Genomic DNA, 137,595 nt, shown 5'->3' on the forward strand with positions numbered 1-137,595 from the left:
TACTAAAATACTCCCTATTCAGTGTCTATAATAAACCAAACATTCTTCCAGACTCTGCAGGCTTTGAGAAAACAGTTAAACATGATGGGGAAAGGTGTAATGTTGTTTTGATGGGTATAATTTAAATTAACCCAGAAAACACAGAACCTCACAGCTTTGGCGTTTTTGTTTCTTTTTTGGGGGGAGGGGAATATTTCAGATCTCTTATTGTGAAAGAATCACAGAACGGCTGCAGTTGGAAGATAACTCTTGAGATTGCACAGTTCAACTACAGTCAGCTACAGCAGGTTGTCCATTACTGTTGACTCAGATTGTTCATCTCCACAAGCATGAAGATTCCACAATCTGAGTGTTTTAATTAAGAGTGTTGGGTGGTGGTATTTGCTGCTTTTAAAAGTTCACTTAAGTAGTTTTAAATGGTTGGGTTATTGTAATTCTGTATAGAATGACTGGTAGTGTAAACTTAATTAATATAGGGTCCTTCTATAAGGAAAAAGTCTAAATTAAATTCAATTAAAATTTCCATTGAAAGAGATACTAAAAATCCCTCTGAACAGTTAACACAAAATGGACCAAGCTCATGTAATATATCTGTAAAGGGGCCGATTGTATTTTCAAAATACAACATTTCAGCATGTGAAGACTTACTGGTCTCCAGATTGGACAGTAATTCAATGAAAATTATCAAAGTAAAATATTCCCTAAAGAAAGCCCCCATTTAAATGGAATTGTTAGCACCACCCTGTGAAGAAATACATATACTCATAATCTATTCCAAAAGTTCTCATGTCTTTCTCTTACTTTTTTTTTTAGAAATTAGATGGTTCTAAAATCATAAGCAAAAGCATATTAGCATATTTTTACATGAAACAAGTTGATTTTATTAGGTTAAGATAGATCTACATCAAGAAAGGACATACTTTTCTCTACCCAGGGAGAAACTGAGTGTGCTGGGGGAGGGAGGGCACAACAGAAAGGACTGGGAAAGTTTCAGAAAGGAGACTACAGCTCAAGCAAGAGAGTGAGAAAACAGTTGCAAGGACTAAACACCCATCCAGTCCTCGTGAAAAAAAAAAAAAAAATTAAAACGCTTCTGAAGAGCCAGAGAAAGCTATGGTGAGCCAGAGAGCAACAGAGGAACTGAAGCAAAGCAAGGACCCAGACCCGACCTAAGTGCTTGGAGTCCTACTAACAAGCTAGCAACCCATGCCTTATATTCAGTAAAACTTGGGTTTTGAGACAGCTAAAATTTCTGGGAGCTCACTGTAAGGAAAGTTCTAGGAAGATCTCAACAGTCTGGCCAACTTGTGTGCTAAGTAAAACTGAAACCCTAGAGCTTCACAGAAATATAAAATCTTAAAGGTATGGGAAACCACTTTGTTGCCAGACAATTGAAAAGAAAAACCCACAAAACCACAAACAAAAAATCAAAATCCAAAGCCGTTGACAAAGACCTTTCACTTTGCATTGCTGCACCTGGTTGAAAATCATCACTAAAGAGTGTCAGAAGATGCTCTCTACCCCAACAAAGCCTCATCTACAGATCATCTAAAGAGGATTTAATTCTGCAGTTGTTCTTATGCCTGACAAATACTTAAGGAGTAGACAAGAGACCCTCATTGTCCCTTAAGTCCCTCAGCCAGCACTTCAAGAAGATTCACCAGCTTAAGGGAAACAGCAGAAAGGGAACAGGAAAAGAAAGTTGCCCAAGTCAGAGAGCAAAGCCTAGGCACAGCCAACAGCATTTGTAACTGGAGAGAATGCAGCAGCGCAAAAGACTGGATAAAAAACAAGAGCAAAGACACAAGGACACATGGTAAAATGGAATGGAACACTTGAGGAAAGCAGAGGACAAGCAGTGGAAACCTATTGGTCCTGGATATCTATCTTCATTTAAGCAAGAAACTTAATTCCTTAGCAAATGATCTCTCTCATGTTCTCTTGAGTGCTTGATCCAAGTGCTAAAGAAGGTGGGTTCATTATTTCTTCAGCTGGAACCCTTAGTGCCACCTACCAGTTCAAATTCAGCTACCGACCCAAACTGCAAAGACATGCATTTCAAAATAAAAAGTTGTTCTACAGAAGCCTACTGCTTCTTCAGACTATTTTAAATAAGAAGCTACTTCATCGTACCTAATCACATATTAAGTGAGAAAACAAAATATCTGCTGCTTACAATTCAAGCCAGAAAGCTTACAAACAAAAATGAGGAAGTACAGAACTGAACCAAGGAAAAGACTAGAGTCAGAAATGTGTCATCAGAACTTTTTTAAGCACCAATTCTCCACCTTGAAGTAGGCACATGGCACTATCTAAACATGCGCTGAGAGTAGACAAAAGTGAAATCTATTTTCAACTATGACTTAAGAGGCAACACAGATACAACTATCCCTTACATACCAGAAGCCAAACTGAAAGAAGCACCGGACTGTAGAAAGTTCTTCTACAACACGCTAGTACTCCAATAATTTTTTCCATGTAGTGCCAGTGACACGTAGCAAACCAATGGCATATAATGTATTTTAGAAGCAACAACATTTAAAATCATAGCACAAATAATTGCATATAAAAATTTATTGGTGGTTTTTTTTTTTAAACACAAGCTTGAAATATATACAACCTAGACAGCTAATTTGGCTGATGTTGAGCAGAGTTTTTTAGAAAATAGGTGATATCACAGAATTAAAGGTTGTACCGCATTTTTTTCATTGTAGCAAACCAGATTAATAGCCACATGCATACAATAACAGTGAAATCATAACTTCAGATGTTCTCTAAAAGGTCTGTGTTTGGCAGCTTACTTTCAAGTATCTTAAGCTTTCTAGTTTGGTGAGATCATAGGTACAGGTTAATAGCACATTTATAGAATCCACCAGCCCTTAAGTATAAAGGGAGTTTAAAAATCCAGGCCTAGTTCTCCCGATTGCTCTGCTTACTGAATAGATCTGTGCAAGAATATTGCCGTTTTTATAAATTGAATTTGTATTTATAGCTATTATCTAGTACAAAATTTTAAAAAAAAACCAAACCACCAAAACTAGAAATCATTCTTTCCAAGTCAAGTTGGAAAGAAAAAAGTTTCCACGAGTAAGTATTTGCAAGGACACTTTATATCTTATTCAAGAGCCAAAGACTGACAGCAAGAGCTCTTAGTTCACTGATCACTGAACTCAAATCTGTTTGCTTATATTATAAATTCCTTGACCCAGACAGTTCCTCATGTATGTGCCTAGTGTTAAGAATGGAACTTGTCTCAATGAAGTTCGTTGAATTACTCATACCATTAAGAACTAGGGTTATACTTTAAATGTGCTTAAATATGGTGCTAAACTGCAGGCGAACAGTCTTCAGGAAGAGAAACTGCAACAGAAATATTTTATCAGAAGTGACTTTTAGCTTAATGAGATGGCATTCTTCCAGCAAAGTAACTATAAACTGAAATACGGAAAGCTAATTACTTTGATTTAAGCTTTTGACATACAATGCTGCCTAAAACCAGCATGCTGTTCCTCCTGGAGAAGCCTTTAAGCTACAGCGATACAACCAAAACCATACACATGCCTATGACAGGTGAATAATATTTTCCATTTTTAAAGTGCAGATTTTCATTTACAGCATAAGCAACAACATTCCTAAGTAAGCATTTCAGACAACAATAGCCCATGTCTTTCATACATATTCATTCTTCTGTTGCTCCAGTGCAGTATTTTCTAATATTGAACAGAGAAGGATGAAGTTATAGTAGCAAAATTGTGTATATTTCTTTCTTAATTTACAGAGAATGCTGGCTAAAATAGGAGTTTTTAATCAATTTCAATCAGTAACATAAGGACTTTATTTTGCAAAACAGTAGAATCACAATTACTACAAACCCGTTTGTAAACCATAAACTTAGAGTGCAAATCAGATAAGCATTCTATTTTAGAACCCATTTACAAAAACCCCTGACACGAAAAAGGGCAGAAAATTTCAGAGCAGGAAAACATTTTAGCAAAAGTTGCAATTTGTAAACATAAATCCGTATTTTAGAATAATAAAAATCCATAGTTTTAGAAAGAGGCATAGCTTCTTAAAATGAAGTCTTTATGGCTGTTAACTTTGAAGGAAGCCCTCAGATACTTCATCTTTACTTTCTGCACAATGTTTCCATGTGCTGCTTCTAATCAATTTTAGGGATAAAATTGCATACCAAAGGTCAAACCCGACAAATCCTGTCATTATCAAGATAGCGTTTGTTATTTCTTCAACTGCAACGATGCTTGTTTCACCAGCTTCTGTTGTTTTCTTGTTGCCTGGGCTTCCTGAATGGCACAACAAATCCTCTGTAAAGCAATATATTGAAAGAAAGAAAATTAAAGCACGCAATTTGCAGTTTTCTTCCATAAGCTGCTACTAAAAACAAACTTTAAAAGCTATGTACGCAGTAGGGAGTTTATGAGCCTTAGGTTAGATACATAGCTTTTAATTCACATGCATAATATTCAACCTAGAAAAAGCTTCAGTGATATTGTCAATCTACCTATTCCGAATTTTCAAGTTGATGATGTTATTCACACTTAACTAGATAAACCTTCCTCAGGCAGCACCCCAACACAAGTGATCTAACTTTAAACAGACAAGCAAATGACATTTCCAATACTATATGCTCTGGAGGCTTTCAAAGTCAGGCCATTTAAAGATCCAGCATTAAACTCCAATCAGCTTACACAGCTGGGAACTACAGCCTATACTATTAACACACATGCACTGTCAAACTGCAGTTAGTATTTAAATAGCCATTTCATATAAGTGACATTCAGTAACACAAATTACTGTCAATTCACACAAATTCTACTGTGTTAGAAGATATACATGACAGCAGGCACTTTTGAAAATATTTACAATGAAAAGCACTCTCAAACTGGATAGTTAGTTGAACTCCACAAAACGATAAATGAACTTAGAACCTAACAATGATTCTAAAATTAGAAACAACTGAACAAAGCAGTGCAACTAAACCAGTCATTTTTATTTCATTCCTGCATCCAAACAATCTAATAGTTAAAAAAACCCATGTCTCAAATGTATAACATTAAACATATTGTACATTATCCAAAAAACGTGTATACATAATATTAACATAGTGATCTATCTCTAATATGAGACAATTAATGTCAATGTGATATGCATAAATGCCTAGGGGAAAAAAAAAAATGAAAAAAACAAAAAACCAACCAAAACATACTGGGGTAGCTTGGATGGCCACTCTGATTTTATCTGAGTAATTCCAGAATTTAGTAAAAGCTGAAGCGTTTGACATGATTGTGAGGCCTTTTTTATCCATTATTTCAATAAAAATAAAATTCATTTATACAATAATGAATATTAAAATAAAGACTAAGTTAAGCTGGATGGACAAATACCATGCATCTGGTGTACTTGAAGTACTTCAAACATTTATGGATTTCTGATAAATCATGGAGGCTGGGGAAAGATTCAGAGGACTAAGGGAGGACAAACCTAACCCCCTTGTTTGTTTCTTAAGGGAGGCAGAAAGAACAATGAAGCTACAGTTATCTTTTATGATCAGGTTAAGGTTATTTGTTTCATTCACATACAAAGGGCACCAAAGAAATAACAATTATTTGTGAAGTGTACTTTCTTTGCGTCTTCCTATCAAATTAGTACAGTTTTACAAGTGGGATGTGAGCAAAGAAGGGAGATGCAAAATTAAGAATAATACTGATAAACTCAAGAAACAGAAATCCACAGAAGGTAAAAGGGTAGTGCTGCACTTAGGACAGAAAAATTTATTTTTAATGTATACATATCAGCATAAACACTAATAAAGGAACACGTGGTTAGGCAATAACAGAAAAAGATAATTAAACATAAAGAAGTATCCTTCTAGTGTGGTCTGCGTGTTTTGTACCATGTTCCAGCTTTGGCCATGACGCTAAGACACAGACAAACAAAAAGGATTTAAATTAGTTAACCGAAAGTGTGATTTGGTAGACATGCTGTAAGAAAAAGCTGGAGGAATTTTTTCTTTAGACAGGAGAGAGTAAAGAAATAATATAGATTCTTCCAGTGGATAAAAAGTGCCTCAAAATGACAGCAATTTTTTTTCCTTCCAGTCTAACCCATTCTTTTAGAAGGCATGATCAATTTAACAGAAGCAATTTGGCCCCTATTCCAATTCTAGCTGCTGACTTGCCATTTACTGGAGCTACAATTTCATGTGTGTTTCCAAGATGCTGTGGATCAAATTGATTTCACTTTTGATATCAGAGAGAACTCCTCCTCTCTCATCATCTGATACAAAACTACAAGAAGACACTAAGTAAATTTTTCTATTCTTGAAGTACCCTAGAATTTATACAAAATTCTTAGTTCAGCTCATGTGAGTTAGCTATGAGACCCAAGCATGCACAGAACAAAAGCTCCCCAGATAAATCAGCCTTTCCAGCACCAACGAACAAACTCTCATCATTCCCCTGGTTAAACTCATTTTTCAACATGAAGGTATGGTAAACGGTCCTCAGGCACCGCAGGCTATTGTAGAACAGGTCTCTGAACATTACCATCATTTTTACATGCTGAGTTTCAGCAACTGTTAACAATATCATAAGGAAAGATGATGAAAGGAAAAAAAAAAAAGAATATACCCTTGCTGTAGTTTCATCCTGAAGCTGAACTGTCCGTACACATTCATGACCTGTACTGTCCCTCCTCTGGAACATCCTTTGATCCTGTTGCAGAGGGGAACAAAAATGTACTTCAGGTGACTCACAAAACAAGAATGCAGAATCTGATACTTAAATGGCTTGAATGTCAACTTTGGTTTAAATTTCAGTGTGGCCTCTGTGAAACCCAACTCATACTTTCGAGAAATCTTAAGTAAATCGTGTCTCATAGTCCCATAGTTAGCAGTTAGAACCATAAAGAAGGTAGGAGCATGTTTGGACCTCTAAATAGTGTTAAATAAAAAAAAGTTTTAAAGCTATTCTTACCAAACCAGTTATTTTCAAAACATTTCCTTCATAAGAGGGACACCGTGTAAAGTCTTCAAATAAGTAATCCCACTCTGTTGTTAAATGGCCTAAGATTTCCACTTCTTTTACATATATCACTCTCCTGTTCAGAAGAAAAAAGTTAATATTCAATTTCTCTGTGTGACTGGAACTTTGCCAGAAAAACAAAACAAAATTAAGACGAGAGATTTGTTTGAAATTTGTCTAATTTTCCATGTGGGTTAGAAGTATCCACTCACAGTGGAACCATATTGCTGTAATATATATTCCAAAATAATAATTTTTTCCTTAAGACTCATAGATGATCTATGATATTGCATAGTATTCACAGTCAAATTTAATCGAAACCCACCCAGCCCTCCAAATGCAAACATTTTACAATTGGATACTAAAGGGTCATCAGTTAATTCAAACCAGTTCCTCAGAGCCAGCCTCTACCAGATGAAGGCAGTCAAACCATTACATACTACCTACACAGTGACACAATTACTAGGGGATGACAGACTATTAGTTGCCACTGTTCACAGTTGCTCACTCCGACGTTAGCTGACACACCAAGGAAAAAAACAGGTGGCAGTTTTGAATCAAGTTAAACTAGAACTTTTATGTACATAGATAAGAATTGGGATAAGGAGAGAAGTGTACACTTACCTGAACTGGCAAACAACTAAATCACCTAACTATCATTAACAGACTTGATCCATATCTTAAAAAAGCTTGTCCAGCTGCAGTATGAGTTTTGACGTGTGTTAGTCATTATAAAACAGACATAGTGGGATGCCTCCCAGAGTGTCATTATGGATAAGCCTATCTCATACATTCAGGCAAGGTGGAAATTGGTGACACTTGGGATATGGAGATCATAATCTACGGTTCCTCTTCTTTATCTAAATGTATTTAGAAATTTGACTCAAACTGTGCATCCAAGACTAGCAACATCTTGTGTTCTAAAAATTCTGATGAGTTTAATATTAACTTTCGTACTCGTACAAAAACTTAAGACTCCATTTAGAGTATCCTTTAATTAACAAGACTGCAAACACGTGCATTATCAAAACATTGGTTTGACTGCAGACACTTGTAACAAGCCAATTTGAAAAATTAGAAACAAAGAGGAAAAAAAAGAATATTTCCTTCCAGTATGATAAAAAGATCACTGACCTCAGAGTATACTGTCTTCCTAAATTAGTATCTGGTATTGACATCGTTACCATGTTGCATTTTCCATAAAGGTAACAAAATAATTTTTTTTTTTTAAAAAAAGAAAATAGATAAGGAAAGTACATATACAGAGAATAGCGATCAGGTTAGACTTAGCCAGATGTCAAATCCCAAGTTGAAACCAAGACAAGCCCTTACAAAGCCTTCAAAACTGAATACCTATTGGTAACAATAAGGTTTGCTCTTCTGCCTCTTGGAAGCGCACAGTGGTATTGATAGCTCTCGTTTTCCAGCTTTCTGATGTGCAATTTCTGAAATAGAAATAGAAAATAATTTCTGGGCTTTAAAAACAAAACTCAAAGCAGTGTTTCCAATTCAAAACCTGTTAAAAAGTTACCTCATTGAACTAGTTCTTTAAAGGCAGGTTCTCAGAGTGTTCTCACTCCTGAATCCAAGTCACTGAAAGGTCTGGTCTGTTCCACTCGAGAGGTGGAACACCGACACTGCAGTATCAGACTATTTCTTCAGCTTTGATTTCCTTTCTGTGCTAATAATTGTTTAGAAATACTCATTCTGTTACACGCCACGCTGCAGAATGTTCATTTTACAGCTGCTACTGTGGAATTCAGCCTCTCTGTAACAGCAAATTTCTCAAGTTGTTTCTGACAAACTAGAGAGAACAAATTAAGGAGGGAGGACTAAAAATTCAGTATGTTTTTAGTAATTCTTTGTAAAGATACATTTCCTTCTGTATTTCCATAGCTGGATCTATAAAACTGATAAGATGACAAGAGAAGCTAGACTCCACATTTATCTGTCTACGATCAACCACACAGGATAAAAACTCAATATAGTTTAAATAACCAAAATGGAAAGGTCTTTGTCAACTCAGCTTACATCAGAATCAGAGGCTGCAACATTTATTCATATTTGCATTTTATTTTCATATATTTAAGAAGTTCAACAAATGTCTTAAATTATCATCATACATTGCAACTGACCCCCAAAATCCTTTAAGTTCAAAAGTGGATTAATATTCAAGAGTTTAAATCAACAGAACACTGTTTTCCTGGATTTGCTCCCTAGTGATGTGGTGTTTTGAAAAACATTTTCATTTAGCATTTTCCACCAACCAAAAATATAAGGTCCGCATCTTCTATAAAAAAATATCACTTTCTGACCATCTTAAAAATTTCTGAAATTGTAAAACATCCATGAAAGGAACTAAAATGCCAGAAAGACTGCTTATCTCAAAGTCTCTTCAAAATGTCAGAAGAAAGATGGCAGCATAGGGCTAAAATAAAAATATGAACTCATGTTTTATACCTGAACCACAGCTACTTTAAAAACAAGTAAAAATTCTAGAATTACAAAACCCACCACCATATAAGACAGCTTTTCAAAAGCCGCAGTCCATATTCTGAATCCTTTTGTTGGATATACAGAAATGAGATGGGCCACATATTTAAACAGATTTATTCATAAGCATGTTCCTCTATTTAGACTCAAAGCTTTGGAGAGAAACCTTGTTTCTCGTAACTTCAGAAACAATCCCGATAGTATTTTTAGATTTTACATGCAATATGTTACTAAAGTAAGAGTTCTCACCGAGCTCTGTGCCTAAGAGATGCAGTATTTCTCAGAGCTATTCTCAATACACCTGATAGATGTCAGCACAGTGGTGGTAGCATTATGCAAAAAGGGGGTTGCACTTGATGCAAATTAGTCCATGATCTGCACACTCTTAAAATTCAGGCATCTTTATAAAAAGCTTTTATTTTTATGAGATTACTAGAGCGCTTTAAAGTTCAACTCATTCTTATTATACATGGAAATGAAAGAACCAGTGCAAATTAACACAGCGGAACAGTGACTCAACCAGAAATAGAAACTGCAGTTTCTTGAAGCCTAGCATAGTGTTCTCTCTGCCACACACTGTCTCAGCACCATGTCTCAATTATTCATGAAGTGTTCTGCATTCTTTATAGAGCTCCACGTTTTAACTAGGAAATGAAACAAAGTAAAGCCACAGACACTGAATAATATATGAATTGCATCATATCAGACCCTAAGTGCTGGGGTTAGAAAACGGTCTCCTCACCAAAGCAGGCAGCAATACCTGCATATTAAGACACAAAGACTAGCAAGGCCAAAGGCATTCATTCCCTGTTCTAGCAAATTTCAACAACTACAAACACTCCTCATACAAAGATTAAAACTCCTGAGAACTTATTCCTTGGAAAACAATTCTCCTAAAGTCGCCCTGCTTGCTCTTTGATTTCTCCAGCTATACATACTATGCGTTTATGTTTAACAAAATGCATTCTGTACTCCTAAGCCTCACTCCATGAGCTGGAGACATAGCCTGCAAGACATCAAATCTGACTTTCCAGATTTTGAATTGACTAAACAGATCAACAGTTATATATAGCCCATATACATTAGAAACAGCACTTCTGGGAAAATGCAATGCGTAAACAAGTTTACAGAAGTAAACTGATCTACTCCATCTGGCTAGGTGTCCTCACTCTGCACCAAAAAAACTCTTCCGAGTAGAAGGTCTTTTAAGACCTACATATATGCTCCTCCTAAGCTCAGCTCTAATGCCTACCAATGTCTATATTTCATGTACAAGTGAGTATTTAAGTCAGAAAATTTCTGACTCATCTTCCCTGTTAAATATCCTATTTCCTGTAAAGACATTGTCCCCCTCTTGCTTGCAATTTACTTTAGAGAACAAAATCTTCCCAACACTAATCTCTAGCAAAATAAGCAAAATCAGTTAGTTAAAAAAACAAAACAAAACACCACAGAACTATACAGAAACTCTGTGAACTATACAGAGCATTCACTCTTGGTTAGTATACACTTCCAATCTACACCATTTTGTTGTAAGAAAAATACAAATACTAGATGTGCAGGAGCTGCATAATATCCAGTTTACAATGTTAATTCTGTTACCTTCTTTTTGATAGATGGAAAAAAATATAGTGCAAAAAAAAAAATCTCACTTCATGAATAAATTTGGTTGGCTTAGTATAGCACAGAATCATAGAATTGCTGAGGTTGGAAGGGACCTTTCAGATCATCAAGTCCAACCATCAACCTAACTCTGACAAAAACCATCACTAAACCATATCTCTAAGCACTACGTCTACCCGTCTTTTAAATACCACCAGGGATGGCGATTCCACCACTTCCCTGGGCAGCCTGTTCCAATGCTTAGTAACCCTTTCAGTGTAAAAATTTTTCCTAACATCCAGTCTAAACCTCCCCCGCCATAACTTGAGGCTGTTTCCTCTTGTTCTACCGCCTCTGATTTGGGAGAAGAGGCTGACCCACACCTCGCTACAACATCCTTTCAGAGATAGATAGATATATATAGATATATATAGATATATATATAGATATATATATATATATATATATATATATATATATATATAGATATATATATATAGATATATATATATATATATATCTCTCACAAGAACTTAGTTTCACTTAATTAGCTAAAATAAAAATTCAGTAAATGGTTTTTTTTAACAATTTTAAATTAAATAAGCCAACTATTGACCACTAAATTTAAAAAAGGCATTAGCAGCAGAGAGGTGTCTCTGCTTAATGTTTTCTTCATGTATAACAGGCAAGTTGCTCTGAGAACAGCTTGTTAAGCTTAGTTTATTAACTTATGAGATGTTGTATTAGAAATGAAATTTATACCATCACTTAATTGAGAAATATATATAATTTTGTTATATATATATACACACACATGTAAATTCATGTTAACAGCTGAAAGTTTGAACAGCATGTATGTTCATGTATGTTGAACAGCAAAGCCCCAGAAAATTCTGTGAATGAAATCAGGGTCAACTGAGCTGGGTGCATTTTTTAACTGATAAAATTTTCCATAAAGAAGTAGTAGTAGTAACTTGAAGTATAGTGGTTCACCAGATGTGTAAGTGACAGGCCTACGGCATATTACAGAAACCACAAATAAGTTTTCTTAGCATTTATATGGAAACAGTATTTCTCTATCATGAAATTATCAATAAGTATTTTCACAGAAGAAAATTCCATTCAATATCAATATTTTAAATTTTGCACAAGTATCAAAATGTTGCTTTCTCCCTTCATCCACAGCCCCAGCTCTAAGAGAACGTTAATGAATGAACTCAGCATCTACCCTACCATGATTTTTTTTTCCAAGTGCCTTCAGCTGCTGCCATTCATAACGAGCTAAGCATCCTTAGGAAAACAGATACACAGGAAACAAACCCTGTCCTCTCATCTTACTCACTGATCTAGCCTTACTGAAGAAGGTTATTCCAAGTTAGTTAGTTTGTTTTCTTAGTCTGGACAACATGAAACACTCTTTTATTCAACTGCTACGGAGAAAAGATATGAACGGGGAGATCATGTTAAATGCAATCATGCCCTTAATCTAAATACTTCAGGCAGATAAAAGACCGTGACAGAATTACAGAAGAAATATGGAAAATGTTACTGCGTTATTCCAGTTCTTGCTGCGTATGCAAGGAGAGAAAGAGAAAGAAGAGAAACATTAGAAATAGGGAATAAGGATTGGAAGAACATCGAGAAGGAAGTAGCAAATATGCAAGTTTTGGTCTTGAAATGTTAATGTAGACAATTATTTTACTCTAACTTTTTAGCAGCACAAGAAGCATTTTAAGGTAAGTTTTAAGAACGTGAAGTGAAGAACTTAAATACAAATTAAACTAGATTCCGATTATCTAGAACTTTAAAACGACTGATATTCATCCTCCATATGTTGGCCACAGAGATTTAGAAGCAGGCTAAATGTCCACACAGTGCTGTGACATATTGTTATTAAGAATGACAAAGAAATACCAGAAGTGGCATTCTGAGAATTTGTGCAGTTTTTTTAAACTGCTGATACCACCACCAAAAAAAAAAAAAAAAAAAAAAGGAATTTCAGTAGTTGTACTGTATGGCAAACAATTCAAGCTCTATTCATCCTATCTAAAAGTTGCTTAATTTGTAAACCAGCCTCAGCTTTGTTATTAAGCAAAACATTAGAACTGAGCATCAAAATGGTTTTCTTGTTGCCACATATTCAAATCTTAATCCTACTAATTCTTAGTCCTACTACCTCCTTCCAGAGCATAAGATAAGCAATTACAGAACATGACGTGCGGAAGATCATCTAACAGCAATGCTGCAGTTTCCTTGTCACATTCAGCTTACTACAAACACTGGGTCTTCTCTGCTCTCCAGGCTTGCCTTATGAAACAGGCTGGAGCAAACTTTTACTACACATGACGACTGTCATGGATCCCTGGCAACTTTTTGGTAACATAATCCTTTATGGAACCCACTAGATGAGAGTATTTTAACTGTATTTACAATGCAAGTCATACCTCAAATAAATCATAACCCTCAGCTTCCACTCTATCGTATGGTCGGATGATGCCGTCTTCGTGAATGAAACGTGGAGGACGGAGATTAGATACTTCTTCAGTTGATTCTGCCGCCCTGCCATAGACAGTGGAAGAGTACTCTGGTAAGCTTACTACAATTCTGGGTTTCACCAATCTATTTTTAAAGAGTCATCTTTTCACTTGCTAGGTACCTTACAGATGTAAATAGTAAAGGCACCCTGCTAGTAATAAATCCAAAGTAACATTAGCCAATTAAACAGCTACAGAATAACTTGGAGAGGTCTACTCACATCTGTGGATAATTTACTAAAGGTTCTCATGTTTATTAACACACTTTCCAAAGGTCCCCTTAAAACACAAGAAATCCCTGATGTGCACTGCTAAACAAATTTCAAACTGGCAAGTTTTTCTCTGAATATTTCAAAAGACTATTTTTTACAGTAAGTTTAAATGGCATTTAGATATTTACTTGTGAGGTATGTTTGTCTCCTGCTGAATGCAAAATTCACACATGATCTTTTAATTACTTTCCAATCAGGGGAAGGAATGAAAGGAGAAAATGGACTAGTTATCCAACTACTAGTTATCTAAACTACAACACTGCAAGATGTATTCTCAAGCAGCAATTTCCAGAGATCATAATAAAAAATGCTGATTTAATTACAGGCTACTAGACATCTCTCAACCCCATATATACTATTGCATATTGCATTTAACACAAATAATTGTGTCACTACTGGACCGCTTTAACCATCTGTTATCCAACATACAGAGAGTACTTTGATACTTCCTCTTGACGTCTTACCTTTGAATTCCCTGGAAGGTACTGCTTGCCATATCTACAATGCCACCGGTTGGGCGGGCGACCACTCCTACAAGCCCCTTTCCAATTCCCTTAAAGAATCCAGCTGCACCTTCTTTTTTAGCCCCTTTAAAATAAAGGGAACAGAAAAGGAAATAGTTTTCATGACTTACTTGAAGACACTAACCACAGAAGCTAAACCACTAGAGCTCCTGGCTGCACTAGAACTGTTTTGTATTGGGAACAGCCAATAGAAATTACCTACAACCCACTTATAAAAGAAGTTGTCTATGAAAAGTCACACGTTGCTTCCTTGCCTGTTCAGACGTGCTGCACTTCACTTAGCACTTTACCGGCCTCTCAAGCCAGTGTAACTGAGGTGTTAACTAGGCTTGCCTTCTCACACTTTCAGTCTGGACTGTAGGCCAATATATCAATTTTTATAGGTCGATAGTAATAAAGTCATCTGAAGACTTTCAGATGCACAAGTATAATGGAAATTAACTATTTCCATCTCAAAAGTACGTTTCTGGTGATACATAACTATGCAAGAGCCAAGATAGTGCTCAGAAAGCATGCGAAAGGATGTTAGAAAGCAATGAGAAAGACTATACCTCCAAGTATCTGCCACTAACGTATGAAATACAACACAGTAATGCCTTCCGACATTTAAATCCACTTTCACATGAATTTTAGTAAGAGACATTTTAACTTGGATTTTTTTCATCATCTATCATACCCATAAAGTCTTCACAAGAACAAATACTGATCTCAGGCATAAAACCAAATTTGCTTTTTAAGATTTCTCCAAGCTTTGCAGTCCCAAAAACTTTCTCAATTGGTGCTTTTTTATTTATTATTTTTAGTATCTTTATTATGGCTTTAAACAATAAATTGGGTACTACAGCAGGTTTAACAAAATACATCACGAAGGCAAACGTTCCTTAATTCATACAAACGCTGGAAATGTTGTAAGCCAATAACAGCTATAAATATAGTTGAGTAAATCATCATATAGGGTCACATTTGAATCAGAAATATAAAAAACATCTTGCTACACCTTAACATCACCACACTCGGATTGATATTTCTTAAAATTACAAAGGAAATTTCAAAGTATTGGGAAACCACTCAACCAGTGCAGTGCAACACTAGTGCTTACCTTCCACAGGTTTAGTGATTATGCCTGTCACACCTCCAACAACACCCTAAAAAGAAGAAGATAATTAAGTTCCTACTCAGAAACAGGAATTATATAGTCCAACTGGGCAACAAGTTGCCTCTCATCCTTCATTTTAAAGCTTTATAATGAAGTTCAATATCGGAAACACTGTTTGGCTGGGTTTTTTTGGGTTTGCCTGGTTTGATTTTTTTTTTTTTTTACACTTTAAATTTTTAAGAAATTTATAACTGAGGGGAAGAAGAAAAGGAGAAAGCCTAAAATGGCTGAAGAAATGCTTATATTGGCAAGAATACATGTATAATTGTGTATAGCGATCTGTCTTGTAATAATTAAGAAAGTCACTATTTCACTTTCACTACTAACAGGAAGCTTCCAAAATTCACAGTCATGAGTGATATCAAGTATTCAAGATAAATTAGTATCAAATAACTCTCTGTAAGACTTTAAAGATCAAGTAGCTTAATGACACCAAGGCAGAGGAATAAACATCCACTGAGGTAACAAATGGTTCCAGACACAACTCTACAACGTTTATTACTTAAAATTGCTTAGAAATATGTTCACTGGTTTGATTTTGAATGGAAAGTAATAGAACTTATTAGATGACTTAATCTGCATTCAGTTAATAAAGATCTGTCAGTAATTGTTTACGTGAGGTTTGTCTCATACTTCACGTCTATTTCTAGTTAGTGTTATCTTTCAGCAACCAGAAGAGGTTCCCTATTTCAGATTGCAAAAAAAAATACAGGGGTTGCACAGCTTCTATGTCAGAAAAATCTATCCAACCTAATGTAGTACTTACTTTTATACACATTCTATCTGCTTTATGTTTACATTCTCTTAAGTCAAGAAAACCTAGCAGTTTTTATAAGATCTCAGCATATAGGAAGTCATTTATACTACACAGCACATGGCCTGAGTTCATACTTCACAGACTTTAATGACAGAATAGACAGCGAGGTAAAATAAGGGCCCAGTTGCTTAAATTAGATAACACGTTTGTTGAACATGAAAAAGTATTTGTTTATTTACATAATTCACAGGAGAAAATTGTGTTAGTTCCTACACTTCTCGTTTCCGAGACCCTACCTTCAATAACTCAGGTTGGCCAAAAACACGACCTCAAATACTGAGGATCCTATAAACCGACTCCCTGTCTCTTCTGTTTAGTTCACGAACTGATAAAGATGACCTCAAACTTGCTTGCATATAATTTTCAAGCATGGATTATGAGTTGGCACATCATGCCCTCAACTTCAAATCCATACCCGTAACAAGCCTTTTCCTCCTTTGGCCAGGCTGTCACCAAAGTCTTTCGGCTGTCGACCCATTTCCTCTCTCCGTTTCTGCTGAAATTCTTTATCCATAGTAATAGCAGCCAAGCCTTTTCCAACAGAACCAGTGATCCTAGACACCACCCCTGCTGCACCACCTGGTGGAACAGGGCAGAAACCAAAAGTTACTGTTCTTTCACAATGTAACAGCAGACGACACACAAGAAGCCACAGAGTTCATAATGATTTCTCTTCTTATTCAGTTTAGATATTACAAATTTACAGAGTGACTACCACGTCATCCATGAGAAGATTCCAGAATAAATAATAATTTCATAACTACAGCAAAATGTAACTGCTAAATAGCTTCAGTAGATGTTATCTAGCATATTGGATGGAATCATATTCTCTCTACTGTAACACATAGGTAACCAAAAATCTAAGGTAACTGCAACCGGTCCAAAGAATACTTCTCAGGCTTCTCCAGACACTTTAGGACCATTAGAATTATTTTTCTTATTCATCCCCAGCATGTTACAAATTCAGTTATACATGCAATGCTTCTCAGTTTGCTTGCTCTGTCTACAAAACCGACATTTAGATGGTCTGAAGCAAGTTAGGTACAAACGATCTGTATCATGAACTCTGGCAACAGTATCTGACAAACTTAAATACTTGTCAAAATATTACCATGTAGATATTTTAAAACTATAACTTTCCCTTCAAAGTAGTAAGAAAACAAATCTAAATGCAATCCATGAGTTAACCTGAGTTATTAAAACAGTAATGATACGATACATACCCACTGTGTGTCCAAGAAGACTTTTAACACCAATTACAAAGCCCTCCGCAAATTCTTCAGGTCCTTGAACAGCACCCTAAAAATGAAAGTTATTATGAACAGCAGAAAACTATGTATTTATGCAGCCATGTCAAGAAAAACTAACAATTCCTTTACATTGGTTAAAGTAAGGCAAATTGAATTCATTATTTTTTTAAAGTTAACATAAAAAATCTCTGCTTTCTTAACTGTTCAGGGTGTAGAGTACAATGGCAACAAAACTACAACCCTACCCATCAGCCTACTATTCACACACAGTTGAAGAATCAGGAAGTGGTACCTGGAACGGCTCATAGAAGAAAGCTTCAACTCCCTCAGACAAGCCTCTGATTAAGCCAAATGGATTTCCAAGAACATCTAACCCAAGCACAAGAACATACATCTGTTTCAGGAGCTAAATAATGAGGGGGAGAAGCAAAAACAAAAGCAGCGTTACTAGCTGTTGTTACACATATCTCCATGTTAGAATCCAAAGCTGGTAAATTTTTTTTATTTACTACCTAAGGGGTTAGGGTACTCAACTAAGTATTCCTTATGAAGGAATGAAGACAGACTTAGGCAAAAGATGCAGTATACGTATGGGTAGCTATTAGAATACTTTGGTGAAGAAAAACCAAAAACAACAGAAGCAATCACTTAAAATTCTTAACACATTTTCAGGACACTTCTGCATTTACGTTTTTGTAATGTGCCACCTGATTCCTACTTCAATACCATGAAATAAAAAAAAAAAAAAAAAACAGTAGCTTTTAGAGGTATTCAGCTTTTCTTTCCTATTTTCCGCATTCTGTAAGGTACTCAAAATTTTACACAAAGGCTTGGCTAAATAAGCTTACTTGTTCACTATAGTGTCTAACAACTCTCTTCATCAGTTGGTCTCTCTTGTAGAACTGATATTTAATTTCAAAGAAAGCAAGCCTGAAAGACAAGTAATCACAGGTTAGCTGTAGATAGCCTCCCTCCTTCTAAATAGTTCTCTCTTTTCCTTCAGATAGTACTGAAGCCCTATTCTCTTAAAAAGGAGCCCAAACCCCATCTTCCCTCCTTTCCTGCTTTTCCCCAAAGGCTCTATAAATTTATACTTGAGTCAGTCAGCAAAGTTTACCATGGACCCAATCATTAAACATATAGCAGCTTTATTCAAGATATTTCTTTTAAAAGTATATCTTTACTAGCTTACTTGAAAATAAGATCATCTACGTCTGTTAGAGTAGCTCCAATACTCTTCAACAGCAAATTCAGAGAATGGATGGCTATCATTTCTTCCCCCTTATCTGATGCTTCTCCACCAGAAGCCAGAGACAGACTCAAATGCAACTGTCAAGACAGAATTAGTAAAACAAGACAAATCAAGACAAAAAAAGACAAACACCAGACAGGTTGTGTGGTACATGTGTGAACAAACCAGTACTGAAACAGTGGTGAGTGTATTTTTACTCACTTTGAGGAAACATACAATTTCAACAAGCGTGTTTGAACTCACAATGGTATTACTTTGGTAGCTTATGTATTTATTTATATTTCCACATAGAGAACTGTCAAATTGCCCTAGAAGTTTAACTTTTATTATGTTTACATCTGAAAACTTCTGTGTGAACAATAAGAGAAACAACATGTTAAGTAGGTGGAGCTTAATTCCCAGTACAAGTTAAATTTTAAATTCTGATTTACGGAACTAGCTCATGTATTTTTACAACCAGTAATTCTTTTGGGAAAATGTATGAACTTTAAATAACAGTCTTTAACACTGTAAAATGGGATTACTTAGTGTTGATAAGATACCTTTTCTAAAAGAAATCCACACGCTTTTCTTAAGGGTGGAGAGGGCAAAAGAAAATTACTTTCCTTTCTCCGTGTTCACCACCATAACCAATATTGCTTGCTTCCACTTGCTTATAAGAGGGCATAGCAGTTAACCTGTATGATTTGACTTTTTCAAGATTCCTCATTTTCTTTTCTTTTTTTTATCTTAGAAGGCCACACAGCCATTTTCATGGTCTTCCCACTATCCAGTGGTTTAGAATATTGAGATGAAGGTGAAAAAAATGGGAGAGAAAAAGAAGCCCCTTCCCGTACTGAACAGACAGCACATCTAGACATTTCAAATAAAGATGCAAAAGAGACTTTAAATGATAACCATTTCTCCAACAATTTTAACTAGACTACCTAGAGGATGATGTTCAAATATCACAACAGTGTTTTGTTCCTCAAATGTTTTCCCTTTCTTCACATTCATGTAAGTTTATAAGCACAATCATATTAGAAAAAAAAAATAATAATTTGAGAACCTAAGCATACCCTAGCAGACATCTAGAGAAATAAGTAAAAAAGCTGAAAAAAGTGCCAGAATTTAACAATCCGTATTGAGGTGTATGTCTGTCTTTTATATGTTCAGTGAAAAATGGAAAGTAAGCAAATTTTCTCCTCTAACTTCTTATTCAGTCTGATAGCCTTAGGGGAGCATTCTGTTGATTCAGAATCATGTATAATTACTGATGATCTTTCTATCTCTCTATTACATACCTTTATTGGAGAAATATGGAAATGCTCAAAGAAGCTGAGCATTGACAGGTCTGTTAAGGAAGCCTCCATTAGCTCAGTGTTAAGTGCATCCACATCTTTCTGAATTAATTTAGTCTGTGTTTGTTAAAAAAAAAATAGAGCAAAAGTTTATCTCATCAGCATATATGTAATATAATTAACAATATCATATATAAATACATATAAAAAGTATACATACACATATAAATAAGCAGCACAATTAGTAAACATAGCCAAATGTAATATAACGGTTAACTAACTACTTAAATAACCAACACCTCCAAAACTGGAAATAGTCTAATTATTTCTGTATACCAGATTATAACTGCGCTAAGACATTTCTTTAATCCAGGGTAAAAAACCACCTGAAATCATAAAAAAAAACAAAACAAAAAACCCCAAACGCAAAACACACAACAATTTCTGTGTGACTTTTCCATTTTATGTCATATCACTTGATATTCCCTTAGATTCCTCAATCACTTAAGGTATCACTTCCAAATTAATTTAGAAATATTACTAAATATTACTATCTTACAGTGTCTCTTTATTCACTGTTGTCAAATGCAATATTCACTTATTTAAACTGAAATATTCAGAAAATAGCAACACTGTTACCATAAAGGCCTTGTTCAGGCAAAAATCAGTTTCTCTCATAGTTACCCTTTGTCTTTCAGCTTCTGGGTCTGTCGATGGAGTGAAAAGTTCACTAAGTGCTCCTAAAAATCCCTGATCAATTTTCAGTGCCATTTCCTGGATTAGAACCATGAAGTATCTGAAATGGGAAAACCAAACAGTGTATGTTTGTAGAAGTTCAACTTAAATATCACATGCTTACCCTACATAATTGAAGTTTTGTTATGCAATGTTGCATATTAAGACTTACAATCTGCAATATCAACTGTCTATTTACAGTTAGAAGGGCGTACCAGCCTCACAAAGCTATATATTACTTTACTGTAGATTACTCATATCTTAACACTTTCAAAATTTACCTGAAAATATTAACGATCACCAATTATCTCTTATACTCATACATTATGATTCCATGTGCACCATGGATAACTTCACCTAAGCAACATATTTCTTCCTCTTATCCAACTGCCTCTCTCCAAAAGGCATATTACTTAATATTTATTTTATTGAAATTCAGCATCCTCAAATACTACATACACACTAATTGGGTACAAATACTCGCATGAGAAACCATCAGAGTAACGGTTTTGTCTCACTTTTAGTACAAAAACTCAAGGTAGACATATTAACTAAAGAACATATATTTCACATTACATGAGCCGTCTGTTATTAGAGCTCCAAATAAACCCAGCACTGTAGAGCAAACAGGCAGAAATGCAACTCTGATATCATAGCACAAGGGAAATACCTCTGATTATGCAAATTGCTTAGTAACAGTCCCTTCATGTGGTCAGCCCTTACTTTTCTAAAATTAAGTTTCTTTTAGAATGATGTTTTTTCACTGGAGATGTTTAAAAACTCAATCCAAAGTCAAGAGCTGTTTGGCTACAAGGTGAGCTTTAAAACAAAGTTCACTTCTAAAACGTGTTGAATCTCTAAAATTGTATTACAACACACTGTTAAACTCACTTGAATTGCAGAACTTTGCTGTATTCGTTGAATCTAGTGATAATGCTGATGTCAATGAAAGGTTTTGGTTCTAAATAGAAAAAAAGAGTTTAAGTATATGTAAAAAAATAAATTGCCAAGTTACTACTTTCAAGGCTGAATAACTCTGGTATTACTAAAGGCTTTCTCTTACCTGAATCCAAAGCAATCGACTTAGGAGGGGCTACAGGGTGAAACACAACAGGAAACATCGATCCTGGTAACTGATTATCAACCTAAAAAATTTTTGCAGGAATATTTTAATGACTCTGTAATCAAAGACCATTTCCATTTTAGAAGGCTTGAGAAACTCATTTATAGATTGTGTTCAAGAAGAACATCATTCTTAATTTGGGGGAAGAAAAAAAAGAGGAAGAGGATCACTGATATTATTTTGGAGTGTTGTCTATCTAGTTATAAAAGATGGTTGGAAGGGTTGCATAAGGGATGTTGACGCAGGGTCACACTCACAAAGATTCATTTAGAGGGTCTGCAGCTGATGGCATACATTGACTGTAATAGCAAAAACTACCTCCAGACAAAAAAAGAAACAAAATGGGAAAAACAGAAGGAAAGAGGAAATTTCCCCACCAGCTGGTCAGGAAAGCACCAACAGGGTCCTCAATGAGAGCCCTCCCTTGGGGGACTCTGAAGTGCAGCAAGTGGAGATGAAGATGGCAATGATGATGATGATTTCTCACCATCATTTTCCTCTAGTACTAAACACTTCTCACTAGTACCTGCTCAAGCACTCTATTGCTTAATTTAGCAATGCTATTAGTACTGACTGGAGTATGCTACCAGGTGCAAGTGTTGCACATAAATTCACTGTTAAACTTTTGTGCAGATATATTATTGCATACTATTTTTGAGTATTTATATGTCTAATATCTACTTCCCATCAGACAGATAGTTTTTTGTACTAAAGATCTCTGAACCTCTAGATACACTCTCTAGAATATGTTACATGACTACATTACAAACAATGGTAAACAAATTTTGAAAAAGGCAGGTTTTTGTTTAACACACCAAAACACCTCTCTTTAGAAATAAACTTTTCATCATAGCGCCCTGCTTTACATTAACCCACAATTTCGTGAAATTTTTTCCATACTACTTGCAAAATCCTGGGCTGGCAGTTCTGCAATACTTCTCCATCAATGGAGCATTCATGGCACTTCTGCTGCTCTGATGTTGTGAGCATAGCTCCACAGAGATAAGATTTGGAGATACTTCTTCATATAAATGAATAAAATAAAAGCCTTAAAGTATCTGTTTAGTTTCTAGAACATGATGAAGGATGGTACCTGCAACCAATACAACTGAGCCCGTAAGCTTCTCTGGTGAGGCGACTGTTTGAATTCAACCTGAATTCCTGACAGGAAGTTGCGTCGGATGTTGCATCTGAGTGGGAGACGCATTTCCATTGGAACCTTACTAAAATTCACCTGGAAATACAAGAAAGCAGAGCTAACATGCAGTTTAATTACAGAAATAACAAAATGTTACATTACCAGTAAACAAACTGTCAAAAACCTGCGTTTTTCCTTATTTCATGATCACAGGGCTACTGAATTACTCAATCCAATTATGTGTAAAGTAACGAAACTCATCAGATTAATCTGATAAGCACATCACATTGCAACTTCAGCTGCCCCCAGTGGGAACCTCTGTGTTATCTTAGTTACTATTTCCTCATGAGTTATATATTACATTGGCACAATTAAACATATTTACATGCAGCTGATTACTTTCCCAGCTGATGCTTTTACCCTGATCCTGAAATATTTAAGCTATGAGAAGCAAAAGGAAAAAGCTCTCCTTTATTCTGAGTCAAATGTAACGACTTAGAGATATGAGCTTTTGATATCACGTACTTAAAATGCACCACTGCATAGTACAATACCTAAGTATTCACACAACTAAGGGTATATATGTTTTTTAAATGAAAGGATGATACAAAAAAGAAGCCTGATTATGGTACTATAAAATGCCTATATTTTACTTAGCCATTTCAACACATTAAATTTGCGTGTGGAAGACAGGTATGTGTAATTATTGTCTGAAAAAGCTCAGGTAGGTGAATTAATTTTAAGAACCTTTGAATGCTACAGGCTCCTTTATCACATCAAGTCATGGGAACTGCAGCTTACTAAGAAGTTAAAACCAAGATTTCTGCAAAGAATGTTACCTCAATGAGAATATTAGTTCCTAACTAACATGCAGATACCAAGTCATCTTTTCTACCACACAGAAATAAAATTCTTTGAGATTCTTACTTCGTAATACAAGTCTGGAAAATACCTCAATACTGCCTCAGGATTACCTGAATACACAAATATGCTACTGTATAAAATGTAAAACTATTTTTTAAAAAGCTTACTTTTTGTTTGTTTCCCTTAACACAGAGCATCTATCCTTACTCAGTAAAGCAGAAGTCTGTTTCAACTGTTGCCTATGTTCTGCAATCACTTAAACACTGAAACCTCAAAACATACCTCAGTATTGCTGTCTAGTTTATGCCAACCTGAAGGCTGGAAAGCACTTTTAGAAAGATACTTTTGATAGGCTTGTTCCAACAGGTTTATTTGTTTTTGATTAAATGGTTTCCACTTTTGCCTTGGTTTCAGTTCCCAAACAACACCAGAACTAAAAGACAAATAACAAAGTTAACAATTTAAAAGTACTTAAACCTTTCTTATGCATGCAAACCATTAAAAAGATATTTTCTCAAAAAAAACCCCGTTGTTCACTTGTTCTTTTTTTAACAGAAGCTAAGAAAGGAGGCATTTAAATCCTACGTATTCAAATTGCACAACGGGAATAAAGGCAGAACTTAGTTTTACTTAAAAAGGTTTCATTTATACTAATTCTATTTGAAAGATGTCCCCTTCAACTCAACTGTATTGCTAAAATTATACTATGTTGTCAAATTTTCATTATACAAAGGAATATTTAGGCTTCCATGGGCATTACCTAGTAATTCCTATATAAGAGATTTCTTTTTTATTTTCATTGTTAACGAGAGAAAGTCCAAGACTATGGAGTGACAAGTTTATTTCTTGATCAGGTTGCTCCAGCTCCTCTGCTTGTCGTGCTTTAGAAACTAATGCAACGTCATCTGTGAAAAGTAGCACTCGTTGGCGTCCATCCAGGAAAGACACCCAGTGTATCTGAGTATTCGCATTGTAAGGGAATTGGCCGCATTCATCCTGTATTGGGGGGGAAATACAGCATGTAAGTGTATCACAGGAGTAAATCCAAGATGTTGCTGTATGTTCGTAAGCAAGTTTACTGGCACACATCGAAACTAGAACTCAGTATTTTTCTTGTTTGTTCAGTTTACTGCATCATACTGATTTGGTGGCATCTTGTACCGCAACACAGGAAGGAAGTTGAGGGGTGATCATTATTATTTTGCTCCCAATTTCACGCATTTTCCTATTTTAATATTGCATGAGTTACAAACACGGAAATAGTGAGCAACTTGGAATTTTCTGCCCCATGCAAGCATTTCCCATAGGAAGCAAGAGTCACAACAGTCAGGGCTTTTCTCCATCTTTCGGGAAATACTTAAGCCAAATACAGCACTGCTAGAAAATCGGTGAATTATTCATCCTCTGTAGTATTTATATACATCCACAGCTCATATACTTTATCCTCCTTCTTTCATATCCAAGAAAACCATGGAGAAAATGGAGGTTGGAGTTTGTGTCCAATCCTCCAATTGTATTTATCTAAACATCTAAAATCTTGCTACTTGAGAGGAGGTCAAAAGTCTCATGGATGCAAAGTTACCGAAGAAGCTTTCTCCCAGATAATTTTAATCTTATTATAGTCCTAGATTGGTTTAGCATTTATTTTTCCCCTTCTGAAATTTACCTTAAGTAGGTCATGTTCACCAAAATTTTGGGAGTAGCCCCAAGACAATTTTCTTGTTTTAGTTGGATCTGTCCATGCAAACAGGCATACTTGGTTTGGTTTCAACTCCATTTCCTCTTGTAATCCACTGCAGGTTAAAAGATAAGGAGCAAAAGGACAGCATTTTCTGGTTAAGACCTCTGATTTAAGTGGTGCAAGCAGATCATGGTGCTACATACTCCACTCCTCCAGCCTGCTGGGGTGAGGTGTGAAGGACCCAGGCTACCCATTCCCAACTAGTGTGGCTGCAGTTCGGCTCTTGGTGAACTAAGATCTATACTCCTGCTTTATTCTCTCTACTACAAAGATTCCTTAAAGTAGACAAAATACTTCATTAAAACAATGTGATACGGAACAGGGGCTTTTTCCTTGTTTTTCGAGGTACTATAATGGCAAAACAGAACTACTTTCTTCACAAAGGATACCCTGCCTCGATTAAACAACCAATAGTGAATTGTGTCTTTCCCATACCTCTGTTTGTATCTGAGAGAGTCCCATGGAGTATGGTTAACGATAAGAGCTGGAGCAGCTCCCTCATGGTAATCTGAGAAGCTTATGACAGTAGAATGCTCAGAAACATTCACATCAACCAGTAAACCCCCATTCTGGAGAGAAAGTTAGACACAAAGTTCAATATTTGTTCTATGTGTTATTTCAAGTTAGCACAGACTAAATTGTTATTTAGTCTTTCACAAGCCTCTTACAAATGAGGAAAGGAAATGTACTCTGCATTATCCAGTAACAGTAAACTCAAATCGGTCACCGGCTTAAGACAGATATCAGTAGCATTCACAAACTATTTGTTGATTTAATTTAATTGAAAAATTATATTCAAACTAGAACATGTTTCAGAATTACTTAATTTGGCTAAGTTCAGTAAAAAGCACAGGCAAGCATTCCCTTCACTTTCTATTACAAAACTTAAAGTTATATTTAAAAACTGCAATTTCCTGCATACTGCTTAAAAATCTGAAAAGTTACTCTAGACAAATGTACTAAAGTTTCTAAAGTTATGAAAAATATAGCCTATTAGCAAACTGATCACTGAGCAGAAAAGTTCTGTTGATTAACCCTCTAAACAAATCATAAGTCTTTCTTCTAATGGCTTTCAAGATCCTGCTTTCTTCCAATATATCAGCAAGATTTTTCTGAGATATGTAAAGCACAATTTTTCTCATTTGCTTATACAAAGGACGTACCCATCCTTTCCCTTTAAGATACTATCTTCAGATAGTTCACCCAAATGCTTGTCTAGCAAGATAAATTGATGGGTTTGCTACGCTGTAAGGTCTGGAGAAGAGATGGGAAGGGACACATCTACCTTTGAAAAATATTATCTTAAATTCTCCAGCTGTCATCAGAGGGATGTGAGAAACCATGTTTAGCACTCTACACAGTAGTAATAAAACCTCACTACATACAAGACTAGAAAGGCTGTTCACTGGAACAGCCTGCCCAGGGAGGTGGTGGAGTCGCCACCCCTGGAGGTATTTAAGAAACGTGTAGACATGGCACTTCAGGGCATGCTCTAGTGCCCGAGATTGTTGGTTTGTGTCTGTTTGTGGGTGGGTTTGTGTCTGTGTGGTGTGTGGTTGTGGGCGTTTGTTTTGGTTTGGTTTTGGTGTTTGGTGTTCTGGGATTTTTTGGTTGTTTTGTTTGTTTGTTTTCGGTGGGTTTTTTTTGCTTGGTTTTTTTTTGTCTTTTTGTTTTTTGGGTTTTTTTTGTTGGTTGGACTCGATGATCTCAAAGGTCCCATCCAACCAAAAATATTCTGTGATTCTGTGAAAGGATTCTCACTATTCTAATTAAAGTGCATCAACAGAACACCAGATCATTGATGACATCTTGATCCAAAAACATTTTTTCAAACTGCTTTAACAAACTTGGGGAGCTAGATTATCCTCACAGCCACTTGTATTTCAGCTAATTATTATAAGAACTATCTCCAAAGACTTGTCTGAACATACTACATTTATATGCACATTCCTTAATGCTCTGCTAGGGTAAGGTCTGAAATAATTAAGATTCTACTAATTGAATCATAAATTATTTTAGCTATATGTGTCTCCAACATGTATTAGCTTATCAAGAAAACAAAAAATACATTCCATTTTCGGGTAACTAAACTGAAGGCACCTAAGAAATACCCTCTGCAAAAATGCTGATGGGAAAGGTGTGGTATACCATTTTTAATTTAACAGCAATAGAGCAGTTCAGCTTCCTATAAGCTTGTCAAAACTAAATCAACCTGACCACATCACACAGCTAAGAAAAGATTAACAACATTGCAAACTTGATTCATAACCTTTTTTATGCAACTGAATTGAAGTGCAGTGTACCAACAAGGTTTCGATCTTGATGATCTCAAGGAGTCAAGCTTTCCTAAATTCAATGTTCAATACCATAAGGCTAAAACAGAGTATTAAGAACAGATCACACAAAGTCAGTCTCACCAATTCCTCCAGCCTCAGCAGAGTACCATTATCCTGGGCTGTATAAAGGAATGGTCTGGATGAGCTTTCATAACCAACTACTCTTACACAAAGTTCACGAGATGAGTTTTCAGGCCAAAATGGAAGGCACTGTAAAAGAAGAAATATGCATGACTTTAACAGTTCATGTATGTTCAATATAGTAAGTCAGAAGTAAAACAGTCCTGTGTGACTGATTCCAAACGCCTTGGTTGTCACCCTAGTATCTACTGATGAATGTCTCATCTACTTTTAGTGAATTATGCAAACTGAAGGATTGATTAATTTACCAACATATACAACCTGTGCTGTTCAAGTTCCCCTGAGACATGAAGTATCCATGTCATGTCATCAGATGTGATAGAGGTTCTATAAGAGAACTGCTTTTTCTTTAAGTGATGGCAAGAGACCAGTTGTTTGTCTACAATCACATCCAAGGAAAATAAACTGAAACATTACCTCTGAAGCCGAAATATAATTCCATTTATTAGTTGGAAAAGAGCCATTAGGACCAATTTCTCCAACTTCTAGTTCCAGAGAAGATTTGTTTGCTATAGTGTAGAATGGTGTGAAGGTAACTATCCTGGTAAGGTTAAAACTGCTCATTTTGATGCTAACTCCAACCTGTTGAACAAGGACAATTTCAGCAATCAACAACGAGCTTAAGGGAAAAGTCAGGATGGAAATAAAAAAAAGCCAACATTACTGTAATTACAAAGGCTAGCACACAACACTCTTGTTCTGAACATCTGTAATAAACAAACCAGACAGCATGCTGTAAAATCAGCAAACTAGGGAAAACAATTAACACAATGGTAAAGAGACAGTTTTAGCTGTAGCACTTTGTAGCTGTAGCATTTGTGAGGGAAACCCAACAAGAATCCCACTGCAGTAAATCAAGACAACCTAAAATGATCTTATCATCAGATATCAGTTAATGAGCATATGGAAACACAACTCCCCACATAGCTGCATAGTTTTATAAATTGTATTCTTTACTCTGTCTAGTTGTGGAAATGTAGTCTTAGGCAAGGATACTGACTGAAGATCTAAGCACTTGCCAACAATTATGAATTTTGAATGTGAACTCTTATCTCCGCTATGCAATTTCACCATTGTATTTTCAAACAGCCCAGTGCTATACATTTGTTACATAAACCACATTTATGAATTACACTGGAAGTTGGTTTGAAGTTTTGGTTTTCTGTTGGAAACTACTTGTTGCCAGGTGCAGACCTGAATAGCTGGGGCATAAAAATTACCATAGATGTTAAGTATTTTCATTATTTATAAGCAGCATAAGTCACGAAACAAAGGCCTTAAGAAGAAAAAGAAGTCAAGCCAAAAGAACCCTAAGAGAACTCCACAAAACACAGAAACCCATCTTACCAGATAGTCCATGTTGTTAGCTGAACACTTGACACATCCATAGCTTCCTACAGTATCAAGGGAAAAGCTACTGGACCAAGTGCTAGTTGAAATACATAACTGGATCTACAAAAAAGAACATGGAAAGTACTTCAATAGATCAATTATTATTTTATAGTTCATGAATTATGGAGTGCAATTATATCACACGTAGCAGTATAAAGACAGCACTTCAGTGCTTTTAAAACCTTCTGTAAGTTAAGCATGTAGTATCACTCTTCATATTCTGATTTATTAGTCTGTGCCTGAGTTCTGGGAAAGATGTTACAGAAGAAGGTAGCAAAATAGAGGAGTCCTCAATGACTCATCTTCCTGACAGCAAACACACAGTGGGGAAAAAAATGCTACAATTTTGTGGTGCTTCACAAACTTGAAGAGAGGGGAGGAAATAATCAAAACAACATCTTGCCAAAACTGTTTCATCAACCATTTTTTCAACTATTGTTGGGTGGAAAAAAAAAATGTTTAAAAGGAAAGAAGGGCCATTTCTGAAAAAATCCTCTACTGCAGTACTCCTCATTTGACCATGCAAATATCACATCAAAACAAAGAAATATGTTTAACATAGAACAAAATATTTACATTGTGCATTTTAAATGTCAAAGTACCTAGCTGAGTAAAACACAAGCCTGTGATTCCTCTTTATTCTGTGGAAAATGCCTCCACAGAATGATTCAGCCTTCCTTTTGACTATAAAGCAAGTCCTCGCTCTTAATTCATATACCTACATTAAATACCTCTCCCAAGAAAAGAGTTTTCTGGTAGAGTACCCACTGAGTTTTTGGGACCTAGCTGCTCTATGCTACCAGCCAGCTTTTGGTCAGGATGAAAGTTCAGCAATGAGATGCAGTGCAAGGCATGGAAAAAGTTGCAATATAGTTTTTGTCTACCTGCCTTCCCTTCCACACAGTCCAAAAAGTATAATTAAGAAGAAGATAGCAGCAGCCAAATGAAAGCCTACAGATTTAAATACTATAAAAAAAAAATCCTTAGACAAAATATGCATTTGTGTGGGTTTTCCCCCTTGGAGCAGGATTTTAAGACACCAGCACCACAACCACCACCTAAAATAAGCATACCTTATTTTTACTAAAAATATTTTTCTTTTTAAAGGAGAACAAAACAATATCTCTGTAGTCTGCTGGATGCTTCACATGAGTGTCTTCAGCTTGATACTGGAGAATACGGGAAGTCTTGTTGATTATCCAATAAGGACTGAACACAGACAAGATCATACGACTTCCAATTCGCCTAGTATGTATGTAAATATCCACTGTCATCACTGCTGCAGAATGGCATGTGAAACACACGGAAAAAAATTCAGGCATCCCATCACGAATTTTAAGATGCCCACTCCAGTCTTTGCCTTGATATTTTATCAACACAAGCTCCATTATTTCTCCATTGATTCTTGAATGAAAAACATCTGCAGCACTCCCTTCCGTCAATTCACGGGCTTCTGCTGTTCCCTGTAGCAAAATTCAAAGGGGCATATTAAGTTTTTAATACATAAAATTTAGGTATTCAAAAAACAGCATTTTTTTTCTCCTCTTGCAGGATGCACACGTTTCAGGTATCTCAGGTACCATGAGTCCCAATCTCCAATCACTTTCATTTGAGCCTGATCCTATAAATAATTTGAGGTCAATTGCACTCTTCTTGCAGGACAGTAAAGACTGCTTAATTCTGGATTTCAGGAAGGCAAACTAATTCCAATGCATACCCTGTCTCTGTTCCCTCCCTCCTCCATAATTTCCAATGGATTTTGGCAGTGAATTCTTATTCGTAGACTTACAATACTGGTTGCAACACTGAATTGGACTGTGTTGCAGATGTACAGCCAGCAGTTTTTACATTAAAGAAGACCCAAGGCAGAAAGCCGGCAGCTGTGCCATTATGTTTAGTAGCACAGCTTTCCTCAGGCAGTAGCATCCCAAAGCAATAGCATTCCTGAGAAACAGTGTATTTTACTGTATTGAACAGTGGCCAGCCTTGATTAGTCGAGGGATGTGAAGACGATAAGCACATAACCGTCTACAGGTACAGTGACTTCAGAATAGATTTGAATTACTAGTTTCTAGGGCCCCAGCCAAGGCAATAGCACTCTGTTCTACCTTCTCAGTAGAAACTCAGAGTGATCCTGAGTACTGAAGTACAGTGAAGGTAAGGAAAAATGGAAATAGTGCCATTAGGATGTTGCACAGAAGTGAAAAAGATCTAAATGAATGTCACAGCTAGTTATGCAAGTAGGACAAAACAGAACAAACTCAGATGATAGTTCTAAATCATCACACCTTTTCTATTTGCTAAAAATTACTCAGCTTTCATGAAGAAATACTAGATACTGAAAATACTCAAAGAAGAGGAAAAAAGTCTGCGTAGCGTCCTGCAAAGAAATCCTCCAATTTGTGCAAGGGAGACCTCACAACGTCCTCAGTAAAGAATCAGTGTCAGAATGGAAAGAAGTTGAGTTTTCTACATAGAAGAAAAGCTCCAGAAATTTCAGATGCTTTTTCTTATGTCTCTCCCTGTGGAACAAAAGATACCTTGCAGAACACAAACAGGATCTCAGAAGAAAGTAAAAGAGAAAGACCAATCCTCTAAGGATTCATATTTAAGAAGCAAGGCAGAACTGGCCAGGCTCATCCAAATTAAAACAAAAGAATCAATCCATCACCAGACTTACTCATTTACAATAGAAAATACGAAAACAAACATTCAATATCTTCCACACTACATTCACCTCCACTTCTAAGTACAGTCTTACTTAAAATCAAGTAAAGCATTTACAAATAAAACCATAAAATAACGTACCTCAAGTAAATATCTCAAGGAGTATGGTAAAAGATTCCTCACAGTCAGTGTAGGGTGAAGGTGGATAATGTAGGCAGGATCCCACTCCTTTCCATAAGGTGAAATAAAATTTAGTTCATCAGGTACAGCTGTTGAGCTGATTATTAAAGGTAAGAAATTTGTCTCGACGGCTGGGCACTGTAACAAGCACTTTACTTCATTGCTCCTGTGTAGCTCTTCCCTCCAGGCAATGTAAGTCGTGGACTCTTTAAACTGACCCTCGAACATTCCTGTTGGTCGAACATATAGATGACACCTATGGGAAGAAGACAGGTAATGGTACACAATACCTTTCTACTGACAGCCAACCTCATCCACTTTAAAGTAATTGCAAGCATCCTGAAGGGCTTCTGCAGCACACTAATTACCTAATAAAGATAGCATTTTGGTTTTTTAGCCCAGTCAGGAAGAGTTCCAAGTGCAGATTTAAGCTTCCACACTTATGCTGCATTTGCGCATCAGTCTCACACAGATTAGCCCCACACAACAGAAACAGCGTACCTGTAGGAATGTAGAGGAACATGAAATTCCTCTTCTGGCTTGGATACGCCAATTGGCTCCAGCGACTTGGAGTCTCTAGCCAGTTTATAGATTATAAATGGGATAGAGAAATGGTTCTTGATCTAGGATCAAAATGCATAATTTTCATTACACTTCTATGGTACAGATTTCTGAAGGAAAATTTATCAATACCAACAAGGAAAAAAAAACCATTAATAGATTTAATTAAACTCCTCTGAAAAACAGACTTCTATGTGTCTTAGTAAGAAATACAATTCTAAGGATAACAATATGCAAGCATATGGAAAACTATGCTACTTTTATGTTCCATGAATTGAAAAATATGCTTAAAATACCAAGTCACATAAAAAGTACATATTCCAACCTCAGCATTGAGGATATGAGAAAGACTAAAGTTAAAAGTAAAAACAAGATTTGTCATTTAGCAGGAATACACACACAACAGAATACAGATAAAAATTCATGTAACAGAGTAAAACTCTTAATAATTTGTGTTAAGTATGGTCTCAAAAAAACACAATAAGGAAGAAAAGCAAAGTCACTCAGAGGAAAGCACTTTTTTCAGGCTTTTGGTTGGTTTGGTTGGTTTTTTTACCTGCAGAGGAGATCGCAGAGTAATAACCTTATTTCCTTCTGTAGCATCTATCTGTACAACAACCGAGTCTGAACTATCAACAAGAAGGTTTCTTATGCTGTACAGGCGTCGACCTGGTTTGGCTATGGGAACGTTTACCACTTCCTTATATCCTTGAAGTTCTAATTCATAAAAATATACAAAAGTCTTAATTAGGCAAAACAAATCGCATCACCATTTTCTATTTGAACAATACTTCAGCTTCTCTAAACTCAGCGACAACCAAGATCAAAGCACTCTCTGGCAAAAGCACCTTGAAATGGTATTTGAGCACCACTGAAGGAAAGCTTTAAGATCAGAATACTCTTGAAGACCATAACTTTAGAATATGATTTATACATGGCACAATAAATACACCGAAGGTATTTGTTGGGCGAATTAACAAAATGCAACACAAAACATGATCTTTGTATCACAGCTGAGTATCTTCACATGGGATAGGATGGAAACGTAAAAACCAGAAGATAATGTATTAGTAGATATTATATCCTATTCTCCTAGGACTATTTTCTGGCAAAGCACAACACACAGAAAAATCATAACTGCTCTCAAGTAACTGGGTAACTACAGAAAGCCAAATGATAGTAGGGATATGAGAAATGAAGATCCCGCTTAACGGGAGTTGGAACCCACAGGCCTATGTCCCAGGGGACTGCAAGATGGACTATCAATAAACCTATCAGAATGCCTTCCATTTCTTCCAAAGGGGAAGAAAAAAAGATTGCACTTCTCACTCTCTGAAAAACTAGACAGAAGGAATTTTACATCTTTTTTAAGAACTCCAGTAACTGGCTTAATTTATTTTAATTACCATCAGTATTCAAAAGCAGTTCCAACACAATGTACTTCACCTGCATTTTGATCACATTGAATTTAACCATGTTCACTCCCCCATCTTCCCATTCTCAACATGTCATAATGCACAGTATTCCCTTGCATAATACCTAAATTTAAAGCGAAGACGGAGCTTTCTTGCCGGTGCAATGCAGACAACTTTCCTCTTTGGGGCGTTTCAAAAACAGAGTACTCCAGTTCCATGCTCTGACCAATTTCTACATCGTTCACGTTTTCTTTTTCAACTGAACCAACTATCCGAAAACTGGAGCTAGGAACCACTTTGAGAGGAATACCTAGGGCATTTTTCACTATGAAAGGTGCTGTCTCTTTAAAGGAATAGTCAAACGTGGATGCAGTCCCCTCTGAAAATGCCTGTAATTAACAACATATATAATACATTATACATAAATAGCCACAATAACATATATAAATAAAGACTTTAAAAGACAGTTCCCAGCAACTACAGGTTTAAAGAAAAAAGGAAAAAAGTATATAGCAGTACCTATGCTTTGTATAGTAGTATTTCAGGGAAGTAAAGGCTATTTCCATAAAATTTCATTGTTATTCTGTGATTTGCAACAAATGTTGATGCTACAATTAGCATTCATGCTGCTCATAGAGAATTTTTTTTTTACAGATGTTGGGTTGCAAGAGAAAAATAAGATCTGGGACATAGAAGTCCCAAGCACATTCACCATGTACATATTTCCTATTCAACCACAACTTACGCTTACAAACTTTTGTTTGATTATACAAAAGCCATGGTAACTGACTGTCAATACAGACTTACAGTATAAGCAAGTAATAACTTAGAGAACTATTGCTCATTTAGAATTAAAATACAAATAGGCATTAGTCACATTCTGTAAAAATAGACTGAATTAGTAACTCAAATATCTTCCCCCCATAAAAAGGGGTGAAAAAAAGCCTAGGACATTCATAAACACACCAACTATCACAAGAAAAAAAGGGGGAAATATTTTTAACACACTGGACATTCTACTTATACAGTTTGAAGGCCAATCTTAAAACACACAGTTTTCATAGTATTCTACCAAGGAGAAAAGTCAGAAAGGAAGTAAATTTCTCTTTTAATATTTCAGAAGAAGGATTGTAGAAAATAGTTGTGTTTATTGGAGGCTTTTATTTTCATTAAGCCTGCTTGGAAGGCTGTTCCTTAAGCCCTGCACAAGCACGTTTGTTCTTCTAACACAGAAATGGCTCATTTCAAAAGCCTGCACCAGCTTTTTGTTAAACCTAAAGGACTAATCAGAGTAAAGCTCCTCAGCCCTGTGAGATAACATTTGTCAGGGCTGCAGAACCGTCATTGGGTTGTGACTGGCAGCACAGAAAGTTCCTTAAAAAAAGTAAAGTCAGAACTTCCTACAGAACCACATAATTCGTCACCTTCTGCCTGTTAGGATTACCTTGGCTAAATTACTGAAAACAGCAAGACAACATTTGGATATTGTTATATTCATTGTATCCTTCGAAGAGATGTTAACAGCAGTTTGTGGCTCAGGAAGAACAATGAAATCATCTCCAGGCATCAAACTTCTCTCTTGGACAGGGTTAGTCTTCATCTAAAAAATATCATTAAGCAGTTATGAACCCATAGATTACTTTCTCCTGTGTTACAACAGGAAAAAACTTGACCTACACTCGACAATTTCACCAAGCAAAGGAAAACCTACTTCACCTTGTAAATCTGACACCTTACACACAAGCACAGAAATTTTACAGCAACAGTGAAGACAAGTTAATTTCTTTCCTCTCTGTGGGTGCGGTTACACATGACATTTTGCCCATGCAATAGACAGTTGACATTATTCAGAAAAAAATTAAGATGTCTAAAGACTGATGTTTTTTTCATGTGAAATTGCTCCCTCAAAAGCAACAGCATTCAGAAGGTCAGTGTTCTGTCACACAAAACCTTTAAGAAATAGCTGCCTATCCAAACTATTTCACATAGTTTTAAGCATGTTTACATACTTCCAGCTTTAAACTCCATTGCTTCCTTCCTCCTTCAATTCGTTCAATAAGTGGCTCCCACACTGCATAGGTTTCATTGTAATAATGAATCTAAAGGAAGAATCAAAATTAAATAAGGCATCTAAAAATAAACGACTGAGTTACTTCCAATAGCATTTAGTACAAAAAAAATAAATAAGAAAACAAATCTTCGTTTCACATTTTGGAGGTCTAGCATTAATTTTGAATAGCTTTGAAAACTAATACACAGAAGTGTAATATATCATACATCTTTCGTAAGTGACAACATTTTTGAAGAACTGACTATCTGGTTTGCTTTTAGAGCACCCAGATGGCCTGGTAACTCCACATCTTTTTAACACCTTCACTTAATATAATGCAGTCTCTATCCTCTCCTACACTGTTTGAAAGCATGACTTTGAGATCAAAAACCTCAACGCCTCAAGAACTTCATTGTATTATGAAATAACAATTAGTTCTGAGCAAACTTTAGTCTGAATCTGGTCGACTGGAATAACTCATCTAACTCATAGACTACACTGAGTTCTTACTTCCCTTCAGCCACCGCAAATCCGAACAGAAGTTGTGGGTCAAGTAGCTCCGGAATGCTCCCTTTCAGCTATTTTCCTCATCCCTCCCCGCTTCTGGAGCCACAGTGCCTTCCCCAAGTTGTACATGATCAGGCATGTATCTTCCATACTCTATTAGGATACGTACATACAGCAGTGAAAGTAGGCTACTTGTGCATCCGGTACAGAAGGGAGTATGAGGTATATTTGGTGAACTGACAAAATATAACTGAGATGTAGTTAACTTATTGCACAGAGCAGCTGCACATCTGGTTGTATGAAACTTTAATGTGCTGCCTCTGTAAGAGACTTATACCATCTCAGAAGTTACTGTATCTTGGGGAAAAGAGTTGCAATAGGTGGCAAAACAAATAGGGTGTGATTACAATCCAAGATGCACAGAAGATTTTGAGAAAACAGCGTAACTTCTATCTTACCAATAAACACTATGCTAGGGAAACAAAAAAAGGTGGGCAATATGAGTTAAATACAAATATTCAACTAAGCCAAGCTCATTGTTCATACAGCAAAAAGTGAACATGCAAAAATAATAGAGAAACAGAGAGGACTAGATTATTCCACAGTAGCAATTGCCACTACTGACTGCAAAGCATTTGTAAAAAAACACTTTATGCTTATTCATACTTGCCTGACTACTAAAGAACCCCTAAGAGCATTACAATTTAAACCTATTATTAATTTAGCACATAGAAAGTGTACTAAGAAGTTACTTGAACATTATGAAATGTGCAGAAGTATTTTAAACTGCTAACAACTTGATTCTACATACCTCTAGTGACGTATCAGCAGTGATCTCCATCAGCGAGGACCAGTTTTTAAGGACACCTGCAAACACAGATTCTACTAACAATAAAGGGACAGTACGATGTCCCAGACCACACTCCAAGGTGATCTGAACCGATTTCACTACAATGTCAAATTTCTCTTGTTTCAGAACATGTTCACGGTCCTTAAAAGTTTCTGTTGCTTCTGTGGCTACATCAACACCAAGAAACCAAGCACTGCACTGATCAATAGGCTTCACTTGCCACAAATTCTCAGGAACTTCAGTTGGTCCTCTGGAATCCTCCTCTGTTGTTTTGGGTTTTAAGGCAGCCATAATGGTCACCACAGTATTCAGAATTATTGGTGAGATCTTGAACAAACAAAAAACCAAAAAAAAAAATACTTTTAAAACTCATTTACATACAAAATATGTGATAAATGAAAATGGCAAATAATTCTTGCTTTCCTTGTACAGGTACACAGCATTAATGACCCTTAATAAGAGATGCAACTTAAATTGTAAGATAAAGAAACGGAATCCATTCACGGACCTCCTCTTATTTTCCTTTCCTTCAAAGTTCCCCAATTCCTCCCTCACAATCCCACAGGCTCAGAACCAAAATTCTCAGATTGCAATTTTACTTTTACCAATACATGGTACTCCCATAAAAGCAGTCAATATCAACCTTTTCCCCTACTACATTGTAAAACATGAATTTATTTTTAAGATCTTCAAGGTGTTCAGAAAATCATGTTTGCAGAGTTCTGTACAGCACCATTTTAATTTGCAGTCAAAAGCTTTATGCTTTAGGAGCAATGTACTACTGCTTGCAGTTTGAGATTTCACCACTGACACCTTCTCAGATCACAAACGCAAATTTGTGAACTTTTTATTTATAGGAGAATTAACAAATTCCATTCACAAAGACCTTTACTATAGACACAAATATTAATTTGCCCATTAAGAACAAAGTATTTCACACTGTATATCATTCTGGAAATCATGTCAACAGCCTTAAATTTACACACAGTTGTATGTGTGCTCCTGCTCATAAGTCTCTCTGGGGAGAAAAAGAGTGGTGATGGTGGCAGGGGGAAGGGTTATTGCATAAATGTGGAAAAAACTCGTAGGAGGAATCCTAGGATCTTAAGTATTTAAATTAATCCTTTTTTTGCCAAGCAATTGTCAAAACAAGGAACATGTAATGATTTTTTCCAACACAGAGCAGCTCTAAAAAGGATAAACACCTATTATGGGGATTAAACTGATAGGGAAAATGTAAGTTTTAAATATTAATATCTACCTAAAACAAAAAAAAAACAAGCTATACCTTTAGAAACACACCTGGTCTTCCAAAGATCTTACCTTTATAATGAGTTCTTCTATTGTTACTACCACAGTTTGTAACCCTGAGACATGCACCATATTTTCCATAACTAACGAACATGGCCGTAACACCTGAGTGAAAAAATGTAATTTGATTATTAAGATAACTCCTGGAATCTAACTTTTCCAAATGGTATTGTACTTTTTAATCTAATGTTTCAGAGTAACAGCATTCTTTCCATAGCATTACTGTGCTTCCTACCAGTAGCCAAATTTGCACAAGAGCAGTTTTGTACTGGAAGGTTAAAAGTTAGTGAAATAAAAGCTTTTGACATAAGGCTTAGAAAATAGACATAAAAAAAACTCCAACACACAGACAGAGTGATGGTATTGTCAAAAAAAAAACCTGAATCCTTAAGAAAACTAAATGCATAAGGAAAGATATCATGTGCGAGATGAACCACCCAGGCCACCTTTGTGGTTCAAGGCTCCCTTCCAGGAATGAGTAGATGAAGTTCCAGACAAGGTGATGATCAGCACCCTCTACTGCAATGAGTAAACCGACAGGCAGTAAACAAAGTTGCGGAGAGGACTCTTAGTCTTCAAAACTCCACACACAATTACTTCACTAAGAAACTTTGAATTTACAAATGCACTACACAGGTTTTAGCCAGTCTTGCACCTACCAATAAAAGATTATGACAGATGAACAGTGCCTTCCCTTCGTATCTTCGTAATAATCAAATGATATGAAAACTGAATTTTCTGAGTGCTATGTATGTGTCAACCAAAGGACACACCTGTCAACAGTTCTCTTTATTTTTTTCATTATGAAAAGCAAGGTTTCTTACCGTAGTAACACTCTTGTCTTGTTTTTCTTTGAGAAAGGCACAGGCCAACACCTTGAAACCCTTCACTTGAGCGGTCATCCTTTGTGCAAGCTTTCCAGATGTCAGAGAAAAGTCACATTGGAAGGAAACTTTTAAGGCAGGGGCATCAGCGTTGGTCAAATTAGCAACAAATACAATTTCTGGATCCATGATCACAGCTTTTACTGTCATATTTGGCCGTACAGACATTTCTGTGAAAAATACAAAAGGTTTGAAGGCATTATTATGTACATAATATCTAAACCATGCATAAAAATTACTACATAATTTTAGAGGTACAAATTTAACAAATAATGTCTCAGTTTTTACGGGAATACTTTGCTGAAACTGAATATGACACAGTGTCCAGAAATCAGCAGCAAACTGGTCAGAAGTTTTATTTTGAAGAAACTATTTCACTAGTGTAAAAAGACAGCATTAGATCTATACACTATAGTGAACCTAAGCACTGGCTCTACGAAGCCAAGTTGGAAATAGTTACTTTAGTATTGAGCCAGAAGATAACTAACTTCTTTAGAGTTAAGATTTTTCTAATTGAACTCAAATTAGCAATCTACAATTTCTTGTCTGAATACTCACTCAGTTTCCAAACAGACGGAGAGCATCATATTGAATTTATCTTATTTAAAAGCAAGACCTAGTGATGGATTAAGTCACTTTGATTCTCAGTGATAGGCAGCAGAGTGGTGTGTGACCCTCCTGCACACTAGGACTCATAATACAGGTTACTCATGCCTAACACTTGCTGGAAATCCCAGAATATCACACCTGTGCAATGGAACGGGTGCCAAGTTGAGGCTCTGTTTATTACAGGAAAAGCAAAGCAAGCCAGGCATCATGGGTTGCAGCCAGCCACACATTTGGGTAGACCTGAGTAACCCTGCGAGTGCATTTTTCTGGAGTGTGTACCATCCCTTCCCCATCCCAGGACTTGTGCATACTCCAACAAAGGAAGAGGAGAGGAAGTGAGCTGCTAGCATCACTGGGGCACTTCATAAAACCTAAGGCTCACTCCTAGCACTCTGCCAAGTTTACCAAAAGAAAGGGAGGGTTGCTGGGAGCCAGCTGGACAACACAACCCACGATTAGGTTTGACTACAACTTGGGCAAGCCTAGCAATCGCTTAAAAACAACCAAAAAAAAAAAAAAAACCCAAAAAAAAACCCCCAAAAGTCCCCCTCAGAAGTGGTGTCTTTCTTGCCCTTGTTTCATCATGCTTTACCTTCAGTCTTCAACCAAAACCAGGAAAACTATTGATCAAAAACTTAGTTTTCCATACCTGAAGTGAAATAATAACCTACAGTTTCAAAATACACAACTTGCAGAAGAAGGGGTAAAACATTCTTTGCCACTCACCTTGAAAGAATAAGTTGTTCTTTTACTGCCTTAACTACCATCTACTGGGTGCTTTTTACCCTAAGGATGCTTCCTTTGCAATATTACATGGGTAAAAATCCTGTTTAGCATGACTGATTTTCAATATTTAGCTCAGCTGAAGAGCACAGCTCCACTGCTTAACACAGCAGTTTTAGAACTATTACTGCTTACAACAGCGTATGATATCAGTGGCCAATTTACACACTGTGAAGAATAAACTCATTTCTTAAGTCTGATAGCAAGACAGCATCCTGAAAACTTTTGGATGATTTATTTTCAGTATGAACTATGTAAAGAAGGGAGTGGTAGTGGAAATCAGTTTTACAGACCTGTTTCTGGCTTGGATTTTCCAGAAGTACCATGCTTTAATTGGAACTGTGCAGATCTTTCACTTGAGGATGTCGGCATTGAGTTAATGAAAAAATCTGCTACTGTCAACAAGAACTCCATACTGGCACATACGTACAGCTTGTCAAGAACAGCAACGACTTCAGTTCCATTTTTATCCTGCCTGTAGTTTATATCTATCATAGAACCGTCATTTGTGTCATCTTTCTTGTCTATCATTCTGGAAAACAAGTTTAATAAGAAATATTTCAAACATCATAACATCTAGATCTAGAAAAACGAGGATGCATAAGCAGTGCCATTCTTCCTCCCATGCCATTTATAGGTAAGAATTACAACAAAAGCAATCAGTGTTTCCTCCAGAAATAACCAAAGAGTAATTTACATTTAAAATTTGTGTGCTACACTTTTGGAACTACGTATGCAGCCTGTAACAATCATACTAAAGTTTCAGTGCATAGAACTCTCTAGCTGAAGTTGGTTGCTCTCTATTCAGCTGTTCTACACAGTTTACTGTAATACCCAAGACTCAGGTTTGGAGTTTTTTTTGCTTTGGATAACATGGGAAATCAACATATAGAAAATGTAAACTTGCTTAACACTATTAAAATCGCATCATTCATTGCTTTTGTGCACAGCGTGACAGGCAACAACTGACAGCCCTATTAAGTTTTAGCAATCCCATGTGAAGCAAAGTATAGAACAAGGAAAGAGTCTTCCTCTCAAGCTGCATGGAGTTTTTTCATTTCTGATACACTCAAACCTACCTTGCAGTCACATTCTGAATTCCTTCTCTGAGATCATCCAGGGTACATGCCTTGAGTTTAACATTAATATCCATTGAGCCATCTGAAAGCATCTTCACTGATGATGCCATGAGATGCAGTCGGAGTTCACCAAGGCGTAATTTGTTACTATGCACCGAAATCAGAGACTTCTACATAGTAAGAAATAGTAGGATGTTACCATAGAATAAAATTATAAGCACACTTCCCTTGCTGCTAGCCCCTTACATTTCGATCCATCAATTGAAGGATCTGATTAGCCTGTTGTTGTCATCAGTCCTCCAATCACACAAATTAGTTCAAGAAATTCACTGAGAAAAGAGAAGTAACAAGTTTGGTTGTAATAAAGTTGTTTCTTCAACGCATTTCTAGCGGTTGTTCAGAATGCATGGCTGAAGGACAACCCATCTGAACCCTGAACCTCCTATCCAGAGGATCCCTCTGCTCCCATCACACTAACTCATTTACAACCAGGACCTCAGCAATAAGCAGAAAGGATAGCAAGAAGAAATTAAAATAAAAATCACTACAGCATGTTTCTTCCCCGTGACACTCGTTTCTTTCACAAGAACTTTTTTTAAGTAATACACCCCTCATATAAAAAGCATCACGAATTCCTGCATTATAGCTATTTGAAATGCAAAGCTACCACATGGTCACCATATACCAAGACTTCTAAAGCAAGCACCTTCACATGTGGACAAAGCATATTAAGTCATGAAAACTTGGCAACATTGCACATCTCTCTCTTCTGTTTTCAGCGCAGGAAGGATGTTCATTATTGCTCACACTCAGGGATATGCAAGAGGGAAGTATGGGTCAGGTACACCTTGGATCTGCTTACTAACTATATAGGCACCATGAACAGAACTACTATCAATTATGCTAGCAATTCCTGCTTTTCAAGGTTTCATTTTTATTTTGAATAATTGGAATCAAGGCTTGAATGAACAAATCAAGTGGTGGGTGGTTTTGGTTGGTCAGTTTGTGATTTTTAGAAATGCACTTACATCCTTCCAATTAAGGACGTAATAAAACATCTGCCCATAAACCCTCCTAGTTGCAGAATAAATCGCATAAGATCCTGTCCTTGTTTCAGCTGGGATAGAGTTAATTTTCCTTCTAGTGGCTGCTGTGCTTCAGATTTGATATGAAAGGAATGTTATACTGCATATTGGTTTAGTTGTTGCCAGGCGATGTTTGTATTAGTCAAGGAGCTTTTTCAGCTTCCCATAGAAGCTGAGAGAGCATATAGACAGAACAAACTGGCCAACAGAATATTCCATACCATAGACATCACACTCAGTATATAAATGGTGGTTGACCAGGGATCCACAGCCACTGCTTGGGACAGGCTGGGCAACCAATCACCAAGTCATGAGAGCAACTTCTGTTGTATTACTTGATTTTGTATACTCTTTTACCATTATTATTATTATTATTATTGCTATTTTCCTTTTCCCTTATTGTTCTATTAAACTATCTTTATCTCAATCCATGTGTTGGTATTTTTGGTTTTTAGTTTGTGTGGGGGGTTTTTTTGTTTTGTTTGTTTTGTTTTTTTATTACATTCCCCTTCTTTTCTCCCTCTTCTCCCTAACTGTGGGGCAGGGGCAGAAGTGATTGAGCTGCTACATGGTCCTTGTTGCTGGCTGGAGTTAAATCATGAGACGTCCATAAGGCAGGCATTACAAAACCAACACAACTGACAAAACTCTTTGTTTTACTATCCTGAGTTCTGTTCATGTGAGAAGCCCAACTTCCCCACCCCATCCGCATGGTAAAAATCTTTGTCACAAACCTTATTCATATCACGATTGTAGAGAATTACTGAAAGCGACTCAAAATTAAAGTCAAATTTAAGCGTTGTATAACATTTGGCAGAAGACTCAACTGTAGAAACATTTTTTTCTCCAAGTGCAAGATGACCACCTGTCAGTGAAAAGAAAATAATTTTATATTTCTTTAGAACACTGGGGTTAGGGGTGTTTTTCTGGTTTTGGGGTTGCGTTTTTATTTTTATTTTTTTTTAAATTAAGATCAGAAAGTCACAAAAAGAGTAAAGTTCTAAATCAGGAAGACTACTCAGAAGAATTTGAATTTTTATTTACTCAATGTCACTTTGTTCTATTCAATGCACGCTAAAATGACCTTGCACAGAGCAGTTTAAGAACCTTAAAACAAACTGTCATCAACTTACTGCAGTTTTTCATTCATTTTAATGAAGAACTACAGGAAGTACCAACCAAGACTGGCCAAGGAGTTTGGACTAATCTTCCTTTGAGTTACCTCTCACAGTGTAGCAATTCAACTATTGGTTGAACGGTAATTTTTTGTCACTGAGAACGTTAAGTTTTGGACAAAAAAGATTTTGGCCATGTATTATATTTCATCCAGAGACATACACTGTTTACATTAACACACTATTTGAATACTAATGATGTCTTTGTTATAATTGTGCATTAACATTCTGGGGTAGTTGGTTTGGCTTTTTTCTTTGCCACCTGCAAGTTGTAAGAATCATTGATACAGACTGAAGAATACCATCCTGTAAAAGATGAATCACAAAAAACACACTACAAAAACTTTTGACCATCTACAGCTCACACTCCACCATTTTTGGTATTTGCATACATTCTCATTTATAATTTTTCACGTACACAATACATACGTAAAAATGAAAAAGCATTCATTTGCACACATCAAAGTGCTTCAGATAAATACTATGTTTGAATTTGCACATAGCCCTCTGCATAAACATACTGAGCTTTTAAATGAACATACCCTCACAGAAATCAGATTCATTTGGAACTTTCCCTTTTTTAAGTATCTGCGTATCTTCAATGTTCTCTTGCATAGTATTTGCCTGGGAAGAAGCCGCTCCAAGGTTTTCAAGTAAAATTTTCATGATAACAGTTAGATCATCTTCACTGAGTGCAATCTGTAAAGTGATAAACCCACAACTTCATTTTTGGTGACAGGATTTCTTTCCATCACAGAACCCTATCTTTATCAGTAGTATGCAAATACTGAGGAGAATAAACATGCTGCTTCCACCATAAACAAGCTGTCTAGTCAAACTGATCCTGGCCAAAACACCCTAAGTAATTTGCCCATTTTTCCTAAAATATCATCTGTTACTTGTTATGAATAGGAGTTACAACAAGGACCAACACTCCACATGATAAATGCTTTCTAGTCTTTTAAAGGCTCTTCACCTGCTAAAAATATGAGTAAATTATGATAAGCACTTCTTAACAATTCAGTAATCCAGAAACATAACCAAATAGCATTTAAGCCAAGATTTACATTGTATACATTAAAACAACTGTCTTTAAAGAGGTAAGGAACCTGAATCCAACTATAACATTGACATGATTGTGGAAAAAATAAGTGGTAATAAGTGACAAAATGCAGTCACTTAGCCCATAATATATAGTGTTGCAATATTTTTTCTACATTTACATTCTTTTTAACTGGTACTCTTTCAATATCTTATTCCTCTGTGCCTCGCCAGTGCAACATTTGGCCATAGCACAGATAGAGGATTGAAACAGGGCTAACAAAGAACTAAAAGCATCCCCCTCCTTCATTGTTACCTACTTAAATCTATATGGTTAATGTAGGAAAAGAGAAAGTAAAGCTTTCCCTCTGGAAATATATCAACCATAATTTTCAACTTAGAGATCCATATCTCTAATACCTTTAAATTTCTAATAAATCTACTAAACACTCAAATAACCTGAATATTACAGATTAAACAATTTAAAATCTTAAATCTAGATTTTAAATGCTAACTCAACAGATAACCTCAATTACTTTGCTGACTGTTGAATCAAAAGACAGCTCCATCAGACACCCAGAAAAATAAAAATAGGTTTTATTCCATTTGTATGCAGCTACAGAAGAACTATTCATTACACGATAACAAAACTCTAACAGATCTATAAACCAGACAGTCAAGACGGAAGTCTTTTAACATTCCATAAAGAATACAAACTGCAATGAGTTTAGAAGCTCCTTAGCTAGGCTAAGTACTATTGTGAGAATATATGTAACTTTTGATGTAGTTCTTATTTGCCAAGATATTACCTGCATTGGTTTTAGGTCTCCTTTGATACTAATTGTTGGGGTTTTATGATACCAAGTTGCTGCTAAATTTCTTTGGACCACTAAAGTCAAACTCACAGGACGCAGAATTTCAGAATCTGGTTGAGAATCTGTGGATATAATGCACCTACAAAAGACAGTGGAAGCAGCAGAGGAAAAATATTTAGTAGCTGCAGAATCTCAAATAATATCATATGTATCTAGCAGAATTATGGGCATACTTATTTTTAAATTGATAGTAATGTGTGCTTACATGCGCTTACATACAGGTATGCACTTAGGATGAACCCAGTTACTGTCCTATTGTTCCTTTCTTTCCAAGAATTTTAGAGACTGTGGACACGCATCCCTATCTAAAAGAAGTACTCCTAAACTTAGTTTAGGGCTTTTTTTTTTTTTTCGGTTGGGTTTAGCACGTTTTCATTGCTTATCATCTTTAAATAATAGAACAATACTGCATATGGAACACAGACTTGTTTTCTTTATGAACACTTTTCAACTCAAAGAAAAATTCCATTTATACCTTGATAATTTCAAATGAGTTAGCTGCACATCCATGTTGTCAATGACTGGAGGAAGAGAAGATTCATCTGAAGACACCAGCTTGAATTCATTCTGAACTCTGATTAAGCCAAGATCAGCTACCAAAGCATTATTTGAAGTTGAAGATTCAGGAACAACTATAACTGGAGCTTTCAAGTTGACATCCATTAAGAGGCGGAAGCTCTTTTTAGCAAAGTCTTTCATGCTGGAAGCAGCTATTTCTGCTGCCTGGACAGTGACTGCAGTCAGGGCTTCTTGTGCCGTTTGGAAATTGTTTAGGAAGTTCTGTTGATAGGTAGTGAAAAACATAATAGTTTTATGAGAGCAAAAAGAAGCCTAGCAAAAATGCCAAGCCCCAGGCAAAATGTGCATTTTAGAAAAATAGTACAGCTGTGGCAGAAATATGAAACTTCTAATTCAACCATGCAAGTTTCAAAAGAAAAGTAGGTTAAAATCACGCACAAGCTAAGACATTGCTTACCTATTTAATTTTTAAGATATTATTAAAGCTATCAACTCAATTCATTACTTTTTTTTGTCATTCTTCTTATTTGTCATTCTTTTATAAAGCAGTGCAACTTAAGTGACTCTTCTTCAGCAAAATACTTCCATATGCTTGTACACCAGCTCACTGCAAGGTACAGCTCACAAAGAGCTGATTACATTTTATTAAAAAACTTTTCACGTCAAGAAAAGAACTGAACCTAATGTCTTACCAAGAGAGACATAAAGAATGTATGTAGGTAAATTATTTGGATGCAGCCCACTTTCAGAGACATTTTACCGTCCACCCTTGACATATCAGTGTAGGCTTCCCCTGCAGTAGCATCTGGATAAAGTGACATGTGAAATCTGAAGACTTCATCTCCCACTATGGAGACAGCCTAGAAGATTAAGTTCATATAGTTAATACTCCCAGGCTGTAATATGTGAGAGAATTATTGCTTAAGTTATCAAACAAGAAGTTCTTCCATAAAAAGATTAACTGCAACTTACCAGCAATACGTGGACACACATATGCTAGGCACAAAAGGAAATTGAATCACCTATTTTATGGTATTTCTCTTCTCACTTGGTTATCTATAGTCCCTTTTATATTTAATCCATGCTACTCAGAACTAAACACATCAATGCAAACATGATTAAAAAGAATTAAATATTGAATGGAAGCATGTTTTGCTTCCCTGAGATAAAGGAAATTAACCAATGAAGTTTTGCTTAATATTTGGTGCATACATCATACGTAGCATTATACAACACAGCAAATCAACTACAGTCCTGTCATTAAACAACTTAAAGAACTAGGTCTTTTTGTTTACAAACTGCACAATACATCACCTTTTTATGGATAGTTTTTGGATCAACATTTGTAATCACAACGTCCTCAAGTCTGGAGAAAACTTTAATCTTTTTACTTTTCATAGCTACAGATGCATCCATTCCTGATTTGAGAGAAAAGGAAGATAATAAATGCACTTCAACAAATTGCTAAGTAAACCCTTTTTTAAAAAGAAGCATTATTTATTACTGAATATTAAGAATAAGAATAGTTTGGAATCCAACATTCTACTCTGTAACAACCAATGCTAAGTCCAAGACAGAAGTCATGATCTTACTACACAAGACAAATTTGTCAACATAAATTGACTCTAAGGCTAGAGTAACAGTTCCAAGCACTATCTAGGATCTACCTATTAAAAGAAGGAAGCTTGTGTTATAACATAGCGCCTTTATTTCTTTTAATTTTGCTCCACTCAGAAATTAATTGCCTTTTTTTCCAAGTCTAACATTTTCTTCCCTTGCAGACATTTTGGCTATTAAAATACTTAACCACAACCCTATCATCCAATCAAAATGTATTCAAACGTATGTTACAGAAATATCTACAGTGCACTCTCTGGCCTTTCAGAAGTGAATAAAATATTTCTTACTACAACCAACTAATTTAATATTTAAATTAAAACCCCTTACCTTGTATTCTAATGTCTGCAATGCTACAGGTCTGATCACACACTGTAATATTGAATGCATTTAGCTTTGCAGTGAGTTTTAATTCATAAGTATCATCATGGGCTGCCTTACTAGGCACTGGATAGGAAACACAAGAGACATACAAGAGCTTTATCCTACGTCATTTTTCTAAAACAAACGTTAGATTATTTGTTTTGTACATATATGAACTATTCAGAAAGCAACCGGCAGTTATTCCCTAAAATTTACTGCTAATTATTTGTCAAGACGTGAAGTAAGTTTTTTATTAACACAGTTTTCTTCTGGCACAAGAACAGTCACTGACTAACACAGGCAAACAGCAATCAAGATGTTTTTTCTCATTAACATCTAGTTTTCATGCAGCAGTATGCTGGATACAGTGTACATTTCGTTATCTGAAACACTGTCTCACATGAGAAATGCTCCTTTCTGTATAGAGTACCAAGGCAAATTTAGGCATATCAGGTGAAAAAAGTTTCTGTGGCAAAATTGAAGGTGCCTATGGTACACAAAATATAACAGCCAGCCACTTTAAACTCAGTGCCAATAGACTTAGGATTAGAAAACTTTGGGTTTCCCAAACAACACTACAAACATAGGAGGCAACCACACAGGACGTGATCAAACGTTCTTAAGGAGCTTCCATACAAAAACTCATAGTATTTCAAGGTTACAGATACCAATTACTAAAATAAGCACAACACCCATCATTTCAGAACTTCTCTTTGCTTCCCCAGGGCTCAAGAATATTTATTTTCAGTGCTGTAAACACTCTTTAGAACCCTTCAGATTGGAAAGTAATAATGTTTTGACACGAATGCTTTGGAAAGGCTTTGGTACTGTTCACTGCAACATCATTTATTTGCCTTTTATTATAAGCATCAGATCACTGCCTGGGAAAAAGTTGTATTGAGTAAGGAGAATTTGTAAAATTAAGCAACAGCAAAAATATCTGGCTTTTTTTAATGAGATTAGTTTCTCCCCATGCAGAGTTGTGCATGCCTTTCTTTTCCACCAAACAGACTGCAGTGCTATCACCTCAAGTGGTATCCTTTGAAACCAAAGGCTAGGCACTGTTAAGCAACAAAAGTATGGCCTTTCTAATACTGCATTACCTGGTCTGAAAGTACTTCCTTTTTCTTGTTCTTTTTTTTGAGGCTTGTGGTCTGATGCTTTATCAGTACCGGGCAAACCACCCGATGGAACACTGAATGTGAGAAAACTCATGATGGAAAGCAAAGCCTCTGTGTGAAGTACTATATCCAAACATGAAAAGATGACCTAAAAGGAGGACAAGGAGACAAGGTAATATTGTTATTTAGAAGCAGTCCATTGCATAACAACTCAGAGTTCCTGTCACAGAACTGAGAAAAAAGTGCCTTGCTCCATTTCACATGTATCTCACTCTCTTCTTTCTCCTCCAACTTAACACCACTCAAGCTCCAGAACAGATGAGGGAGCTGCAGAAGGGGAGCTTAAAACAGCTACAGAGGAACTGTACCAATCTAAAAATTGATACTTTATGTGGTTATGCTTTTTCAGTAAGCTCTCGTAGTTCTGCTGCATTTTGTTGTGGACTATTGTGCACTTTGGTTGACGTCTTCAGAAGCACGTATAGGAATATTTTAGCAGGTATGACACAACAAAACAGATTAAAAACTTGCAATCAGAACAGGAAGTAAATGAGTAGCAACTACTCAAGCCCGTATTACTTACTGAAACCTAGCATCAGCTAGTCGACTTATCCAAGCCTAAAGCAACTCTTGGAAAATGCTGGTTTTACTACTACATTAAGTGATGTCAGCTTTCTTGACTCTAAAGCAGTCCAGCCACTTCAAATTCCACATGTGGCTGTCAAGAAGCAAGTTCCACCCACCACTACGACTTTAAAGGAAACATTTTAAAAGCAAAATGACCTGCTCACTTCAGAAGTCACTGAAGGCATGAAAAAATACACGAATAGTTGCTTTCTGGAGAAGTAAAAAAAGGACTGGTTGAACACAAGACCTCTGAGAATGCTCATTTGACACTTCACCTCATATCTCAACTTCACTCTTACAAACTTTCAAGCTCTGAAACACAAGGCCTTCATTTCACACACTGCTAAGTGTATCACTCCAGAAATAAAACACATCCTACAGTCCTCAGGTAGAAATAAGTCCTTATAAATTTTAACTAGCTAAAAACACAGAGCTTCTAGTTAAAAAAAAAGAAAACATTAAATACTCCTGCAAAAATATAAAGCAGTAAGCTTTAATGATGAAAGACTCAGGGGTTTGGTTGTTTGGTGTTTCTCTTAAATAAGAAGAGAAAAAGCGGGCAACTAACAAATTTACATAGCGGTTACTATTTGAGAAGCTTAAAAAAAATTAAATACATCCAATACTTACATTGATGTTTTGCTTGGTGCTGTTGTAAGTAGTAACAAAATCTGGTCCATCAGCATCAGCCTAAAGGAAGAAAAAAAAAAAAAGCCCAAGCGCACAGTCAGTTTCTATTGAATTAATGAAATTCATTAACTGATTTCACTGAATTAATAGAATTTACCACACACACAAGGATTATTCCCATTGCAAAAGAAAACAAAGGAAAATGGTGAAGCCTGAGAAAACAAGTTCTCTAAATAAAGCACATGATCAAGGCAACCAGAATGGGGCGCTCTCTATACTCTGCTCAGTGACATTTTATAGCACATATTTTGTGGAAGTTCAGCTGGCCAGTTAAAAAACTCTCTTACTTGGGATCTATTTACACTTGATCAATTTATGCTTAGTACTTTGTCAGAAAAAAATTGCTTGTTTTTCTCTATAAAAATTATGTCCTTATAGATAAGACTATGAGTAGTCCACTGGTTCTACAACCTATCAGATTCACAGAATCACAGAATGATATGGTGTTGGAAGGGACCTCAGGTGATCATCTAGTCCAACCCCCCCAAGTATTCGTGCAGTTTTTGAAGGGCACTTTTTTTTTTTAATAAAAGCTTAAAAATGCTAGCTACCAACATATCAGTCCTCAAATGCTAGTTTTGCCACCTGTAGAGAGCCATCTGTCACTTACAGAGGCAAAGACTATCTCACCTATTAAGTTTCACAAAGGTACTAATCTGTATTTTTCACAGAGAAGAACGCAGACAAACATTTGGCTTCCCCAGTGATTTCAGTAATTGTGTTGCCTTATGAAGCAAGCCCTATATGGAAGCAGTGGAGAGTGAAATGAAATACTAAGTTGAAAAACGGGTATTTGGGAGAAAACCTAGATAAGTTTTAGATACAAAGCCTACAGGTTTTAAAACAAGCGAGAAAAAAAAAAAAAAGCAATCTAACACAGACTAAGTACGGAAGCCTTATTTTACTCCCCATATAATCTTAGTTAAAAGGTATGGAAACCTTGATGTATTCCATTTTCAAAAGATGGTCATCCGTTTCACTTGAAGAATTAATAATGCAAAGAGGATCTCCTTTTGAGTCTGCAAATAAAGAAATAAAACTGTGAAGTACTTCTGCTCACAATCTTTACTCCACTTATGGAACGCTCCCATGCTAATTCTCAATGATATAACTAATCATATACTCTTCTTGCTGAAACAGTGAAAGTAAACGCCTTTTTTTTCACTGAGAAGCTGCAGATTATCTTTACCTTGTGAAAAGCTGTATTCACTTTTTTTTTTTTAAATTAAACTCATCAAAATTAACGTATCTTGGTCCCGAAAGAAGATTCAAAATCAGGAAGTTATTTGCATTCCTGTAATTAGTTTTGCATTCCTACCTTTAGGTTTTTATTTTCAAAAGCATACTTTTCTACTTCAAATACATGGCTATTTCCGTTATTACTTCAGCATCTCTTTGAATTGTTACCTGCCCAATCAAGGAAGCACACTGGATTTCCAGTGCTGCCAGAACTGGTTGTAAAGCACAGATTCAGAAGCTCACCAAAACACTCTGAATAGATAGAATACTTCTCAGGAATGACCATTCCTACTCAAAGCAGGCAACTAACTCAAATTAACTCAAGCTAATTCTCACAACAGGAGAAGAACATGGTATCAGGTAAAACAGATTAATTGAACTGCTTCATTAAGTGAATTTGGCATGTAACCTCCCGCCCTTTTTTTTTCCCCCACTAATTATTATTATTTTTGGCTGTGCTGTCCTCTTGCTAATGGCACATACTGTACTGACTGCACACCAGTTTTCTAGAAGACTTACCTTTTATTTCAATGCATCTCATAATAATTTTTTTCAGATATGCTGCTGCAGTCAATTCATGGTTTCTAATTTTGGTTTCAGTTCCAAGCTGTAGCACAGTTAGAATATGTAATGGATGTCTCTCCTTCTGAACCTCCTTCATCAAGGTTATTACAACCTTGAATAGAAAGGGAAATAAGTTCACTATTTCAGTAAAGCTTTCCAGATATTTTGGCAAGGAGTTATAATTGGGCATTATCTCTTCAGCTAAGCTTCAGAAGTAGCATCAATCTAGACATTTTGCCTTTTTACAATGAGAAACTACAACACCATTTTTTCCCACCTTCCCTCTCTGCTCCTCTTGGCCAAGCAACCAATCACTTCTTAACACCTTCAACAACACCACAAAAACCTCAAGTCTAATAATTTGGCTAGAATTTAATTTTGTTGGCCTAGCAGTATACCTTTACCTTGTCAAGGTATGCTTTAGTTTTTCAGTCAGACACACACGGTGCTAGATACAGAGTCTGAATGTGGGAAAAACAGTTACCACAAACCATACTGGTCTGGAAGAAAGAGCAGTATAGAACAAACAGCAACATAAATCAATTTTTGGATATCTGATGTTATGCAAATAATAACCAAGGACACAGAAGTGTTTCAATATTACAATTCTTCATGTATAAGAGATTTTAAGCACTGATTAGAATCTTGAAAAAGAGAAAAAACTTGTGCTTCTAAATGTAGCTGAAAATTAATGTAGAAGAACTAGACATAGTTATTAATGAACAATGTCAATTTCAATGCAATTATTTCACAAGGCAGTTATCTCCCGTTCATGGGAATAAAAACAGTGCCTCAACCTAACCATTTGCCACACAAGGAATTTAAAGAATTCAAGTCCGTCAACATTTTGTCTGTATCATTCTGCAGAATACTCTTTGTACACTAACAAATTAGCATTTTATCGTTAATCACCCAATATATACAGTCCACAGACACTGTGGCTGCTACCTTAGTAAAAATGTCCATGTGAAGCATGTGTGAAACTGTATTAAACAAGACAGAATTGTTCCTAAGATATATGAAATAAGACAACATGGAGCACGACAGGCTAGCCTGCAATATGGATCAGTCCTACCATTAAAATAATCCTTCACAGTCAAGACAGGAAATCTGAGAGTTAGAATCTGCCAAAGGCACTGGTGATACATGTTGGTTAACTAATGCTGTTTGTCAACAAACACCTCATCAGCAACTGCGGGTCTGCCAAACCTGAGAAAACCCAAAACCTGGAACAGTATCAACTTGCTACCTGTCTACACCTCAGATGTGGGACAAATATTTTTTAATTTCCTTTAAATTAAATTTTCCTATATGATTTCATATCACTCAGAATACATTTCCCTGGTGGCTGGGGATAGGAGGAAGTTTTTAGTCTTTGAATGCAACTCTTACTCAGCAATAGAATAATTTGGGGGTTGAAGGTGGTTATTTTCCTGTCTAAAAAATCAGAACCCAGATTGTTTTGTATTGGACAAAAACATTACAGAGAATTTGTGAAACAAAAATTACACACACAAAAAAAAACCCAATAAAAAACCTAACCAGTTACTTCAAGTAATCTGCATACCTAAGCCATTTGGTCTGACTCTTGAAAAAAATGAAAGGCCATGCTGAGCTCTTCACATTTAAGTATCAATTTCATATACATAAGTATCTTTGTTAATTGATTGATTGTGCATTTCCCCAACACTTCACCTACAACCTAACCTTCCGACTTAGTATCTCTAAAGGAAAAATACTAGTTCTAGCTCAACTATTTCAGCTGGTTTATATGCAGCATTATGAAGGATTAAGGCTATGAGAATGCAGAACATCTCAAAGAAGTCTAATTTTCCCTGTTAGATGTACAGTGTATGTTAAATATTCTATAAAGACAATCTCACAGAATACAGACAAACAGCTAAAGAAATAGCTGAAGATTCTGTGTTCTGGAGTTGCTTTTTGTTTGTTTTCTTTTTGTTCCTATGTACCATCTTATTTAATCAGTTAAAATGGACTTTATAGCCCACTGCTTTTAAGAAACAGACTTGAGTACTGTATTAAGTAACAATAAATTTTACAGATGGATACATACCTCTTTGATTTCAAAATTAAGTAGTATACTGATTACATCTTCACTTATTGTTCCTTTTCTCTTTTCAGACAGCATTCCTTCTGGAACACTCTTATCCTGCGCCAAAAACAATTTCTCCATTTCTTTGGTTTTACCTGAAGCATTCAATAAATTGATTAGTTTTTGAAATTGCCACCATTTGTTTAGCTTAAGAAACATATCCAATTCTTTTATTTATTTAGATGGCTTTCATTCACCTAAGATAAGCTAGCAACATTTCCACAAGCAGAGCCTTTAACTTCAGAGCATGCAAAGGAAATAAAAACATGTTCTGGCAACAAGATGAGTCTGACATCTCGATACCTTGCTAGTTCTGTGACAATTTAGCTAATGGGATTACCAAATTGTCTTCTAATGTTTCCACTTTTTGAAGTATTGAAGTATGAACACTGTCCTTGCAAAATTAAAGAGTTTAACACTTACACATCATACTCTCAGATGCTAAGCTTGCTTTCCAGATAATAAATGCTTTTCGTTATTCCTGAAAGCTAACACACTTAATATTTATGACAAACAAATTGCATCTCTGACCTTCCTTTTGCAGTACTGATTTTGCATGAGTTTTTTGTTCTTCTGCTTCACCAAGGTTTTCTGTCAACACTTTCAGAAAGATACTCAAATCCTCTTGACTCAACACAACCTACAAAATTGCACATCACAATTCTCAGAAAAAACACATTGTTTTTTAAACTTACCACTAACTAGCAAATGCTTCCTGGCAATAAGAGTGCTTATTTACAGGTATTTTGTCAGCGTAATCATCCCTTAAACATCACAAGGACATTCTTTTAACTGCTTATTGCTAAAGCATTAGGAGATTTAAGAAGGTTATGACTTCTAAAGCTGTATCGATATATACTGCAGCCTTTATTTAGTGTATCTATGCTTTCAATACTTTCCCGTAAATGACATTCCAGTTTCACCCAAGATGTACCTGGTATTTCCTTCCACAATATATAAATTGATGTAAAAAACAACTATCTTAAGGTCGATCAAGGGAGACAGGAAGTTACAAAACCTCTACATTGACACACGTAGGTTAAACCCTGTTAACATCCCTGAAACTTACTCCTCAGCAACTAAAAATCTGCAGTTTATTGCACCTCTGAGTCCAGAAATAACATAAGGGTTAGTCTTACATTCAGTGTTATCACAAGCTTCTCGCCACCTTCTTTTCACAGGACTTACGTTCATTGTATCCAGATATCCCGTGATCTCCAATACTGGCAATTTGTGAAACCAAGCTGCAGACAGATTTCGTTTCACAGACAGACTTAAATTAATAGGGTGAAGTATCTGAATGTCTGGATGTGACAAACCTGCCTCCGTAGTGGTCCTTAAAACAAAAGAGGGGGAAGGGGCGGGGGCAGGAAACACAGCACATGGTGGGGAAGTTAATTAAGTCACACGTTACACTTTCAAAGTAACATCTTAACGTCTCAAATGTAATATCTCTTTAGGCTTAAGCATCTTCCTGAGCAGAATAGTATCTTACTTTACTACTGATTTATTTGCTCTTAAGATAACAGGTTGGTATTTTAACACCAAATATTTGACCGTGTCACCAACCATGGTTTCTAAGCAAGTAGATTCATATTCTACAGATTATTAATATTATGATTTAGCAAAGGCATTACTTAGTAAAGTGCACTTTACCTAGACATTTTCAGCTTTGTCAGCTGCACATCCATTTTGTCAATGACTGGAGGGAGCGAACCGCCTTCTGGAGACACCAAACTAAACTGGTTCTGAACCTTAATCAAGCCAAGATCTATTACTATAGCATTGGGGGAAACTGAGGACTGAGGAATGACAATAACTGGTGCTTTCAAGTGAATGTCCATTGCAAGTCGAAAACTCCTTTGAGCCAGATCTTTTACACTGGTAGCAGCCTTTTCTGCAGCTTGGACTGTAGCAGCACTCAGTGCTTCTTTAGCTGTCTGAAAGTTGTTCAAGAAGGCCTAGAATAAGCGGTTGAAGACAAAAGAGAAATGTCTGTAAACAGGTTTTTAATCTATATTACTCTCTCATTTTACATCATCATCCACAACCAGCATCAAGCACCAATTACGCTGCTTACTGTGTAAAATCTTTCCTGGGCAAAGATAAGAGAGTGTCTTCTGTGATGACCTCTAATAGAGGGTTAAAAACATACTAACCAGTACAATCTGCTAATTTTAAACCCATCTCTAACTTTTCTTCCTTCATTAGCTACAAGATTCTTTTACCTCATTAGCTTTTGGGGACGCATTACTTTTAGAGTCCCTCTATGCCCCCAGTGAATGCTAATTCCTACTGAAGCCAGCAATGAATGACAGAAATCCCACTAGTGTTTTATTGAAAAAGCCAACATTACGATACTCGATGAAGGCACAAATATTTATAGTGATAAATTTGCAATCCTCATAGCATCTAACCTTGTGGATAATTTTGCCTCTAATGTTAGCTCAGATATGTTTGCAATGAACTCAGGTTTTTCCCAGGTGGAGAGTGCAGCAAACACAAAACCCCCAGAATACCTTAATAGCGCTGAGCTTGTCTCTATTTCCAAAGCAGAGGGTGGGAAGTGACCCAGTTGCATTGTGTTAGTTTTTTGAAATTCAAGCCAGTTAAGCCTTAAAGTTTTTCAAAAGTACACATGAAAAATTAAGCTTATCCTTTCTCTTTCAGAAACTTAAGTCACCCCTTGTGCTGAGGATACAAACAAGGAAGACTGATTTGAGAACACAGTAGAAACATACAACGGAAAAAAAGACTTACCAGAAGAGACATGAGAAATTTGTGAAGGTATACTACTTGAATACAGCCTACTTTCAAAGACACGGTACCATCCACTTTTGACATGTCAGTATAGGCTTCTCCCTCTGTAGCATATGGATCTAATGTCAGATTGAAACTGAAAACTTCATCTCCTACTATAGACACAGCCTAGAAAGGAAGAAAGAGTACCACCAGCCATCAGCAGCTTCTAAAAAGGTACTTAACACAAAGAAGAACTAAATATATTGTCAGCCTATCAGATGTACGAGTTAGATACTATTTTTCTTCATCCATTCTTCTAATCTGAAAACTACTCTTTACCATGTATTTTATTTGAAAAAGGAGGTATTCGTGGCAAATAAAACATTTTTAAAAGTGTGGAATAAGAATGTGTGTTACACTTTACTTTTATACACACAAAACTAACCAAGAATCAAGTAAAATTTAAAATCTTGTAGTTGAGTACTTTTTTATGAAGGGTCCTTGAATCAACATCTGTGACAACTATGTCTTTAAGTCGGGCAAAGAATACGGTGTGACTTGGTTGAAGGAGAAGAGATGAGTCAAGACCTGCAAAGAGAGAAACAGTAGCATTGCATAACAGAAGCTAACGCTCATTTTCAGGGTGGGAGAAACAGGACACCAGCAGGCGAGGTGAGAAAAGTTGCAGAAATTATACATTCCAACAAACAATTATTTTGTCAGTAGTGTGCTAAATTCAAAGATTTAAAATACCCACAAAAATACCTGAACATACTTATTTCATTTGGAAACAGAGAAAATCAAGTCAGTTAAATAAAAGAGCTCTATTTGATCCAAGGCATTTTAGTCTCCCTATATCCAAATCAGAATAATTAGAAGTAATTCCTCAACTATCGTAACTTTTCAAAAAAAAAAAAAAGTATTTTTAAGGTCTAGAAATAGAGACTTTTTGCATTTTATGTCAGACACAGAAGATAAGTATATTGTCTACTGTTAAAGTGCAAGTCCATTCACTATGCTGTCTGTTATGAAGCTTTAAGAATATGACCATACTACAGCTTTGAACAAAACAAAAGAGAATAATCTCTAATTTCTCAAGATCAATCATCTCTGAAAAGAAATGCACTAATATTAATAGAAAAACATTTAAACAATAACCCATCTCTTAATAACCAAGCTACTGAGTTAGTAAACTAAGATTTCCTATCAAAAACATGTTACCATACTGTATTTGAATACACCACTTTTGCATACAAAACCTTGTGTGAATACATCATATGACTTAGAGATGGGCACAAGCAAAAGACTTTTTATGAACTGTATTACATTCTCTTGTGTATCACTCATCCTTAAATATTCATACTAATAGAAAGTTTTGGCAGCTATCACCAAAGTTGGAAGTGAAACTCCACCCCCAAATTATTGATAGCCCCTTTGAAATGTAGAAGAATCAAGGAAACAAAACCCAAACAAGAAACCTAAACAAACCCTAAGAGTTTAAAACGAAAAAACACTTTTAACGGCTTATTACTTTTTTTTTTTATCCTAAATTATTCAGGTATAGCATAAAAATATCCAAAGCTTAATTCAACATGAAAAGCCACCCATAATCAAACCTTGCAACACATGAACCTAATTACCTGAAGAATAGTATGTCATGCTTTCCTAGCTGGAAGCCAAAATATTATGACAGACTAGAAGGCTGACTTTGAAAATAATGACAAAAGCCATGTTTGTACAGACAACAAAAAGAAGTAGTCAGATGCTGAAAATTTACACCTTAAATATCTTTTAGTCCAACTATTAGCAACTGCTTTGAAACTAAACTACTAGATCAGTTACTACTAACAAAGAATTTAATACCTTGTATCTTGATCTCTGCAATGTTCTTTTTTTCATCACAAATATTTAAACAGAAGGCATCCAACTTGGCAAAAAGCTTGAAGTCAAAGACATCCTTATCCTTAGAAGGTCTAGCCACTAGAAGTAAGAGAAGGGAGGATTTTTAAGATAAATATATTTCATATCTTCACTTAAACTCCTGAGAGTATTTGAGGGTTGTCTCAGTCTAGAAATTTTTTTACATTCAGATGACTTAGTTTTGTTTTCTGTAGTTTCCTTCATCATCACTATCACAATTAAGTCTTTAACATCCCATCTTAGAGCAACATGTCTTCCTCTGAAGGCAGCTCTACTGATAAGAGTAAAACATGTCAGCATTTGTTTTTAATTCTGTGTCTGATATTATTTGCATCTAGAGATGACTCTCTATTGGAACAATTTTACTTTTTTTAACTGAAGGGCAAAAGCTCAGAAGAAATGGCAAACCTTGGAAGCCTATTTCAAGCGGCCAACACCCAGGTTTTACAAGAGCAGGTGTTAAGGCTGAGGAGACTAAGGTGAAGTCACACACAAGGGTCAAAAACTATCTATGGGTGAAGACCAGAAGCCACAAGACCTCACTGATGATCTCTGCCTTCATTAATCAAGAGTAGCAAAGTGTTAATCCAAGAGCTCAAGTATTTACGGACTTTGTTAAACTGTACACAGCAGCAGCTTCTTTTTCAGCTTGCAGATTGAAACACAGGCCATTTAAAATTATTAGCGATTCTGAACATTCTTTACTAGACACCTCATTTCCAGCTCACCTGATGCTTAAGTTTTGCACTAAGGATTAAAGACAGTGCAGCTGCTCCCCTCTGAGCCTATTTCGATATAAATTCATTTTTAATTTCAGTGCTACAAGAACAGCAAGATTTTTATTAGGCTAGCAAAAGACTCAACTATTTCTTTGACAGTGTATTTAAATTGCCTAGATCAATAAAATAGTACTTTGACGATGCTATGTATCTCCTCTATTTTACCATGAACGCTAAGATCATGATGTTGTTTGAGACCTCTCAAATTCAAGTCTGTTTATGAAATGGCAATGAAACACAAGAATTGAAAGGTCACCTGAAGACACCATTTATAATCATAATCATTGTTTCATGTATTTTTTTTTTTTTAAATCAGTCCTCCTGCCTGGTGAGCCACAGTCACATAACCTTAGATGTTCACCCCACACTACAAAGCTAATACGGTTTCTCTGGATTTGATCGTTTTGCCAGCATCAAAAACATCCTTTCAGAACCCTCTTTTTGACTAACGCAACCGTACCTTTCTTGAATTTAGTGTCATCTTCTTGCTTTTCAGCTTTAGTTGGTGTCTCTCCTCTACTTTCACTGCCTGATGGACTAAGAGCTGTTAGAAAACTAACAGCAGACATAAGGGCCTCTGTATGCAGTAGAAGGTTCAATGATGAAAAAGCTACCTGTTGAAAACACGAGACTCCATATAACAAAAAAATTACTTACAGGAGTTGGACTGAGGTGCAAAAGCACTCAATGGAATATAACAATTTCTTAGAAACAGAAAAGCCGCATGTGTTACCAACAATAGATCATAAAGGAAAAAAAGCTTTCCATAAAGCAGAGAAGTGGTAAGCTTAGAAAATAAGGAAACCTAAGAACAACACATCAGCCGTGACTCTTAACCTATCACCTCCCCATACAAAAGCAAAGTGATACAAAATTAATTTAGAAGCATTAAATGAGTGAACAACTCATTGTGGAAAAGTGCATTTAAAAAGTGGAAAACTAAATGAGTAAGAGATACCCCTGGAGTAAGGTAGTCTAACCTAAACCAGGACTCAGTCTTCTCAAGCAATATGTTCTGTCCAACACAGACTCACCCTTGAATGCTCCTGCAGTAACACAATACTACACCGACGGGCAAGTGGCAGGTGGCTGCCATGTAAATACTTAGTATACTTAGTATAAAGGTATTTCTCAGCAAAGCCACTGAAGGAGTCCGAAAGGTAAGTGCCTGCTATGTAGTTTAGTAAAAGTTATCCGCTTGAATGGGCTTGAAAAAGAGGCCAAATGCAATTCTTCCAGACACAGAAGTCCCTTTGAAGAGTTGCAAGGCAACACCTGATGATGTATATAGTAAGTTGAGTTCTCTTTAACATCAGCACTATCCCATAGTGTCAAGTCAGTCAACTCAGTTTGTGTTTGCACCCCAGTAGCATTGGAGTAGTAGAACTGTCATTCCCTGCTGCAGCTTCAGGAATCTTTTCTTGGCAAAAAGATTCCAGTATTAACCAGACTTCCCTGATGAAATCTACAGATACTCTAAAACTATTGGGTGGCAAGTGAAATATTTCAGTCTTCACACAAACAAATGGCAGGCAAAATAATGGCATAAAGTTATAAAGGGAGGGAAGTACCTATCACAGAAAACTGACAGCCCTTTAGTTTATTTTGATAATTCCTCAAGACCCTGTTTTTCCTTAGATTGAAATCTCTGGCTCAAAAATACACCATTAGTACAACAGTCAGAACTTAAGTTAGGTACTTGATGTCTAAAAACATTGTGCTATATTGCAATAATTTTTAACAGATCCAGTTCTTGTTTTAGAATCTATGACAAAAAAGTGATGGAGAGGAAAACGCAGTATCACAAGAAGCTCCTGAGCCATATATCAAGAGTGAAGAATTAGAACATACTTCCCTCCGCCCTCTCCCACCGGGAAAAAAAAAAAACTGAACTCAAAATTGGAATTAGACTTCTTAGTAAATTTAGCCAACAGAATGCTGATTATGTCACTCTCACAGTACAAACAGATTATTTGACAGGAAAGGAAAAGAATTCAAGTCCTCACTACATTTTCCCAGACTGGGCATTTGAACTTTGTGATCTCATACGCATGAGAAGATGCATTCTTATGTTATTTTGAATTTTATCCACGTGAACTAAACAGTTTTTTTGGCATAGTTAAGACTAACATACTGGTCTTATATTAAGTTTTAGAAAAACTTCAAAGTACATTTTAACTCTAAATTTCCCTGCTGCAAGGCCAGGTGATGGGAGGAACCAGGAAAGCCAAAAATCCCGTATTGATTCCTCCCTTCTAAGCAAGCAAACCGAAAGAAAATAAGCAATAAAATCTGCAAGCACTCACCTGAATCATCTGTTCAGTGTTGTCAAAATTTGTCTGAAAGTGTGGTCCATTTCTGTCAGCCTGAAAATAGTGATTCATGTGACAGTTAACATCAATTCCAATCAGTCACCATGCTCTTCAAAAGACAAAATACAATCCACTAGCTCTGAATAGTAGGTTTAAGACTTTATAATATCTAAAACTGCTTTAAAAATAAATTTAAAAAGCTTTGTGTATACCTTGATATATTCCACCTTCAGAAGGTCTAAGCCAGGTTTATCTGAGGAACTTATCAGATGAATGGGTGCTTTTTTACCTGTAACATACCACATGAAATACACAAGAATAAGGGTAATTTCTGTTCTTTCAGAGAACCAAAGAACTTGTGCCTTTAAGATCAGGATATACTTTTAATACCATTTGTTAAAATACATAGCACCACCAAATATGAATCACTAGTTTCTCTTCATTAAGTCCAAAATGGCAACTCTGTACCCCTTCTCCATCCAAAGATGGAGCACTAAGCTATTTATCTAATAAGCATTACAGTGGGAATCCAGAGCTTTTCACATGTACCAGTGGAACAAGCACTGCCAATGGACAGCTGCGTACTAAGTATTGTAACTGGAAAACTAGAACAACATCTGGATTTGCCCCATCCCTCGAAGTGCTCAAGACCAGGCTGGATAGGGCTTTGAGTAACCTCATCTAGTGGGAAGTGTTTCGGGGGGGGTGGGTTGGAGCTCAGTGATTAAGGTCCCTTCCAACCCAAACCATTCTATGCTTCTATGATTTCAGGGAGCACAAGAAACAGGAGAGCCATAACTTCAAACTGCTATTTATATACACATACTAGTATACTTCTCTTCCATTGCTTATTACCTCCAATTTCATAGTAATCCAAGCTTATTTTCTTTAAATAAGTCGCAGCTGCTAGATTATAGGTTCTGACAGTAGCTTCTGTCCCAAGATGCATCACATCAAATACAAGTACTGTTTCCTCAGATTTCTTTTGCCTGGTGAGTTCTACTAAAACCTGGATGAACAAGAAATACAGTTATACCATCTTTTCACATGTAGTATTCTCACCATTCAAACCAACAATGGAAAAACCGCAAAATTAATGCCTTGTCTGCTTTACTGTACTATTTTTATTACAGAGTTAAAGCGTAAAAATAGAAAAAAGACTGCTTGATGGTGAGAGATATAAATATCGTAGAAATACTTTGGGATTTTAGTAATAGAATACTGAATTCTATTCTATATTCTTTACATAGAAGGTAAACATAGAATTAAAGAGACATACTTCTTTAATTTCAAACTTCAACTGAAGATCTGTCAGTTCCTCTTTATCAGATTCCTTATTCGTTATTTCTTCTCCTTTAATTAGTGACTTGTCAGTTGGTTCAGAACTTTCCTCAAAATCAAAATATTCTTCTTCAGAGTCTACAAAACAGAAATTATTTCCTCCTCAGTAAACTCTTCCCAGAAACAGGGGTAAATATCCCACCCTCTCTTTACCCTTCCAATGGGATTTTGAACTGTATGACCAGTTAAAACCTCATCAGACAAAGTACACTTTTTAGATCTATACTGTTTTCTCACCCATTGAATGAAAAGTGAAGACAATTAAGCCCTATTAAGGAAAGCACTAGAATTTAGCTGTATCATTACACGTTCAAGAGCACACACAAGGAAAACCAGTTAAGAGTAAGCTCCAGGAAACAAGTTTCCCAGTTTCCACTATAGGAAAGTTCTTCTCTAGAACAGCCACAGAAGTAAATGCTCAAATCCACAGTCTCAATACAGTAACGTGCCGCTTGTTATTCCAGTTCTGCATTTACAGAAAAAGGAGAGCTTTGCTAATGCGACACACTTAGGACAATACCTGTGTTATGTTTGTAACAGTCTATTTTTGCCACATGTTGGCAGCTTAATGCAAGTGTACACATCCTTCAGACGTGTTACCTTTATGTGCCCACCCCAAAGTATGTGTCCTGAAGTGCGGCAGCAGCAGATGATTAGTATTTGGCCAAATCCACTTTTAGATTTTAGTCAATTCGGAAATCAGATTCCTCAATACTCTCTGCTAAAAAGATGTCTCATGACATCTGAATAATTAAATTGGTTTGCTAATGACATTCTAATACAGGTGTTATTAATGACTCACATTTGAAGAGGCTGCTTATGCATAATATTAATTTATCCCCCCCAAAAAGGTTTTTTTCTTTTTTAAAAAAGCAAGTTTGTTATTCTGAGGTAGCATCAACATCTTAATCAAATCTTTTTATGCACTTGAAGTTAGAGATGATCAACCATACTCATCTCTACTGTCCTTATAACACATTTTAAGATCAATAGCAGCCTGAAAATGTTAACTATTCCATAAGTTATAGCCTTCTACTTTTACAAATGCATATCTGTAGCTTCTTACCTGACACTATTTCTGCTAACAACTGGGGTGCATTAAGTAACCCTTTACTAACAACAGGAATTTTAGGAATAGCTGGTACCTAGAGGGAGGAAAAAAGAAAAAAAAAAAATCACGATTTTAAAATTTGTATAACTTAGTATGTTCAGTCATATTTGCTACTGATGATGCACGTTTCACCTTGCCTCCCCTATAATACTTAGAAAGATCAGTTTTGCCAATACTTATATTGAAACCAGCAGAACAATAACGAAGGTTAAGTTAGCCTTGTTTGAATAAGGCCAGCTTTTTATGATGGTAAATCGTAATGAATACACTTTGCCTTACTCAGCTTGACACAGATCTCTTATTTCAAGTGAAAGACCACAGACATCAGCAGGAATTCACACTTAGAATGATCACTTGAGTGATGTCAGGTCTTTTATTTCAATTTTCTTAGTTATAGTCAGCTTACCTTTGTATTTGGAATTGACGCAGATGACTTCTGAGGCAATGGAATGCTATCAATCAGATCACAAATTGCCTTGATTTTCTGGTCAGAGAGTCTCACATGCACCAAAGGAAGTCCTCCTGACACTTTAAACCTTTTTTAAAAAAAATTTTATTAAACTCCAAGACAAAAAAATTCTTGATTTAACTCTTACCAATATCTATACTTATATATAAAGATCACAGGACAGTAAAGCTAGTGATTCTGCATTAAAACAGGTTTTGGACTCAATTTAAACAGTATAAGCAGTGAAGGTGAGCAGGGAACTACTAGCCAAAAAAAAGTTTTGTAAGAAGTAGTAAACTACTTCTATTTCTTAAGTTAATACCTTCAAATTATAAAGTGTAACTGAACCTTTGGAGAAAATAGTTTTCTTTTCTGTAATTACACAGTAATTAAAAAGAAGTCCTTTCAACATTAATATATTACTTTGCCATCCTGGTATCTCTTTCCACCATCGATTTTGCCAACTGTACATGAATATCCATAGGCTGTAATATATGCAAAGTTGATGGATGTTGAAAACGAGCCTTCTTCCAGTCTTCACCTGCAAACATTCAGTAAATTTAGATGAAAAAAACATAGCTTCCTACTTACTTTAATTAAGATATCATTAAAGTAATCAAATGGCATCACTAGGAAAGGATAAAGAACCCACTCACAAAGTAGTAAAACCTAGAACAACTTGGGTAAAGCATTTTAAGAGCTTTTGAATCTATTTTCAATAGTTCTTAACAACATATTGCCTTAACAGCCTTAAGCCCAATTCTACACTAAAAGATTTGAACATAGAACCCTAAAAAAAATAGATGGCTAAATAAATATAAAACAGTAACCTAGCATTTTGTTGACTGCACAAACTTATGTCCAAATCAAGTATTAAGGCAAATTTTAACCGTATTTTCCTGCATATGAAAACATAATGCTACACATCTACCTTTCTTGCTGGCATCAAAGTACAGAGGTGACTCACAAGTGCAATCAGAAAGTAAGGAGCTGTTTGAAGAGAAACGAATGCATATTTTCACAGTTTAATACCAGACGTGTATTACAATGTCTTTTAGTTAACTACTGGGTTTGGGTTGCGTTTTTTCTTTTAAAACCCTATTTATTTATTACAGGTAGATAGCCTTTATCAGTCTTTTGAGTGAACGGGAACTATGTTGGTTTGTTACCTGTTCTTCCAAAAAGAAGTTGCACATTTTTTATTTCCACATCAAACTTGTCATAAGCTTTGTCCATAAGCTCCTCTAAAGATGAAAGGCTAGAAGCTTGACTACTGCCTTGATTTATGCTGTTCAGCTAAACACATAAAAGACAGAAAGCATTTTTCTTATTAGTTTACAAGTTTACTGCTGGAGTACAACTAAAATAAATATTTAATTAGTCAGCTAAAATCAAGTTAAATTTTTGTAATCTTTCAATTTTATAGGAACAAGAGAATCAACTTTCAGATGCCAAGAGAAAAATTATATTCTCTTATTAATAAAAGGCTACCATTTTACAAAAAAGGAAACAAAAGTCCATATGTTTTGCTGAATAAATGAAAGATATTAAATGATAAGCTATTACAGTCATGATTACAAAATAGAAATATTTCCTGGCGAGATTAACTAGTACAAGTATGTCAAAGAAAACTTAATAGCTCTGAACAGTAATCAAATTGCTGACCCTAATTTATTTGGTAGCAAATACAGGAAATTAGAACACATTCACACAGATTGCCATCTTTGGCTTCAGGTGGCAGTTATGTTAAGAGAAAAAAGTTTTTTCTTCCTCTGAGCTTATGAAAGAGGTCATTTATATACCTGAAATGTACCAAAGTCCAAAATCAGCAAGTCTGATTTTTCATGGTAGAAACCCGTCTGTGGAACCACAAGGTAGGAAGGTTTCAGATTAATCCTCAAGTCAAGGACTTTTCGCATTTCAATAATATGAACTAATCCTTAAATAAAAAGGAAGGGACATTAAAATTGAAATGTTATTCACAAGTGAAACAGCATCTCTTCATATGTTGACTGGCACAAATATCTGAAAGATAATGCATCTTGAGTAAAGCCTTACTTTTTTAACTTCCTACTGGTTTCTCATTAAACCCAATGCTCCCTCCCGCCCCAAAACATCCACTAATCCTCCAAGTCAAAAACTCAGGTTAAAAACCCAATCATACTATTTGGCCAGCAACCAAAATATAAGCAAATTGTTTAGAAAATCATATTGAAACATTTTAATACATTCAGAGGTTCACCTCATGGGTGATTCGTTTTTATCTTACCTGTAGCAGTTCTTTCCTTGATTTCTTCGAGCTTCATTAACGTGGCTGATGTTAATCTTTCAAGATCCATTCCCTTATTTGTCTGAAAGAATTCTACCATTGCATTTATTGTTCTCTTTTCAAAAAAAGACAGAAAAGGATTATCAATATACACAGAAGTCACTCAGTAAAAACCTAAAAATAGATCTTGACAGGGCAAAGAGAATAGTGGCAGAGAAAGGAGAATCAGAAAAAGAGGTAAGAGTTTTGGTTTCTACTCACTGCATCATATTTTATTTCCACAGGCTGTGACTCAATAGTAAGACTCTGGTCAGCAGGACTATCCTCTGGGTTAACATTAAACTCTATCTGAAGTAGAGAAGACTTGCTGTCCCCTATGGAAGCCACAAGAGACGGTACAATGTTTTCTTGCCTCAGGCCTGTAACGTACCAGTTTTCAAGCTTTGCTTCAACCCTAAAGATGACAAATAGTTGAATATACTTAATTAGAATAAGAAGAGTTCCATCTAGGAAAGACAAGCAAGATGAGAAAGCCTTTGATAAAGCCAAACATGACTGGCTTCACAGGACTAACACAGCACATAGTTAAATTGTTACACTAATAAATTGGAAAAATAAACAGGAGGCAAGTTGTTCACTGCAACACAACTGTGAAATTTTCTTTTTACCTTCTGTTATCTGCAAGGTGGACTGAAAATAACCTTCAGCTCATGGTTACTAAGAGAATCAGTTGCAACAGAAAAGAAATGCACAATTTTTATGCTACAGGTGAAGAAGAACTAAGTAAGATTTAACTATTACATATTGATTACAAAAATCAGTTACAGACTTGTTTTGGTGCAAATAGGTATTCTTTACTGACAGCTTCCCTGACAATAGTATTAAGTGGAGTCAGTAGAAAAATGCCTCTGAAAGAAAGCCATGTGAACACCACCAAACCACGCAAACTTAATTAATCCTTAAAAATACCTTAGGGATACAAAACTGATTTTTCGGTCCTGGATCTCCAGCACTGGAAACCCTGACTTTGGAAAGTAACGCAGTTGGGGCATAATCAATATCACAAGCCTGTCTCCACAGAGAGTTACATTCTCCAGAACTTAAAATCAACTAAATTATATGGCATGCATTGATGTAAAATATTCTCAAAACTCTCTGTATTTTTGTGCAGCATTCAGGTTGCACCTTCAATATTCCCCAAAACTCCATCCTACATTATTTATTATGTCCATAAATTTAAAAGCAAATATAAGACATAATGCACTACACAAGAAAAGATGTAAAAAGTTGGGAGGGGTGGAAGGTGGTGGGGTGCAGAGAGAGGAAGAAAATACCAATTCAATTACTTAATGGCTTGTGCTCCTGGGCGCTGTGATATCTTGGTACTCAGATCAATTATCTGTACTTTAAGAGTTTCTGCCACATTCTTGTCTTCTTTAATTATAAGAGAAGTGCTTAACAGCTTCAGTGTCACAACATGGGCAACATACTAGTGAGAAGGACAGAGAAAATTGAAGTTAGTCATCTTGATATTAATTTTTCAGACCTCCTAATTTCAATTAATCTAAGGAAACGTGGTATTTAAAGCTCTTTCAGTCAACTAAGGTAAGAAACATATCCCTATGCAGGAAGCGAAGTACAGGATCTTCACCTTCTTTCAACCTTTAGCAGCCATTTCTTTAATATAAAACAGCGTATTTCAACAAATGCAGAGCAGATATAGTCTGTATCTCTTTTCAGGATTCAGGCAAGTTTTTTTTAAATCGTGAAAGCAAGCATAGCTAAACTACACTCAGTAGAGAGCTAGCAAGACCAACAAACAAAATCATCACAATCCCATCAAATAACTAGATTTTAGAAAACATTACATATATGCCTTCATTGTCCTTACTGCTCAATGTCATCTCTCAACCTTGTCAATAAAGGGTTTTGGCTTCCTGATGTGCACCATTTTATGACTGTGTCAATCAGCAACTTATGAAGAATCAAATAATACTTCTTATCTGAATTTGAAGGCTGCACCTTTCTTCAGGGTACTGAGAGGGATGAGTGCACCTTTACATTTAATTTGTCCAAATTAAAAATGGAAATTTTTCTACACAGGTAAACAAGGAAAGTGTGAAACAAAGGAAAAAAAAAAAAAGCACCACTACTGGGAATTGTTTGGGCTGTGTCTCTTCTTTGTTGGTAAGAGATACTTGCTGTTGCTCTACTCTTTTCAATTTGACAGGAACACAAGTTCATACAAAAGCACAAAGGCCTCCACGGTGCCACTCAAACAATTCTGAGCTTCCCTGTGTGAGGCACTTGTAAGCTTGAGTAATATATACTAAGAGAAACCTTACTATTTCATATTTTCTTAGTTGTCTACTTTCTAGCTTTCTTCCTATAAGCTCTCTCAAGAATACTCTACCTGTAAAGTTTCCTCTTTTATTCCTTTGTCAAAAAATATCTGTCACAAACACATTTTTAATCTTATGCTTTCCTTTACATAGTAGGAAAAAGTATAACTGAAATCTCCTAATATTAATCATTAGGAACAATATTTTAATAGAAACATAACATGATCCTTCTAAGAAAAGCATCCCTGAAAATTATAAACATTGGGTGAAAAGGGAATAATCAGATGCTAATATTCGGCTTTATATAAACAACAAGTATTCAATTATCAGAATCAAACTGACTTTGGATTTAAAAAAAAACAACAACAAAACACACACACAAAAAAAAAAAGACCCCAAACCACGACAACCAAAAAAAACAACTCCACCAAAAATACCATGCAGAGTAACTGAGTTTTCACCAGAACAGGTAACAAGAAATAGATGCAATGGAAAAGCTAACATGGAATATTTTTTCATTTACAGTTAGCTTTTTTCATTCTCTTCCAAGTAGTAAATAGGCATCTACCATCTAGTTTGTTACTTGTAAATCACTCCAGTGATTGCTGTGCACAAAGCAGAACACCAAAGGAAACATTAGACATTCTTTGTGTTTTCTGAAAAAAAATTATTTTTTTTTTTAAATCTTCTTTGTACATTCAATGTAGATTTGACTCCCACTGACACACATTATACTGCTTATCTTAAGGCTAACATGCTTGGAGAAGAGAAGGTTCTGGGGAGATCTTATAGCAGTCTTTCAGGGGACCGTCAGGAAAGCTGGGAGGGACTCTTTACAAGGGAGCGTAGTGATACGATGAGGGGTAATAGTTTTAAACTGAAAGAGGGGAGATTTAGATTAGATACTAGAAAGAATTTCTTTACTCTGAGGGTGGTGAGGCACTGGAACGGGTTGCCCAGAAGTTGTGGATGCCCCATCCCTAGAGATTTTCAAGGCCAGGCTGGATGGGGCTTTGAGCGACCTGCTCTAATGAGAGGTGTCCCTGCCCATGGCAGGAGGGTTGGAGCTAGATGATCTTGAAGATCCCTTCCAACTCTAACAATTCTATGATTCTACAACATGAAAAAGGTTTTTTGTCTGTTTGCTTTTTAAACCATCCCCATAAGATGTTGCTTACCTGCTTTGGTAAGGAAAGGCAACGGGAGCTGTCACTATATCCAATAGCAGTAAAAAGCTTCGCTTTCTCTTCTGGTGTCATTATTTCATCAATAGCTAAAAACCAAAACCCACAGAAATTTGCACTTCAATTAGTAACGATAAGCATTTTTCCTCCCATTTGTTCTCTATTGTACTTAAGTTCTGTTGACACATTTCTTTGACTCTTCATATTGCACTAAGTTCCATATTGTAAAAATTTACACAGAAGCAGTTCTCGTACATGGTGTTACACACATAGCACAGAAATCAACACAATTTGTATTACAAGAGTACCCATAATTCCCAATGATGAAAACAGCTTGAGGAGTACTATTAGAACGAAATTCTGGTCCACACAGCACATCACCAGAATACAGTATTCCAATCGTCACCTGTTACACAACAGCTGTAAGCTCCATACTCTTATCAGGGTTCCAAAATGCTTATGGCCACTTCAGAAGTATGCCTTATTTGCCAGCTCAATATTCATTAACAGTAAGTAATACTATAAAATGGATCAATGCTGCATTGCACTGTTCATGCTATACTCTCCCTTTCTGTATAATAAAGCAAAACATACTATAACTTAATGTATATAAAAACTTAAAAACTCTGTAGAAGTTAGTGCATTACAGTTTACACCTACTTTCAGGAACTGTTGATTCTTCATCTTCCTTTTTCTTAGATTCTCTTTTACCCCAGAAACCACTAAACCATCCTCCGCTTTTTTTTTCTACTTCAGTGGTTTTCTTCTTCAGTAGTTTTTGTCCTGATCTTATTGTCTACAAACCAGACATTAAAATACATAATTAGAGTTACTATATATTTTGTTTTTCTGTAAATAATACATGTATGTATTGAACAGACATTTAGCTGATGGACAGCAACACCACCCCGCAAGGGATTAAGAGCACTTTGACCCACCAGACGGAAGCAAAAAGAGGATCAGGGTGAGGAGGGGCATGTGTGCGCACACACACGCATGTGTGTGGAAACAAGCATGTGTTACTTTTACTTTGGGCAGCCTTTTTCTACATATTTCACTAGCATTTCGATTACAAAAAGACAGGAACCACGTGAAAAGACAGTATTTAAGACGATACGAGAAGCAATTACATTTCTTAAATCTGGTAGTAACAAACCTGAAGACTGATCCTGTACCATGATGTATTCAAAACTTTTAATTTGTACTCAGGCTTTCACTAAGCATTTTAAAAATGAAGGTCTGACCAAAAACATCTCAAAACCAAGAAACATCATTATTTTATCTTCGTTTTACATACCTTCTGCATGTGTAGACAAAGAGAGGCTACATTAGCATGAACAGTAATTATATGATGCAACTACAGAGGTTAATTTTGATGTTAGGAAAATAGCTTCCAGTAGCATGCTTCTCACAAGACAACTATTCTGAGCTTGCCCTCAGTGTGCTGGGTGGTTTTGTTCTTAACTGCATATCCAAGACTTTCCAAAATGTTATAAAATTAAATTCCTTCTTAAGTGTCACAAATCATTTCCAAAATAAAATGCAGCTAGAGAATTCATCTACCTTTTAACAATTCTCTGATTTGTCTTTTAATTAGATTGGCTGTTCCCCTAAAAAGAGAGTATCTAAAGGTGTAGGTAGGATAGAAACAGCTGTACATGTTTGATCTTGAACAGCTGCAGAACCGGTCTTGAAAAAACAGAAGTCAAAGGAAAAAAAGAATTGTTAGATCATCACCATTAGACAATTGCCTAAATGGTACAACATGGGTCGCAGTAACACTGTGCACACACACTGGTAGGGTTTTGGGACTGGTTCAGAAATTGATTTAGTTATTCTTGTCATGGAAGGATAGTAAACTTGCCTTCCCACCTCCCTATCCAATCATACTCCTCAGCACAATTTTTTTCAAGATAATATCACAACAAAGCCATCCTATTTGAAGCATTACAATATTAATGAAAAAAAAAAAAACATTTCTTACCTCAACTTGTGCTTGTTGTCTTGCTAAGACTATATTGAAAACATCAAGCTTTCTTTCTAGGTCCTGTAAAAATGTATGATGAAATCATTTGCCTCTGAAACACATTTAGGAAAGGCTCACTACTACAAATTCTCTACCAGCTCCTTTGTATTGACACTCCAATTTCTTTCTAGACCTGTTCCTTTCTTTCAAGGGTATGCACACACACACACACCCCCACACCCCTGAAGTTCACTAGAAGATGAAAGCTGATTTTAAGCAGTCTAATTTATTACTATTTTTAAGATTAATCTTGCACTTCATTAAATTCATTCTCGTTCATTAATCTGCAACCAAGACGGGTTTATTTAAATGGCAATTTATTAGTATTTTCTTTCTTTCCCCAACAGGTTATATTGAACTTTAGATTAAAGTGGTATTTCCACAGAACTCTTGTGCTCTTGTAAAATGACCAACCTTGATTACAGTCATGTATATTTAAAGATTTAATAAATGGACCAAAACATACTTTCTCCAAAGAGAAAAAACACATACCTGAATTTGCCTCTGTGTTTCTTCTGACAGTTTACTCTGTGTCAGCTTGTTCTTGTACATATTTTTGTAACTCTTCAGAAGCTGCCTATGTTGTTTTATGTTACTCCATGACCACATTCGCGTATGTCTCTTGATGTGAACTTCAAGAACACTGTTACCTGCGTATTTCCACCTACAATAATCCCACACTTCTGAGCAACTTCCCGTTTCATTTGTACATTACAATTTAAGAGTTGCAGAAGCAGCTTATTAATCTGCAAACACTTTGTTTATCACCTGACATTTGAGTAATGTTTTTATCAAAATTTTAATTGTTTCAACATCACTTTTCAAAAATGGACTGAGGGCTTATATTTGATGCCTAAAGAACTATAAATCTGGATTCTCTATCGACTTCTGCATGTTTGAAAATTTGGGCTGTAACAGCATTATGTACACTTAAGTACTTTGATAATTAGCATCAGTAAATACTTAGAAAAAAATGTCTATCAGCTCAAAACTTTAAAAAATAACAGTTGACATACATGTTTCCCTTGTAATACATTTGGTAACTCTTTTTCTTTAGTCTTTCTAAAATTACATTCTAACCTCTAGAGAGAACATCAGCATTCTGTTCACAGATTTTGAGGACCAGGGTTTGCTCTTTAAGTCAGATTTTCACCACTTGATTCTTTCACATATTCTCTTCTGCAAGCCTTTTCTACTTGGCTAAGCAAAGCTCTAATGATACATGCAATCTAGTTTTAAAACTCCGTCTAACCACAAAGGAGAACAAAGAGACTGGAGAGGACTCCAGCATCTCCCAAAGAATGCATGACTGTACACAGCTTACCATTGTTTGGCATTTTTATGGAGAGATACATCTGGCCTAAATCTTCTGTATGGTGCATTGCGAACCATGTAATCTACGGACTCCAGAAGGTCTATCATGCTGAGGTACTAAACACAGAGAAACATTTTTCTTAGCAGAGGTTCAGATTTTATTGCAAGCAGTGCTTAAAGTACATGCATAACATGGTCTTCAGTATTCCCCAAACTATGCAGAAATTTAAGCCTATGCATTTTCATCAGTGTGGACCAACTACACCCATTGCTCTCAAAGCACACCACTGTATGAACTTCTAGTTTCCTTGAAGAACGAAAACAATTTGCATTTCTCTTACCCTGCTCAGCACAAAGGCTCAAGCTTTCACAAACCAACCGTATTCTCTTCCTTTGCCAATACACAGCTTCCCCAGTTTTAGAATTGCCTTTGCATTAGCTAACTTTATTGGTACTGTTCTGAACTCAGATTACACTCTGACATCAATAAGAGCTAAAAAGCTACCTAGCAAACTAACTGTAAATTATCACTGAATAAATGAAAATTACCACTAGCATTGCTGGGGAGCTATCTAAATGAGTTCCTTGATATTTCAGTAGGCTTTATTGCCAAAGCCGCTATACTCCATTCATTCCTTTGCTTGTATCTTGGCATCTCTGCAGTTATAACATTGGCTTATAGTTTTACAAGATAAAGGCTACTCATAAGAATGATTCCATTCTCTGTATGAAAGGAATGCTATTGGAAGGGCTGAATACAGATCAGATGGTCCCCACAGGGCTCACAGATAATAGGGTCAGAGTGCCGGGATCCAGCACCAGGAAGTGACTTATGCAAAGGGAAAATGATCCCACACTTTTCCCACAGCTACTGCTAAACAGTTTAGAGAGTCTATTTGCATATAAGCAGAAAATTCCCAAAGAAGAATGCTTTCCAACAAAAAAAATCCTGCAGTTCACCACAAACACCAAAATAGGTGATAATGGATACCAAGCCAACTTACCTGGGGCTTAGTGAATTCAATTACAATTCTCTGTACTTCTACATTACAATCAATCTTGGGAGTTTTGAGTTCTACTTCTGCATATGGGTTGATATACAGTCTTGCAGAGGCTGATACTGGTCTAAAAACTTATAGATAAAAGAATTAAGATCAATTTTACATTTACAATTAAAGTATGGGAAGCAATCTTAAAATACTTATTTCCACTGCCTGATACATCAACCACTTTATACTGGTAATTAGTAAGCTCAAGACCCACAGAATCAGGACACAATTCTCACCGAAAATTAAGATAGCCCAGCAATAATCAAAAAGCATACAAGCTCTAGTATGTTCTATTATGCTTAGGTTTTTGTAAAATAAAGTTAGTATGGGCATGCCTGCATGATCAGTTCAGGCTGTTGTATACTAACCTGCTCAGAACAGTTTATATTCACTCATTCCTAGCTTACTTACTATAATCATGGTCTTGAGGCTCATTACCACTACGTGGAATTCCTCTTTTCAGCTGATCCTGTAAAGGAATATGACACTATTTAGCAATTGCTGAAGAGCATTACTTGTTTACAGTTCTCTAAACTTTGAGTAGACCAACTTAATTTCACATGTATTTTGCAGGGACCTCATCCCCTTAAATGGAAAAGCTCATATAGCACCAGATTTAAAAGAATTCTAAGTATTTCATATCAAGTGGAAGGTTAGTACAGGTTTTATTAAACTTCTGTTTAAATCTTGCAATAACAACTAACGTATGTTAATTTAGAAACATATAGCTCATGTGTACACTCAAATATGTCCCATAATAAATCAAACATTTGTGGTTTTAAGCTCCTTAAAGGCACCAGGAGTATCTACTCACATTCTACCCTTCCTCATTTTTAGTACATAAGGAGGCCACTTGAGCTTTGTGGTATTCTGCAGGTACAAGAGCAATTAAAGACAGAAAGTAGTCAGGAAAATAACAGAACAGCCCAAGAGGCCTGAGAAATACCATGCTAGAACTGAGCCTTAATTCAAAAGGAGGTCTGTCTGATGCTATAATTCTTCAGCAATTTATTGAGAACGCTATATTTGAGCCCAAACATTTTACCTAGTTTCAGAATTGCAATGGCATAATTGGTTAAAGAAGGACGGCTGCTTTTAGGAAGATGTAGATATTAGCTATTACGTGAAGGCAGATGAAGTGGTAGTCCCCATTATATTTTACAAAGACAATCAATATTAAGATTTCTTTTTACAAACAAAATATTTTGTAACTACAAATTTCTTCAACGTAAACCTCTTCCCGGTTCCTTATTTAAAAACTGGTTTGTATTTTATAAAAGGTACACTTCCTCATTTAAAATATTTGTATTTCAATATATTTCCTGTGTGCTGGTCTATATTAATAAAAGCTAAATTTCAACAAGATTAAGTATAAAACAGCTAATCTCACAAACAGCCACATCGTATTTAAATAACATGAGTAAGACTGTGGTATGAAAGTAACAGCTTGCTACAGATTACGCAGCTTATTTTTGCTACAACACAGACCAATTAGCTACTACAATAAATCTGATTTCCTGATAATGCTGCTTAAAATTAAGACTGAAACAGCCTGTCTGGATGGCTGGCCTAGCTTTCCAGGAAACAAATTACACTAAAAGTTACCTATAAAATGTATTCAGGTATTTAATACAGATAATGTTACTAAACAGGACAGGTTATTTGCTATTTGTTCCATTCGTGTATTGGTTTTAAAATTCTGAAGAAGAGAGGACTTAACAAGTGGGAAAGAAGATTTACACAAGTAATCTTATGCCCATGATGGATTCCATTCTTCCCCCGTGCTTCTTCAAGTGTTCTCAGATGTGTTCTGATCTTATTCCTGCTCTCCCTCTCTTCCCCTTTTAGGCACAAGGATACAAAGATGACTAATCATAATTTACAAATTTAAGCTAACAGAAGTCACCAAACAGTCAAAAGATGCAAAAAATCCAAATAAAGGAAACAATGCCAGTATGCAAAGTGATACTAGAATACAGCGCCAAAATTGCTAAGGATTTCAAAAACTAGAAAAAATACAAGTGGTGAGATGCTTCAAGGTAATGGGTGGTCAGAATACTGGATACTATTCGCTACACTACAATTGCTCTGCCTCAGCACTCAAAGAAACCTTTACATGCAGGATGTGCCACAGAGGTTGGAACAAAACAAGACACTGTAGATAGGAAGAGAAATCAAGGTATTCATAGTATCTTCTACATACAGTGAATTTACACCCCAATTTTGAGAGAATAAACAGTACCTTGCAAGGAGAATCAGAACAACAAAAAAAGGACTTGGGTTTCAAGTTTCAGATAACAGACAAGATTCAAAGAACATTAAATGACTGGCTGGTTTTAAGCACTTCAGTTTTGATTCAACCTTCCATACAAGCTCACTAGGTTAAGGGCATATTTTAAGGAGAGACTAAAACAAAAATATAGATACCTGTAAAAGATGAGCACAAAAGAAAATAAAGGAAACAAGTAGTATTGCACAAGGACACAGGGAACACCTGTATCACCTTTATAAACGTAATGGGTCAAAAATGTACCATTTTTGCAGAGAACACGTATTCACACCAGAAATATAATGCAGATATACAGACACATCTGATCTTCTCCATAGTAAAATTAAATGAGATTCAAACAAACTAACAACAGTAATCATTTGTGCTCTATTCCAAGTGAAGCGACTTGTTTTCATAACCGATTTTAAAATTTACTTTCAGAACCTAAGATATTCAGTAATGTGCTACCCAAAAGGTAACCAGAATAACTAGCTGTTTCTCATTACCTAAAAAACAGATCTTCTAACCACATGAATGAAGTGGCCATCTGAAATAAACTTAACAGTAACGGTGCTTTTGCAACTCGGATTTCCTCAGCTGTTATACAGAGAGAAGATGTGCGCCCTCAGCCACAATTTATGTCTATATAACTGCCCTATTCATACTGCCAAAGTTTCAAGCTTTTCTTCTGGGAAGTAAGAGTTAGAGGATAACACAGCAACGAAATGAAAGCAAAACAATTACTTCACACACTTATAATATTATGAGTAGCAGTATTCCACTACTCGTCCAGCTAACAGCAACTCAAAACATTAATCCATCAGAAAAAACTAGGCATAGCTTCCAGGAAGCCCCCCCACACAAATTTGATTCTATTCTTTCCCTGTAATTACCATTTTAAGCTATCTGCTTCTCATTCTGTCTTGATTTACCCTCATTGCCTCATGCTGCCTCATCTTCTGCACTGGAGCACCTTCATCTATTTCTCTAGTCTCTACACCACCCGAGTTAGCTTCATCAAGTTGAATAAAGCATTTCCAGCATCATCGTTTCCATACAGTCTACCTTAATTATGTTCCACTCAACCTCATTTTCAAAAGACTTCATTATTCAGTCCTACTGTGCACTCTGCATTTAAAGCTGCGACCCTCTCTTCTGTCTTTCAAGCACAGCACACTCCTTCACCCATCTATGTAACTTACTCTACTAAAGCTCTTCAAGATTTTGCCAAAGCTACTTCTTATAATAAGGGCTGCTACCTTAAAGAGCTACTACATTAGCCCCTCTGCAATTTTTGTTTCTTTGCTTAGGTCTGACAATGGATACCTACCTACCTAAGCTTTGGTTTAGTAAAAAGCAAAAAGAAAAAAAAACATTTTCCTTTAATGTCTTGTTCTTCTATCTGGCTTCACTCTATTGGCTAATTTCAGTCATGCAGTTTAGGTAATCTGGATAACGTGACACAAGTTCCCGTTCTGATAAAGATCTAATATTCTGAATTTTTGTTAATTCTATGCTCGTTTACTATCTCAATATTGCCTTTTTCATTACAGCAGATATGTAATAGCTTATACAGCCCAGATATTTAGTAAACAGTATGGGGTAAACAGCATGAGGTCAAGATGGACATGCCAATAGAACATGATTTTACAGACGCATTTTCTGACCTTTCCTAAATCCTATATGGGTTGATAACATAAAATTCACCAAAAAAAATAAATAGCTATCAATCATGCAATGGATTAATATATGACCCTGGTATCAGAATACAGTTGACCATAAGTGCAAGTAGTGGGGTGGAAATTAGTATGGTGTATTTTTGAATACTACAACAGCTATAGAAAGTAGTACTGTTTAATGTATTTTCTTCTACATTACCAGTATTTGTTCACGGGAGCCATGGTAATACATTTTGCTGTGTATGTTCCAATAAGCACTGAGGCTGTCCAGGCACAAAAGCTGCACAGGAAAGAAAACATCTAACAGATTCAGTACTCAGTATTCAACCCGTTCTATAAACTTAGCTTTCCATTTGTGAAACCAGAAAACAATTGAAAGCAGACTAGACAGCAAATCCACCACTAGCATTGAGACATATTTAATCTTCGAATACTATTTTTGAAGTGAAAACTGAATTGCTAAAAAGCAAGTTCTTAAAGCACACAAGTTCATGCACATCTGTTAAATATGACTCTGGATTCTGGGGCGAAGGTGCACAAAACTAACATTTGGCCTAATAAAGAAGCCAGGACTATTAAACCCTTCTTATATTGTTCCAGTAATTTCTTAGATCTTTGCACACTCATGGTGTTGGGGAGCAGGAAGAACAGAAAAACTGCTTAGCTACCAGAATCCCAATTATGTTAGGCACACAAACTACAGTAGGAAATGGCAATTTGACAACCTATTTGAAAACATAGTTACCGTGCAGTTATACTTGCTGTATAATGTATTTAATGAGGGGATCAGTGTTTGCATTTAAGGGAAATTATTTAAATCACAGAGTTGAAAATTATACCTTACCTAAAGCCAGTTATTTGTGCTCTACTTCAGTTTAAACACACAACAAAATTAAGAAAATCAGCAGAATTTGTAAAGCAAACTATTTTTCAATTTTTTATTTAGAACCCCAGATTATTTCTCTCCAAGATTAGTCATTCTCTTCACTTGTGTAGAAAAAAAAAACGCAACACATTACCTTGTATATTATTTTTGCAGATTCATTCAGAATAGAAGGTGTCCAGTTCTCATTTGTTGTCTAGAAGTTCAAAGTGATAAAAGTGCATCTTACTTCACACATTTGGAGTTTTATCCTATACTTTCAAGCACAGAATGCATCATTTTGGTGCTACCAATTACAGAAGCCAGTTTCCCTAGACTGCATACACACAAGCCAAAATCCAATCTGCAATTTGACAGTTTATTTTGATTTTCAACTCCTTATCCTACACATAAATCCTTAATATCTAAGGAAAACAGGGGTTAGCTGAAATTTTCTTCCTCCATTTCTCAAAAAGTCCAGCAAAATAGCTCATTCTTTATTGTCATGACGTAATATTTGCCCTTAGTTATTTATTAGGCCTGGAAATAACCTGCCCTATGAGAGTAAACATATTCAATTTTAAAGATCACTTGGATCAAAGAACAAATCACTAGTCTCAAAGTATGATGCTCCTCAATTGTCTTCCCTTCTGCTTGCACAAACTTCAAGTACTATTTGCATAAAAGATAATGCTCGCTTCCAGCTGTATGCATACTTTCATTGTATCATCTTAATACATTACTTTTCCTTTCTGCTACTCCAAAGACAAGTAAATCAAAAACATAAGAACATGCATGCACACACACATTACCAGTAAGCTAAGCTCGCTCAGCGTCATTCCCAAGGAAACCGGACACTGTGGATCTGTGATCTACAAAAATAGAAAAACAGCTATTTATTTCTCTTGCTGCAAACAGAGATGTATCATTTAAAGTTGAGATGTTCTGAGGATCTTCCTCTGATTAATTATTCTAGTTGAAGCATTCTTGGAACCCCTTAAGTTGTGCCAAAACTAATGTGGCTGTAGTGTAAAGACCTAGGACTTCAATTCAAGCTGAAAATTTCCTTTGGGCTTCTAAAATCTTCATACAGGAAAGAACTAAGAACTACAGAGTACCACACCTCAGTCAGCTATATCATTTTATGACTGCCATTCCTCCCACCTTTTTTAATTTAGTGTCTCTGAAAGTAGTCCCAAAATAGGTTTGGGAAATACCCTATATCAAATGCTTTTCTTTTACATTCAGTTGTCTCATCACAAGCTGCTTTACCATTTTCCTAAAGCAAGCTGGAAACAGGATAGAATAGCACCAGTTTGGTTCATGTAAACATTTTCATTTATAAATTAAGTTTTTTCAACTATTGATCTTCCAACTCATCTGTAACCCCACCGATTTCTGCCATTCTGGACTTTATCCAGGACACTGAAAAATTCTGTACATGAACTGCGCACACACTAACACATGACAAACAGACATCATCCACATTTAGTGAACAAGGACTTCGACAAGACATATCCAAAGTATTTCTGGCTTTCAGTCATATCTGAGGTACTCTGTCTGAAGAGGTACAGAAGAAACCACAGCAACTTTTTCAAGGTGGCAGATAACAATTTCTCTCCGTGGACTAGACAATCATGACTGAACTGGAGTCCAATTTAAAACAAAGAGAATATGTTCCAGATACTTACGTCATCTTCGTACTTAACATGAATGCCTGTGATTTTGACTTGCACATTTTTTATAACTTGAGTTGCAAGCTTTTCTAAGAAAGTATCTTTCTTCTCCTCCTTCGGTTTGTCTAAAAAAAATAATTTTTTAAAAGTCAGCATTGAGTGTAGTAGTTGCATCTTGAGGTTAACCACACCAACAGCTATACTAATGTAAATTTAATGTTTACTCTAGCGTGAATAATTAACATTTAAGTTTTCACTTATTTAGTTTACATATTGATATTTTTTTTCCTTTTCTGCACATCCATATTCTGAAGATGTGATGTTAGCTGTGTGTGCACAACCCAGCCGTAAGAAAATTTATGTCTAAGTTTCAGTCAAAAGAGTTAGCTTACAGCAAGTTCTTGTTTAATATAATTATCCCCACTCCTTCCAAGGTAAAAGGTTCTCTTCCAAGAGTCCTTCAGCAATTTACTAGGGGCTTTAACAAGCAAATGGGTAAGATGGTGTAATTTAGCAGAAAATACCCTTGAATAACCAGGTGAAGAAGATACTTGCACAACAAGAGACCAGTCCATTAGAGCCTTTCATACAACACTGCCTAAGAAAACTGAAAAGCTGGCACACCATAAGTGAAAGCAAACAGTTACTCTGAAATATTCCATTTCTTCCATACTGGACTTCTACTGTAACCATTTAAGCTAGGTCTGCATCAGACTTTGCTATGCCACATAGTGAACTTACGCAGAACAAGACAGGGTAGCAGAAGCTGCATACCCACAGAAGTTCAGCATTAGACCCAAGACAAATGGACACATGCAGGAGTTGAGGGGGGATATTTACAATCCCTCATTATTTAATGACATAACTCTAAAAACTTTATCTCAGGCTGAGCGCTTTAACATTTTACCTAAAATATGGCTTGATGAGCTGCTTGTTCTCTAGCTATCTTTATGGGCTACCTTGCCTTGTTCAGTATCCACCTTACAAAGTGGTTATCTCAGTGAAGTGCCACTAATCAGCCTACCAAGCTTGAACATTTTTGTTGGAGATGTTACAGATGGCTCAAGTTGAAGAAAGAGTCACAGTTATCCAAACAGAGAGAAATAAGGACTAAGGACTTAGTTTTGACTAAGCTTAGGGTTGCCCTCTGATTTTGACTTCTTGGCTTACTTTAACTGTAACTTTTTTAATATGCAGTGCTTGCTGGACACCACAGATATATAACTTTGTACATCTTGTTATAAAAATTAGGATTATTTTTTTTTTAACTCTAAGAGATTCAGAAAATTTCTTTAAAAATAAGAAGACTTTGCTGTTGAACATGATACGACACTATTTTAGTCAAGAGAGAATTTTATTTCAATTAAGAAAATTAGTCAGGAACTCAGAAGAAACCAAAACATTATACCACATTTACATGCAACTCACATTTCCTCCTACTAATCATTTCTTCACAACTCCCACTCCCTATTAACAGAAACCAACACAATACTGATAAAGAAAAAAAAAAGAGGGCAGAAGTGCTTATCGAAGCTTCGTGACCTTCAAATGCAAGCTGCAACCCATTAACACTTTTCCAGGCAGATGCAGCTACCAGCAGCAATAAAAGTCTGATACCTTACAAAGCTTATCTAGGGTCCCGACAAAGTTTTATGCCAATTACAAGTCTATGCTGCAGCTTCCTCCAAGATCAAATACATTACAATACAACTACATGGGATATGGCAACCCATTCTTAGTCACATGCTAATACTGGATACCTACATAGTTTGGTACTTATAGACAATGATTATCCTCTTAAGGAAAGGCATGAAATTCATTGCTGTCAAAATACCAGTTTTAACACTATGCCATCTATTTAGAATACAAGCTAAAGGTGCTGAAAGATTGCTTACTGCTATATCTTCAGTATACTATCAGATTTACTTTACATATTACAAAAATCAGACAAACATATGTCTTCCACGTGCAGTCTTTCCAACAGCCACAGTGAAGAGGCACTAATCAGCCTACAAAACGTGTACATTGTTGTTGGAAATGCTACATATAGCTCGAGATGAAGAAACAGACACAGCTATACAAGTAGATAGAAATAAGGACTCTCTTTAGCCTTACTGGATCCAGAGAAAGGATAAACAGCAAAACAGAGCTCTCTCCAATTTACATCCTCTCTTTCAAAAGGAGGAAAAAAAGGTATGAGTGGATGTATAACCAAGACTATGAAAAACTAATCCAAATGGAAAGAAAAAAAAAAGTATTTATAAAAGTTAAAAGCCATAACTTTTACCCACCTTTTGAGTGACCATGACCTTTAAAGGGTCTCTTAAAATGCTTTTTATACTTTTTACGCTTACGTCCTTTTTCAGTGCAAGCAATTTTTTGGGAAAAGGATAAAATTCAAGTTAGTAAAGTAGAAATGTAAGAAAGCATAATAAAAGATGGAAGGAAGTTTAACTTGTCTTAAAGCAGAATGCCTTAGTAAGGTCTCATTAAAAGCTTTTAAAGAATTTCAGATCTGTCAAGGAAGCAATCAGCTACTACTCATACCACAGAGACTTATTTTTTATAATTTATGTATACCTAAATTCACTTTCAGGGAAGGAACTGAAGCCTTGCTTTTTTGCCCCCCCCCCCCCCCCCCCTTTTTTTTTAAAAAAAAAAAAAAAGTCATAGAAGTTCAAAGCCCAAATAAAATAAGCAGTCAGTAAAAACTTTAGATTAAATATCCAAATTTCTACTGGATCAATTGTCCTGACAATTCTAACACCAAGGCATTTAATTCAACTTTCATGTATTCCTTATGTAACGTCTCAAGATTTTGAGGAATAACAAATAATCACCAGGCTTCTCTGCAAATACATACACAGACTTCCTCATGAATGCATTGTACAACATAATTATAGATCACTAATGTACAAAAGAGAGCTAAAAACAGAGCCATGACTGCTTATTAGAAACCCTGGTGAATGAGTTTTTCTGTAATCCAAGTGTCTGGTTTTTTTATTTAATGACCTCAGGCATTAAATAAAAATCATTGTAATTAAACAGTTTTTTGTAACTTAACAGTTAATAATTTATATATGCGGGGGAAAAAAAAAAAGCCATGGAAGGTTAAATCCTGAAGAGGCTTCTACCATACAGGGGCATAACTTTCAGGTTAAGATATAGGTGGAAACCCAAACAGCACTTTTCAATATGATTCTCACACTAATCAACAGCATGGCATGAAAGCAATCTCAAAGAACGATACTAGTAACTGCAGAAAAGGCATACAAAAATTATGACTCTTTAAAAGCTTTAAATGAAATTAAATTCTATTATTTACACACAAACTATGACCCACACAATCACAACCATTTCATGAATTAAATTAATGCTCCTGTTTTACCAAGTTTCCAAAGAAAACCAGTTTGGTGAGTTGCATTGTTTCTTTCCCCTCTCTGGCCACAGAAGGGAAAAGAACTTAGGGAGAGTGCTGCTTGTGCTTATCTTCAAGAGATTGCAGCATGAGAAGGGTGTATCCCAACAAAGCAAGAAGGAAGCAAGTGCAACAGTGTATTTAACTCCGGGCAACAACTTTATTTTTATGTAACGTTCCCGCCTGTTCAAACAGAAGAAGAGAAAGTAACCTGCCAAGACTTCAACCTGTCTTGCAGGTAAGGTTATCACCCTACAAATAACAACAAGAAAAGAACTATGCCAAACAACGTTTTCTTTTGGGTTGCTGTTTTTAATAGTACAAGTCATCCTCTATAAATGATGTTTTAAAGACAGCTTCCTTCACTTACTATTGCACTTGATTACCTGCATCCATTACCACATAGGAACTAAATGTATGATTTTCAGCTCATTCTAAACCTGCACTAAGAAAAAACCCCACTAAGTAATTTTGGCTAAGTTTCTGAAAATCTGGTTCAAGAAGATAAAAATGCAGCAGGTACAACATAATACAGTTCCTCTGAATTTCAATGGAAACTGTTTCCTTGTCTAACCTGAGAGCAATCCAAATAAACAGAACGAGGGAAAAGCACACTAAATGCCTTCAATCTGTTATGATTTGTTTTGCTTGACCATGGTTTCAAGACCACCTGAACTCCCACTAGCTTAAACCAAGTAAGTGCAATTACCCTCTAGTCTCAAAACATAAAAAAATAGTGTCTTAAAACTACAGCAGAATGTTGTCAGTATTTTATAACATTCTTGAGCTAAACACGGCTGATGAAAATCTTTCTAAAGTTCTTACACTTCTCAAACAGCCACTCAGTTTTAAGACAGGACTAGTCATTGCAAGTTTCCACTTGAATCCACAGTCATTAAAATCTTATTTCTAGAACCACTAATATGTGGATGCTCATCAAACAAGAACTGTTTTCTCTTTTCTATATTTGGCTCCTTTGGGGGCAGGCCTGGGAGGAGATGGAGAACGTTCTTAAAAATGTAAGCTGCATACCCATCATGCATGTACAAAATGGAGCCATGCATACCCACCAGGCTTAGTGTCCTTGTAAATTAGACTCTCCAAGCCATACAAGGAATCTTGTGAATGAGTGCCTTGGTCCACATGGCAGCAAATAACCAAAAAAAATGCATTTTGTTTAAAAGAAGGAAATCAGCTCCTGATTTAATGTTAAGTTTATAAAACTCATATGACACATTAGTATTTCCATTACAGTATCTGACAGCCAGAGTCACTTCAGAGTACCTAGTTTCAAAGATTATCTACATAGGTAAATTATGCAACTTTCATTTTACTTACAACCAGCAAAACACAAGAGTTGCAAGCTTGGATCTCCAAATATGAGTTTTTATACTGATAGATTTTAACAGCTTAGAAAACAGAAAATAACGTTTTTGTCAGCTTCTGTCAGCAGAGCTTGTTATCACTTCCCCATCACGCTACACTAACCACACAGTGACATGACCACTTTGCTCAATATTTGAATAGCATGTCTAAAGAAAATATCCACAGGACTTTACTAAGAGACTCAAAATACATGCAAGCACTGAACAAGATTCTAAATACATTTAGTTTTTCCGATTAGTACTCAACTAACCTTATACAGCTGAGAAATCATGGATCTGATAACTTTCTATTCAATATATTTCCTAGATTTTCACCAGCTTTTGTGTGCTCTTGAAAGCCTACAGAAAGAGCTGAATTTCTTAGAAGTTTATACTTCGAAGGGATTTGCTTATGCAAGAAATACACAAGTCCTCCTGCTTTTCCTTCACAAGGCTGAAAGTTTAAAACTTTAAAAAGTTTCAAAAGTTTAAAAGTTTAAAACATAACTAAATCTAATTTGAGTTCTTTATATAAGGAGATGAGCTACTGAGGTATTGATTTTTTACAATTTTTTTCTTCAGAAGCCTTACAAATGCTGGATGTAGTAAGCTTCCTTCAAAAAAAAAAAAAAAAAAAAAAGATGACTTGCAGGTGCACAGAGTCACTCTTCATTATAAGAAGTTCCAGAACTGGAATTCCTTGAGCAGTGCCCACTAGGTTAAATTCTTTTTGTTATATTATACCTTCATCCCACTGCTACTGATGCAAAGAACAAAGGCTTAAACAGTGCTGCTTTACAGTATCCAAGTCCTACATAACCAAGGTTAAACCCTCATGAACATTCCTTTGCTCCAGTATGAAGTAATGGCTGCAAAATTCATTCACTGAAGTTGTCTTAGCTCTCATACAGTTTCTGTCATATTAAAGACAAGAAAGAAACCAAGGCTTCTTTCTTCACTGCAAACTCATTGCCAGATTGCTGTTTGAAGAAAACTGCAAATGTACATCTCAAACTAGCAAAACAGGAACAAGGCAGTAGAGTCTCCTATAACTGGGAAATTAATAAGCAAAGAGATTACAATCAAACTACATTTTTCCAAGTGTTCTAAGCACCATTTCATTTTCAATAACTTTTCCAAGACAAATGGCTTGCAGCATTACAGGTATCCTAGAGATGCACCTTAAGAACAATTATACCACCCATAAACAGGTCTCACTTCAGACAAAAACTTCAGTAATAACTCTTTCCTCTACCACATGTAGTTACCTGGCATTGGTTCGGAGCTTGGTTTCTGTCCAAACACGCCTAATTTATATATCTTTAACAAAATTATGGTATTTGTTACAACAACAAACAAAAACAACCAAAAAACCTATCACAAATCAAGTTAACTGAAATGATCAATTATTTTAACCTATAATTGAGAGTTTGAAAATTTTTAATAACCAAGATCAGAAGTTTAAGTAAAGTTTCCTATGTTCATGTTCAGTTGTTTTTTTGTGTCATGAATTATTTCCTGCTCAATAGAGTTTCATTTCTCAAACCAGTTGAAATGCAGTACATCATAAAAGGACAGCAGAAACTGAAACAAAAGCATTATTGCAGAAGTAAAAATTTACAAGCCCTAGCACTCTCCAAGTTTCCTTTAAACAAAACCAACCTGACACATGCACCTCTAAAACACATTATTAAACATCTATTACTGAAGCTTTAAAGCAAGATAACAACATTAGTCTCATGCAATGTAGTTTCTGTCTTTGGTCCTGTCCCCCTAGAGCTCTGAGGAAAAAAATAGCAAAAAAAAAAAAAAAAAGAGAGAGACATACCAGATTATCAAATTCCCATTTCCATTGGAAGCTGACTGGATAAATGAATGCTAAACAAAACAAATAACATTTCTTTCAAGCTTTAGAGGAAAAAGGCTTTCCAAAACACTGTAATCAGATTAGCTAGACACTTGAAAAAACCAAATATTTTAAGTCAATCACAAAAACAGGACTTTGCTTTCATAGCACAGTTTAAGTCCTCAAATTCCAATGGAGATTTGTATTACTAACACGATACCTTTTTCTGCTGCTTTCTGCAAGGCTTCCTCGATTCTTGCCAGTTCCTTTTGTTTATTATCCTGCAAGTATTTTTCTTCCTTCTCTGCATCATATTTAATGCCTGTAAGCCAAGTTGGGACAGCTGTAATCCTAAATTTCAAGTTATATAAATGCATAATCAAGCAATGCACACGTTATTCAACACTATGTGGCAAAATACCTTGTTTGAGATAAAGTTTATTCTCGGTTTAATTGCTGAAAGCTGCATCCAGCCTATGAAATTGTTATTTTTACACAGACACTAAAGGATCATATCAACATTTAAGCATTACTTCACAGGAGAACCTTTCTGTGGAAATCCAGACCCTTAAGTGTGGTCTGCTCAGTATAAAGCAGGTTTGTAAGTTCTACTACACATACATTTCACACTTAAACTTGCAAATTTTCTTAACATACCAGAGGTTCTGATTTCAGAGAAAACTAATCAAGTTCTCTGATCCTCTTCCCTCTCCCTAAATACAGTTCTAATGGACTTACTATGTTTGATTCTTGTCAGTTAGAAGCAGATGAACTATATCATGCAACAGCCAAAATATCTAAACCATGCCAGAACAGTGGCTTCAGGATAAGCATACTTCAGAGAAAACTTGGCTGTTGAATTGAACTTGGAATGGACACAACCAAGGATTTACATAAAAGCAACAGGTGCTATTTTCTCCCACCCTTCTTCCACTAACTTGCCAGTACTTGTCTAGAAATTTCCCTGAGGAAACGGAATGTAAAAATGGCAGCTTATATGAACTACTTGCTGTTATATACTCAATTGAGTATAATTAGATATATTGCTCTTCCATTTTTAACTGCTGTTCAAGAGCTTACGTACTTGCTCCAGGAACTATGAGAAGATACAAGCCTTCTAGAGTTGCAACAACTGCCTCGCCATAGAGATTCTTCCAAGGAATCTTCAGAGTAAGTTTATCTAAACAAAGCAGATACAGTTACATCAAAACAAAAAAATCTATGCTGTGCTTAGTCCAAAAAACACCTCAGGCACCAAAGAGCATTAGCCCTACATCTTGATGTCCTAAACACCTTAGAAGGTAAGGAGAAACCATATGGGCCTAAATATTTTATGAAGCCCTTGAAGCAATAAAAAACATGCAGAGAAAATATAAGCCATAGATTTAAGCAAAATGCGGTTTGAGTCAGAAGATTTCAGATCAAAACCTGAGATCATGACTGCAGTTCAGTTCACTGGGATGAAGATAATTTTCCCAGGGAAGCAGAAGAATTAGGAATTTGTGAAAAAGCATATATCTAAGAGCTCCTAAACCCTTGGCATATTTGCTAGTTTCAAGAATCTTACTTAAATTCTCCATATTCCTAATCTGTCCTTTAAAGAGCCACATGCATTCTGCCTAAACTAAACAGCTCCCTTGTTCTTTCCATGTATCTGGAAAGAACCTCTCAAGGCATGTTTTTCATACCAGCCTGTGAAGTTATACAAACAGGATTTGCCAGATTACATTTCATGATTTATCCAGGGCAGTCATATTAGACTTCTATGCTAGTTTCAACAGTGAGTAAAATTACAGAAATCACTTAAGAAAGCTTGATAAAAGAAATTCAGAGGCAGGACTGATCTTAAGGCCTGTACTAAAATTTCCATTTCAATACTTACATTGAAAAAAAACTCACCTATCTGACCAACTTTTATTCTAAAAGGTACATCCAGTTCACTCTGTAAAGAAAAAAAATTAAGTATTAAACAGATCCATGTATTTTAAAGATAAGCTGGTTTATGCAGCAAAATTATTATCTTTGCTTCTGGTAAAACTATTTTTCCAGAACTGATGATCCAGAACAGAAATAATTCTCCATATGACACAGATGTAATTATTTAGCAATACTTACGTGAACTCAGAAATCTATAATTATGGTTAGGCTTATAAAAAGCCTCAAAAGAAAGCATTTACACAGTTCCAGCAATTCTCTCCTACAAGCATGATAATGTCTTGCTCCAAAGGTTACTAAAAGTAACATTTTATCTACATACAAGAATTTAATTTTAATTTTTTATTAATGTGCCACATAGAAAAGGCTAGAAATTAAAGCTGTTTTGAAGTTGTTGAGTAAAAGCAACAGATTAATATAAATTAAAAACTGTGAGAGCATTGGGGTTTGAACTTAACATGAAAAAAAATGATCTACTGAAAATACTTCAACACTATAAATGAGAAAGAACCGGCAGCATTAGCTTTGAAGATTAAGAGCTGTGACCAACTGGATACAAATTCACAAGTAAAGAAGCTGAGAGGTCAAGCTTTTTGATGGTAATGACTCTAATAATATAAGCTGAAAATCATGTAACAGGTTGCTAAAGAGCTTCGGTCACAGTTTGTCATCAGCCATTTTTCATTATGATTGAAAAACAGGATAAAACTGAAGAAATCCATCAGAAAGATTTCATTACTATCAATACTAAGTTTTTTAACAAAGTGAAAAAGGAACATTGACAGCAGCTACCCCATTATACTTCTGTATTTTTACAGCTGAAGTCACACAAAATGAAACAACAGCCTCAAAAGATCAAAGTACATATTTCACAAATGACACTTCAGCACTTTCTGTCAGCAAACTCACTCTCTAACATATTTTGGGGAAAAAATGGTTACATTTTCAAGGTGCCTAAGAATTTATTTGTAAAATAATTTTGTAAAATTTTAGACATCTTACACTAATCTTCTTAAGTTGACTTTGCATGAGCTAAAGTCTAAATTCTAACTGAGATCTGACAAACTTCCTTCATTTTAATGAAATACTCTTTTACTATGACTAAGGAAAAAATAGACTCAGGAAGCTTAAAACTAAAAGTAACTATTTGCTCGTCTCACTTTTCCTAAAGGGCTTTCTTTTCTTACACTTGAGAAGTACTGCATCTATGTACAGAAATTAAAAGCTAGTTATTTTCTGCTGGAAAACCTTATGAGGATAACAAGAACAATACAGGCAACAGCAGACAGGCAAAAAGAAAAGGTTGGATCATATCACATTCCTTTAATCCCTTCTTTTTCAAGAAGGTGTAGTCTAGATCTCTAAAAATGGCGTTCAAATCGACCTTCCTTTAATTACTTCTGCATAGAAATCTAACATATTGCAATTGTAAAGCAGCCAGAAACATCCCTTGTTTTCAGTTCTTGAATTTGTCTTAGCTCTCTTTCAGCTCTAGTCAGTCACATAGATGACTATGCATTTTTTTAAGTCAGAACTGCTAGAACCATAATCAACCTTGCCATCATCATAAGAAGGAAAGACACGTATAAAGTAGATAACACATTCTTCCTTCCTTTTTTAACTACCAGATTACAAAGATATTTGTAACAAGAGTTTTAAAGTACAACAAAGTTATCGGGAATGGATGAAATGGGCAGGTAAAATATGTAACTTCAGAAGTATGAAGAGAAAGAAATGATTAGGTCATACAAAGATCCAACATGTTTTCAGTTCACACAAGAGTAACAGTTCTCTTTAGTGAAGTCTGAAGCACACTAAAGATTGCAGTAAGATTCTCTTAGTGGTACAGGTGTTCATTAGCTCAATTAAAGAACATAAAAATCTGCCAAGTTTCTTTTTCAGACAAGAATATGGGTACTTAATGCGAGTTATTTCTTGTTTTTTCTTCACTCCGTCACTCCTATTTTAAAAGGAACAGATGAACTTTTTCCATCTTCGTCCCCACACCAACAACTGAGAAATGAACCACAGTCTTTCAGAAGACTTCAGTGAGATCAATGAATTTGCACAAGTCAGGCCCTGAAAACGCATTTTTTTCAACCCAAGCTGAAAAAAAAAAAAATACAAATTCCTACGCAAACCCTTTAGATCTATTAAATCACTCAGAAACACTCAAACATCTACTGCATGGACATACAAGTGAGGAAAAACCTTATGACTTAACAGAATTATGATTATATGGTAGCAGTCACAGCAGAAATTAAATCCTTTAAGTTGTACTGAATAATCAAAATGGTAACAAACACACCAATATCTTATTTAAAGTTTTATCATTTCAAGCCTCAAATGCTAGGACAGGTTGTATATGCACAAAACAGTGGGAAACTTACTTCAAAACCCTACTGCTAACTTCTCAGAAGTTACTTTTCCCTTTTGAAGGGGCACACTTATCTTTCACCCATAGCTTCTCTTCTTTCTGTTTCAGTAACATAAGCAAAATTAGAAGCAGTTAACCAAGGACTTGCTTCCAATAACCAGTAAAGAAGGCATACCATGTAACACGAGACTACAGTAATATTTTATCCTATGACTTAGTCTTTACACCCATAAAAAAATTTAACATTATTAGAATACTTACTAATGCATTCTCCTTTATCTGTAAATTGTCAAGCGCCACATTACCTATTTAGAAGAAAAAGAGAAGTACAGAACAAGTGACTTCAACTGTTATGTAAGTTGGAACAAGGAACACAATTACAACCCTTCCAAGAACACATGGATAAAATCTGAAAACCTTACTCCAGTTACAAAAAAGCACAATAAGTGTCTAATTTGTAAGAGTCATTAAGCACTGATTATTCAGACAAAGTTTTATCGTGAAGGAGATTACAGAAATAACAACTTAGACGTCTGCATGTTTCTACTCTATTAAATACACCTACAATAATAGGAAATCTTTCCTATTATTCACTTTGTTGTGAATGATAATTACAGTTCTATCAAGGTAGGGTAGCCTAAGAAAATTGTATCTTGTTTTTCGTTATTTTACATAATGGAAAAATCATCAATCATAGAGCCACAAAAAAGCATGCCTATTTTCACAAACATGTTAACTTTTCCTGACACAGGCAACATAATAGGATTTCCAAAGGGAAAGCCAGCACACAGAATTACACCTGAGGAAAGCACATATAACTCTTAGTGCTTTAATGCCAGATTCCTTAGAGCTATATTCCACTTTTAATACAGGTATTAATATAAAATACTTACTATCATGGCAAGAACAAAACTAAGAGGATGAGAAAAGTCTCATCCTTTATGGACGGGAAGGCATCTAAAATAGCCAGCCTTCTCTAGACAGCATGTCAACTAGTTTTGTGTGTGCCTACAGGGTAGCTAACTGAAACATCTGATATATTCACTGAGAATAGCTACTTCACATTATTGCACTATCATGTCTGTTTAACACACATTAATTACAGCAATAAATTAGCAGGTGGAAGACATAGCTCCCCAAGCACCCACAAGGCCTTCCCTCCTCCTGGGTGGCCACCATGCATGAGCCACCCCATGCTCACTCCCACCCAGTATTCCTCTCGAAAAAAAAAAGAATAAAAAAAGAAAAATACCTGCCGCCCGCCCCCCCCCCCCCCCCCCCCTCGCCTCAGCCTCTCGCAGTAAGTGCCACAGGGGGGAAGTAACTCGGGTACCCGCGCCCAGGCCCCCGCCTCCTGTGGGGGGAGACCCTAAATTCGGTTTTCTCCCCTCACAAGCTGTAACTCCGCGGGGATGTCACCACGGCTCCCCTCACGGGCAGACCCTCGCCTCACAGCCGGAGCCTGCGACCGCCATGGAGGGAGCGCGGCCACCGCGGGGAGCCGCAGCCCCACAGACCGACCGATCGACCGACGGCCCCTCGGGGTGGGGAGGGGGAGAGAGGGAGGGAGAGAGGGCCACGGGCACAAAACGACCATCACGGGGGGGAGGCGGGTCCGCGGCCACAGACTGACTGAACGACCGACCGCCCCTCACGGGGGGCCGCGGCCCGCAGACCGACCGCCCCTCACGGCGGCCACAGTCCGATCGGCCGTCCCTCAGGGAGGGCCGCGGCGCCGCAGCTCGCTCTCTCCTCACAGGGCGCCGCGATCCCACACACCGACCGCCCCTCAGGGCGGACGGCGGTCCCACGGCCCGCCGACCCCTCACGGAGAGGCGGGGACCGCAGCCAACGAGACCCGCTCCCCGCCCGCCCCCGATGACAGCGGCGGCCCCGCGGGGCCGAGGCGGGAGAGGGAAGGGGCTCCTTACCCCCCCATATGCCCAGCTTGAGCTGAGACTTGTTCAGGTTCTCCACATAGTCGCCCAGGAAGCGGTTCAGCAGATCCGCCACCACCGACTCCAGCACCATGGCGGAGGCGGGCCCCACCACACACCGGCCGTGGCCCTAACGGGAGAGGAGGGGGCGGCGGGGCGCGGCGTAAAGCGGCGCCGGGCGCGGCCCCGGCGGTCAGGTGACGGGGGAGGCGGGCGCTGCGGCGGGCGGGGGAAGGCCGGGGAGCGGCTGCGCGGCGGCCCGAGGTGACTGCCGTGTGCTGAGGGCAGGCACCGAAACCCTCCTGTGTCTTACCGGCACCCCCGTGTCGCCTCCGCAGCGGGAAGGGCGGGCGGGTGGGTCTGACCGCAGGCTGGTGAGCGGTGCGGGACGGCGCCCGGCCTGGGCCCCCTGAGGCGATTCCCGCCAAAAGCTGGGTCCACCCCTGAGGCGCAGCCCCATAACTTGTACATGCAGCCGCAAGGCCTCGGTGCGATGGTACCATCTCTCCTGTTCTGCTCTTTATTTAGGACACTGAATGCCTTCCAGGATGAGCTCGTGTTTGTGCCGTTCCACTGGGATTAGGCAGAACCTGGCTCAGCCTTGCGGTTCATAAGAAAACTGTCATTTTTTTTTTAATTCTGTCCGCTCAAGTGACATGAAAACTCACAGACAAGGCAACATATGGAAGAATGCCGACTGTGTGGTGAGCCTGCAGGTAGGGATGTCAACACGGGAACAAATGTTTAAGTCTCGGGGGGACTGATCTCAAACCTGTCATGTAAAGTCATTCTGAACTCATAGGAGTGCCATTATGTCATGGAAGAACAGCACTTTGAAGCTCAAAATTACACATTCAGTCTAAAAATGTGTTCCAGAAAAAGGAAATTAATATTAGCAATAGGATTCAACCTCGAAAATATATGAAAATACACCAAGACCACATGAACATGATCAGTGAGGGACTCTTAACAGGGTGAGACAAATATTGCTTTAAACGGCATTCAAATATATCGTGGAGCTTAGCGCAAGATGATGTTATAAAGCCACAAATAGTGTAAGGAAAATATTTAAGTAAACTGATGAAAGAAGGGTCTGTCAGTGGCTGTTACCACTCTGGTTCTGTTACAGCCTATGTTTTAGGCTTGCAAGCTCCCTCTTGCTGTAGTTGAGGTAAATCCAAAGAGCTCCGCTTGGATCTCTTTTGACTTTATTTGTATAGTGGACACATACATGAGATCACCCTCATCCAAATAATGATATGTCAAATGTATTTTCAGTTTGTTAAATATGTGATAAATCATAGAGTCCAGGCCAGAGCGTGCAAGCAGCATGAGAAGATTGATTATTATGCACCTTTTTCCACATTGTAAGAGACAAATGCTACACCTGTAGCCCGTTACTGTACATGTATATGCCTACCTTTCCTGCAAGCATTTTTAACTTTAACATTTTTAACTAATCAAAGATTCAATGGATAAGTCAGACCCTTATGCCACAAAGATCAAAGTTCAGGCCTGCAGTCGCTGTTAAACACAATGGTCCGGATGCAGGTGTGACTGGGGAAGTGATATTATTGAACGCTAGAGAAGCACAGAAATGCTGGGGAGGTTCCTCAGTGGAAAGTCTGTCCTTGCGCTCCACCGTGAGCAGCCACTGGTAATGGCTATGACGTGTATCAATGTGCACTGGCAACCTTTTCCCTCCCACGGTCTGTGGCAGTTCTTGCACAAGCACTGTCACAGGCTTTACTAATAGTCACAGTATTGCTTAAAATCACCTGAGCAGAGTCCATTCTAGCCCTTTTGCAAAACTGGTCTATGCTTGAATGTGGATAAATTGGTTTTATGTTGAGTTGTTAGTTCTGGTTTTGTTCTCTATGAGAACTGTGGCAACCTAGAGGTGATTTCAAGGACCATAAGTCTGTCTCTGTATCTTCAAACTAAACACATGGTGATTCTGACATGATTACTTTAACAGATGAGTGTACACCACAGGTTTTTTATTCATGGATGGCATTAAAATAATCTAAAACTATGGAAAAATGAGGCATGCTTTAAATGATTTTAAACAAAGCTATATAAAAAACCAGCATTGACTAGAGCCTCTCTTATAAGTCATTAAGCTAGGGAGGGAAGGGGTAGAAGGGAATCGTGAATGCCAGGTACCAACCCCACAGCCTCTGTGTGACTGCAGAATTCAGCACACCAAGGAGTAATGCCAGGTTGTCTCCTAGAAGACCAGAGATGATGTTTATTGCCAGCTGAGCACACTTTTGCCCCAGTAAATGAGAACAATGTAATAAGAAGAGAGCAGCTATTATGGAAAGTTTTTACAGTTTTAAGTTAGAGCTGCAAACCAAAATCATCAACCCAAAACTCTTATTTCTCATCTCATGATGAGAACTGTCAGCACCTAAAGACCACTAGAATTACTTGCATGTCTACAGCTAAGGTCTCTATGTGTCTAACTATCCTGTGTATAGTCACACTAGTGACTTAGCAGTAATGTTTGTCACAGATACAAACTTACACTGGAAGGTTTGTTTCTTTCCATTGTTAGAAGAGGTTGCACTGACTCCTAGAATAAAGCATCTTTCTTACAGAACTGTTTCCTGCAATACCTGACCAACATAGCATTAGTTTTATTAAACAAGTGCTTTCCTGCCATTTTTTCTTGTTTTCCAAAGTCAAATTCATTCCTGACAATTTTTTTAACCTTAAGCAACATGTTAATACAACTTATCTTCCATAATGCCTTAAAAGTTCTTTGCCAGTTAATTGATTTCTGCATATCCTAGTGTTTGAAGTAGAGAGTTTTAGTCAAAAATTACTGAATTCTCATTTTACTATTATCTATTTAGCTTTAGACAGGAAGACAAATTGCTAATGAGGTATACTGTAGAAACTATTAAAAATGGCAATTTATATTTTATTTGTTTGTTTACTTCTTTTGTGCAGTGCTGGCTGTTCTAAGCCATTCCTATGATAGGAAATCGTGAACAGAGCTCCTGCTGCCATTCTGTTAGGTAACAAACTTTGTGATCTTTTTTAATGAAGTTTTAAAATAATTTAGCTTATTATGCTTTTGTATACACAAACTGCAGCTTAATAACTAAGATTTGAGCAAAAGTAATGGCTAAACAGTGGCAGCTCTTAGTGTGTGTAAATTTAAGAACAGTCATGCACATCAGTGGCAATAAATGTTCTCTATAACAATCATACAATATAACCAGGATGATATATCCATTTTCTACCTGCCTTTTCATAATGGTGATACTGATTTCTGCACAGCAAAAAAAAACCACAGAGAAAAGTTAATCAAAACTATAAAGGGTGTTGAAAGACATAAGAAAATAGTTTGTATGTGGTTAAATAAATTCCTAATTGACTAAAGTGTTTACCTGAAGAACTTGAAGAACTCCATGAATTTTTAAAATCATCCTGTTATAGCATATATTTGAGTAAATGAAATTTCTATTGCTCTTTACAAACATGCTTTCCTAACAAACATTAATAATGACTTAGTGGATAAAAAAATTGCTCCTGAAGTAATGTGACTTCCCCTGGAAAAGAAGCCCAGAAAGCCCCATCTATGTCATATATTCTGTTTCAGTAAAACCTACATAGATTTCTTTTAAAAAAAAGAAAATGGAACGGAATTAGGAAAGGAAAAACTGTAAAGGCAGCAGTCTAATAGATATTTTATCAACCATATGTGTGGTTACTTTGAGTACTGAGATATTACTTGAAAATAAAGATACATATTTTTGCACCTCTACTACCAACCGATCCTTTGTTAGTCTTCCTGAGCCTCCCTTGCAGATAGGATGACCCTTAAAAATTACATTAATGCAGCTCTGTCTGTTGGTAGGTACCATTCCTTGTGTGTTTTCAATGAAAAAGGTAAACAGTCCAAAATGGGGTGGGGGGGAACAACATCCACCAAAAAACCCTCATACACAGTTCCATGATGTGTGAGTTCTGTATCTGGAAGAACAGATACAGGACAAACAGAAATTTTGGTATTTGCTTATCATTCATTGAATACACAGATAATGTTCATTCGCCTCCGGGAAAACCCCCTGCATTCTGCCCATTTTTTTCTAAATACCAACATTGAATAGACATGACTGGTTTGATAAATATGAATGGAATCAGTAGTTTCACTCAGCTGAAAGCCATCAAAAACAACATGTTTTGGTTGATGCATAGAGGCTCCTTGTGTATTATTGTAGCACTTCAGTAAATAAAAGGATTTGATGATTCCATCACTGCATAAAAACCTACTAAAAAGAAAACATAAATACAACATTGTAACACTTAACTTTGTGGTTTTGCTATTTATGTGGCAAGATTTGCTCAAACTTCTGAGGGAAGCCTTTACAAAAAACAAAGCCTAAAAAAAAACCTCAGGAAATCTGCATTGAAAGTATCAGTTAAAGCTTCAGTTTTATGAATAGAAATACACTTTGCAACAACAAATACTTGTTTAGTATTGCCTGTTACACAATCTTGCATGCATAAATAAATAATAGTCACAGCAATTCTAATGCTAAGCTGAGGTGGGTACATGGATTGATAGCTCAATAACCATGCTTTCTTCTCCTATTTTACTGCATTAATATTACAAAATCTCCAGCTCCTACCATCTGACTGTTGGCAAGTGAACAGATGGCAAATTTTATCCACTGTACCTCATTAAACAGTGTATGCCTATTAGCAGTTGGGAAATCAGCCAGATAATGTGGCATCAACTCTCAGCACAAAGATGGGAGGGCTGTGTGATGAGTTAGATCAGATTACGGAGTGCCGCATTTGGACAAGCTTTAAAAAACTGGTTATTGCTAAAACTCTCTGAGCAACCTGCTCCTTATCCACTCTGATCATGAGGGCTGTTTTATTCCTTTTAGCTACTGAGAATTTCCCTTGCTGCAATTTTTGATTGTTACAGTCTCAGAAGTAACTATATACTTTGGCACATGTTTTTGGACTTAACAGATGGAAGTGATCAGTATTGATGATTTTGCCATATTGCCTTTTCTAAAGAGAAGTTCATTATTCTGCAGAAACAGTAGTATTGGATATTGTTTTTAATTTTATTTACTTTTTGATTTAGATTTTTATAGTAACTTCATTTTTCACTGTTTTTAAGCTTGTTTGTAAGTAGCGCACAGGAGATTTCATTAATGCTGAACGTATTTGCAGAAAATAATGGAAAACAAAATTATGTCAAATACTAAAATAACCGCGAAAATTACATTACGAGAACTAGAATAGCAGAATAATTAGAATAAATGCTATTGCTTAGCAGTTAGAAAACAGCTAAGTAATAATTATTACGATAATTCTTAGAAATTTTTGCAACACATCTCCATTATGCTAGCAATAAATAAAGCCAACAGATTAAGATATATTAAGATGTTTGAAGCACTAAGAAGATGCCAGCACATCGCAATCTGCTTTCCCTTTTCCCCTGTGACAGCTGGAGACTCCCAGTTCTCGGTGGAACTTGAAGAACTCACATCTGCAAAAAGCTCTGATACTGTTTCAGCGTGTGTCCTCTCTCTCTTACGGAACAATAAAATATAAAAGACTTCCCAGGAAAGAGTATGTGAGCACTAAGTGATACACAAATGTAAGTGTGACAGTATATGAAGCCAGTGTTAACTTCAGCTACTAACGCCAAGGCACAGCCATTTTCCAAAGGGACAAAGTTGATCTTTATTCATAACAACTTCAATCATCTGGAGAAACCCCAGTTTTGTTTCTCAGGAAAATTTTAAGTTAGATATGTTGTCTAAATTCTAACACAATTATATTTTTCCTCTATAAAAAATATCACATCTGTTTCTAAATAAATAAATGTGCACCCTTTCCCATTATCCTCCAAGACAAACCTTGCCTAAAATTATCCTCACTGGCTACTGTGAACAAGTTTTGAGAGAAATCTAGAGGAAAAAATGGCGTTCCCACTGACTGTTCTTTGTTAAAAGCCTAGAGCCAAAGCTTTTCATAGCTTTCATGTGATTAGGAAAAACAAGGACTGTATAGTGTAGATACCACATGGTAAGAAGTAATGCTGTATCCACAAATGAGGATAGCTCCATGGGCAATCTGACTATGGCAGGTGTTTTTCAAGGGGGTTTGAAGAATCATTTCCTTTATCTACTGCACGTTATCTGCATCTAAGAGATTTCTAAATTAAAATCTGAATTTCTGCATGAAATACTAAGCCAAGAGGCTTACTGTATCTGATCAGTATTGATCATATGCATGTCATACCAACTGAGATTTGAAATATAAATTACATTGCTATCTTTTATCCTGAGCCAAGGAATCTTCAAAAAACAGCTAAGTTCTATCATAAGAAGAATCTGACTTAATTTTTCACAAGGGCTTTATTTGATGGTATTTCTGACAATCATAGCTTTTTTCTTCAGTGATGTCCTGTGAAGATGAAAAAGCCACTAGCTATGTAAGAAAATTGGTTGAAATAAAAATGCACTTGTTGTAATGAATATGTTGCCTTTGAGTGGTGAAGGAAGCAATAATAGTCTAGTCTGGACCAAACACATTTGCTTTTAAATTACAAGTGTGATTTCATTCATTAGATAAGAACTTTAACTTGTTCATTGTGAAAGCACGTGTAAATATCTATGAATCCAAAGCCAAGCTATTTCACTTGCTAAAAATTTCAGTCATTTGCACATTCACTTTGACATTGGAACAGCCTTCTAGCAAAACCCACTAAATCTTAAATGACAGAATTGTTTGAGATAAATTTTTATGAGTGGCTTTTTTGGAAAAGTACTAACTGATATTGAAGAAATGGGGTGCTGAGAGGTAGCACAATCACTTATTTATTATCAGCCAAAGATCGATTTGGAAATAGTTAAGAACAGTAGGATATTACACAGTTACTGTTTGCTAACAGTTACTGAATTCCCAGATGTGGAGGTCAGTCTTTAAATAATACAGTAAAGAAAAAATTCAAATGTCCCACTTACTATGAACTCAAAAAAATCAAAAGTAAGAATTTTTCTTCTCACGTCAGTCCAGACATTGCTGAACTACACAGTGTTTCTTTTAGTTAAAGAAAAAGAAATTAATCTAAGGAACAGGAAATACAAACTACTTACTGTCACCTACTTTTTACAGTATCTATTCATAAGAAGCCCTACAGTTTTCAAAATCTTAGTGGAGGCTGAAAACATTAGTATAGGTTACCTCATTTGCTAATGCATTACGCCAACTGCGCAGTCAGCCCGCAGGTCACCCAGCAAAGCCACCACTTAAGTCACAGGAAAAACTTTGAAAAAAAAAAGATCTCTGAATAAAGATGGGCTAACTGCTTCCAAAATAAATCTTAAACAGCAGGTATTATTCCAAAGAGCTATTGTCTTCAGATGTTTCTTCTTGGCAATATTTGTCTCTCATGGCAACACATATACATTACACAACAAAACAAAACGCCATGTGTGATTCTTCTGCCTCTTCTGTAAATTTAAAACTGTATTAACTCTGTTAGAATCAATATAGGTACAATATACAAAGTCAACATGCATTAAGAATTATTCCCAGCATTTCATGTGTCACAGTATTCTTCTCAGCAATTTGTGGCTCAGACCTCTTATGTTTACCAAAAAGTGTAAGACAAAAAAATAAATCAATTAGGATTGATGAGTCAGGAAAAAACAAATGCAGTGTGTAACTTTTATTCATTTCACATTATGCAAAAAACCAAACAAAGCAAAACAAACCCCTTGTATGTTCCTGGATTGTCAGTGGCAGCTGAGCTGTGCAGCATCAGCAAGACTTCAGAAAGTGTCTATAATATAATGTCTAAAGGGCTAAGGAGAAATACCTTTTGTATAAAGTAGGGACCTCACCTCCAGATGGCATGTGCTTGGTAGCTGTGGTAGTAGCATTATCAGAGGTAGCTCAAGTACACTTGGGAAATACCTAAAAAAACAGTTCAAGGTTCTCAACTTTTCATAAACTCTATCACAGCCTGAAATGATTGCCTTGTGGAGCTCTGTTCCTTCCACTGAAAAATCCCACATTAATCTTCTAACATTTATTTTCTGTGCATATTACATCATCTGTAATTTATGCAAATGTCAAATTTTGGAGATTCTGACCTTTTCATACTTTGTTGCACAGTATGAATTACATTTATCACAAAAAAAATCTATGTGCAGTGTAACACGAGTAACAGACATCTAGGACAAAGCGCTTGCTATTAACCTAAAAATGAGTAGTCCCACCACAAGGCCCTCATTGTTTTGCTCTACTCTGACCATTTGCATAGATATATCAATACTGGTTTATAAAGTCCAAGGGAAAAAAGTAAAACAACCTTTAATTTTTTTTACTTACCACCCACAGCAAGTGGCAAGCCACGGCCTAGAACTGCCAGACATGATAAATTATTGGAAAAAAGGCTAAGGAGGGACTTGCAGCACGTTCATGTGGCAGGCAGCACCTTCTGCAGAGAAATAATTGAAGCTGTGCGCTATCAGGAAAATATGTTCTTACCTTCTTATTTTCTAGAGGCCTTCAGCAGACTTTGAGAGTTGTCCATCATCGCAACACAAGATCAGACTCTCACGGTAAGACTACCTGGGTGTTTACCTCAGTGTTCCTTCCAGATGATGTAAGTTGGAAAAGGCTCTCCTTCCAGAAGCAGACTCCAAAAGAACTAGAATTAGGCACTATCTAAAAAAAAATTGTTCATTGGCAATATAAATGAATTTAATTCTTTATATTTTTAATTTCATTCTAAATGGCTTTTTAAAAATCAGCATAGCAATCAATAGAAATTAAATAATCACTACAATTTTTTGATAGTGACAATCAAACTAGTGTCACAGGGGAAACTTACAGATGTTCCTCTACATTCCAAGAGAATCCTGTCAAGTGCCTCTCACCATTTCACTTTACCCGCTCAAAGAAAACTTAGAATCACAGAACGATTATAGTTTGGAAAGGATCTCTGGAAACATCTAGCCTTACTTCCTGGCTCAGAGCAGAACAAACTTCAAAGTGAAATAAGGTTTCTTCAGTCCTTGTCGAGTTCCATTTCAAAAATCTCCAAGGTCAGAGATTGCACAGTGCCTCTGAGCTACCTGTTCCAGTGCTTGACCACTCTCACTGTGGAACTTCTCCTTATATCCACTTGAAACTTCACTTCATTCCATCCATAATTAAGTTCATTAGTTAGATATTATTTGGGTTTAGATTTTATTTATTTGCTTTCTTATTCAAATTCACTAGCTCTAAAAATCAGGTGTGGAGATGCATCTCAGTTACTCAATGCTGAACTCCACTTCCTTCTGCACTATTAGTCACCACTCATAATTAGATATGGTAACAGGTAATTTCCCTCTGTCCCAGGCTGCAAGAACTCACCGTTTCCTGGGGAGAGTTTTCTCCTTGTGCTATAGGATTGTGCTGATGTGATGCCTGTACAGTCTTAACAAGGTGTCAGGCCTGGTGAATTTGATAAAGGAAGCTTTTTCCTGTAGGATTAGAGCTGGAAAAGAGCAAGGATATATAAGTAGTTAACTTTATAGTTGCCATAAGGAAAGAAGAGGTATTAAGCATTTAGAGCAAGAGCTAAAACTCAGATGTGATAATACTGGTTGACAGTCAGACTGCCAGAGTGTTAAATTAAAGAGACTACTGGAGGATATTGCTTCTTCCACAACTTAATTCAGCAAAGCAATTTTTAATACAATACATTGATTGTATCATATGTATAACAACGTACATAACTTTTTTAATCATATTACTTAATTATGTTAACTACTTAAGTGGAAAGAGGGGCTCATACCTGTTTGTTGAAAGTTCTCCCAAAATTTTGAAAATGTAGTCCATGATGTAGTCAGTTCATGAAAATATACTGAGCCTAGCCATTATGATGGTCCTAAAAAGGGACTGTTTACTGGAAAGCTTGTCTGTTCTTGGAGGCAGAGGGGATTTATAGACATATCAGGAAGACTCTGCATTTGATATTTCTCATTGTATAAAGGGACATAATTTCACCAAAATGTCTTTAAGAGTTCACAACAGAAGTCAATAACAACACCAAAGGTGCTAGTTACATGACACAATAAATTCTCAGTTAGGTCAATCTACATGAAAAGGGGAAGGACATGACCTGATCTCCCATATTTCTATGTGATTATCTAGTTCTAGCAACAGGAAAGGAAGGACACGCAAGCAAGAGGAAAGGGGCAGGGTAGGAAAAAACAAAAAAAATATTTCCATTCAAGGAAAAAGAAGGTTTCCATATTAGTTGCTCCTGGTGGTTGCATCTTTGACAGTAACAGCAAGAAAGGCACAGTTAGAAGCCTGCAGAAAATGCCAACTTCGGTATAAATTGTAGCAACTTGTTACTTCAGCCATTTCAACAAGTTGAGGCAGAGGTGCAACACAGGAGGAATCTCATAATAAATTACAGAACCAGTAGCATGTTTTACCAGTTTGTGCTTCTTCCATTATTGCAAATCCATTCTTCTTAATGCAAATATGTTCTTCTTCTCCTTTACCCTTAATAATGAAGTTGAGCCAGGGTTCGTCTTGCACGCAGGCTGCCTGCTTCAAAGGACGCAAAATCCATTTTTCAGAGCTGAACTTATGCAGACTCCTCCCCGGTGGGTCAGGAGTTTCCCAGACCCTGCAAGGCAATCCATCATCACACTGCAAGGGCATACTCATGAGCAGGTAAGTTCCTAGTTTTGGAGATATGTCTTTCCACACATCTCAGCAAGAGTGGAAAGACAGCCTGAGGGTTACTGTAATCTCTCATTGCAGAAGAACATGGTCTTTATTTATATTTCCATTTCACTGTTGAGACTAACTATTCACATGACAACAAACCTTTGGATAGCATTTTTAAAGTTTATCTAATTTCAGAGTTTATCGTATTTAAATATCCAATGAAGATAAAGACACTTACCAATCCAACTTTATTGTTTTATATGCATAATCTGGGTATTCATTATACCAGAATAGGAAGTATGTATGTACATGAATGTAAGTAGCCAGTTATCAGTTCTCACAAAGAAGGCGCTTGAAAGTTATGTCTCAACATACAAAATATTCAAATACTGTACTTGAACTCAAACGTAATATCTGCCCTTAAATTCTTTATTTTTTAGTTCTTCTCAACTGATAAGGGACATTGAGCAGCTACAGCCTGATTTTAAAAGCAAAAGTCTGCCTCAACATTTACGCCTGTATTTGGCCTCCCTCTCTTCTCTACAACTTGGTATTCTTTGGCTTCTTCTGACATTCTTATACTTAAAGTTGTAGCAAAGAATTGCAACTTTTTTCCCACAGGCAATGGGACAGTCCTGTACTGCTACCCCTCAGATAGCAGATCCATATAAATGTTGATACTGTTTTAGAGAAATCTAATAAATTGGAAACTTTAATAGTGATAGTTCATAAAATTGCTGTAGATGTCAGGTTTAAGACTCAGATTGTGCTAAATCCAAAGTTTTCAATGCTGTAATACAATTGTGCCAAATCAGAAAGCAGGGGTAGACTGTCATGGTTATTAGCTATCATCACCTTTCATTTTTCCATAGAACATAACAGCATCCTTCAATGGAAGATCACAGAAGAAGAAACGTGGAACAGTACAACAATTTTCATTAACGAAAGGAATAAGATATATTCTTGTCTTGCAGGTATACGTGTTAATAAAATCAGTCAATTCCATGTGATGATTTGTAGAATGCTTTTGAATGCCTGTGACCATACCTTTGCTTTTTTTTTTCTCCCTAAAAGCTTGTGGAGTTGCTCATCTTGCTGCACATGTTGTTGAGACTGCCTTTGCCTCTCATCAGACTGTTTGATGACCTCACCCAGGGATCTGTAGCTGCTGGGTGACCAAGCCACGTGCCAGCGCAATGTGACTGAAGCAGGAAAACTGTTTCCTTGCCCTGGAGTCAACAAGGGAAATGTTTCACTATACAAGAGCCGTCAGACATTATAAACTGAACTGCAGCAGCTAAATCTTCCAAGAGCTGACATCATTTGAAAAGAGGACGTGGACTGGAGAAGTGGGCGACCAGCTACGGAGGGGACTGTGGGCAATGTAAATACAGGCCAAGCTCTAAAGGAAAGCTTCACTTTAGTTTCCAGTAAGGAAGAGTAATGTTACACCACCTAAGGCAGCAAGTACAGAGAAGTAGAAATCACAGCTTTTCAGGGGGAGTTCAGACGTGAGCTGTGCCTGGTGATCTCTGTGACAGAATATTGAAAGAGTTAGAATGAAAAAATGTAAGTCCTGCAGCAATGATCTTTAATTATGCTGTCAGTTCAAATGTGAATCTCAGAACAACAAGTATAGTACCAAAATGCCAGGGTTAGAGTGATATAAGTAGATACAACATCTGTAGAACTGACAACAGCTGTAAGGAATATCTCACACAAATCACACTGTGTGGTGCCCAGATTCCGTGGGTGGCAAGTTCAAGTAGGAGGAACAGCACCTGCTCTTACCTCTGTCAGGGGAGGTGGTATCCTGCGACAGACTGGTGCCTGCCTGGCTGGGCACCTCTGCCTCTGGTTTATCTTCAAATTACTCCTCCTGTTTAACTCATCTGTTTGGTTTAGTCAGGAATAAAGTCAGGGAGGAACCCCCAAACAGTAATTAACAGTACTGCCTCTCATAACCCTACCACATCAAATTAAAATCCAGACTCAGTCCGACTTGGGTGTTGTTACCCTCCAGCACTACAAGCCAGGCAGGTCCTAGGTTAGAGCATAGCCCTGGCTGAGGATATGAGTGGATGGGAGCTAGAGAGGAGGCTCTAGGCTGAGGATGCAGTGTAGATGTCCAAAGAAATTAAGCCTGAGTCCTCAGAGTGGAATGATTTGTAACATAGATTTATCAAAAGTAGATCATGTCATACCAGTTGCTGTCTTTGACTGGATAACCAGCTGCACAGACTAGAACAATTTAGTAGACCTAATCTAGTTAAATCTAAGCAATGGATTTGATACAGTACCCAGTGGCAAATCACTATTTATTAAATATTATTTAAAGTTTGATTATACTTTCAAAATGTTTAAATTATTTTAAAATCATTGCATTTAAATAGTAGGGACAAGAATACATATGAGTATAAAGTGGAGATTTTAACAGGTTGTATTCAAAGAGAAAGTGTAAAGACGGAAAAAGAATCTATCACATAAATGATAGTTTTTCTTAATAACAGTGTTCCTCATGGATTGCTGTTGATGTCCACTATGCTTAATATTTAATCGTAGGGAGAGCTAAAGTTCCAGAACAACCTGGGTACTTCTGACATTTGCAGATAAGCCAAAGCTGGATGGTATGGCCAATACTTTATCATTCAGGAAGGATTAGATGACAATGTGGTCTAGGCGGATTGATGTTCTATCTGTACAGAATTTAATTATTAAATACACTAGCGCTAACCTGGGTGCTTGTCACTGATCCCAGTGGCAGCTGTGAGAAAGAAGAGTGTGCCAAATGACAGCACCTCCCTGAGACCACTGTCTCAGTGTTCCCAAAAAGATCATGCACGCAACAGCCTCTGCTCCCCTCCATTAACTGCTAGAGTCAGTCCCCTGGCGTGGGGCAAAGCCAACTGTCATGTGTCCTCTTTATTGTGTGCCTTCAGCATCAAACTACATCACCCTGGCCAGAGAAAACCGAGGGAAAGCATCTGCTCTGCTCTGTTCCCTACCTTCATCCTTCTCAACAGAGGGGCTCCTTGTTTGTTACAGTTCTCCTACAAATTAGTGCCACTTTGTTTTCCTTATCCTTCATTACAATATGAATGAAAAGCTTTCCATAAAAAGAGAGAGAAAGAAACCCCAAAGAATCTAGTTCTTTGGCAGCATCCAGTTCAAGTTGATGTTTTGGCAGTTCTAGCTGTATTCTAGTTTTCCTGACCACTTAGGAAAAGGAATTTCCCCCACAGCCTCTCGCATCCTGCTTAGAAAGCAGTAAAGGCAAACTGGCCTAGGCTACATAATTAGTTAATTATTTGTAGAAAATAGTGAGAGACACAAACCCTTTATTTTCAGCATATTCCACAACCTTAAACACTACCATTCAATAATAACACTGTCTATAGATTTAGGCTCATTTCATAAGCTTGCCTTTCTCACGAAACTTTAACCCTCTGAACAGTCAGCATACGTGACTTGGAAAGGCTGAAGCTTATGGATATAAACAGTATTTTAAGTTGTTGCCAGTATTGTAAGCTGTCCCTTATCAGAAGGAAGTAAAAGTTCTTTAATAATACCTAATAAAAATAATAGCGTAGCAACTACCTTTTACAGGTGATCATGCTTTTTAGGTGAAAGGTTGTACTTGGCAGACGAGATAGAAATTAAGAGCCTCTGCTTACCATGCTTCTACGTCTTTATTTTTCACAGCAGCGAACCGTATGTACTTTTTTTTTCCTGTTGTTACTATAACAAAGAAGGACTCAGTTAAATATTAAACATGTACATGAATTAAGCACTCACATGCTGTGCTGCAGGAGTCTGTGCAAATCAGACTATTTGAATGACAAATCTCTTGGTTTATGCATTTTATCGATTCAAAGTAGCAATCCTGAACTACAGACACACATCAAGAGCCCTGCTACCTTACACGTTATGCCAAATCTTAATCACATAAATGGGTTAACTGCATGGGCACAGGGATCCATCTGAATTCCACTGCTAGATCGGAAACCTCTCATGTTCAAAACTTTCTCTATTTTAATCTCAGTTTAAAAAGCATTTAAAATACCAAACTAAATGGTTTTGCTCCAGCTGAAACCTCTACATGGTAATCTCCAGCACATCTTGTAGCCTGCCCATGTTGCCCTTATTCAACTTATTCACCTTTATATTATTCCAAATTCTGTCCTGGCTAGAAAGTTGTTTTTTCCCAAAATTAAACATTTCTCCTGCAACTCTAAGAAGCAGACAGAGAAGCAGACAGTCCTTGTCATTTCATTTTTTATTTTTTTTTTATTTTCTCTCCTCTAAAATGCACAGGATAAGATCTACACTGGGTTTAAATTCCACACTCATTTGTTTCAAAAGCATATTCCCCATTAAGTGGGAATCAACTAGTAAGAACAGATATGGAAGATATCTCCTGATCCTCTGAACTGAAGAAAAACATCTTGTGCTCTCTCATATTGCAGCTGAAGTCAGCATGGAGATGCACAGCCTCCAAGCAAAATCCAACTTGTGAGCTGGCCAACTCCTTCATGAGACAGTGCTCTCCAATGAGGATCAAGGCAGTTGAGCACTCGTAAGTAGCATACAATTGCCCACAAAACACACTTTCTCTGTACTTCATGAGAATACATATGATGTGACCACAACAAATACTTGCTGTTACAGCAACCAGCGGACCAGGTTTCGTATTCAGCATTTTAGTATAACAGCACAAAAGTAACATGCAAACCGTGACTGTGGTCTTTAAATGGTCTGATCTGCAATGAGATTTTTTCCCTGCAGGGACTCCAAGGGCTGTGAACTGATAGTTGCTATCAGAAAATTCCCAGCGGTAAAACTGGGAGCTTAAGATTTTTATGTACAAAGCACAGAGCCAGTGAGTATATGTAGCTTTGATGAGCTGAATTTTGCCAGCATCATACTTCTGAAACTTGTCACCAGCATGAAAGGGAACCCACCTCCAGTCTCTAACAGAGTTTAGAAAGATCCTTCCAGTATCGTGAACGCTCTGTGTATACCTCTGCCATTAAAATAGTTAAATCCGAAGACGACGCTACTTCTCAAGAACAAGAAAAATATTTGAAATCAGTGAAGTCATGACCATTTCCATGACAGAATGATTTGGCCCATAACCACATGAAATTTTATCTACTTTGAGAATATACAATTTTGAGAAAAGCTGTCTGAAATTGAAACACTCTCCAAAGTAGAGCTATCTAGAAGTAAACAAAATGTTCCTTGGCACTTAGGTACTTAAGATAGTAGGCACTGAACCTTCCTGTCACTCCAATCCTTGAACTCCAGCTGGCATTTGCCAACACAGGTATCGTCTGATAGAGCTAACATCACCTGATTTCCGATTTCATTATAACAAGACAATCTGTAGGAACAGACGTATTTCTTGCCTAATGCCCTCAGTCAGCTGCTTTTACTACTGAGGTAAAAGTTATGCGGGAAGGAAAACACTGAGCAGATGGGTATGTTTACCAGGGAGTAAAACTGTGTGCAGAAGCACCACTTACAATATTTCGGGGAATTGGTGTAGTCAGGAAAGGATAAAAGCATATTATAATTAATAATGGCATCAGTCAGCTCAATCATAAATGAGTTTTTCAGGCTGTGATTGGAAAAATAAAATTTTTAAAATTTTTATGTTTCATAGTTAATGCTATTAAGCTGTATAAAAATACTTTTTTTCACTTATGAAATATTTTGAAAAACACTTATTTTTACAGAATATTTAAGAAGTACTAAGAATATATAACCATACAATGTTAGACTAGCATCTAAAATAGATCAAACTCCAAAATGCAACCCATTTACATACTGTAAAGACAAGAGATGGCAACTTGGAAAGATACACTTCCAACATTTCAGAATTATTTTTTTTTAAATGAAAAAAAAAGTGTTCAGATTACCCAGAAATTTGAAAACTTCAGTAGAGGCAAAAGAATTATCTTGAAAAATACATTTGGCACACAAATTCTTATATGTTCTCAGATTAAATAGAAAAAAAAATGTTTACAGTTATATGATTCTCAGTACTTAACCTAAAAAATGATAGATGGATCCTTTCTGAGATTTTCTTCTTTAGCAGAGAGTGATGAAGATCAGCTCTGAACAGGACTTGAGTTTGAATATTTCCAGCTTGAAGAGGACTGGGTCACACAGGTTGTGTCCAAGGTGCACAGCTCACTTACTGTTAGCCAGTACAGAAGATGAGACAGTACTGGTTTGTAGAAAAACTCTGTAATTAGCTGAAGAGCAAACCTCAGCTCGTAATCCTATTGTTTAAATTGAGATCAAAGAAGAACCTTCTGAAAGTAGGGTGTATTGACCTACGGGTGTTAGTCTTAAGGCTGGTCCAGAAATCAACCTTGTTGCAAAACCCTTGGCAGGCTTTGTGCTCATTTGGGAAAAGACAGGTAATAACTAAGGAGGGTAAACAATAACTCTGCAACTGCAATGAAATTTTCAGGAGGAAGTGTTGAGGCAACAAACTGCAAAGGGCCCGCTTAGATCTCTGTAGTTCCCTAAGAGTCGCTAAATAGGCTTTATCCTCTCTTCCAGGCAGTGTCCTTTATTCAGTGAACCCTGGCACTGGCAACCCCGGGTTGCTAAAGTCCTCCGTCACAGACAGGCTTTTACCAAAAGGAAGCAACTCCTCTTCCAAACACCTGATGCAAGATTAACAAATGTAAATTCTTTTTTTCTGTTGGGCACACACTTTGATTACACACTGTACTAGCTTTATGGCTTCATAAATTGGTGAACTAAGCCAATGTAATTGGTAACACATGATCTAATCTCAACTGTCATTTTGGTTTGATGATAATATTGTTCATTTTAAGTTTACGGTATTTGACCCTATATGATGTTCTTCTGTGATGTTAATATTTACCTTTCTCATTTAAAATAATAAAATAAGAAAAAGCACACAGAACTAGATTATGCCTTCATATTTAAGAGCCCTGTGTGGGTCTCTCATGTAACACAAATTAGAACTTTTAAAAGCAAAGGCCTTTATTAGAGTAGGTCACACCTTGTCAAGAAAGATGAATTAAAATGTATCCTATAGCATGATCAGAGGACAGGAGAGCATTTTACAGGAGAAGAATTGAAGAGCTTGGCTGGATTAGCCCAGCAAATTGAAGGACGACAGGGATACAGCTTTTCTTCAGAGCTATCACTAATGTTATAAAGGGAGAAGAGCTGGTGAGGCCAATGCTGGCAGAAGTGGACCTTGGTTGAAGATAAGGATCACGGTCATCCAGAGAGTGAGGCTCTGGACAAGCTTTATAAAGGACACAACCTAGAAACCTGCAAAAATGGGAGTGCTCAACAACCCAGTTCTAAATTTTTACGTTTCTGAAGAACAGTTTCTCTTTAGCAATGTATTTGTCCTCTATTGATTGTGTCTGTGTTGTGCAGCTGGTAATCTGATTTGAAATTGTTAAAGCCATAAATTTCCCTGGAAATATCAGATAAATTGCCATGCTTTTTAATTAACTTGAATTAAAAATAAAAAATTCTTGCTCTGCAACCAAGAAAGATTAAAAAATGTTTCTTTTCGCAGGAAGCAGATCAAAGGCTTTTGTGAAAGAAAGGGGATATTTCCTGAATGGTTCGAGTGCGTAGCAACATGATGTAATTCAGAATATAAGTGCAATTTATGAACGTTCCTCTTAATCTGAAGCTTGGCAGGAACTGCACTTCCCTGGCAATTGGTAAGAAATGTGCAGCTATGAAAGGAACAAGTTCCTTTAAAAGGAGGCAGTTTAGACTAACCTGTAAGATTTTTAAGTGGCAAGACTGACACAATAAGTCTTAAAAGGAAGATATTTTTACATGTTTTCAAGATAGAATGATGACCACAAGTGCCAGATGTGCTGTCTAATTGATTTTGGCCAAAGAGCACAGGCACAGAACAGCCATGAGGCATGACAGGAAATGGAACATGATAATTCCAAGCAATCTGCTGTCCAGTCTTCAAGTCATCAGGTGAGTACTGAGAACTGTGTGATCCTGACAATTCCATATAGTTCAGTTTATAGATAGATTTCAAAAGTCAGCGCCTCTGGACACCAGGGTTTGAGACAATTCCTCTGACCAAGTCCCTGTAAAGAAAGACCCTCATGTAGGACTCTCCTTCACCTCCTCCTCCACGATACAGCCTGACCCATTTGTAAAGATTTTTGGCATGACCTTTTATTTCATAAGCCGTCTTGTATATATCATTTTCAATGAATCCTGTAGAACCTCTGGCAGGTTTTTTACTTTAGATGCATTTGGGGATTTTTTTATTAATTCTTATGGCTTCCTTTTTGGGGAACTTAATTCTAAAACCAGAGCTTATACTCTTCTCTGTTTTTGTGATTTGGATGTGAATTTTTTGGAGGATGTTTGTTCACTTTGACAAGGCTCCCTTTCCTGTTTAGCTATACTACCTTCTTTGTGATTTGATCTTTTTGAAAACATGTTAGATAGAGGTGCATGCATCTGAGTTTCTGGTAAGAATTATTTATATGCTCCCTGCACAGCTTAAGTTAAATTTCCTTTCAGCAAGCCTCCTCACTTGTCTGCCGTTATGAAATACTGTAGTGAATCTGTTTTTTTCCTTCTAAAGATTGATATTTGATGATAGTCTCTACTGCAAATCAAAACTATACATTCATTGTTCTGTATCTTGCATACTGGTCAGGAGTGTGTCAGGACTGACTTCTCATGCCGTGAGTCTCTGGCTACTTGAAGAACGAAGCAATTACTCTGTCCTGTTCCCAGGATGACATTTACTCAACATGTCCAGGCAGTTCGAGTTTCTCAGTCTCACATCTGTTATCATTTCATGGTCACCGTTCAGATTTTATGACGGATGATATTTCCTCAACTCCTCTCACTTCAAGCATAGCATTTGAATTCATAGGATTTCCATGCTGACATACTTAGCATTAAAAAACAAAACAAAACAAGCCGCAAAAAAAAAAAAAATCAAATAACAAAAAACTAAAAAAACCCAAAAGAGTTACCAGTTTTTATAACATAAAACTGGAATTTGAAATATTTGGCATAGAACCTTCTTACATACTCATCGGTACCTAACAGGTTTGTAACACCCTCCAATTGCCTTTCCTTCTCTGTGAGCTCAGGTCTGTCCCTCAGTTGCAGTGCTCAGCCATGAAAACTTTCTGTTCGCTGCTCCATCAGAAATGCTGGATGTGCACTTTCCTGGAAGATACTTATAAATAACTCTTCTGCTAATGCAAACAGAAACTGTCCAGTACCAGGCTTTTTTTAGACACTGATAAATAGGGTTGTCTCAATATTAGTCAATTGAGAGAATTAATTTTGGCCTTCGCTAACGATGCTCCAAAATGGTCTCTGTGCAATCCTACCGAAACCGAGCTCTGGGCTCTTAGCTCTGTGCCAGCACAAGGGTGGGAAGGTGTCAGATTCCACAGACCAACATGCTCAGGACACAACCGTGGAAATGCAGACTTCATGGCAATGCCTCTGCTGTTACCCTCTGCCTTTTGGCTCAGCTCTCCGTAATCTCAGGCTCTGTTTTGCACAGCACAGCAACATAATCCTCACCCAGGCTTCTGAGAAAACTGCTGAATTGTGGGAAAGAGCAGTGAGACACTATGTCAGCCAGAGCCAGACAAAATAAGAAAGATAAAAGCCACAGACAGAGACAAGATTGTTGGGATGTGGAAGGTCACTTCCTGGAAAGGCATAGAGCCCTAAGGGAAAAACAGGGAATCAAGGATGGCTACTCAGCAGCTCTGAGGGTGAGCCTGTCCCAGGGGACAAGGAAGGCCCACAGTCATCCCCCCTCACTGCCAGGTCCCTGCCAGCTCTCCTTAGCCTGGGAACTTGTTAGTTCCACCTATCAACTGTGTGCATAAGGCAACAAATAATCACTTTGTACCTTGAAGGTGTGTATATCCTGCTTGCAATGTCTCTCTGTATGCACTCAGAGTTGCCAAAGCCAAATGACATAGAGAAAAGAGAGGGCACCTCCGGTATGCCAAAACCACCAGCTCGGAGAGGCTGCCTGATGAGATGTCTTTCTCTGAATGACAGTTCATACTCTGCATACAAGCAAGGAAAAAACCTGTTGGTGTTGAGAGAAAAGGAAAAAAAAAAACCAACCAAAACCACAGCAGAACAAACACCTGATGGCCATTCACCATCTATTTCTATCTGAGTATCAAGCTGTATGGCCTACCAGTTTATCAGGGCCACTGCCAGGATGACATCCCATCCTCATAGCTGGCAGCACAGGACATGGAAGGCCAGCCCAGGAATCGTACCAATGCTCAGCAGTCACAAGGTTAGACTGGTAGCTGCTGGTCTGAAGCACCATATAGGTTTTTAAAGAGTAGAACTCTTATTTGCTTGCTTTTTATCTGAAGGCTCTTTAACCTGTGTGGCTGTGGAAAGTTTGTCACATTTATCCACAAACCAAAAGGAAGTGGAGATCAATCTTTAATGTCAGACAGAAGCTGAATCACTGCCTAAACCAACATTAACTACTTCATAATCTCTCAGTAAATTAGTTTTACCTTTTCATGGCATGAGGAAATGCCAGTAAGCTCAGAAACAGGAAGTTGAAAATAAGGCACCAGCAAAATTATATCATTTATTTAACACAGTAGGAGGTAAAATTCAAGAAATAGTGGCAGACATAATGTAATCATTTTTCATTTTTTCTTCACTTTCTTCCATAATTTGGATTTGAGAAATTCTTAAATGAATGCATGTTACTTGCAGGTAACTCATTCGCCAGATTATCTCTAAGTGACTTTACCTGGGCTGCCTCCCCCCACCTGCCCCTAGCACTTTGACCAATCATTTCCCTCTCCCAAAATTCTTTAGAAATAACTTGTGAAACTTCCACTTCAGGAAAGATCTGGATGCTTCCTGCTATGGTAGCAATTGTGCTGTGGTTGATATTATTCTTTTGAAATAGCTTGTTTCAGAACTTGACTTTCAGAAAACACACATTAAAAAAAAAACCCACATAAATTCTATTGACGTGAAATTTTATCCTCAAACCCAATACATTGGGTTTGCTGCTTGAGAAACTGCTGCTGTTGTTTGTTTCAGCTTTGTTTCAGTTGTTGCAGCTGCAGTGAAATCTCCATTGCTTTGCTGCTTCTCCTAGTTTGACTCTCTTCCCTGCCCCTTTTCTCTTCTTTTGTCTTCTCAGAGCCCCAGTTCTTTGAGCTGTTTTCCTGCTGACTCCTTGGCCAGCTGGGCTGGTCCCCCCCAGCCAGCACCATCTTAGCAGTGTCATTACCCACTTCTGCAGAGGGCTGTCATGTCCTGCCAGCTCCCTGAGGTGACACTTCCCTCCCCTTAGCCTTCACTCCTTCTCACACATCCATTAAGTTCTAGCAGGAGGATCAACATAAACATAAAATATACAAGCTCTGTGCTGGGGCCAGAAAGGCTTTGATTGGGAAAGTCTGACCTTACTTGTATTCATGGGCTGAATTAGGCTTAATTACTCTCTAGAGTTCATGCACACACAGCTTGATCAGAAACAAGAAAAATTAATTTTATCAAGCATGCATAAAACAGATAAAACATACCCAGATTTTAGCAACTAAGATCTAAGTCTGCACAGAGCATCAGAAAATTACAATTCATCAAAGCTTTCAAGCTTGCGTGAGAACACCAAGAGGTCAATCCCTGCTGCAGGAGCCATGCCAATGCTGGATTTGAATCATTTCTCCAAGCCTTTGGAGACAAAAAAGAAAGATCTCATTCCTAAACTCATTCCTTAGAGAAGGCTGTGCCTTTTGATCAAAGTTTCTCACTAAAATGCAGCCTGAGGTTAACATTCAGGCTAGAAAACATGAGGCCAAACACTTAAAATTTGACAAAGTTACAAATTACTAAAATCCAGCTCCAATGACAGAAAATGTCAAGCAATCTGATTTACCAGTGCTATGAGCTACAATTGTAATCATCTTCCTAATGTTTCTGGTATCTGTGCATTACCTGGAGTGCTCTGGAGCCATTTTTCAAGAAAAGTTATTAAAAGAATCTGTTTTTGTGGGTTATTTTTACACAGCTGTTTAGAGCATTAGACATTCACTTGGTGAAAGGACGTTAAATCAGCTTCACAAATATTTAATCAAGCTGCAGCACGACTTAAGTTTACTTCTGTCTTTCTGCAAAATGCTAATAGCCGTGCCTGCTGGTTGCTGTAGTTACCCCCTACTGGAAAAGCACCCAGGCTGTTCGTCCCTTTGGCTCTGAGACTTCCTTCCTCTAGCTCTGTGTCAACTAAAGTGGTAACTACAGCTTTTTAAAGAGTAAATCCACTATAGCCAGGCTATTTCACTGCCTTTCTGAAAAGGTGGAGTTGGTTTATTGAGGGTTTGAGGTAGAAGTGGGATGTTGTATTTGGGTTAGGGTTTGGGGTTTTTTTTTTTTGTTTGGTTGGATTTTTGTTGTGTTTTGGGAGGTTTTTTTTGGTTGTTGTTCTTTTGTTTTTTTTAAAACAGAATACTATTCTAGAGTGCTGGAATAATAACTCCATATAGTTCATATTTATTATAGTGTATGCACTGAAATGAAAGCTCACAGACTTTATGTAATGGGAGATACAGTTGTCCCTTTCATTCTTGTGTAAATACTGTTAAAGCTGCTCAAAAACAAATTGGAAGAAATTTAAGCACTGCGTGTTGTTCCTGAAAGAGCTTTCCCAGGGCTTTCCCAGAAATGCGGTAAGTTTTTTTTTAATTCCAGCAATGACCATTCAAAGATGGATGATTAGTTGTTTTGTAGGTTGTAGGTATTAAGTTTCTCCTCTTGTTCAGGCTTAATTAGATTGTTGAATGCATCTGTCTGGGTATTGGCATTAGTGTGACTGAAAATGAGCTCTCTTCTCCTACAGCCCATGGTATTTCAGCATGGAGGCAGTGTTTCGCTGCCGTGCAGCCCTGTAACACTGAAGATGTGCCAGGCTTGGAAATAAAAGAGGTCTTGTTCTGCTTCAACGTCAGCCTTGTCCAGCATCACGCAGTGACACTTGGAGGCCTTCCAAGACTATGTGTCACAGGCCCTGCTAGAGCAGATACCAAAGGAGCATAGTTGCTGCACAGCTCTGTGCCTTAACAAGTTACTCCCATACATGCACATTTGGAAAGTTACTGCTGAATAAGGAAAAAACGTCTGAAGACACCTCTATCCAAGGACCTATATGAAATGCATGTTGTGGCAGTTTTTTCCAGTACTAAATTTAAGTGAAGAATATAATAGAAGTAGCAGAAGATGACATTTGCTTTAGGAGAGTACTGAGGAAAGGGTAAGCAGTATCTAATAAACATGGCATGCTTGTTAAGTTGTTTTAAACAGCTACTCTACTTCACTAAGCCTAACCATACCTGTTCTTCTATGTCACTACAATCAACATCTAAACAGGTCACAGGGGGCTGGAGACCCTCTTTCCTGAAATGCAGCCATGAGACTCCAGCTTCAGGGCCAACACAGTACCTGCTGCAGAAGTTTATCTGGAAATTACTAAGATGGGTAAGTAAAGTACTGAGGAGGCAACAGAGGAAAAAGTGATAAAGATAGGTACAAAACTCCTTCCATATCAGAAATAGCATAGAACTCCTTAGGCTGCAAAACACATCAGACGATAGAATAGACTTATAAAATCACAGGTGACAAGGAGACAGTGAATAGGGAACAATTGTTCACTGTTTCTTCCAATGCAAGACCTTCATCAGATGAAGCTAGTAGCAAGTTCAAAAGAAGGGCAGACACTTTTCCACATAACACACAACTAAGGAATGAAGCACTTCGCTACAGGAATGAATGTTTACATCAATACTCAAAAACTCTGTGACACATTCAAAGGGGAGAAACCTGTCAGGCACTACTAAGCACAATGAAATGGGCTGTAGGTCAGAGAGCCCCAAAGCAGCTCTGTAGTCAGGGCTGTGTCACCTGAGCTGCTCTCACAGTCCTTCTTCGCCAGTCACTACTGTGATGTCCTGCATCAACACAACACTGCACTAGAGGAGCTTTGGATTTCACCAGGAACATGGGCATTCCTGTTTTCTGGCACAGCTGCTTTGCCTGCAGGACTGTAACCTGACGGCAGCATCTGTGGGCCATGCAGCTGCTTCACTGGGCAGCACGGTGAGCAGAGCACAGCACCACCATGCCTTTGAGTTCCCTGTATGGTGGCAGTTAGCTTGCCTGTGCTTTGAGCCTGCCACATTTATAGAGACAGAGAGCCAAGTTTTACCCTACTGCTATGTTTATTTGTAGTAATTTGCTCAAACATGGACTTTCACCATTAAAACATACCAGCATGAATATGCAAATAGTAAATCCCAGTCAAAAAGTAAAATTAGCAAGATGCCAGGTACCTTATCTCTCCTCTTCAGTTACATCGTGACTTATCGCAGTTGACATTTCGGTAAAGCTGTAGTAGCAGATCTGGATTTGAACATTCATAAGGAGAAGATGCAATACACCAGCTCTGATGTCAATAGAATGTCAGTCTCTGTCTACTTCGTTCAGACTGAACTTAATTGCAGGAACTGCATTAATAGTCAACATAAGCCATCTGTTTAAACATGTGTGTTTTGAAAAGAACTGCCATGTACAATAAACATACTCAACTGTAATGACTCATATATCTGTTTATGTGAAGTGAGGATTCGGCAATTTCCCCCACAAAAACATTAAATTACAGGTTAAAAGCAGTTTTACATCAAGCTCATATGTTTACGTGGCAGGTCCAATGGTCCGACAGTTTTGATGCAGGCTGGGAAGTCTGTTAACTGCAGAGCTGCTGAACCAAACTGTTTTGCCAAGTTTCCTCCAGAACCTGTTTGGTAAATCAGAGCTGCACCGAGAAACATCAACAGTTCCTGGGATTAAGTGGCTGACAGGCACACAGTTAGAGTTGCAAAGTGTTCTTCAATACATTTGACCAGGGAGCACATGGAGGCAGGATACTGTGTCCCAGGTGTGATGCCGCAGTTAATTCCAAAACATCCCAAGTGAGGATGGTGGTGCTGGCAGCCTGCCTAGGTGAGATAAACACTCCTACTGATTATACATTATACTGATCTTCAACCCCTCATCTTGCATGGGAGAAAGCTTTTACCCTCTCCTTTGCAGGCCAGAGCTGCTTCAAGCTGCTGACACAACACCTGAGAAATTATGTACCAAGGTGGGAAAAGTCAAAAATATGCAACCTCCCATTTTAGCTGTCAGATTGACTCAGAAAAACAGGCTTTCATTCCTTTGTTCTTCCTTAAAAGTAGCATCTAATATGCACTTACAAGAGTGAAACAACATGCCATTAGCTATCACTTGTGGTGTCATTTCTAAGTAAGCTTTGTTAAATTAATCATGACAATGCACTGCTGCCTGGACTTATTCAGCAGCAGCATAAATTATGAATCTGCTTCCATACGCACTGAGCAGGGATGCACAGCCTGGCTGCGTGCTTCCCACTCACACATCCAGAGTGGAATTGTGCTACATTCATCATTCATTAATATACAAAACCGTATGGGTGCCCGTATAGAGAGGCTCAGAAACTGGAGGGGAAATGGCGGAGGAGAAAAAAATCATATGGGTTTAGAGTCACTCTTCAGAAAAAGATTAAACAATTGTCTTGGCTTTTAAAGTGCTGTCACTCTGGGTTATGCATTTGGAATTACCTTGAAGAAAGAAACTGAATTTAGGAAAGTGCTGAAGAAAATAAACAAGAGAGCCAAAAAATAACCACCACTTTTCTGTTCTTGCATCTGACAGACAAGAACCTAATTTCAGAACCCTCAGATAAGATACAAAACAAGAAGAAAGATTTTAAAATGTGGTTTATTCCCCTCAGCCTTTCAAAGGACAGTCAGTTTTGGTCTCTTTATATAAAAAGGCCAGCTTGGACAGGGCTTTGAGTAACCCGGTCTAGTGGAAGGTGTCTCTGCCCATGGCAGGGAGGTTGGAACTACATGGTCTTTAAGGCCCCTTCCAACTCGAACCATTCTATTAAAAAAAAAGAATCCAACTTCTCATCTCATTCTTTATATACATCAGCATTTTTATATCCTTTTGTGCTTTGAAACTTATTATATTCTATTTAGACAGCAATGTTTTCTAAGTGCAGATAGACATGGTTAATTTTTTTATATATCCCACTTTAACTGAAGCATGCTTTCATCACATACTGCAAGTCTTTTCATCCTTTGAGCCCTTAGTCCTGCAGTTTACGCAGTCAAAAATCTTGTTAATTTAAGTGTAATGAGCTGAGAAATGGACCATGGCTGAATCCTATGCTGTGCACTGGTAATTTACTGAAGAGGCCTTCAGCCTTGCCAAATTATTTTCATCAATATACTTTAAGCAGGGCAGATGCCAGACCTGGAGATGCTCGGGATCAAAGGAAGAGTCTACCTCTTACCTTCACAACTAAACCACAAAATAAGCTGTAACATCAAAGATGAATGCTCAAGTACTGGATCTGGAAATAGTTAACAGAGTCAAAGTAAATTTAGTTTTAAATAAAGCAACAATGATCTGCATTGAAGCTCGCACTTTCAGTTTTACTCCAGGTACTCAGATATTACCAGTCTATTCTTTGGATGGAATTGCCCTAGGAGAGGGCAGGGAGATGGAGATGTGAAGAAAGCTGAAGTAAAACAGGCGATCAGGTCTGTGCCAGAGAACACACCAAGGAGAAAAGAGTTTACTGTATGCAAAGAAGGGGACAGAAAAAGACAATAATTTCCAGCAGAGAAAGAAAAAAATAGGGAGGTGATGTGGTAAAAGTCTGAAACAAAGACTTAGGGGGACTTACCTTTGAAACAGTGAGAGCTGCCAAAAAAGCAAGGTGTCAGCTCATAATAGGTCAGGTAAGACTCTGGACTGCAACACAGCCATGTCATTACAGAATTTACCCTTGAAATAACTACTGGTTTGTTTAGAGTGTTTTCTGTTTATTATAAATAATTTAATTTAGTAGCCATTGCTTGTAAGCCTGCCTGCTAATCCTTCAATAGCGGCTCCCACTACATCCTGAAGGGCAGCAACAACCACAGTTTGGAGCCGCTCAGTGTCTCCAGGAGAGCACTGGAGTGGCTGCCCAGAGAGGGCTTCTCCCAACTTCAGCATGCACTGCCCCCAGCCCAGCATGTGGGGTGTTCACTGAAAGGGCATCTTTCTCCCTAGAACTATCAAACTGATACTATCTAATTTCAAATTGAACAGAACTGATGGCACAAAATGGTATGATTAAACCATATGCAGGACACACTCTAAACATGTTGTACTCTGAGTTGTATTTTAGGAAGGATGTTGTTGTATTAGCCAGAATTGTTCTGCCTGTGCCATAGTTTTTATTTTTAATTTAAGGTACGCTTTTATTGATTCAGTTTTTGCAGTAGTGAAAAAAATGTCTATTGGCAAGTGAAAAAATAGTGAAAATACTGTATACCAGCAAACTAGTAGACACTGCAAGAAAAGGCGCAAGAACCCCTTAACCTCAAAGCATAAGCAGCAAACAATGAACCACCTGAACAGCTGCATTAAATCATAAATTAAACCTATGCATAACTCATGCCTGTGAGCTCTTCAACACAGCAAATGTACCACAAACTACAGGAACCACTTGTGTTGGAACAATGTCCGCAGGCCTAGAACACTGCCCTCAACTTCAGACTGCAAAGACGCAATGTTAAAACAGTCAAGTCGGCCTTAAAATGTAGATATTTTAAGCTATTTCAGATAGGTGGTCCAAAAGCAGCAAGTTTATCTCGGTAGCAATAAGAACTTAAGAAGGAAGGAGCAAAGCAGAGAAACATTCACATATTTTAATAGCCTGCAGAAGACATCACTTCAGTCCATAACAACATCCTGACCCACTGATGCACCATCTGGTTTTAGTACATGGTCAACTGAAGGGATGTTATTCTGGTTTAAAATTTACCGGGTGATTTCAAAAGGTCAGGGTCACAATTCAGTGGGTCCAACTCTTTGAGACTTAACTACTTAATTGATTTCCTGCTACTTCTTTTTGCATTAGAGCAGGAGCCTTTGCTAAGAACCACCATGCGTTTTGTGCAGTTCCTAGATGTCAGCGCCTCTATCAGCACCCTCAGGTGAAACTCTCCACTGTTCTGTAAAGCAGGTGTGGAAAAGAATTACGTGATTATAGACTCTCACCTTGAATAAACTTTGCTGTCTAGAGGATGTGAATGTAGAGGAGTTTTATGCAAGGCTTGGGGTTGGTTTTTTTATGTATAGACCATAAATTATGAAATCTGCAACTGGTTTTCAAGTTTTTCACACAGACGGTGAAACATAAAGCCCCTGCAGCAATCGTAATGTGGCTGTACTTCTCAGGAGAACGTTCTTATCTTTTCCTAAAAACAGGATTTTAAAAAGAGGTTCGTGGCCAGAATTGTAATTCACTGTAGTTGTGTTACAAATTACTGTGTTTGTCTCAGCAGCGTTATTTGCAGCACAACTTTTATCCCAAGGAACTCTCAAAAGAAATATTTTACCTAGAACACCCAAACATGACATGAAAGTGACAGGAAGGACTGAGCAGGGACCTGTACCCTCATTCTCAAGCTTTCTGCTGGGGCCACCTCCGACACCAATTTGACAACCAATGACAGCGTTTATCTACCTAATACGAAGATGGCCTGAATCAGATTAAACTTGCTTGTTTCTCTCTCTCAGCAGTAAATTAAGTGACAAACGTCCGCAGGCTGTAGAACCGGAGCCAAAAAACCCACACATAAGTATCTTCAAGAGACACTTTATTGGGTTATTATAAGCAATGCAGATGTTATTTTCTCAAATGAGTCGCTTTGATTTAAGTTGCCTGTATTCCAGCTAGACCTCTTTGCTATGTACCCCTTTCAGGCACAGCAAGCTGCAGTCTGGGCAGTTTCGGCTTCCTTTCCCCAGCATCAGGGCAAGCTGTTGCCTATTCACAGCTGCGTGGCTCCTCTGCCATTTACAGAAACACCTCTCTGGAGCAGTTCGCTTCTGAAACTGCAGACAGGTTGGGCTCTAAGATTAGACAGAGAGGACAACGTGCCCTCCGTTAAGATTCTTGTGGGAAACCTTACAAATGAGAGCAAAGTGTGGCTTCCTTTTTGACTATTTCTGTCTTTAGCCTCCTGTACTGCTTCCGCTCTAAGCCTCATTTGGAACTCAGGAAGAGGGGAGGCCATAGATAACAATATCTTATTTAGCAGATCAAGCAATATGTAGGCAAGATTTCCATTAAGCATTGTATCCGTCCATTTCTTTTCACTGTTAGGAAAGCTACCAAGGAATTTGACTGGTACAGGTGAGAAATAACAGCCACGCAGGAAGCTGGTTTTGTGTTTCTGTTACCTTAAATTGTGTTTCTGTTACCTTAAATTACCTTACATGTTGCTCATGTGTCTGAGGCAGGGATGTCCCCTCCTACAGCTTGTCAAAAGGGTTATACTCCTAATACCAGCACTGTACCTGACCCAGCCATGTTTTCTGCCCCAAAGGGAGACTCCTTTTGCATGTAATGCAAGCAGGATCAGACCACAGATATTTGTAGTACTTTAAGAAAGACAAGATGGGTGAGGCATTTTATATTACATTTTTGGGGCACAGACTGCAGCACAGGAAATTGCATTTGAACATAAGACAACACAAGAGGAAGAAGAGGAGAAAAAACCCACAACTTTTTTTACTCAGAGTGATCAAGCCCTAGGACAGGTTGCCCAGAGAGGTTGTAGAGCCCCCATCCTTTGGAGATACTCAAAATCCTGAGCAACCTGCTGTAGCTGACCCTGCTTTGGGCAAGGGGTTGGCCCAGGTGATCTCTGGGTCCCAGAAAGCCTCAACTATTCTGTGATTCTGAAGTTGGCAAAAAGTCACAGGCCAATGCCATAACAAGGACTGGTTTTCATTAGAAAAAAAGAGTTCTTATCAAGAAAAAGTGGGCTATGAGTGGTACCCAGTCTTCAAACAGCATTTGCTTACAACACAAACACTGAGTGGAAATGTAAATAAGGGGAGCAGATTAGCTCCATACTGATACTCCTAGACCCGCATTTTGGTTTTCTACTTTAACAGTTTTTCTTCCATTAACTTCCCTGAGAGTGTGCTGCATTGTGTCCTTCAAAAAGGTCCCACAGATTAAGTATCCCTTTGTTTCCCTTTGTATTCATGCAATTCTCAAGTGTTCTGCTTCTGGGGCTGTTTGACATTGAAGCCTCATCTTTTCCTGTAACTTCCAAGAGTGGCAAATCATTCCTGCCAGCTGGATGTTATGTTTGTTGTCCTCTAACTTCCAACCAGTCCCATCCCTGAGGCAACCTTAACTCATTCATTCCTAATAAGGTATCTTTAAAACAGGTGGCTAAAGGAAGACGTGCATCTTTAGAACAATACAGAAATATTCCAGATGCTTCACATACCTCTTCATCTATATTTACTAGATGTGCCCATTCCTTTCCAATAGAAATATTTAGGACAAGTCTTAGAAAACTTGCTATTGAATTAGATCTGTGCTTAAGTTTTATGCAGACTTGGATAATGTCCAATGCTCCCAGTGGGTTAGGAATAGCTCTCCGTTTTACCAACTTTTTCATACTAATGGTTTTGTTTCAGATTCCTCTGGCTGAAGAACGTACCCCAGCAAAGCATCCTGCCACAAAGGCAGCTGGGCACAAAGCTGTAGAATAGTTTAGGAACCTTTCTGAACAGAAATCAAAAGGTTTAACTTAAAAATAAAAATGCAAAATTATTTCTCAAGTGTATTGCATCCTCTGTCAGAGCAGAGGGATAACCACCCTGTCTGAGGAGATGTTTCTGGAGCCAGGGGCACCTATTCGGATACTCTCCTTTGCAGCACCCACTTGACAATGCCTCTGCTGCCAGCCCAACCGTCCTCCGTCACCGATGAGCACACGTGGCAGACAAACAACACTTATCCCTGGACGTGCCAAGAACTTTCGTTGTCGTAGTTGACAACAAGATCAGCCATTACTCCACAGCTCTTTCATAGGTATAAGAAGACTCATTACCTCTGGGCAAGGGGAGAGGAAAGAGGTGTTTGCCTGGAAGCTTGGTCATTAGGAAGCAGGATTTAAGCTTTGGTGTATATACATCCCTTTCTCAGTAATCCCACTGCATGCAGCTTCTCATAAATTAATGCTGTTTCCTAACAATGTTTCTAACTGTAGCCAGACTTTGACTTGTACTGTTAAAGAAAATTAATTTCAAGAAGTCAGTTACACAATTCACGCTAGTTCAGGAAATCACATCATTTTGTAGATACAAACAGCCACCGGGCAAACTTGCAGCATATCAGAGCCCTGTAAATCCATCTTGCAGCTAGGTTATGTTTTGCTCTAACCTTATTTTGAGAACAAAGTTATTCAGGTCTTGTGTTTGGGAAAATTCAGGATGCAAACCTTGCAGGTGGCACCTTCTGAGCCCCATAGAAAGAGATGCTCCCTGATGGAGGTGGCATTTGCTTCCACCAACCCTATGCCCTGAGATCAGACGAGAGGTGTGAGTCCCAGGAACCACTCACCTGTGCCATCAAATGAGACAATCTCGTGCTGCTGAGCTGCTTGTGCAAAAGCAGCTCTCCTTACATGCAGCAATAAGCCAAGAGACCATTTGACACTGACCAAGAAATATCACCGTGGATTTGAGGCTCCAGCCCACTGAGGGACATGGTGTTGTCATCGTGCACATTGCTGGTTTGTGCTTTCTCCCTGCCCCACTCTCCGCAGAGGGTGAACTCAAAGCCTGTTCAGCTGTTTCAAGATTCGAAGCAGTGAATATCAAGCACAGAGCTGGGCTAACTGAGCTTAGATCACATCTCTGAAAAAACTCAGCTATGATTTGGGAAAACTTTTCTTATCCACTAAAAATCATCTGTGGAGGCTTGACTCTCCTCCTTCCCCCACAGACAACTGATCCAAGACCGCACAGCTGAGTCACTGGCTTGAATCAGCTTTGACGCTTCAGGCAAGCTAATTAGGGGTGTGAAAGTCAGCATTTACCACAGTCACTTTTTCATCATTGGTGGCATTGCTTTTGCCAACACTCAGCATGAGCTATTCACCTTTAACAAGCTTTACTAAGCGATTCCACCCGCTCCGCCCCCCAACCCCTGACTTGGACTCCAGGGTTTAGTCTCAACTTCAGCACAGCGGTCCCTACAACCGGGGCAGCAGGTCCTGCTGAGCCTGTCTAACACCAAAGCTTTGTTTCGCTGCTGAAGTACACTCAGGAGCAGCGCTGGGGCCTCCAGCTTGGCTGCAGCTCTGGCATCCAGCACTGCAAAAGCCAGCTGTGCCGAGTGCCTGACTTCTTCTGCAAAATGTAATGCATGGGATCCCAGCAGAAAGCAATTCTGGCAGGTACAGCTCTGCTACGGGCACCGGGCTGCCAGTAGGCATCAAGTAACACAGGCTTACAGCCAGGGGATCTTCTAGAATCACAGTTACATAAATTAAATAATCTGGTGAAATCAGAGAAACCTCGGACAAGTTGGCTCTGGCATTTCAAGACAGCATCTGTTATTGCTATTACATCTACTGGTACAGGTTTATTGCTCACTGGAAACAGCTAATCGTTAGCACAGGAAGGTTTGACACCAAAAAAAACAAAACCAAACCAAAACAAAAAACCCCAACCAAACCAAAACCAAAAACCACACACCAAAACAAAACCAAAACAAACCAACCACAAACCACCAAAACCAGAGCAAAGATTGAAATTAAATGGTTTCAACTTCTGTAACTGTGCACTTTTATAAAGGGATGATAGAAATAACCGTGAGAATTCATGCAGTGCTATTCAAAGCTACCTCATCTCATCCTTTGCCTCTGCACATGAGAAAATGAGCACCTTTAACATAAGTGCTTTTCTCGGTGTCTTTCTCACCCGTTATGTCAAGACAGGGAAGGGCTCTTCCTTACAGGCAGCTGAGGACCATGGTGAGAGCCATATGAAATCCACAGCGGGCAGGGATGCAAGCATTGGAAAACGGAACTTGTGTGACCTGTGCTCCACAGCAAGAGTTTAAACAGATGGGCTCTGACTTCCTTCCCTGTACATGGCTCTTCAACACAGCCGCGTAATGAAGCCCAGAACTTTGGCTGGTCCTCTCACTAAAAAGAAGCAACTGTAAGGTTTTTCAACCGACTTTCTCTCTCACCTTGTGCCACTTCAAATGCTTCTTGATATTGCACTGAAGAGGCTGAGAAATGGAACTAGAGAAGTCATTAAGATTTAAGAGAAAGGAGGCAAGCTGGAAAATCTTGTTCAGTGCTTTCCTGTCTAGTACATGCGATGCTTAACAAGGTCAGGTTCTCACTGTACCACTCAGGATTGCTAATTTTGCAGCATTAGAACATCTACAGCCAGAACACTAGAACATTTATAGCCAGAAATAGAAAAGTAATAGCAAAAGGAGTAACAAAAGTGGAAGACAGTTCTCTGGTTACCTGTGGTGGTATCTAAGCAGAAGAGGCTGTTAATTCTTCTCACTCCTGTTTGTTGGACCCTTCCTCTCATCTCCAGGACTCTGCTGAGTTCCCTCACCCCAATTGCTATATACCACCAGCAACCTGGGCTGTAGCCATTTCTGTTCCTGACAGGGGCAAAAAATTATTGCAAGCTCTTTTCCTCTCATGAGGATCCCCTAAATGCAAAGAACCAGCAGCATAAACCACACGAGCTGCTCAGCAATCCCAATGGAGGCACAACGAGCTGACAGACAGAGAAGAAGGCAGCCCCTTTTCACCTCTCTGCAGGTACCAGGACACTGCGCACAGACCGGGCTGAGGTCTGCAGCTCTGTCCCCTCCTGCCACCTGTGTTTTACATCTGTCACCTCGACCCAAAGTAGGTTAGTTCACAGACACTCTGCAGCATTAAACTTCATCTTACCTCTGCTGTGAGGACAGAGTGTTCAGCACAGTTTTAGTCTTTACTTCTAGGACACTATTAATAATGATATTAGAGTACATTCCAGTGACAGTAACCAGCACTGTCTGTATCGAAATGCCATCTCATTTAAATATGCTGATTAATCTGACGTGCTTTTTTTTCTCCAGAGCAAATAGTAATGGAAAACAGATAGCATCTAATTATGCCATTCATTTTCTGAGCGTGAGGCCATTGTTTGTTTAAATCAAACATCCTGCTGCAAAAACCTATCAATAGATGTGACTCATTACCTTTCCTGCCTTGGCCAAATATCGTGCCCAACAATTCAGCCACCTATGCAAGCCAGATCTCTAACCTAGATGCAGGCATCTGCCCATCTCTGAAGCCATCAGCAGCCCCTGGAGAGCACGGGGACATCCCAGCGAGCACACGGCCTGTGGCCTCCCCAGACCCTGCAGAGAGGTCCTCACACTGAGCAATCGACTCACACAGGTTTCTCCAGGACAACTCCCCCAGCCTGGGGGAAGTAGCCTGGCAACCCAAAGACAGGCTTTTTGCACATTTATACGTTCATCTAGCTGTTCTTTCTGCAGTTCTCTGAGGAAACTAAAAACTACCCACAGCAATTAATAGTTAGACTGAAAACTAGAAGAAGTTTTGCCCGTTAGGCCCCGTCCTATGTTCAGTCCTTCACCACAGTCACTAGGGCTGACCAAAGCACCGAGCCGCAGGCACAGAAGCACCAGCCTCCTCCAAAAGCCCCTGAGGAGGAGGAGGCGGCACGTGGAGCCGACTCAGGTGCCATTTTTGGCAGTGCCTCTCCAGACCCGGCCTGAGAAACAGGAACAGCGTAGAACAAATGGTGCAATAAATGGAATTTGATACTGCAGTCACCGTGCTGCCTAATCCCCAGTCTACACGTCTGTCCTGTCAGACTTTTTAGGTCATAGATATTTGCATCCCTTGGTATTATTCCTGACTTTACCTGAAAAGCAGCACAGTTACAGGAATTGCATTTTATCCTGCCGTAATTCAGTACCTTGCACCACAAACTGTATTTGAGTATAAACTGTGTGGATTTCTAGAAAGAAAACCACCAGACTTGCTTTACAGTAACATTTGTGCTGAACTGAAGAGGCTTGCCTAAAATAACTGGGTTTGAAAAGGCCAGCACAAGTAGTGCTTCCAGTGCAGCTGAAACAAATAATATTTGCTCAGCAAAACGTGAGTCCAGGATCTTGGCAGAAAGAACTTATTTTCCTCAAACAATTGTCAGGGCTTTTTTTAAAAATGAAATTAAGAGGTCATCTTCCAACCAGTGAGCACCACTGAACACAGCTCCCCCAAAACAGGAGTCTTGCTTGAGAGAGTCATTTACGCTACCGTATTTTCACCATATTTTAGAAGTTCGGAAAATCTTCTGAAGAGAGTATTGCTGAACTCTGAGTACCTGTTTGCTAATGCCAGGAGGCAGATTTTCTTCTTGCTGTTGACTCTCATATAAGCATTGAGGCATCGTGAGTTTTTCCAGGCTGATGTATCCAGTTGCCTTCTTGTTTGCTTATGCAGGTGCTTTACGTAATAGCCCCAATACGGCTGACGCTTTCGGAAAGCAGCTACAGCACAGGCAGCATTGTAAGAGTTCACCACTAACAGCTTAGTTGACCTCTAAGAGCACAAGAAAACAAGTCACGCGCCCTCTAATATTCCAGCAAATTGAAGCATTCAAATTGTATTATGACTTTGCATTGCTAATAAGAACACCCTGATAAGCAACACCCCAAAACTCAAAAGGGATCAAATGCCCCAAAATGTAAAATGACACACTAAAATGGGGAGAAGGGGGAGACGGCACCAAAACTGTTTTCCATCTAGTGCTATAGTCATGCTTAGTCCTGAGTCTGACCAACGTAGCTGAGTAGGTGCTTAATTCTAAATTCTTATATTAAAAAAGAAAACTATCAAGAAAAATCTAAACTTACGTTATTTACCAGAGAAACACACAAAGAAGGTCCAGCTGTCCATCCCAAGCTTAAACTCTCCCTTTGAATCAGGTCTGCATATTTTCTGCTGTTTTCAGCCAAAGGAGCAAGCGACCCTCTAGCAGGAAGGCCTATCAACAAACTTCTGTAAGGAGACTGTCTCAGAAATAAGTGATTGTTTAAAGACCTTTCAAACCAGCTCAGTTTTCTTTCAACCAACCAAAGATGCAGGCTTCACTTTTTTAAATACTGGACTCTAGATGAGCCCAGTTGGAAACTTATTTTTCTGCCACAGAAGGGAGAACTTTCTCCCAGGACTGAACTCCTTCCCTGCCTGATAAAGGATGAAACTTTACAAACGCTTCTCTTTTATGCCAGTAACTACACTACGCCCACCAGCCCGCAGAAGAGAAGATCTCATTGATGTGTATGAATATCTGATGGGAGGGAGTGAAGATGACGGAGCCAGACTCTTCTCAGGGGTATCCAGGGAGAGTATAGGAAGCAACAAGCACAAACTGAAATACAGGAAATTCCACTTAAGCAGAAAGAAAAACTTTTTTACTGTTAGGGTGGTAAAACACTGGAGTAGGGGTCCCAAGCAGATTGTGGAGTCTCCACCCTTGGAGACGCTCTGAACCCAACTGGATGTGGTCCTGGGCAGCCTGCTGGAGCTGACCCTGCTTTCAGCAGTCTCCAGAGGCCCCTTCCCACCTCAGCCGTTCTGCCATTCTGTGTCCCTGCCGTACAGCCCTGGCACAGCACCTACCACAGGGCAGGCAGATCCCCACTGTAGCGTAGCTGTACGTGGCCCTCTGATGCATGTAACTCTTCTCTTCTGTAGTATCTCAGCCTCTTTCTCCATGGGAGTACACTTGTGAAGAGACCTTAAGTCCCAAGAACTAAAAATGTGATGCGGATGAGCAATGAGCCTGAAGTGGGAGCCTCTGCCCTCCTTTGGGAGACTCCATGCGATAACCAACTAAATAGGCTTAATTTTTTGCAGCGCTATTGATTCTTCCTTGAAGTTACATTTTTTAATTTCACTTCTCCCCACTTCCTTTAGGTTTTCCCTTAGAGTCAGGTTGCCCAAATTCAAGGGTACAAGCGTCGGTGCATCACCTGCAGCTGCGCAGTGTGTCAGTACATTTAATTCTTTCCTTTAGCACAAACGGATTATTATTCCATTTGATTTTAATCAGCTTCTGGGAATACACCCAGCCATTCTCCTGTGCAAGTTGTCCTTTGTACAACTTCTGTTTTTAGAAGCACCTCACGTGAACTGGATGAAGGATTAGCAGTGGGTATTTCCAAGCACTGGTGGTCACAGTTATCATCCTTTGGGCTTTTTCTGCTATCAGAAGGGCTAAAAAAAAAAAAAATCCATCCTGCAGGACTCAAGTCTGAAACAGAATCAAATGATTCAGTGGCCAAGCAATACCAGAACCTCCCCTGAACAGCCCCATGATTTGCAGGAGGATGAACTCTTGCCAGAACAGGGCAGGGGGAGGATCTGCTAGAGATCTTTTTGAAAGAGCTTTTAAGCTGCAGATTGGGCACTAGGGGGGCCCTGTTTGTACAGCCTCACAGGGAACACAAAAGAAAACCTTCCTTTTCTGTGCCCCACGCCTGTGTGGATTGCTCCTCCATTAAGGCTTATCTACCTTTCACATAATGAAGCCTGCAACTTAATCAAGGGAGGCAGCAACAGGCCTGGACTTTGGAGACAGTTTCTGTCTCCTCCTACTTGCACAGCCGCAGTTTCTACAAGTTTATTTGGTATACCTAGCCCCCCCATCCACCTCAACAGAAAAAAAAATATATTAAAAAAAAAAAAAGGAAGGTGGCCTCCAGCATGCAGGAGCTCTACACCTTTGTGTTTCTTGTAGTGTTAAAGCAAGAGCCTGAGCCCCCCTCCATTTGCTGGTACAGGACAGAGAAAGATTGTCCTAGTTTTATTGCAACAACTTGAACAAGGTATGCAGCAAGTCACGAGCTGAAGCAGGAATTTAACCCAGAGATTCCAAACTATCTTTTGCCCTTGCCGTATTGATACGTTATCCTATCTGCTTCAGTTGGAGAAAGGATGTGATAGCTGACCTGGTGAGGGTTAAAGCTCCAGGGTACGTTCCTGACCAAAACACAGTCACCTGGCAACTTCATCCTGACAGCTGTGAGATCAGCCACAGGAAGGGTAAATGAGGATGCTAAGTGTGCCCAAGCACTCACCCTCTCCACAGCGACTCCAGGCAGGAGCCACCACTGTGTTGACAGCGTAGGTCTGTGGAGAGAAAGAGAGCCCCATCTGCAGTGGCTTTCAACTGCTGCTCAGAAGCTGATCTTGTTATCCTCAACACGAGCTTACACCTGCTTTGGGAGTCCAAATCCTCCACCCTCCTTGTAGAAGAGGGGCTGATTCCCAAACAAACTATATATATATCTCTCTCTCTCCCTCCCTGAACACAGGACACATTAAAACATTCACTTATGTAAATATGAGTGCTGTCAAAATGGCCTATTTAACTGCTGTAGTACCTGGGAGCTGCAACAGAGTTCAGCACCCACGGTGTGCACGTGCTGTGTACCTGCTCAGGGACCAGAGCGAGTCAAAAACAACCCTCCCATGCCCTGAAAGCCATAAACAAGAACAGCTTGGGCTTGGTAACTGCCTAATCCTATATCCTAAAGGCAAACTAGACCTTCTGCCCTCTTCTCCTGTTCCACAAGCAGAAGGTCTGCTCCACAGCCACCTTTTAATTTAAGAGCAAATGCCTCAGTTTGAAGTGTTAAGCAGCAAAATAAGTCACAACAGCATGAGAGTAATACCAAAATACAGTGCTTTAAAGCAGCCTTAAAAAAAAAAAAAAAAAAGAAAAGAAAGAAAATCAACGCAAAACTTTATTTAGTAGAAAAGTTCCAGAAGACAAAATTAGTCTGTTTGAATGTTTGAAGTATTACACTGACAACATACTCATTAAAGACAATTCCCGTTCTCCTAAAGTGTAATCCCGTTTCATACTGCACCCTTTGTTCATTGCTTTCATTCTCACAGAGAGGCTGTAAAGCTCTTCTTCTGCAATGCCATCAAAAAAGAAGTCCTCATTGAAGATGGGATTTCTGCTTCTCTTTATAACAGTGCTTCTCTGCTTCTGTGCTTTCCCTGGCACCAGGGAGAAGGTGATACAGCAGTTTATGTTTTTGGGCTCTACAGAGTCATCATATAAACCCTCTGCACTGATCAGGCGGATCCGCAGCCTTTCGTTTTCTGAGCAGTATTCAGCTGACAGCCTCAACATGCCTCCCTTGCCCATCACCACCGTGCTCTCTCCCACTAGTCTCTCCCGGCTGCGGGTCAGGTCCAGGGGGAAGATGGGAGAGCAGGACACGCTACAACTACGGGTGGCAATCAGCCCTTCTGAGGCCCGCCTGATGGCACTGGGACTGTTATCAGTGGAGCTGCTCTCCTCTGTAGAGAGGGAATTGTTTCTGGCCACGCTGGATTTGTTCTTGGCTTTCAGTGCTCGGCAGAGCAACCCCTCCTGGCTTTGTGTTTTGATCAGGGAGCAGGATCTGGGAGGTGACCTGTTGAGAAGTGGAGAACTGAAAGGAGAGGAATCGCTGGAGGAGGCAGTATCGCTGTCACATGCGCCTTGCCGGTGCAGGGAGAGATGCTTGGGAGGCAGCCTCACAGAAGCAAAGCTGATAGCAACGGGATTAGACATGCTCCCTTTGCCGCTGAATGTGTTTGCTCTGGATCGAGACAGCACCAGGCTGGGCAAAGCACCGCATGGGTGACCATGGAAGATGGACTCCTTTCTCCTGGTGTGGGGACTCTCCAGCAAAGTGCAGAAGCCATAGGAAGTGGGGGCTCTGGGAAAGTGAGGCAGAGAGAGCGCTGCTTGGGACTGTGGGTCCGAGTTAGTGCTTTCTTCCTCCAGGGCTGGGATCTCTTCAGCACTTTCCACCTGAATGAGATGTGGCAAAGAAGAGCCAGAGCTGTAGTCAGAAGAATTAAGAACTGCATCCTCTGAATTGCGGTGCTGGTGGGAGCCAGTGTCCTTAACGGGGCCAGAGCTGCTCAGCCTGGGGGGAATGCAGAATTCAGGGATCCTGTCAGGGGTGAGCACATTAGGAAAAGCAGCAGCTCCCAGTCGCGCTTTTTCAGGCAGATTTTGGCCAGGCGGCAGCCCCAGGAAGGAGGAGCTAGAGAGGTTTCCAGTTTCATGTGATGTTCTGATCTTTTCAAAGAACCACATCGCTGCAGCTGGGCAGGAGTTCCTCAAAGGGGAAGAGCTTGAAGTACAAATCCACCTGCAGACACAGAGATGCAAAAGTACATGAACATCCTTCTTGGACACACTGCAGCCAAGCAAGGCACAGAAGATGCCACTCAAGGCTGGACTGGCACAAGCCCAGTCAATCCACAGGTCCAAAACAGCCTCTGCCCGGCACAGTACCTTAGCAAAGTCAAATGGACTTCGCCACAAGAACAGAACTTAACCACTAAATTAAACACTGTCGAGTCACTACCAGGGGAAAACGTCCCTCCTCTGACAAACCCCACCGCATTTCTCGCTTAGCAGAGAACGTACCTTGTCGAAGCGGAAGCCAGCTGTTCTCTCCCGCCGCCCTCGCTCGCTGCTGACCGGCGCCGGGCACCCTCGGCTGCTGCAGGCGGACACCCCGCCGCCCGCCCCGGGCCGCCCCTTTTCTAGCGGCGCCGGGCGCCTCCCACCCGCGCTGCCGGCCGGGGGGGCGCCACCTTGCCAAGGGAGGAACCTGCTAAGCGAGCCTTTCGCGGAAAAGCTGCGTTTGATGGACGCCCCCAGGGAGCAGCGGCTGCGCCCGGGACGGGGCTGCCCTCGCAGGGGTGGCCGAAGCCACCCGAACCCTAAGCAGCCCCTCCTCCGTCCCCCGCTTCCCGTTTCTTTTTGATTCATATCTATTTGCAGAGGCGTCCCGAGGTACTTGGAGATTAACTAACAAACCCAGGACAAAGGCAGGATTGTCTCCGCGCTTCTTTTCTTCTGGGGATCCTGGCAAGTATCCAGCATTAGAGCTGGAGGAAGTGGGGATTGCGGTTTTTCAAGTTCGTTTGAAAAGAACTTCGCTGCTTTTCTGC

At 37.8% G+C, this 137,595-nt stretch overlaps 2 protein-coding genes across 2 annotated transcripts; both read right to left on the reverse strand.

Annotated features, from left to right (window-relative positions):
• Positions 1–2,561: 2,561 nt before the first annotated feature.
• On the reverse strand, positions 2,562–95,909 carry VPS13C (vacuolar protein sorting 13 homolog C). The gene is made up of 85 exons (XM_074156006.1): positions 95,810–95,909; positions 94,140–94,183; positions 91,466–91,508; positions 90,651–90,746; positions 89,787–89,888; positions 87,427–87,489; positions 85,230–85,295; positions 82,954–83,063; positions 82,075–82,134; positions 81,420–81,479; positions 80,600–80,680; positions 76,864–76,921; positions 76,408–76,535; positions 75,414–75,520; positions 74,582–74,753; positions 74,048–74,110; positions 72,724–72,859; positions 72,058–72,152; positions 69,884–70,026; positions 68,799–68,991; positions 68,538–68,652; positions 68,071–68,207; positions 67,438–67,564; positions 66,692–66,809; positions 66,227–66,356; positions 65,776–65,854; positions 64,648–64,787; positions 64,203–64,377; positions 63,581–63,648; positions 63,363–63,422; positions 61,491–61,670; positions 60,221–60,320; positions 58,842–58,945; positions 58,376–58,543; positions 57,272–57,576; positions 56,804–56,951; positions 56,147–56,255; positions 55,577–55,710; positions 53,458–53,614; positions 52,639–52,718; positions 51,640–51,699; positions 50,365–50,530; positions 49,229–49,345; positions 48,596–48,699; positions 47,974–48,141; positions 47,238–47,542; positions 46,697–46,841; positions 45,389–45,545; positions 44,406–44,515; positions 42,587–42,756; positions 41,801–42,039; positions 40,056–40,285; positions 39,244–39,336; positions 37,882–38,247; positions 36,523–36,612; positions 35,958–36,113; positions 34,638–34,902; positions 33,655–33,815; positions 33,039–33,160; positions 32,499–32,793; positions 30,764–31,153; positions 29,646–29,750; positions 28,716–28,880; positions 28,239–28,367; positions 26,257–26,390; positions 25,747–25,873; positions 24,841–25,076; positions 24,363–24,513; positions 23,172–23,312; positions 22,019–22,100; positions 21,847–21,916; positions 20,905–21,016; positions 20,224–20,337; positions 18,881–19,017; positions 18,537–18,618; positions 17,981–18,094; positions 17,662–17,737; positions 16,854–17,017; positions 15,565–15,610; positions 14,406–14,529; positions 13,580–13,694; positions 8,394–8,485; positions 6,993–7,116; positions 6,648–6,731; positions 2,562–4,322 (listed from the first exon to the last, which is right to left on the reverse strand). The coding sequence occupies exons 1-85, from the start codon at positions 95,907–95,909 to the stop codon at positions 4,236–4,238; spliced, it is 11,274 nt and encodes a 3,757-aa protein (XP_074012107.1). The 3' UTR covers positions 2,562–4,235.
• Positions 95,910–135,427: 39,518 nt separating this feature from the next.
• LOC141470479 (C2 calcium-dependent domain-containing protein 4C-like) lies at positions 135,428–136,729 on the reverse strand. The gene has a single exon (XM_074156524.1). The coding sequence runs from the start codon at positions 136,727–136,729 to the stop codon at positions 135,428–135,430; it is 1,302 nt and encodes a 433-aa protein (XP_074012625.1).
• Between the last annotated feature and the right edge of the window lie 866 nt (positions 136,730–137,595).

This window comes from Numenius arquata, chromosome 11 (genome assembly GCF_964106895.1).
Source record: "Numenius arquata chromosome 11, bNumArq3.hap1.1, whole genome shotgun sequence".
Classification (NCBI taxonomy): Eukaryota; Metazoa; Chordata; class Aves; order Charadriiformes; family Scolopacidae; genus Numenius; species Numenius arquata.

Excerpts from the sequence above, each read along its gene's own strand:
- VPS13C (XM_074156006.1), bottom strand. The coding sequence starts at position 95,909 with ATGGTGCTGGAGTCGGTGGTGGCGGATCTGCTGAACCGCTTCCTGGGC. Across the intron at positions 52,719-53,457 it reads GAGATGCATTGAAATAAAAG|ACTCAAAAGGAGATCCTCTT; the intron begins GTAAGTCTTCTA and ends CTTTATTTGCAG. Across the intron at positions 25,874-26,256 it reads TCTCTCAGATACAAACAGAG|TGGATTACAAGAGGAAATGG; the intron begins GTATGGGAAAGA and ends TTTAACCTGCAG.
- LOC141470479 (XM_074156524.1), bottom strand. The coding sequence starts at position 136,729 with ATGTGGTTCTTTGAAAAGATCAGAACATCACATGAAACTGGAAACCTC.